Consider the following 121,896-nt stretch of genomic DNA (forward strand, 5'->3'; position numbering starts at 1 on the left):
ATATTTAGAATATATATACAATTATAAATATGTATTTATATATATATTAAAAAACCTGTCCAGCTCTTCCATCTCAGAATCCCACATGGGTTTAGCTGACAAGACCCAGCCTTCAGTAGCAAAATGAATAAGGTTTTATGTTCCTGTTTGGAACCAACTTGAGTACACACAGATGTTCCTTATTTCTAGGAGCTGGGAAAATACGGTCTGCTCTATTACAACGCGCTGTTTATGATCCTGCCCACCCTGACCATTGCCTACTTCACCGGAGATGCGCAGAAGGTGGGATTCCTGCCCCCAAAAGCCAAATCTTTATTGGTACAATGATTGGGCAAAACGGGTTGCTTAGGGAAACAATTTACTGTTTGTTAGGATGCATTTTTCTGTAGTTTGGCCATCTTCTGTAAAATAGGAAATACTCAAAATGTGAAGCTGCAAAGTAGTTCAGTTATCCCCAGTTTGCAAATACAAACCACTCAGCTCTGAGGGAGGAGGTTGGGGCACAGTGTGGGGTGAGGGCAGGTTTTGGGGTACACAGGGAAGCCACGTAAGCAAGAAAGTGACTGTAAGTCTTACGTTGGACTTGACATCCTCGAAGTTGCTCCATTCAAGCGTTTCTGTAATGCTTAAGCAATGGGGAAGCGCGAGAGCAGTAATTGAAACCAAATATTACTTAAAACAAAGAAGCTGAGTATTTTTAAAGTAAACGGGTCTGGAGGTCAGTTTGCTTGCGCTGCCCCATCAGGGCACGATCTGATTTACTGGCAGTTCTGTAGACTTGAAATTTCTATTGTTTTATTATTGTTATTTTATTATTATTACACTCACTTATGTGCAGTTCCATATTTAATTGGGTCTTCTGAGCTCACTCTTCATGCCTGCACGGACGGGCATCCCTCTCCATGGGCAGGGAGGCAAATGCTGGAGGTGATGCCCCCCAGACCCCGGTGGGTGACACCCCTGTCCCCCCCAGCCCTGCCAGGGACAGCCCGCTGGCTTTTTGCTCATTAGGAGCTTAATGCCCTGCTGACAAGCTAAGCTAATGAGCTGTGATTAGCGAGGAGAGGTGGTTGCAGAGGGTGAGGGAAGCTCAGACCCTGCCCTTCATAAAGGGCGGCTCGGTGGGATGTATGAAGGATAAAGTGCTTATTTATAAGCAGGAGCTGGCACACGGGGAGCAAAATGTTGCTCTGTGCTGCACTATGCAGCCTCTGTTCAGCCTGGGGAGAAACTGCCTTTTTTTTTTTCCCTTGAATAAACTTCTTTTTCCCCGTCGGCGCTCCTGGCAGGCGCGGGCGGACAAAGGCGGGCTCTGTGGGGGCTCTGTGGGGGCTCTGCCAGGAACCTCCGCGTGTGCAGCCTGGAGAAAAACCCTCTTGTGCAGGACGTGCAGCCAAACGTGTCCCGCACGGGGACAGGGGTGCACAGGGAAACCTCCCACCGCGCTCATGCACGTGGCGGTGGTAAAGCTTGTAGTTCATTAAGCGTCAAAGGTAACGATGCCTTGTGGATGAGCAGGGACATCTTCACCAGCTCAGGTTGCTCAGAGCCCCGTCCAGCCTGGCCTGGGATGTCTCCAGGGATGGTTCATCCACCACCTCTCTGGACAACCTGGGACAGGCTCTCACCACCCTCAGGGGCAACAATTTCTTCTTAAATCCAGTATAAATCTCCCTCCTCTAGCTTAAAACCATCACCCCTTGTCCTGTTGCAACAGTCCCTGCTAAAATGTCTGTCCCCAGGGGTTGTTCGTCCCCAGGACTTTCCGATTCTCCTTGTTTTGCTGCAGGAGGTTCCTCCTGTCCCCACCCTGACCTGTGTCCCCAGCCTGGCCGGCAACACCAGCCCCTGGTCCACCTCCCTGTGTCCCCCCACAAACCAGCTCCTGCTGCTGGAGCTTTGGCCTCAGGGGTGTCCCCAGAGCAAACCTGAGGCTTGGCTGCATGGAGCGTAACTTCAAATAAATAAAATAATAAGTAATTTTAATAAATAAAACTAAAAAATCAAACCCAAACCAAACAATTAAAAAACAAAAAGGTACCAATCCCCCCCCCCAAAAAAAACCCCCACAATTACAAAAAGCCCTACCGTGAAGTTCAGACTTTCTTTAGCCTGGGATGCTCTGTCTTAGTGTTGCAGTTTGCTTGGCTAATCATGGTGCCTGTCAGGGGCTTTTCTGAGCTTCCACCCAGAATTTGCTAAATATATGTGTGAATTTTCTACCAGGATGCACAAAAGGTGGGTGACAGCAGCTGCTGCATGGGGCTCTCGAGAGGGTGATTTTGGGGCTGGAAATGCCATTTCCTGGTTCCTCCTGCTTGTACAGCTGTTATTTGGTGCTATTTCCAGGCGGGGTGGGCGGTGATGCTGCCGTGGGCAGCCCCGGGATTTCACACTGGGCTGTGTTTGGTTTTATTTTGGCTTTTCCCGATGTGCTGTGAAAGCCACTGTCAGGGGTTTGTTTCTCTCCTTGCTGTGAATGATTGTATTTTCTCCTCTAAGTGTCCATGTTGGGCAAGTTCCTTTTCCTCGTGTTTCCCATAGCAGAGACTCAGGCATGGATACCAGAAATTCCTCTAAAATAAATAGTTTATTCACAAGGTGCGGTGTCGAGCAGCTCAGGCTGCTGCCTCTTGAAGAGGGACCACCAGCAGGGAAAAAATTGGGCAATTCTACCCCCACAATCAAATCCCAACCCCCTGCGCATCACTCCGGGCTGACTGCAAAATTAAAGTCTGGGATTCCCCTATTCTCCATTGGATCTCTTCATTTTTAGCAATTAAAGTTCTGACCTTCAGTTGCTGGTTTGCACCTGCAGCTGGAGAAAAGTAAGTTTTGGGTAGTATCCAAAACGTTATTCTGTTAGAATTTTACCCAGGGAGTTTCTAACCAAGTTCTACAAGAAGCAGGATATTCAGTACTTGAGGCAGCTGAGGTGGTTTATTCCCTGATGTGGGATGTTTCTGCAGGCGATGGAGTACCCGGGCTGGGCGGACACGCTGTTCATCGCACAGTTCATGCTCTCGTGTGTCATGGGGTGAGTGTTTACACCATGTGGGTGCTGCTGGGGGGGTCCTGCAGGAGCGTGGTCTGGTGGTCTGAGCTCTTCTGGCTTAAAAAAAAATACATATAAATCTTTGGCCCTGATAGAGTCACCATTTCTGAGAGCTGTGGCAGGTGCACATTGCACATTATTTCCTACCCTGCTTCAGTGCAGGTTTAGCCAAAAAAAAGCAGTGATACAAATACAGCTCTGGAAAAAGTGTGGGAGAGATGCAGAGATGAGCAACGATGCCCAAAGCGTGTCCTGGAGCCTCATGTTGGCTCTTAGGATCACAGAAGGGTTTGGGTTGATGGGACCTTCCCAGCTCCCCCAGTGCCACCCCTGCCATGAGCAGGGACATCTTCACCAGCTCAGGTTGCTCAGAGCCCCGTCCAGCCTGGCCTGGGATGTCTCCAGGGATGGTTCATCCACCACCTCTCTGGCAACCTGGGACAGGCTCTCACCACCCTCAGGGACAACAATTTCTTATATCCAGTCTAAATCTCCCCTCTTTTAGTTTGGAACCATCACCCCTTGTCCTATCACAACAGGACCTGCTCAAAAGTCTGTCCCCATCTTCCTTACAAGCCGCCTGTTCCTCCCACAGGTTTATTTTGATGTACTCCACGGTTCTTTGCACTCAGTATAATTCTGCTCTTACAACTACAATAGTTGGTTGCATTAAGGTAAGAGATTTGTCAGCTCAGCAGCAGCACGGGGGGCAGGACGGAGGCTCTGGGGCTTCTGCTGTGTTCTTTACAGCTGCAAAGGGGTTATTATTTTTATTAATTGTTTTGTTTGCTGCTGTCTGGAGCAGAGAGATGCTGTGTGTGTGTTTACAGAGCGAGCAGCAGTGCGTAGCGCTGGCTGCGCTCAGTGCATTCGGCTTCCCTGGGGCCAATGACGCAGGAAACACCCAGAACCAGCCGCCATCCCCTGGGTCACCTCGGCTCAGTTATTCTGGGCTTAGTGCCGGTCTCGAGATTAGGGCGAGTATTGCAGCCTCTGCTCAGGAGCATTTCTCAGCAGCTCTGAAATGGCCCATTTTAAATGCACTATTAACAGCACTTTCCTATTTCACGCTGTCTGCATCCAGGGTGCTGTAATACACAGAACATATGCTTGGCTTGGGCTGTATAGAAACTTACGTTCTTTTTCCTTTGCAGAATATTTTAATAACCTATATTGGGATGTTTTTTGGAGGAGACTATATTTTTACATGGATGAACTTCATTGGTCTGAATATCAGGTGAGAACCGTTATTACTCACGATTTGCAAGTGGAAATGGCCACGGAACTGAGATGGTTTGACTGGCTCCTGTCAGCACCGCTCGGTCCCTGCAGGTTGTTTTCGAGCCAGGAGATGAACACTCAGATTTTAGCAGCGAATTTAAGTTGTTCTCAGAGTTGTGTATCTGAGTTGTTTAATTAAGGTAGCAAAATAAATATATTGGGGTTTGCTTCAGCTGATAATTTAGCACAGCTTTGGGAGAAGTCTCTTTTCCGCTCTGGGGTGTTTCTATATGGTGGGAAGTTTCCCAGTTCCCCCCCCACCATTCCGTTCCTTTGGTGATGGAGCAGTGATGGGCTCAGGACTCAGGATAGCAAGTGTTTGGGTAGAAATTAAACAAAATACCTGATCTGAGGAGGAAAACAGATCTTTTCTTGCAAATTGATGCTTGCAGCAGATCCTCGCCCATTGACCTACCCATGTTTTTGACTTTTTTCTTTGGCAACTGGGGTTTGTGGTTGCTCGGGGGCAGTTTATTGGTTATATGAACTGGTGTTTTTTTATATGATGCTGGTGTGAAGGGCGGCGTGTCCCTGGGGTCACCGGTGGCAGGTTGGTGTTGTGCGGGGGTGACATGTGTCCCTCCCGCCCTGTTCCGCAGTATTGCTGGAAGCCTGGTGTATTCCTACATCACCTTCACGGAGGAGCAGATGAGCAAGCAGTCCGAAGCCGGCCTCAAGATGGATATTAAAGGAAAGAGCTCGGTGTGACCAGGGAAGTGGTTTTATTTTTTAGAAACGCCAAATCACGGCTGGAACGCGGGAAGGAATCGGGGCGCCTGCCACGGAGTGACGGCGACGCTCTTAATTTGCACAATCTAGATTGCTGCCTTTACGAATCATCGGGAAGATAGCTGGCTGCGTAGCGAGGAGTGTGTCTAATTAAGTCTGATCGTGAGGAATTAATGGGTTTCTAATCACGCTGTGATCTGGCAGCGGAGAGTGGCACAAGTGACGTGCATGTTGGAGCGGTGCGGGACAGCGTGAGCCCCTGGGCCGGGCCACCAGTGTCCTCGGCTGCGTCTCCTCGGGGTTCACCACCTGGATGGCTGTGGGGACAAATGCTGGGGACGGATCTGCCCCTGAGGGCAGGGACCCGTCCCCAAGGCGCAGGGACCCCCTGTCCCTGTTGCAGCGGGGTCAGCACTGGTGTTGCCACCATGTTGAATGCTCAGAGCTCTCTGAAGCACATCTGTTGCCTTTTTTGGTTTGGTTTTGTTGTATTAACCCACTTTTCATGCTGGGTTTGCCCTCCAAGAGCCCTGCAAACATCCCCCTCTGCCTGAGGTCCCTGTTACTCAGGGACATCCCCACCGGGCAGGTTTCCCCCACCACTTGTGAGCTTGGCAGCCCCCTGGTCTAAATCCCACGGATTTTGGAAAACAGGGACGCTTTGTATCCAGCGTGTCCCGTGCCCAGCCCCGTCCCGCAGCCCGTTGTTTGATGTCCCCACTCATCTTCGGTCTGTGACCCGTTAGAAAAACAAATGGGATTTTTATTATGTCAGCCAGTGTTAACTGATTTTTTTTAATATTGTTTTTTAGCACTTCTTTCTAGGTCTCTCCTTGGATTTTCTTTTGGTTTAAGAAAAATTGTTTGTAACTTTGATTAAAAAAAAAAAAAAATTGGTAAAACTCTATTTATGAGGTTTTTTAATATACTTTCCTTTGGTAACCAGGCAAAGGGCTTCCAGAGGCTGGTTTGTTTCTGGAAAATATTTGCTAAAAAAAATGTAACTAACTGCTGTTTGGCGAAGCAGCATTCATGGGAATGCTTAACATGGATGTTTTTTATAGGCGATGAGGAATCCTGTGAGCGCTGCAAAAATCCCATCCCTGGGATTCGTTCTGGCCAGAGCTGGGATAAAATTCCCCCTTTTTAAATTTTCTTTATTGCTTCCTCAGTTTCAGTAAAACTGGGGGTTTGCAACCAGCTGCTTATTTTTTGTAGGGAAAGATGAGAACTATTAATTAAGCCCCAGAGCTGCTCGCACATGGGTTACTGGTCCTGCACTGGTTCCCAGTAGCCGGGCGGTACTGGGGCCACCAGTCCCAGCATCTGCGCTCACTGGTTTTTACTGGACCAAAGCCCCTCCGGCCCCTGCGTTGTCTCACTTAATATTCGCAAATCACTTTTTTGCCACGTTATTTGCCTGTAACTTGGCTGCACTGAGGCGTTTCTAGTCAGGATGTTGATTCTGTTGCATTTTTATTTTTATTTTAATTTTTGAATCTACTGGTTAGATTTATTGTCCGAAGGGTAAAATATTTGTAAAGCTTATTTTAAGCGGGCACACTTGGGTGCCGGGGTCCGGACGGTATTGTAGACACTGGGAAAGCCACCAGAGTTCCTACAACAGTATTTTCGATGCTATTAATCGACTAAAAAGTTTTCTATATAGAATCTATTTACAAAAAAAAAGACCATTTTAGTGATTTAAAAGGTAACTTTTTTATTTGAATGTATGGCAGGCTTTATATGTCAGTGATGATTGATAGCAAAAAATAAAAAGAAAGATTTTTATGTGCCTATGTATTTTTGTACCGGCTTCAAATAAACCGATGTCCTTCCCTCCTCCTCGCAGCTGTTTTTGTCTCCCCAGAACTGACTCTGTGCGGCCTCAGGGAGAAGGGGAGTGAAAGAAATGGTTCAAATTTTCATCAGAAAAAGGTATTTTGTGTGTTAGAAGGGGGGTGGTTAGTAGGTGGAGAGAGGTTCTCCTGCCCCTCTATTCTGTCCTGGTGAGACCACATCTGGAATATTGTGTCCAGTTGTGGCCCCTCAGTTCCAGCAGGACAGGGAACTGCTGGAGTGAGTCCAGTGCAGGGCAGCGAAGATGCTGAAGGGAGTGGAGCATCTCCCGTGTGAGGAAAGGCTGAGGGAGCTGGGGCTCTTGAGCTTGGAGAAGAGGAGACTGAGGGGTGACCGTGTTAATGTTTTTAAATATGTAAAGGGTGAGTGTCACGAGGATGGAGCCAGGCTCTTCTCGGTGACAACCAATGGTAGGACAAGGGGTAATGGGTACAAACTGGAACACAAAAGGTTCCACTTAAATTTGAGAAGAAACTTCTTCTCAATGAGGGTGACAGACACTGGAACAGGCTGCCCAGGGTGGTTGTGGAGTCTCCTTCTCTGGAGACATTCAAACCCGCCTGGACACCTTCCTGTGTAACCTCATCTGGGTGTTCCTGCTCTGGCGGGGGGATTGGACTGGATGAGCTTTCGAGGTCCCTTCCTACCCCTGACATTCTGTGATTCTGTACCAGTAAGTCACTGTCATGGTGGGTCTGGGCAGTCGTGTCCTCCCTGAGCAGAAATCCTCAGGTTTGATTAAAAAAACAACCTCAGGAATTGGTGATGCAGACAGTATGTTTTTAAAAAAAATACTTTAATAAGCTTTTTCAGAGTTGCAGACAGGGAGCGGGGATAAAGAGAAGGGAATTACTAACAGTGCAAAATTACTATGTGTGGAAAAGGGTATAAAACGCATTTTAAATTTTGTGTGTGGGTGGTGGTTTGGTGTTGTGTTTTTTTTTTTTTTAAATATCCTGTTTAATCCTTTATAAAACCCCCCAAAGGTTTTGATTCTCCAGGACACCGGTCACGATAGCGCTTGAAAAACATGCCAAGTGTCACATGCGAGTCGTGATTGATTTTTTTTCAGCGCGGTTTGGAACCACGTCCCACCGCACCAAACGCTTTGGAAATGAAATCCAAGTTACTCTATTTCTAGAATCTTTAAATAGCTTTAGTAGTGCAATGACTTATCAAGTTCTAGTGGCTGCATGTTGAAGAACACAAAGTAAGTACTGTATAAAACACCAGCATAAAACAAAATGTAAATTATAATTAAATATTCTTAAAAGTCTAGCTGAGCATTACAGAGTTGTTGATTATGGAATGTCAGGTCTCTTCTACATATCACCAAAAAAAAAGAAGGTAAGATTAAAAAAAAAACAAAACAAAGCAACATTCCTGAAAAATATACACAGTGCTGTATTTCACACACAAGCCTGAGACAATTTACTTATAAACTTTCCTATAAGTTTTTGGAAGTATTTCCAACTTGCAAACAAAAAAAAAGCATCAAAATAAAACACAAAATAGGACTGAAGTTGTGAAGACTCTTTGAAGCCCCGTCTGAAACTGTCTCAAGAGCATCTTTGAGTTGAGGCCGTGAGACTTTGGGTTTGTTAATAAATCAGACTGAAAAATTAACAGCAACGTCTTACTAAAGCAATCAGTTAATTGATTAACGCTAACGAACCTCAGCGCTGGGTCTCTGCAGGCGAGGGATGGTGACTCGAGGCCGGTGCCACCTCCTGCGCGGGACGGATAATTCACCACATTCCTGGGACCAGCAGGTTCATTCACTCCAGTAACGTCGGATCCGCAGGGTTTGGCTCATTAATGACAATAATTAAGTCCAAGTTACATGTATTTGGAGAAGACAACAACATGAATTAACCCCTTAGTGGTTGGGGTTTTTGAGGCTGATACACCAGTTTCAAACCATAGGACCGTACATTTAAAACTGGAATCGTAAAGACTCATATACTTTAAGTAAAAAAATAACACATTAAAAATTAACAGCACACCTGCAAGCCACAGGAGGAGGAGATAAGATTATCAATTATACAAATGAACAATTTTTCCTATTTTTAATATAGTAGCTGTGGCTTAAAAAAAAATAAATTAAAAAAAAAAACCCAAATACTCATATTAAAAACAAAAAAACCATCTTTGTTTCATAGATGCAAATGCTACTTCAACAGCTTTCAAATGGTGCCAGCGGGACAGTGAGCATCACCCCCTTCACACATTGATAAAGAATAGTTGTTTCTCTCACTTCAAATAGGGATCTGTACCTCTTCTCACGCTAATGCCTGTGTGGATCTATATATATATATATATCGGATGTATTTAAGTGTCTGTGCTGGACCAAGTGTGCGTGTGATGGTTCCAAAATCCCCACCCGGCGCAGATCCACCTGTTTTCCCAAATTCAGGCTCAGGCAGTGAAATGCAGATGGTGACGGATGGACCAGAAAAATACATCCAAGGATAATCTAACAAACACCTGATCATGGTGAATAAGGTTTAGTAAACTCCAGCGTTTGGCTGAGGTAAAATTTATCTGAGCTCAAAATAAAATGAGAAAAAGGTGTAATAAAAGCAAGAAAATTTGTGCAACGCAAGCATCGTGCTTAACAAATTTTTAGCATCATTATTTGCCATGAAACAAAAGAAAAAACCCATTTTTAAAAATCAAATGACTTCTAACCATTCTTGATGTTGTTTTTTTCTGAGAAAATAACATGTTGGTGACTAAAAAGCATTTTTTTTTTTAAGTCAATTGGTTTGGGGTTTTCTTTTTTTCTTCTTTTTTCTAGAAAAGACTTCAGCAAAATAAAATGAAGCTGACATCGTTAGACTCTGGATATCAATTCTCTCATAAAAGTTTACCAACTGTACAAGTTAAGAAAATTATACAAGCTTTTGTTTTAAGAAAGGACAGTTCAATCAAGACATAAGTACTGTAAAAATCTTTCAAAGGCTACAAAGAAATCTGGAAAAATACAGAATGTATTTCTTTAGCCCAGATAAAGAATATGGAAAGACATCATTGATGTCAACAATTTTACATATACAAACCTGACCTGGTTTATTTATTTACCTTTTAAAACTTCTATATATAAAAATAGTTGTGCTCATAACTTTCAGGATTCATGAGGGTTCCTTAGCGCTGGGTGACACTTTCCTCTCGCCACCATGAGTGGAAGTCTGGATGCGTCTCTTGGCATTTGTATTTCATTTTAACCTCCTGCAACATTTGAACCAGCCCCCTGCTTCAAATAGGATGGGTTTGTTCACTTGTACAATATTTAAATAGTGTATTACACACAGAAGTTTCTTTAAGGTACTAGGCTGGGAGTATTTTTGCAGAAACTCACTGATTTGTTTCTCAGATATTTCTAAGAGCCTTGGAGTTGCCAGCTCTGAGAAAGAGAATATTCTCCTACTGCTTTTCAGCACTGAAAAACAACAAATAATCAGATCTTAAGAGCCAACTAGAAGGTATTCGAAAAAAAAATCTCAGCAGATCATTTTACGGAACTGGATTTTGTAAGGTAACCCATCAACCCTGAAAATTTCAGACACCCACAATTTACTCCAAGGACTAAAATCAGCTCCTGGTATTCAGTCATCCAAAGTTTCTAGTTCTTCGAGCTTCCCATGTGAGTTTGTTTCTTGGAAGAACTCTGAAGAACCCGGACTCTCTTTGCCATTGCTGTTAATTCTTCTTCTTTTTAGAGGTCTTTCGTTTTTTTCTTCAAAATCATTTTCATTTCTTGCTGCTGAATGAGCGAGTTTGGGGTCAACAGAAAGGTTTTCAGTTTCATACCCATTTGTATCCAGATCCGTGTGAGGTGTTTTCTTGCCGCTGGTGGGTCCGTTTACGTGCAATCCTTCCGTTTTCACTTCGTCTTTATTCGGTATCTCACCCGGCCCATTCGCGGACACTCCTGCAGCACAGAGACAGAAAAAGAGTAAGAACGAGAAAAGCAGCACAGGCAGGAACAGGACAATCTGTGACAGCTCAAAAAAGCCGCTGTTCTAAATATCCTGCACGGGACTCCTCACTAAGTCAGCATTACACATGTACACTAGCACAGGAAAGAGCAGATAAATCTCTTAGAATCTTGCTTTTAAATGTAATTAATCTTTATGTGACCACTGGCTAAACGCAAACGTAGCTTTTTAAAAAAAAAAAACACTTCTAACTTAAAACTGCTAATGAAGAGAAGCTGCTAAATAAATGTATATTGTGATTAAGTAAGTTACAAAAGATGTATCCATCATTAACAATTGCTATGATCAATGCTTTCTGACCACCTGCAAAACCAGGAGATACTTCTCAAGTTTTAGATCCTTCTGCACAAGAGGGAGAGAGAAGATTGAGTAATACATGGTTTAGAAGCAGAGTGCTAGTGTGTATTTAACTAATAACCAATAGATATCTTGTAAGAAACTAAATTATAACATCATCAATTATTTCTCAGTATAGATATATTGTATGTCAAAATTTTCAAAAATTGTAATGCATATGTAGTAACTATGTGAATATAAGGAACGCAAGAGCATCCAGTCTTTGAAGCACTGATCGAGGATGATCCCCTGAGCTCCCCAGCGCTGATAAAATAAAGAATGCCGCTTAACAGCGTAATTGACTCTGCTGCTAAGTTTATTTCTTCGTTTCACTAACACCTTGGAAAGTATTTAACGCTAAACCAGGCTTGTTTTTAGAGGCGAGCCAGCCATGTGGTGCGGAGGAGCAGGGCAGGGACTCACCGTTGTGGTCCTCCCGCTCCGAGTGGCTGGTGCTGCTGTTGGAAGCGGTGGGCGGGGGGGACGGGGCTCTGCTGGAGGCTGCGCTCTCACTCTCGTCCAGCAGACGGTCCATGTAATCTCTAGACAACAGAAACGGCACATTCAGGATCAGTGTTACTCATATTTGCGCAAAAAATATTCACCTCATGTACTGCAAGTGTGAGCAATGCACGGTTTGCAGCTTTTGAAGTGCACAGATTTATCTTGCAAAGTTAACAACTTTGAGATCTCCTGTGCTAACTGCCCACATTTGGCCACAGCAACTACATATTTGTTGACCAATTTGTTGGCCAGTTTTATATAAATTCAGCGTGTGCTTCTGCCAAGTCCCATAAGATGATGTACAAGCAGAAGCTGTGATGTTGGGGACTGTGTTTCCAAAGTGACGCTCTCAGGCAGGTTCATACTAAGCTCCCACAATTTCCTGCGGCAGCCGTAACATACCATTAAGTAAAATAACTTCTGCACACATACAACCTCAAAAGGGGTAAAATTAAAAGCAAATTAAAAACTTCAGAGTTTTCAATCCCATATCTGAAATCTATTACAGTCCTACAATTTAGGTCACTAACAGTAAATCTCTTGTTAAAGATTTAAACAACCAAAGCTGGTTGGTAAAGCCCTTGGATGTGCGGTATTAGTCTGGATAAACTCCAGAAACAGCAGATCCTCACACATAATTATTCCAGAACTGATACTGCACCCTAAATTCCCACATCTATCTGCAAAATCATTCAAGAATAGATAAGACAATCTGAATGTCACACTGCAAGTTCCCTTGTGGTCCAACACACGGTTCTAAAACGTATAAAGAAACCATAATATTAAAAAGAAGGCTGAACAGAGAAGCCAGGAACAAAGGAGAAGAAAAAATAATAGTGAAAAGAGTTGGAGAATGTCAGCAGAAGGAATGGGATACTAAAATCACAGCTTTGGAATGAAGGGCAGAAGAATATGTTGGCTCACTCACTCGGATTTGAGAGAGGAAAACAAAGAGTTATGCACAGACATTTCCCTCTTTGCCTTGCAGAGACGCGAACGGGGAAAAGGAGCTAAAACCACCCAAAAAAGCCCTCGTATAGGGTCCCGTGTTAGCCAGAATTCTTGCTAAACAACACATTTCAAAACTATACCATAGCAGGTACCACATATCCCATCTGAAACAAACAACTAATGCCTTTGTATGATATAAACCAGGTATTTAGAGTAAAACAAGCCCTTAAAAAAATATCCACATATTTGCAGAAATGTTGCACTTGTGAAACATTTCAACAGAAAACAAACTAAATTAAATAGCTGTTCAATGCGAATTGTTGGCCCTATTTCAAATAGATGTATTTTGGAAATTAAGTTATATGCACTAGTGAGCTTTGCTTACACCTTGGCTGTTTTGCTGCTGCAAACTGGGACTACGGAATCCCTAGGCTGTCATTGCATTTCAGATTAGAGCAGTATAAAATAAAGCTTTAGATCCAACGTGTAAAATCACAGAAAAATAATGCACATCTTACGTTACACCAGGATGAAGGTTGTATTTCTTCTTTCCAAATCGCGTCTGCTGCGCAAAGAAATCGTAACGCTCCGATTTCTTCCACATGTAATAAAACGCTACACACTCACCAACTGACCGTGTTCGTACCTAGGAAAGGAGTGCCATGCAAATTTTGGTGAATTTAAATACATTTTTGGCAAGACGATAATAATTTATTTACAATTACATTGCTTTAAAAATATGTGAGAACTACATTTAAATTCACTGTTTACCTTATTTGCCTGGATCACATGGAAATCCTTGCCATAGACTTTCAGTCCTTGTTCAAAGTTCCTACATTCTTCTTCTGTCCACACAGATAATTCTTCTATAGCAAGGAAATGCAATAAAGAAAACACTTTAAAAAAAGCATATGGCCAGCGAAAGAAAACTTAAGTGACAGCAAACATATGTGGTATTGCAGTTTCTTGCACTGTCTGTTGCCTAAATGAGAATCACCTCTAGAAATTTCACTTACCGGTACAAAAATGAAAATTCACCCTTCTAGTAAAGTAGGTGGGAAATCTGGCTGTGGAGAAGGAATGAGGAATGAGAACTTTACTGCTGGCAAGAGCCAGTGACAACAGGCTGCTCATTCCAGTCAGGTAGAATAAAAAACTCTCACTAGTGGGTGGGAAATCTTGGCCCCACAGAAACCAGAATAAACCCCTAATAACTTTCAGCCACACTTCTAAGAACTTAATATAATTTGGCCTTATTGATTCTTAAGGTCACAAATAAATAAGGTTTAAAATAGTGGGAGGACAAACTAATCTTCTCAGTTTGATCACTCCTGTCTTGTGATTTGCACAGTAAGCTCTGGAGAAGCCCCAGGTTTGAAAGGAGAAGCAACAGATCGATGTGCAAGGAAAATCACTTGTGCCTTCTCTTCGTTTCTTGTTCCCTCGAGTATAAAGATCAATACCAAAGCAGGAAATGCTGAAGGCCCCAAAAGAATCTTTAAAACCAGGGTTGTCTTAGTTATACTTTGTTAAGGAAAAAGTTTTGATGTTTGTTCTCCTTTATTTAGAACTGTGAATTATTTCATTTTATATTTCATGGTTGTTCCATTAACTTGGATGACTGGAAAGTTCTATTAAGGCCAAAGAACAAAATGCCCAAGGTGCTAAGAAGTAATTTCAATTTTTTTCTTATTAAAGTCACAGATATAAGTATCAAGCTTTACTGACGGGACGTTAATTTACGCGCCATCTTTGAGCGTGAACCTTTTGATCCTACATCTGCTAATTCCATTCTTTCAGAACAAGAACAGATTCATTTAAATGGGCACTGATACCTACAGCTCACACATGGTCAGCTCAGTCTGCTGACAGCAAAACCTGTGGAACAAATCCAATCAGAGTTCGACAATATAAATTGAACTTTCAGGGTGTGCTCACCTCTGGCTGCTTTTACATTAAATCTCAACCTTCGTAATGATTCTTCAGTATCAAAATTGCACTTCACTAGTTCATACAATGCCTGGAAAGATAAGAAGACATTTAACATGCTGGATACCACTCAATTTATGTTGTGCCACAGAAGCATACTTAGTAAAACACTAATATCTATTAAGAAAAGATTAAAAACAAACTCTTTAAATGAATGCAATATAATTAAGACAGTACAAATACATGATTCCTCTGTTTAAACTTCAAAATTTCTAATTACATAGCCAAGTATATATCCAGGTAAAGTATTCTGACATTTTTATCCACTGCGTGTCTTTGTAAAACTTGTAAGAGGTTTTTTCTATGAAGAAAAAAATAACTATACATTCATATAGCCTTAAAAAATCTGTAACTGAAAGAACAGAACTCATTTATACACACACACATTTATATACACACAATTAATTATATATAAAGTAATGCACTGATACATCGAGCAATGCTAAGCCTAATATTTGTTGAAATGAAAAAACCCATCACATTTCTATTTCCACAAGGAATAATAAAGCCGTTTCAAAAGCAATTTTAGTTCTTGGGAGTAAAATAAAATAAAGGGATAATTAATTCTGCAACATTAAACTACAAATCCTAATTCTTCTTATATACCTGCTCATTGTCTTTAATATGTGATCCCTCAGGAATCGCATCCAGGCCTTTCTCATCCCCCGTACGCCTTGATGCTTCATTGAGGAACTCGATCACTCGATCTTCAGGTAAGAAGTCAGGATTCCACAGCAGCTGGTCATCGTTTTCATACACTGAATGAACCACAGCGGGAAAAAACAACACAAAGTTAAGCTAAAACAGCAATACGGAAGTTTATTCTCTCTTCTAAAGCTATGGCCAGCCTGCCTTTTCCCAGCCAGTAGACACAGAAGATTATTTCGGAAGAGAAACTAATTATATCTGTTTTCTTGCAAGACAATTAGGATCAGTCAGATAAATCCCAAATGCACAGTGCCAAAAATGGTGCTAAAAACAAGACCAGGTGTCACCCAGAGGCCAGAAATCCTGAAGCTCCTGAAAGGGAACTTTGTTCAGACCTTCCCACTACTTCCAAGAAAAACATTCTGAAACAAAATCATTCAGGTAAAGACAGCTGAATTTTAATACTACCAAATCTCTAGCATTTTTTCAGAGCTTTTACATGAGGTTTCAGGCCAGGGAAGCCACAGTAAATGGAAATTAATGGGAGGAACATGGCCAAATGATACATCCTCTGAGTTATCTCCCATTTTTACTTGAAAGAACCTACAGGATTAAAATGCCAGTACAGCAAAATAACATAAAATTCAGCAAAAGCAACAATTCTTTTCAGGAGATAACTGCTAATTGGCTCTGAGGTGCCGTTAACGACCCAAGCTAAGTGCACTGCACTGTTTGTGAATGACCACGGTCGGTCAGGCCCAAAGCGGCTTCAGCACCTTTTGGTTTTCAGAGCCATCGTTGATCCTCTGAAAACATATCTTATAATTTTGTAGCTTTTTCATAACCTGAAGTTGTTTCGTAGCAGCTAATTTGGTCTCCAGGCACACTTCTCAGAGAGCTGTAATTAGTTTAGTGCCGATTACGTGGTCGCTCTCCCCTCACAGCAGCAAGTCGGAACACATTCCCAGAATCAGCGTGGTTTTTCTGAAGAGTTCCAGCGTTTTTGTGCCTTTGCTTACGGGACTGGACATGAAAGGACCAGCCTTTTTAGAGTTTGGGAATTTTACAACTAGAATTTCCCCTTCATTAGAGAACAACTAACATGACGGGATATGTACATGAAAGTACTGAATACATAGTGTCTCAGACATTTAATATTACAGTTGGAGTCGTGTCAAAGATTACATCCAAGCACAGCAGAAAGGAAAGAAGTGGCAGAAGATATAAAACCCTACTGGTACATAAAACTGGAATAGTCCTAGCATGATTAGTGAAAATTGAACTTTTCCCCTCAACAGCTTCTGCCCAAGAGGCAGGTTCCCTGTCCTGCAAAGATCAGTGCGCAAGACTATGAAAACATGTTTTATACAGGTGACTGCAATGCACAAAGCACATGTATCTTTTTTATTATTGAAGGCCAAAAGCCACTTAGTGCTGCATAAATACCAGGAACAGCAGGTGACCAGCAAAGCAGAATTTACTCCATCTCAGGCAAATAGACAGTTCAAGCTCTATTTCAATGCTGAAGCAGGAAAGCGTGCAAAGAGCAGCTTCTTCACAGCTAAAAAGCAGATGTTTTCTCATTTGCCGTTTTCTATCTTTCATGGGAGCTCCTCATGTTGTTTTACATCACATTCTCTTCAATCTCTCCAGCACAATGTGTCAGCTTCAGGGTAAGCCTGGCCTAAGTCAACAGCAGGACTGATGCCCTTTTTAGGTCGTTTCTGGCTAGATTAGGCCACAGCATAGCTATCCCAGCCTGGAACTTGGAACAACACAACTGCTACTATTTGAGTACGTACTCCGACTCTAGGAAGGCACTGAGTTTTGTGCTGGTTAGTTTAAAAACTAACTTAACATGTTAATCCAATTCCAGCAACACAGTTTCTTTATTATCTATTTTGTTTTACCTAAACTTAATATACTAAGTGAAGAGGTTAACATAAACTGCATTACCAAAGTAGAACACAAGGGTTCAACAGGCAATAGGCCAGCAACATAATCTTTGTTTTCCCCTTCCAAGACTCAAGCTCTGATGGTGAAATACAGGATGAACTACAGTTTGAGATGATGGTTACTTTTTCACTTGAAGGAGCCCTTTTATTTTGCAAGACAGATGATATCAATCAAATATTTTATTTCTCACCGTTAGAAAATAATCTCAAACACAGCGATAAGGGTAATAGTGCTAAGCCTCACCTTTTTCATTCTCTTTGTATTTGCATATTCCAGCTGGAATTTCAGCTTGAAACATAGAGCCCACCATGATTTCCTGTTTCAAAATAACAGAAACAAGAAGTTAAGCAACCACAGCCGGGATGGTTTTTGTTAGCAAATAAGAGAACGACCACATCTTTTTTTAGCCCTTAAAACTTTCATTGTTCAAAATCTAAAAATATAGTTAACAGGCACTACGTGGTAATGGATTTTTGACTCTTTGAGGAGGTCTTTAACACTTCTTAGCAACAAAACTCTTAGATTTATGGGGAAAAACTGGAGAGGATTTGGGTGATCGATAGAGCTCAGAGTTACTAGGTAACAGATCAACTCATTATCCATGAAATGGAGGCTTTTTTAACAGCCCTTAGTATCTACCTTTTTCCAGTCTTCTGAGGGAATGTAATCTTCATCCTCTTCAGATTCCTCTTCTATTTCACTGTCTACAAGAAATTGTTGGAACATTTACACAAAATGAGCTGTGATGGGGGGATTACATCAAGGGTGACAGGGGGACCATCCCATTGAACCACACAACGGCAGTTTGAGGGCCAATACTAAATATTTCAGTGCTGACGATTTTAAAAATGACCCAGCCACCCAATGCTCACATTTAGAGTGGATTAAGATACGCGACAGGTTCTGAGAAGTTAAGACATAAATTAATAAATCAATTTTAATACTACTTATTTAATATTTACTTTCCCTCACCCAGCTTTAAAACAGTTGGGATGACGCACATCCAAATTTAGTACAAAGTTACTTTCTGAAAGTATTTTCAGGCAGATGTTCAGCATCCACATGTGGGTTCCAGCACCATTTGCAGGAGCTCCCAGCTCAGTTCCCAATGTTCTTTTTCTTTTGCAGCAGCTGTCACTGAATTTAAGGTAAAACTACAGCAAAAGGTGCGAGGAATCTGCAAATGCGCTTTTCTCAGTCTTACTGGGATTTAGTAGGCTTGGATGTACTGCTCAGAGATGCAAAGCAGCATTAAAAATAGATTATTTTGGATAAAGACTGACAAAAATGTTGAGCTCTTTATATACAGGCTGGTTGCCTTTTACAATGTACTGAAAGCAACTGCAATATCTGCTTTATGTACAGCATGTGATAACAGCAGTGCTATAATTATTTGTACATGAAATTACATTCTATACACAGCTGAACATTGTAAAAATCCCCAAACCGAATACAATACGCTTGCATTACACTAATGCTATGTTTAAAAAGCACAGTTAATTGTAAGTAAGATATTTGCAATCCCCTGCACAGCTACGTGCTGAGGTTCCTTGGCATTTTTGGATTAAAATAAACTACAGGTTAGAAAATGGCATTTCTAGAATGCTAATAAGTATCAAGTATAAAGTATTGTAAGAAACCTTTTGTTTGTTAAAACATAGAACAGGAGGAATTCAAACACTGGTGACAGTCACTTCCATGAAAGAAAGTTAAAATATCTGTTGTCCAAATGGCCCTGCGGACAGATCGATACTGAGGTTCAGAACCCATTAAATCAGACTGCCACAGAAATGAGAGCTGTCTAAAGGTGCAGCTACATAACACTAGCTCAACAGTCTCAAATGGATGCAAATCTAATTTTTAAAGAAAACAAAAGAGAAAATAATCAGTCCACAATGCTGGCAACAGTATCACATGTGGAATTCTTGAAGCGAATTTTCTCCATCGTTATCTCCCCCGTTGTTATTTCAGGCTTAATAATCTATTGGCCTTTTTCAGATTTCATTGCTTTTGTTTTCTATATTAATGATCTTGAAGAAATAAGGGGTTCTGTTTCTATTTCAGTGTTTATTTTTTCCTTCGTTTGGACTCTCACCTTCTTTGAACGGGCACACAACCCGGTGTCCCCAGGCCCTGGCCCGGTAATCACGTTCCGTACAGGGATTATCCAGCTGGAACAGTGCGTTTCCTACTTGCCAGTATTTGTACCTATGACCTTAGTGCAATCTGGGAGCTGAAACTCTGACCTTAGGGTAATACCATCCTGAACAGCCATTTACCACACCTGGACTCCACTACAAGAGAATTTCTCTGAAGGGCACATCCACACAAACCAGTTTGCAGCATCACAAACTGGATTGTTACAACACTTGGAGCAGAGTCATGGAAGGGTTTACAGTGCCTGACAGCCTCATTTTCCAAACTGTAGAAATTCAAATTTTTCCTCAAATTTAATCCCTTCTTTTAAGAATCAAGGTTATCTACTGTCTTTATACAGAGCTCCTTAACCGTGGTAAAGATTTAGCCTTCAGCTAAACCCAGGACTTTCTCTTGCCTATTATTTTGAGCAGAATGATGACCAAGAGCCGTGTTTTAAAGAGAACAGACAAATGTTTATAGGTATCAACATGCATATTTCAGAAACAGAGCTGTTCTTAACCAAAGGTCAATCATATTGAGATTACTGTGCTCAGTACTAAACTGTACATACTTGTATCAAAATATTTACATCGACGAGGGCGAATTATCTCCTGTGGATCTTGAGAAGCAACAGATGGTGCTGGGTCGTCATTAGATGACTGTGTCTCGTCTTCTTGGCCTGACGAATCTTTTATGGTCTCCTCCTTAAACGCAAAAAAACAAGCAAGAAATCAGCTCTCTCTTGTATGTGACAAACACTATGTGTCAATATTTTTTCCAAAATTGTCAATAAATCAAACCCAAATATCGTTTATCTGACTTGAAGTGACTGTATCGATTGTGGCCTGTCCAGACTGAGCCACAACAAATGTGTGAACACATTGTTTATTGACCAGGATTTTAAGCAGATCAATTTAACACTCGACCTCTAATACACAAATCAAAAATATGAACCACAATTAAATATCACACCTCGTTTTTTTTTTTAAATCAGTCAAGCAAATCCTTGTGGTTTTCGTTTAATTTCATTTAATTTAAAATTTTATTTCAGTCTTTAAAACCCTTCTGCATGAATTTTCAGTAAAAAGGGAAGGTATTATTTACTGGCTATACTTTTCTCAATCAAATAGAAATTGTACCTTCCATTACAATTACTGTGAATAACGTGCTTCAACCCCACAGCAATAGCATATCAGTAGACTCGAGTATGCACATCAAGTCATTAGAAGATGAAAAATTAGAACAAGTTTTTTTATTAGAAAATAAACCGAAACAATTGTGGGCATTATTAAAATGAAAGAAAATTAAAATGATAAAGGTTAAAAAAATATATGAGTGTTTTCTATTTCAGTGCATGTTACCAATATTTTTTCTGTGTTTCATGACTCGCTGAGTCTAACACAGAAGCATGAGGCACAGCACATGTTAATATGTACCTTCCCCAGCAGAGTATATCACATGTGCAGCTTAAAGCGGATTAAAAATAGCAAATAGCTAAGTGCGGTATAGCTAAATAAGCCGTAGGAAGAGAAGCGCTTGCAGAGAAAGCCTGAATGATTTATAAAATCATTCCACCCCCACAGATGTGTTTTACTGCCTCTGCTAAGAGCGTACAAGCATTTGATAGCTCTCGTACCCCCAGGCAAACAAGCACATGGGGTGAGCTGGGTGTCTCTGCTCCCAGTGCTCCCCACCACCCCAAAATTGGGGTAAAATGGGTGAAAAGATACGTTTAGCTCAAGCACGGTGCCAGGTCTGCGATTAGGCTGAACCACGGGCTGCTGCGATGGGCAGGAACGCGCGTGATTCTGCAGGACGTCACCCAGCGCTGGGGACCCAGGCAGGGACAGAGGCGGCTCCTCCGGCTGCCAACAGCCCCCCACAGACACGGAGATTTATCCACTGAAGAGAAAAGATCAGCAGTATCTTAAATCAGCTACAGAGGAGGTTGAGCAAATATGGAAGATGGAAGCTGGGTCAGGATGTCATTAAGACACAAGAGGATACCACCACGCACAACAAGATAAATCACTTTTGTGTCTCAATTTTGCATACTTCATGTTATGTAAGCTTCTCCCCCTCTCCAGCTTCTCAAACCTTTTGAGGTGTATATAACTACGCATCTTCTTTTTGAACTATTCAACCCATATAAATAGCAATCATCTTTTACAGCATCTGTCACAGGAGTTTGTACATCTTAAGAACTTCATTTTCTGAATCAGATCTATCATTCCTCCTCTCTGCCTTGCATTCCAGAGATTCAAAAATGGGTAAGATATCAAAGAACAAAAATGCATCCTTTTTAAAGCCAGATTAGGTAATGCAATTTCCATTAGCGCATAAGCTTTTTGTTATTGACAATACAAAGGATTTCACATTTTAATGGAATTCATGATGCAGCTCTGAATGCCACCAGAAATGGGGAAGTTTCAGTGGTGCCCAGGGCACGACGGGATTATTACAAATATGTATGACATGTGCAAGAAGAAAAAACCCTTCTAAAATCAGAAAATTTATTTTAAGAGCACACAGAACAAGATTTTAAAGACACTCATTTCAAAACTACACATTTTGGAAAGGTATTTTGAAGCACTGGATTCAGTTAAGAATTTAAGTACAACCAGGGCGGCCAGGCTGAACAAATACAATTTAAAATGCCAAAGCTAGAAAACGTGCAGCAATCTCCAATACTGAGAGACATTTAATTCAATTCCACACTTCACTGTTCAGCTTCAGTAGATGAGTTTTTCATCTTGAAACAAGTATTCAGCCATATCTATAAAGGTGCCTCCCAGCATTTAAAACTCTGGTTTTGAAACCAAGACTATTTCTGAAGAACAATTACAATTCCTTATTACATGATGCTATACATGCACCGTAATTTGCCTCAGCAAGAGTTTGGAATGATACAGATGAAATACAGATGAGTAATTAAGAATAAACATTAGAGTTCAGCACACAAAGCATCTGAAATCAACAATATAATGAATTACTTCTGCCATGGCCTGGCATCTTGAGTGGTTGTCCAGCACAGAACAGCTGCATGAAAATCAGTTTCAAATTAGCGTAGACACTTACTTTGTTTTCACCACTACAGCCACTGTTGTCATCATTATCAACATCATCATCGTCTTCTCCCTCCTCCTCTTCCTCTTCATCATCTTCATCATCATCATCTTCTTGGAGTGGAATGGTACCATCGTAGCCATAACGGCTCAGTAGCTCCTGGATCGGCATATTGCTTTCCTGACAAACATCCAAACAAAGTTTGAGATTTTAACAAAAGTATTTCACATCCCACATCTGCTCTACAGCTTAAATTGTGTGTTTAAACATGACAGGAAAACCAGAGAGATGATGACCACAGATACTTAGAACGGCCACTCCAAAATGAACAGTCAAAACTTGAAGTTTCGGCTCCTAAGAAAAATATGTGGTTTTTTATGCGAGGGAACTTTTTATTTCTTGGTCCTTTATACATTTACAGTGGACCTCACATACCAACACTCTCTCAAAAGGGACATAAGGCTCATTAAAAGGGCAGCACGCCCCATCCCTCCCTCGGTACTTCTCTACTCCTATTTTACAGAAACACAAGCACTGCCATCAGACCCCTCAGAACACAGAGTGAACACAGAGTGAACACGCTCCTTTGGGGAATAATTATTGTTGGTATTCCCTTTACAGCCCCCAAACTACCTGAAAAATAGTATTTTGTACATATTTGTGGAAAAAAGAAGAGATAAAATGTGTGTCAGCAGCAAGTGCTTCCCACAGATATGGACAGTTTGTGCAGGGTGAAACTTGTCCTAGGGCAAGGCAGTGATTTTTGCAGTGTCTCCAAGGATTCAGCAGAATAAGGACCAGAACTTGCATTATCTGGTTTGAACACAGAGTTTAATCTTTGTCTGGGGACCTGCGCTACGGGGACGTTTCCACCCAGTTCTACAACCCTTGTTTTGATCAAAAATTACACCAAAAATGCACCTCTGTGTCTCTCCCCTTTCTGGAAAAAACAAAAACTGAGGGGTTGGATGGGAGTGAGGGATCACCTTATGTTCAGGATCACCTGATATCCAGGTAAAGACAGCAGTAATGTTTACAGATTCACATACATTTTAATTTTTAGCTAATTGTCTACAAAACCATCCATGGTTGGAAGCAAATCCGCTAAAATATATGCACATTTAAAAATTTTTAAATTTAGAATGTTGGTCCACGCTGAAGAGAGATTTAAATGATACAGTTGGTTCTCAAATTTAGTGGCTCCCAAGCTCTTATCAATAATAAAAATTATTAATTGCCAGGTCTGCAAATAACTTACTTGATGACTATTAATAGGTCAGTCTCCAGCCTTCAGGGGCAGGGCATGGCATCCCTAATGAGATTTTTCAGAGCAGAAACTTTCAGAGAGCATTTAAAAAATCTCTCTCAGACAAGAACAAATCCTTTATTTACTATTTGGAGGTGTCTGCCTGCTCTAAATATTTCTTCTTAGTATGCAATTTACATCTTGGTTAATAATCAGATTTTTAAAGTTTTTAAGGAAGTGGTATTGTATTCACAACATTTTTCTCAGGTAGAGCCTCTTAACTTCAAATAGTCCGTTACAATTCAAAAAAAGCCCTAAGGGTCTCCAAGATAAAATACAAATCATGATTTCTCTATTGGTTCAGGATATTGCAAAAATAAGAAAGGTTAAAAAAGTAACAAGTCCTATCAAAGACATAGAAATTTGTTATGGGGAAGATGTTTAATAACAAGGAATGGAGTCTGGAGTAGAGGTGAGGGGGAGTGATATGACAGAAAACCGTATGGTAAGCAGCACAGGGTTGGTAAATACAAATGACTTTACACTCTTGTAATTGAAGAGCTGAGGGACAACCACTGAAATGAACAAGGAATAGAGCTGAAAAACCAAATGAATTTCTCACACTAAATGAACCGCACAACACTGCCATGTGCCTCGTGGATGCCAGGTTTAGAAACGTTAAAAATAAAAACGGACAAATCCACGGGAGGAGGAAAATGAAGACTGGCGGGCATTACAGACAAAGAGACAAGATCTTTTTTATATGTGCCTGAACTGCACCCTGCTAGAGGCTGGAAGAGTATCTGGAAGAAAAACTGTGTGCTTCTGTGTGTGGTTTTCTCCTTTAAAGACAAGAGTATGCTGGTGCGCAACCTGAAGAAAACCTTAGAGCCCTCCCTGAAAAGAGCGTCCCCAAAAGGAGAAACCAAGTGATCCTATGGAACAACAAATGGAAAAAGGCAGTCAAAAGCTTAAAAATCTTTAGGTAATGCAGGGAGGCACCACACACACATCAAATCCTCCACGTCAGGAGAAGCAGCCGGACATCGAGTTTCTGCAGCTTGCTGGGGCCTGGTAATTTATTATTTCCAAGACAAATGTGAATGCAGTGTCCTGCTACCAAAATTATGCTGCCAAGTTTCCCGGGTTTTGGAAAACTGCAGCATCAATAGATGCTCAGGACGCTCAGAGATCATGAAATCAGAATCATGTTGGTTGGAAAAGACCTTCAAGATCATCGAGTCCAACCATTAACCCACCCCTGGCACTACCCCATGTCCCTGAAAACCTCATCTCTGTCTGTTCAACCCCTCCAGGGATGGTGACTCCATCACTGCCCTGGGCAGCCTGTTCCAATGCCCAACAGCCCTTTGGGGAAGGAATTGTTCCCCAGATCCAACCTCAACCTCCCCTGGCGCAACTTGAGGCCGTTTCCTCTGGTCCTGGCGCTTCTTCCTTGGGAGCAGCGCCCGACCGCCCCCCACCCTGCTCCAACCTCCTTCTGGGTGGTTCTCCAGGCACAACCTGCCTGGGCTCTGTCTCTGGCTGCTGAAGAAGGGACACTGCTCAGCCAAGACTTGGGTCCCATTGGGTATAGACGCGCCCACATACAAAAACTGCACCACTACTCGTCTGGGTACAATCAAGGACAGTCTGCTGCTCAACCTCGAGGACTAACGTGCTACAGATTCACTGGTTCCAACCAGTGAGGAGAAAAGATCCTTCCCCTCAGAGGAAGGTGTCATTTTTATGACAGTCTGGAGTGAAACCATTAAGGTTTGAAAATGCTCCTGTAAAACCAGACTATCACCACGTCCCCGAAGGAGCTGAACTAGTAAATCAGGCATATTCACAGCCTGGGGAAAATCTGAAATAACAGGTGCAAATGTTGGGGGAGAGCAAAAGACAGGACAGATTTGAGGTTTAGTTTGCCTATCATCCACAACCACAATGTGAGTCTACGTTACCCCATTGCTCACCATCCCCATCACAAAAGAGCTGACACATGGAGAAATTATAACTTGCAGCCCCGGCAACCAAGGTATGAGGGAAAACACTGATGGCTGAAATACAGTGAGAAATGAATGTTGTAATGTGGTGGTAGAATTATACAACCAGATGTTGACTCTTTAAAATATGGGGGGGGAAACATATTTTCAACTTAAAAACCACATGACATACACGTGGAGCTCCATTTCTCATTTAATCTAGATGAAGTATATTTAGATTCACAAACTATTTATTTATCTTTATGTTTACCATTTAATATCAGACCTGAAATTACCAAAAAGAAATTATCAAAATGTAGCTTAAATGCACTGAATTAAGTTGAAGTCATACCGGCATAATCACTTACATTAAATAGGATTTGTACATCAAACATGCATCTGAGAATCATTAATGATCTGTTCTGGAAGCCTTTTTGGCCAATGAGGCCACAGACAGTATCTAAATCACTTTGCATTTATAATGGACCTAGTTTGTAATGTAGTAATATTATTCCTGCCTGAGAAGTAATTTAAGACAATATATAAGTGAGATCATAGCCTCAAAATGCCAAACAAATCCTACATGCAATTATTTCAGAAGATACACGTTTTAAGATTACCACTATTAAGAATAACTGTGAGTTCTGATCCCAGCTCTGCTGACGACTCTTTGCTTGAGCCAATCATTTCATCTTCATCTCTGTTCCCTCTACCTTAAAAATGAAGATATCCTATATGCTCCACTAAAGGATTATACAAATGTTTGTATAAAAATGCAAAATAAATGTAAAATTATGGATTTTTTTAATCAAACTCTACATGCACTAATCAAGTGCTTTAGAAAATAACAACACTGGAATAGACAAGTTTAGTCAGAGCGTATTTTAACTTATATTAGCTCAAAAATACAAATCCTATACCAGCAAAAAGAAACTAAACAAGTACAGCATCATACATTATTAAGTACTTATGCACCAGTTTCCCTTTCCCAATATTAAGAACTGTAAATTTAGCTCAGGCCCTTTCCCCCATCTACATTATTTGTCTATTAGTGTTTTAGAGGTGTTGTTTGTGTGGGGTTTTTTTTAATTCTGAATATAAGGGAAAAAACCTGCATATGTTTTGTGTGAGACTGTGGGCGGTGGGTGGTTTAAGACTACTTAAGGCTACCTACCCTGTTAAGATCCTCTATTTCAGAACTGAAGTTTGTTTCTCCTTCCATCATTTCCTCCTCTTCTAATGTCCGTTCATCATCAAAGTCATGCACCAGCATATCAGCTGATGGATCAAATTCATGGTCATCAGATGTTGCTGAACCTCCTGATGGAAAACATTTTAAAGAATGTTTTTAGTTAGATCATGGCCTCACAGAGTTTGGTGTTTTGGTGGGTTTTTTTGTTTTTTGTTTGTCTTTTGTTTGTTTTTTGTGACATTTTAATACTCAAGTTATGCAGAGAAATTAAAATAACTTCAAAATCCCTCAAACAGTTATGTTAGGGAAAGCCAATCTCATAATTCAGAAGACAGGGAAAAAGCGATCACAGAAAAAAAGAGCCAGGAGATACTGCTTAACCAGCCAGTTCTCAAAGTACTGTTAATATCTATCTGGACATCGTGCCCCTAGTTAAAAGCTTGTGAAATGCTCAGTTTTTGAAGACTTCATTCCTAAATAATCATAACCTGTCTGAGTCAAGAGTTCTACTGGGAGCTCATAAAATATAAACTCAGGGCAGTTGTTTCCTCGATGCTTTGCAAGCCACAACTACAAAGACAGTCTAATGACTTTTCCAAAATTTAAACTGAAAGGAAGCTTCACAGTTACACAGATTTTATTCATGATGCAGAACCCTTAGTTATTTTTCCCCACACAGTTGTTTCACTGTTCTTTGTAAAGAAGTCTGGTTATATTTTATGACAATGAAAAATAAATGAATGGATGAATGGTTTGGCAGATGCAGCATTTTTATGTAATTCAGTAATACCTGATTTCTAATTCTAACCTTGCTAACATTTCTCCACTTGTCACCACGGACAATTTAATTTTCCAGAGCCTGAAGAGTGGACACACACGAAGGGTGCAAGCGGGAGGGGCTGACTGTAAGGCTTGAATATACTTTGTAATTTGAAGTGTTACAGAAATAAGAGCCCAAAAGACAGTGCAGTCCAGCTACACTAACTGCTGCAAAGCTTTTCCACTAGCAGGGAGCCAGAAACCTTGGAAATAAATAACGCTAAGTACAGTGGTACCAAAGCGAACAAACGCACCCCCCCTCACCCCGATGTAAGTAATTTACACTGCCACCAACGTACTCATCAAATTATATCCTTAGATTACTAAATGGAAGAGACCAGGAAAAAAAATTTTCCGAGGGTGCCCTCTTGCCTCATAAGTTTAGGAAATATTGAAAATATTTACCTGGGCTTGAAGACTCAACAGAAGGCTGAAAAAGAAAACACAGGAGATTATTTTTTTGATGTTGAACATGTACAAATGCAATTCAATAATTCATCTGATAAAAGCATGTTACTGCAAATAATATAATTACAAATAAAGCACCAGAAACATGCTGAAGCAATTTGAGGTAAATAGCATTCATTTTCTCCTTTATATATCAATATTGTTGCACTATTTCAGCAAGAATAATTGGAAGAACTGCCCGTTTTGTGATGCAATAATTGGGTTGATGAAGGTATAAAATAAAGCGAAGCAATTCATTCTGAAAATAGTATTACAATTCTAAACTAGCTTAGTATGGCAGAAATCGGTGCTACTGCCAGATGGGGCAACGCGACTTTCTCTCCATCTCTATCTGCTCATTTCCAACTCTTCCTTTATGCCGATACAAAACTGAAGATTCACAGTAGTGACAGGTTAGTTTTGAACAGATCCAGCTCTGATTTAACTCCACATACTCAATCCCCTTTTCCACAACCAAGGTATAAACCAGATGACACTGGCAGTGGAAGCCAGTTCAAGAGAAATTATTCTATGTGAAACTGTGCACTATACAATACAGACTCCCTGTTTCTGTTCAAATGAAGGTACCCGCTTTGAAAAGGTAAGCATATATTACAACGAGGATTCCTCATACAACAAAAGGGAAAAGCAATTTAATCTTAATCTCTAACCCAGCTGTTGAGAAAATAAAACAAAGAAAGCCAACACAAATTATTTTGCAAGCCAGACTTTCTTCCCAAGTACATTTATAACACAAATTAATATGATCACAGGCTACAAAACTAATATATCTTTTGAATTACAGAAAAAAAAAAAAAAGAGACTTTCACAATCTTTATGTAACAGAGGCATCCTTTGGCCTATCATATTTGGTGACCTTACATCTATAATCAGAACAAATATCTTCTTTCATAAAATTCTGCTCTCCCTTGCTTATAATTTTGCCAGTATTTAATCTCCTGGGATGCAATTTGCATGTCAGACATGCAGACCTCATTTGTTTTGGAAATTCAAGCAGATGTTTCAACTATTTTCAGGAACAGCCCTAATGAAGTGGATTTTCAAAGTAAGGAAGACTTTTTATCACCACTGACTTGCAAGAAACAGCTTTTTAGGCAGCATTAGCTCTAAAAGGCTGTACTGTACAAAATAAAGCAGAACAAGAGAAATATCTGCACAATTAAGGATATTGAAACTCACATCAAACGGGTAAGCACCAAAACCATTTTTGCAAAATGTTGCACAATGCCACAGGAAGTTTTGCTAGCGACTACAGTTTAAAAATTGTTTTTTGCAAATATATCTTAACAAATTCCACTGTATGGTGTTACACTGAGCTCAAGCTGAGTATCAAAATCAGCAATGCCTTATCTCTAGGTGGTGTGTTTTATTTGTCTGATAAACTGAGTAATTTGTAGTAGGTAATACATAGTATTAGTGTGAATGAACGAATTCTCAGCATACTCATCGCAGCAACCACAGGGGCGAAATCCAACTAACGCTGTTTATTTCTGGCAGCCAATGCGAATAAGGCAGAAAATACTGTGTGTTCAGAGCAAGCGAAGAAAAAGTGAAAGACAAGTATTATTAAGTATCTTTGAAAGTTTTAAAATGAAGACTAAGCTTTAGCAATTCTCTCAGAAAAAAAAAATGAAATAAATGAGCATTACAAATGCAGATGATGGCCACCACATATTTTGCAGTATGGGTATATTTTGCAGTAGGGTAGTATCAGTATATTTTGCAGTATGGGTATATTTTGAAGTACCGGTCCATTTTGCACCCAGCTCTCTGCAACATTCCAATAATGATTCATCGTGACAACATACAACTGATCTCACCAAAATCCAGTGACTTGAATACCGAGTTGCTCTGAGATGGGAAAAGGAAAGTACAACCAGGGCTGGTAGAGATAAGAAGGGAAGAAGCATCCCCGTGACTTGTGAGGAAAGATGATTCCCGCAATGAGAGCTTTCCTAGGGACAGAGCTGAGCTTACGTCCTAGAAAGCCCTGAGGATAAATCTATTCCAAGAGACAGAACAGGTTACTTAATAAACCATAAATTCTGCAAAAGCCATCTTAAAACTGTTCTTTCTGCCTAACCATTAAACCACAGCGTTACTTGAAGGCTCTTACACAAGCTAACACTCCTGCTGCCAAAAAAATAACTTTTTCCAAGACTAAACCTGTGCTTACTCATGGTCAGTTTCTCTCTAACCTAGTATTGACATTACTGTTAACGCTAAATAACCACCCCCTGCCTCGACCGTTATTTTTTGCTGTAAGAGGCATTTCAGGATAGGTCTCACTCAGGAACCAGCTGATGCGTTTATGGATCAGTAGTGCTGGTCTCGGCTTTGCAGGGATAACCCCCAGGGAAGGAATTCTGAGTGGCCCACACGTGGGGCATGTCCAGCCTCATCCCCGCCAATCCACCTGCTTCACCTGAGCCCAGGAAGGAAAGGACTGAAGAAAAAAGAGCTTATAAACTGGGGATCACAGAAGCGCCAAGGAGCCCTGTCTCCAAAACTGATTAAATCAAGATGGGCAGTGAGAAGAGGCTCATGGTATAATTGCACTTGTGTCTGGAAAAGTAACTGTGACTCAAAGCAGGAGACCAGTTGTGGGAAAGCAAGAATAGCTGAGACACTGCTTTCTTCACAGCACCATCAGGTAGAGTAGGGCTTCTGAGCCCTGGGTAAAGGGGAACAGCCAACTCCCACCGCAGTTTGGAAAAGCAGGTTTCCTACATTGAAATCCTCAACAAGCAGAACGGGGTCTGCCCCAACCCTTGCCCTGCAGCCATGCAGCATCCTTCGGATTCATATACACCTCACGTGGCTCTACGTACATGTGCGTGTACAGATTTTTATGTGATTTACATATAAATATAGAAATGTTGGAGCCTGTTGGTTCAGTCCCACTTGAAGTTTCTATCATGCTTTACAAGTTTTCAGGATAGAAAAGGTATAATTTGCATCTTAGAGGACAAGGATACAGAGATGGCCTCACCCCCACTCCTGGGCAGGTAGCAGAGCAAACGTGAAGGAGGACAAGGTGATGTGAGCAGTGGGCATGGACTTACAAAAGAGAAATTACACCTGTGCCTAAGAGCCTTCCTCAATAAGAAGACTGATGTGGTGGACGAGGGGAGCACAGGAGATGCTGCTTGTCTTCACTTCAGCAAGGCTTTCCAGGCCATCTTCCATAACACCCCCACCAAGTGATCAAAAGTAAGCCTGGACAAACATGGATCTCCCAAGGAACAAGCGCCAGGATGAGAGGAAATGGCCTCAAGTTGCACCAGGGGAGGTTGAGTTTGGGTCTTGGGAACAATTTCTTTCCCAAAGGGCTGTCGGGCATTGGAACAGGCTGCCCAGGGCAGTGGTGGAGTCACCATCCCTGGAGGGGTTGAACAGACCTGGAGATGAGGTTCTCAGGGACATGGGTCAGTGCCAGGGGTGGGGTAATGGTTGGACTTGATGATCTTGGGGGTCTCTTCCAACCAAAATTATTCTATGTGGATGGAACACTGACTGAACAGCCCAGCTGGAATGGTTGTGACAAGTGGCAAAGAACAACCCCTATGACTTTTACACAACTCCAAAATATACAACCATGCAGTCTATAGAAGGAAAAAAATACAAACCCCAACCAGAAAAATCTGCAGAAACCCAATCACCTCCAGAACATCAGTCCAGTCCATTTCAGGCTACCCCCCAGAGTGCAAACATCCTTCGAGCGGTTCTAGTTCATTCTTTGCCACAGACCTCACAGGCAGCTTTTAGGAGAACAGCCTCTGGGTCTCTATTCCTTTCTTCTAAGCTTCACCCAACACACCTACCTAGTCTGTCCTAGTTCGTAGATTATCATCTCTGCATTTCACATGTTCCTGGTGGAAGTGATGCACTGCCAATCATTTTTTGCCTTCTATTCCTAGCTAGATGCAGTGTCATGTTACATTTCATCTCCAGCTCCTGCCCAAAGGAGCAGCCTGACCTCTCCCCAACGCCCCATGTGCTTTGGCCACTTGGGCCAGGCCCAGCATGTGCTGGTTCAGCAAGGCCACCTGGAAGAAGCTAACACTGGTCTTTTTTTTATCCTATCAGTGAGCAAAGAACTTCATCTCGGGCCTTTGCAAACAGCCCAGAGCACAAGTTCGAAGCTGAACACATGGAGAAGGGTGTGTGGGAGGAGATGAGGAGCAACCCTTGCTGTGACAACCTGTTAGCATCACATATAAGCTGAAAGAGTATCCTATAATTGAAGAGTTGTCTCAAGACAATTACTGCAATTCTTGATTACTGAAACCTATTTCCTTGCCTCCAAGTGATCGTGACTCCAACCAGGGTAGAACAGGTGGCTTTGAGGGCATTTGCTTATGAAAATTTCCTGGCAGTAAAAATCTACATTGGTATCATTGGATCTAAAGTCCTAAACTATGGCGTGTCAATATAACAGCAATTCCTGTGAAAAAGGACAACCCTGTTCTTCAGTGGCTTTTCATTTTCTGCTGCAGCAATTCACAAAGAAGTACAAAGCATTTTTTGGCTCAAGGGCACTATTGGGAACAAAGAGCTGCTACCTATAAAAAGATAATGGTGCCCAAGGCCCAGCAGAGAAAAATCTATGGGATGCTTACAATATATGGGTTGACACACACAAACTGTTCTATGCATAGCACTATCAGAAAAGATAACAGTGAACATTTATTGTGAGTTCAAAAGAATGAAAACTCATTTATGAACTCCTAATTCATGGACAACCAGGGAAAACTGAAGCAACCAAGTGAGCCCTGCTCTATGGAGACACCATTGAGCATTTGTTAATGTTCCAGATGAGCAATTTAAAGGAAATATCACTTCTGAGATATGGAGAATATGAACCTCCTGGTAAAGGGAAAACAAAAAGACATCGAGCAACAAAACATCAGGCTTGGGTGGCACTACAAGAATCTGCCACTGGTTTTATTTAATGAGTATTTTTAGGAGTCTTGGGAAAGACATGCAGAGTAGGTATTTGCAGAAGGTTAGTGACGCAGCAACAACCGAGCCCCAAAAAATCATATCCAATACATTATCTGGTGTATGGATATGGGAATAAATGGAAATTAAGTTGGTCAGTCTGCTTCAGACACCTTTGGACTGCCAAGTGATGAATGCAGCAAACACAGAAAAATACCCAGATCTATCGTGTTATTATGACTACAAAAACTTGCTGGACTTTGGGATGCATTAGTGTAAGTTGTGATGGGAGTTAAATGGTAAAAGTAAAAATAAATTGGCATCATGACAAATGTATTTAATGCAAACAGCCTTCAGGAGACATGGGTTGTGCACAGCTTGGTTTTGAACCCTCCGGGCAGTGCCCACTCTGCAGGCTGGCAGGAGACTCACGTGTCTGATTCCACCGTTTCAGAGCTGCTTGGACTGGAATGTGACACTCCAAAATGTGAAAGCTGGGAAAGTAATGCACTGCAGTTTGCTCTTTTTACATTGCTCCCACAGCCTGCAAAGAAACACCTGAGTAGACCTGGCAGGACACTACGCAGTTTCACTTCTATCTACAAAGCTACAGTTGTAATTGTTAACATCTTTCATGCTATTTAATATCATATAATCAATTAATAACAAAACATCCAAGAACTAGCAGTATCTGCAGTCTCTATGAGACAAACATCCATCCTGTTCAAGTTTACTCAGTTATCTTTAACAGCTCTTCAAGTGTTACATAAAATGGTGAAAAACTAAAACTAAATTGGGTCTACATTGATAGCAATAACCCTGACAAATTCATCGAGCAGATGCTCACATCTTTTTCAACACTGCTACAGGAAAATACCCCAGTTAACTTCAGGGTCGCAGCGGCTTGCTTTAGCAACATTTGTAGCACCGAAAATGTTAATATTAACTGCCAAATAAACGTAGCAGTGTCAAGTATTATGTAATGACACAGAATGACGCATGAGCGGTGTGGAGGGGACGTGTAATTACCTCAGAACTATACATGTATTTGGCTTCAACATCACTAAAGCTACATTTCACTAAGCAAACTATTGAAAAGCAAATTACAGATTTGCACACAATAATACTCATTCTGTTCATAACAACTCGCATTTATTGCCAAGATGCAGATATACAGTTACAGGAATAATAAGGACTGCGTGAACCCTGAAGTTTTGAATACACATGGTTCAGACACTAACCCTGCAGTTCCAATTGAGAACAGGAGCGTGGCAGCTAATAAAAAATGTTGTAAGACCCGCGTCTGAGCAGTTGAAGTTCGGAAGTGACTGTGGCAGCCATTTAATAAACTGCAGTGAGCCAAGCTACACGATGGCCTGGAGAAAGCGGCTGGTTACAATGGTGAAGAACATCATTTACTCAAGGGAACACGTGTCCCTTGTCATAAACGGGTACTCCAGTGGAAAACTTTGAGTTCCAGCCTGTCCCTCTCTCCCCGGGTTATACAGCAAAACAACCCAAATGTCAGAGAACGGTAGCGGGGAGAGGGAGGGGGTTTGGCATGTGGTGGTGGTGGTGTTTTGGTTTGGTGTTTTGTACTGCTTTGTTTGGGTTCTTCGGTTGGTTGGTTTGCTTTTTGTTTTTTACACCTCGGAAAGAAAACAGCAACATATTGAAGAAAAATAATAAAAATACTGCTGCCCCTTATTTAATGGTTTTACACGTAAACACTGCTACAGCCAAAACTACAGTGACCTCCAAGCCCTTTTGTACATGAAATGGAAGCCTTTATACGCACGTTTACTTTTTTTTTTTTCCCAGTTTGGTTGCTAAATGGGAAAATTATTGTATTTTCAGAACACAAAGGTCAAGCACAATGTTTCAACTCACAGATCTCAAACGTGCACATCTAAGCAAACGTCCCTTGACTTGGCCATTCCCATCCTAGTCCCGACTCCACTTTAGAGTTTCTAAAGCTGACATTTTCCCCCATGAAGGACAGCCAAGCATTGGAATAGGTTCCCCAAGCTCTTTCCTTGCAGATTTTCAAGACCAAGCTGGTTAGACCTCAGAGCGGTCAGACCGGACACGTCCCGACATCCTTGCCACCCCAAACTATCTCATCATCCGGAGTTTTGAGATTTTGCAGGTTTGGTTAAAACAACAACAAGCCACAAACAAACACAAAACCTTAAAAAAACAACAACTTCCATTTTCAAGGAGTCTTACAAAGCACAGAACACCGTCTCCGGCTTATCCAAAGCACAAGCTTCCAACTGGACATTTCTAACTGTTTATTGTTCATTTCTGTTAGAAAGGAGAGCACCAGCCTCAACTTCTTGTAGTATTCTGAAATGTCTTCCTAAGAAAAATTGAAAGTAGAAACTGAGTGATCATATCCCACAACAGGACTTCAGATGAAACCAGATGCAGTCACATGCCAAGCATCACAAAGAAAACATTCTTACGCTCAATTTGTGACACAAATGGATTAGTAGTGAAATATTAATACAGACTAGGGATTCTGGTCAGGAAAAGGCTCAAAAAGAAACGGAATTTTTCAACAATTCCACTGTCCACCCAAAATCCATCCACTGTACTAGAAAGAACTCCAAGTCCCAAGCAGTAAGTCCACAAACATCAATTTTCCATCAAAAACAAAAAAATCCATAAAACTCTTCTATTACAACAGAAAAACACACTCATATTTTCCAAGATTACAAATGCAGAATTCTAAATACCAGTGTTTTCAATAGCTTGTCAGAAAAACTGAGGGAACACAATCAGTGACGATAACCAACCACTTTGGAGGTTACACTCTCACCAAAGGAGGGAGAAAACTCAATTCCCAAATCCACATTAAGTTCACAGATACATCTGTGAATTATTCTACAAAACCTGCTCCAAAATGAAACAAACAAACAAACAAGACAGACAATTCGTTAAATCCAAGATCAAATAAGGAAAAAAAAACCACTGCTCAACAGAATGGATTGATGTGAGTCGTCAATTTTAATCATGATTTAGATCAGTCAGCAGGAAACCTTGATTTAATCTATTTTGACCTTATTTTGTATCCAGGCATCGCTCAAATGCTCCGTCCTCCCTGACTGTTCAAACATCTCAATTTGCAACCACATCAGCAATCCTGTTAACTTTACAACTGCTTCCTACAGGGGAGGTTAGTACACATTTATGCATATTGTCTTAAACTAATAGCATAGCTTAATAAAAATACAGAGATTAAGAATGTCAAAAAGGTTATTAGGAATGGTTACTAAAGCATATATTTCTTACATATTATGCCCTGAAGTTTTTCCAAGCTGCATATGAAAACTAGAATTCAGTTACACTCCAAGTTTAAAACTCTTGAACTGAAAGCAGCATGACATTCAGGAAAAAGGAAAATTTTAACAGACATTATTAATTTAAAGACGACTTACTAAAGCACTGCCACACAATATCAATAAACTGATTTTCTGCTCAAAAGCAACTAAGCTTTCAGAAACCCAAACAACATTAAAGTGCACTCAAAGAAATCGGGCTGTTTAACCATCCTCTGAGCCCAGAATTGCTCCTGCTCCTCTCCCAGGCACACGTGCTCCAGCTTCCCATCCTTGCCTGACACATTGGGATACCAATTCTAATTTTTAACTCCCCAGAAACTCACTCTGCAGAAGGCAAAAACTTGAGTTATCATTCCAGTGGGTCAGAAAGTTGAGGGGTGAGAAACGGGACCATGTTTTCCAGCATCAGCGAACACTCAGAGCTGCACACGTCAAGGATAGCACCTGAGAAGTTGTGTCAACCTCGTAGCTTGACAAGTTTGGAAGGAGGAACCTCATAACTCGACAATGTTGGCAGGAGGAATCCACTACCCTCCCGCATCTGGTCCTGCTGCCCCACGCTCACCATTTCCCCACTGGTGCTGCCCGTTTAGTGTCCTTGAAACTGCCTGTAAGAACCTCACTGGTGCCTCCTACTGTGGAACAAAATGGAGCGACAGCGGGAATTCAGCACTTCTGGAAACTACCACAGGTTTCTAGCCGCCCATCTTTTCAACACCAAAGTCTGACCCCGGCTCTTCAGGTTTTTGGAATCAGAAGATCTGACTCCCACATTTTTACCAAATATTGTAATGGCTGAATAAACAAAAAAACCATGCTCTTTCAACTATGAATCCAGCATTTCAGTCAAAAATATTTTCTTCTCAACAGGCATTAAAATACTCGTATTTGGAAAAAATATGTACGTATCAGCATTCACTTCACCACAAAACTAAGTAAGCAGCTTAAAGCACGATATGGTAATATTCACAAAGCTTGAGCTCATCTTAAGTTAGAGACGTTTTCTTTCTGATTTATGAGTAGAACAATCTCCTAATGTGTTGGAATATTATTAGGATTCAAAGCAGCCACGTGACCAGGCTTCAAAGTAAAATGGAATCCTAACACAGGTTATTAATCCCAAATCTAAAATCAGTTTAATATATATTAAAATATATTTTTTGTCTGTTCTGTGTTCAAACTGGTAAGCTCCTACAAAAGTGAAACAGTATTTTTTTGTTAATTTAGTTTCGCTTTCTGGACTCATTTACTTACTAACCAGGCTCAGAGCTCCCGTCTGAAGCACTTTCCTGACAAATTTAAAAAGTTTCATATTTAAATTGTTTATTTTTTGTGAGGTTTATATCTCTATCATTAAAGCCTGGCTGATTCTCTAGAACGCAACATTTTAGGACATGCAAAGGATGAGTTCCTGCACATTCCTTCCTAAGAGTCAGCACAAGATTTTCCACTGGAGGGGATGGGGAAGAGGGCTTAAATCTCTGAAAGAAAATATTATTATTTCTTTAAATTTTGCTTGTCTCCTGATCCAGAACACAGTGCGGCCGTGGAAACAGTTGTCTGCACAATTCAGCGGCTGTGAACGAATGTCGGCCAAGCCACCAGTGCTGAACTCGGCCCACAGGTGGATCAAAGCTTGCACAGCCCTTTACACTGCTCCTGCCCCTTAACCTGAAATACAGAGACCAAAATAGGACAAAGAATTCATCTTAGCCCTTCTTCAAAAAAGCAAAATGCTGAGGCGGGGGGGGGGGGGGGGAACAAAGCACAACTCTTCTTTTCTTAGTAAAATATCAAGACCAACATGTAATAAAAGCCTTACACGTTGGAATAATGTCCATAAAGTGAAAAACAAAACCTGCCTGACCTCCAAACCCCACGGGCGTTTTATTGCTATCAGCAGCATGAACCCCCTACAACTCTCAGCTGCTCTCCCTGCTGTACCGTCAATATAAGTACGTGACAATACAGAATAGGAAGTAATTCAGCACACGGCCCCTGGCTCTTCAGCAACATGGCGAACTTCAGCTCCCCCCAGAACAGAGCTGGCGTGAATATTTCACAATAACGCTGCATTTAATTAAAACTCACAAGCAATTGGTGAAACTTGAGACAAAGACCCTGAATACTGTGATGCCCCAACGTCTCCCAAAATGTACAGATGACAAGAGTTTAATAGCCACAGTTTTTCAGCCAAGAAATTACTCAAGGATCAAACCTGTGATTCTGTGCCCCTCAAGATACAGAAAAAAAAAAACCAACACAACAGACAGGTAGATTCTTTTAACTTCTAAGATTAGATTAGTACATTTCGTACCAATCACAGGAAGAATGCTTCACTACAGATTTCATTTTGGAGGGAAAGATAAAATAAATTTACGTAAAAATTCTCGCACATTCAGGATTTTCAAGGGAAGAGACAAGAAACCTCATCTGTCAAATATTCTAATCCCGATACCTTCAGCCCCCCCCCCCCCCAGTCTATCTGGAAGAAACGCCTTTGAAATATGGATTTCCAATCCATTTGTCAACACTGTTCAAGCAGCAAATTACCTACAGATTGGAATCTTACGATAACTTGAAGAAAACTTAATGAAGTATCTATACATCTGTCCTAACTTGCCTCCTAAGCAGCAGAAGAGCTGCTCTTCCAGCTCCTATTGGGATGGACAAGTCCACACCTCAAAAATCAAGCACGTATCTCGCTCCGTCTCCCCGCAAAAGGTCAATAAGCCTTTTCCCATTTCCTGCGACTCCCCTGAAGAGTCCTTCTCCCTTTTTCAGCAGCTCTCCCTCTAATTCTCCTTTGCCTTAACGTCTACAAAAAGCTATTTACGGAAAACAAATACGTGTTTTATGCCCCAGCAGTGGTGCACCGATCAAAGCCCGGGTGGGACAGAGACAGCCGGCGGGAGCTGGCGAGCGAATCCAGCTCCCTCCCGCGGGGATTACGCTCCCCCAAAGACGAACCCCGTCCCAAGAGGGGCACAGGCCCTGCCCCACCGCCCCCTGAGCAGCCAGGGCTCCTCTCCAGCACCCCCCGAGTGGTCCAGCCCCGGCCCCCGGGCCCGCGTTCGGGGCTCAGACCGCCCTCCGGTGCCGCCCTGGGGCGGGAGGCGCCGCTCGCAGCTCCCAGCCCGCCCGCGCCCCACGGCCGAGCCGGGCCCGGCGCCCCGGGGCGCGGCTCCCCGTCCCGGGGCAGTAGGCCCCGGAGGGGCGCGGGCGGCGGGGCTGCGGGCGCGGGGCGGTGCCCCGGCGCCCCCCCGGCCCCACAACTAACTTGCGGGACTCTCCGCCCGGCCGCGGCCCCGCGCAACAAGTTCCCGGGCCGGCCCCCGCCCCGCCGCGCCGCTCTCACCTCCGCCATGTTCGCTGCGCGGCCGGGCCGGCGGGAGGCGCGGGGGGACGCGGGGAGGGCCGGGGAGGGGGTCACATCGCCTCCGCGGCGGCGGAAGCGGCGCCGGCGGGTCACGGTCTGCGCGGCGGGGGCCGGGGAGCGGCGGGAGGGGGCGGGCGGAGGGAGGGGGCACGCCGCGCACTACGTCACCGCGCACGGCTCCTCCGCCACCGGCCGCGCTCTGCCCCCCCCACCCTGCGCTCCCCGCGGGCGCGGGAAGCCTGCTGGGCGCGTGCCGCCCCGCCCTGGCGCGCAGCGCCCCCCCCGCTTGTCACTCAGGCGCAGGTCCCGCCCCCTCGCCTGTCACTCAGGCGCATGCCCCGCCCCGGCCCTGTCAGCGCTGAGGCCCCGGCCCCTCACGGCCCCGGGAGCGGTCGCGGCCATTGACGCGTCGGTGCCGCTCCCTCCCTCCCTCCCTCCCCACCCGGCAGCCATACTCACGCGGACCGCGGGAGCTGTATCACGGCCGGCGCGGCGCACAGGGAGGTTCTCGGGGAACGGCTCCTGAGCGGGGCTCCAGCTGCGTGTGGCACTCGGGTGGGATAACACCAATAGCGCTACGTTGGTCCTACGTAAAGGAGGAGAAAAATAAAATAAAAACCAGGCATCCGGTCCTAATTCTTGTCTGTTTTCCCCCAAGCCCTGCCCAGGTGTCCCGCCCGCCCCGGCTCGGCTGTGTCCGGGACACGCACCGCCCCGCGGTGGATGGGGAGAGCGCCCGAGCCGGGCGGTGCGATCGCTTCGGAAAGCGGAGGCGCTATCGGCTGTTCAACACTTCGGAAAAGCCTCTCTGGGGGAAAACCTGCGGCTGCTCTCCCCTGCCCGGGGCTGGGCCGGGCCCGGCGCCGGGGCACGTACAACCTGCGGGTCTCTGAGCTGCCCCTCGGCCACCAGTTTTCGCCACGGAATCCTCAGCAACGGTCCCCGTGGGGCGCTGCTGAAAGGAAAGCACCCACGCATGCAACTTTACTGACTCAAGCAAATGAGAGAAAAATAAAAACGAAACAAACCCTCACTTCCCCCTCAGAAGCCCAGAGCTGCCCCGATCCCCGCCACCGAGCAGCACGGCGGGGCGGAGGGAGCTCCCCTTTCCCCGGGCCGCCGAGGACCTTTGTGCTTCAGTGACAAAGGGGGAGCGGGGGCTGCTGCGGCCCTGGCGGCAGGGGAGGAGTCCCGGGCTGGGCAGGGGGCGGGCGGCGAAAGGGCGAGGCGGGCACGGAGAGGGGCCCGGAGCCGGGGGAGCCTCTCCCGGCACTGACCCGCCGGGTCCCTCCTCAGGCGGGCGGACGCGGGGAAGAGCGCGGCCCGGCCTATCGGCGGCGCCGTCCTTGCCAGCCAATCACCGCGCCGCGTCTTGGGGCGCGCTGCCATGGTTACCGAGCGACGCGCTGCCCCGGCCGAGCATCGCCGCCATGCAGGGCCCCGCCGGTGGCCGGCGGCCTCTCCCGTAAGTGGCGGCCGTGCCGGGCTCCCGGCAGCTCTGTGTCCGCCGCAAGGGCTTTCCCTCGGGCGGCTCCGGGCACCGCGGGCCGGGGCAGGCCAGCCGGGAGGGCTCCCCCACGGTGGTCCTGGGCCACAGCCTGGCTGTCACCGGCCCCGCAGGCTGCATCTCTTAGCCCTTTATTGTGACACCAGTTCCCGTGTGTAAGCTTAGCCCCAGAAAACCAAGTATCAGTAAAATATCTTGCGGGGTTTTATTTGACTGCAGGTGTTGCCCCCCACCCCTGCCCACCACGGAAAAAAAGCCTCCTGAACAGAGATTTTTTTAAGGAATGACATTATTTCTGGATTATCATCCTGCAGTGTTTAAATCCCTTAAATCATTAATGGAAGTTAAGGGATAAATCAATTTTGTGCTTGTATGTGGTTTGTTGTATTTTGTCAATTGAAACAGAACTTGTCGGGCATTGGAACAGGCTGCCCAGGGCAGTGGTGGAGTCACCATCCCTGGAGGGGTTGAACAGACGAGAGATGAGGTTCTCAGGGACATGGGGTAGTGCCAGGGGTGGGAGAACAGCTGGACCCGATGATCTTGAGGGTCTCTTCCAAACAAAATGATTCTATGATTCTATTTCAGGCTGAGGAAAGGATCAGAAGCAAGTTCGGTGAACCTGAGACGCACAAGTATCTTCAGTGGCATCTGCATAAACAGAGCGGGGAGCTGCAGGAGCCAGTCCACGACTTCCGATGGCAGAGCTGGGGACAGGGTGTCCCTCGTGGGTCACAGGGGTGCCATACGGGTGAGAAGCCCTTTACTACTGAGGAGTTTTAAATGTGAGTTATTGGGGATGTTAATAGTTGTCAGAAAGGAAATAGGAGAGGGAGGAGGAAAGAAAAGGCATCTCTGAAGTTGAAGGGCTGTGGAGAAAGAAAATTATCCAAAAGCTTAATCCATTCTGAAATGAAGCTGATGAGTGTTCAAAAACAATCTGCAAGAATAATAAAAAAAAAAATAAATTAGAGTAACAGCTCTCCAACTGCATGCTTTCAAACCTGTGTGAGATATGTTGGCTGTAACACTTGTATGTCTAATTTCTCTAACATAATCTGAGAGTCATTTAAAGACCTTCTGAATACCTTCTTACAATGAGGTATTTTGAGCGGTATAATAAAAAAATACGGATAATTGTTTATCTCCTTGCTTTTGCTGTCCTGTTCATTCGGTTGGAATAGTTACAGTCAATAAGCTACTCTAGGAGGTCATTATAGAATAAATAACCTGAAAAACACATGAGGGCTGATGAAGAAGAGGGTTCGATAGTGAGATGAACATTGTTTTAACAGATATTTTGCAGCCATTTCTGCAAAGTGAGTTCCAAAGAAGTCCCAAGCCCAGGGGACAACCTTCTCCAGGCTGAACCCTAAAGGGGTTCAGCCGCTGTCCTGCTGTATCTCAGGGGTGACTAACCCGTTCAGTCAGGTTCCCACCTAGACCAGGGTCCTCTTTATATTCCAGATGAGATTAAATGTTGCAAATGAAATCGTTGTTGCTTGTTTCGGGAACACAGTGAAGCTGTTACTGTCACCAAAATGTTTCTTCAGGTTTTTGATGCCGAAGGAAAGGACGTGACACCCCGTCCGCTCTTCCATTCTGACCCAAGCGCTGCTGCCCGCAGGCAGAGCAAGCTCGTGCCATTCAGCTCATACCTTGGGCCCGCGGGACTGGGTTTTCTCTCTTCTTTTTCCACGCGTCAGGCACCAGGAGTGAATACCAGTTCGGGTTCATTCTCAGGGTGAGTCCATCTGAAATCTCATCTCACAGGGTACCTGTTCTTCAGAGAGGCTGGGATAATTGTGCAGGGCTAATAATTATATTGTATTGCCAAACATACAGACACTTGTCATGCTCATCATTTAAAATTTGAGAAATGGCAACTAATAGAATAAATGGAATTTGCCAGTAGTTGTGACTGAGTCTGTCAGAACTACTGCTGAAATGTAAATACTCCCTTTAGCTACTTCACATGCTCTCTGACTTCCCCACGCATGTGTTTTTTTAAAAAAATGGAGTATATCGATACCTGCTTAGCTGTGGGTACGGAAAAATGCCCTGGTTTCACTGAAGAGTTAACACATTTCTTTTAAAGCATTTTGTCAGTTTTAATGATACTTATTCAGTACAGACAACCCTTTTAAAAAACTTGACTCTTTCAGTTCAAATATTAAAATATTGTTAACATAAGAAGAACCCTCTTTCTTAAATTAATTTAAGCAAGTTACCTTTGTGGGCATATGTGCATACATTTTCAAATATACCCTTCTACAAAAACTTACGAGTTAAAACTGCTAAATTACGTGTTTCACTAGTTACTGCCTTTCATTTACAAACCTTCATACAGAGGCAATAAACAAAGTCAATGGACTTGAGCCGTTTTATCTTCAGGCTGACAAATTCAATTAAGTCATGCAAAATATGATAAATAACTGTTGGTGTTTAAAATGAAAGTAACGAGCCACATCACTTTATCCAGTGGTGTATACACATTCAAATTGTATGGAGAGGATAAGTGATTTATTTAGTCAAAGGGACTAAAACACTAGTAAAGTCAGCACTGGAAAACATACAAGTTAAAAAAAAGCATTATTTATTGTTTTCTTTGGAAAGTTAATGCCATTGTGATTTCTGAGAAGAAGAGATTGCTCTTTTTGTCTTTTTTCCAAGGCTGGCTATTATAAAGGGTAATCTCAGAGGCAGGGATATTAACCAGGAGTAAATATACACAAAAAAAAGAATTAAAAATACAAAATACCTCCTGAAAAAAAAAACGCATCCTTTTTAGAGACAAGAACTCTTCATTTAAAAGACAAAATTCTTTAGTTTTAAATACAAATCTTTAAAATTGCCTTTTTCGAATGCCTTTTGTATATTTACAATTGCTCACACTTTGCCTTTGAGGAAGAGAAAATCCGCTCACAACCCCACCCACATTACCTAAGTTTTGAGTTTTACTTCTAGTTAGCACAGCTACCTCCTCCGTGAACATTACCTATTTTATTTTGAACAAGCTAATCCCTTCAAATGAGTTTCATGTGCATTTCAAAGCCATTTCAGCACATGCAAAGCACCAGAGGATCTAATTCTGGTTGAGAGCAGCGCTGTCTGCGAGTGTTATCGCCCAGCAGGCAGCAAACACTGCATGTTATTATATGCTAAGGACGAATTGAGAGCTCAACAGCTGCTTTGCCATCAGCCATTTAATGCCTCGGGATATGTCATCAGAGGAATTCTTTCTTTTTAAGTCTTTTTCAAACCATTTCATTATTTTCTTTCCTGAGCCTTCTATGACTTATTTTACAGCATCCCTGTCTGTGCTGTTACAGTCCTCGGTGGTTTATCCTGATAACGCCACTGCTGTAATATTTCTGTTGTGCTTTGCTGACTGACATCTGGCCTCTCACACAGGATTTTTGCTGATTTCTTTGTTGCTGCAGGACACACGGGAGCAGCAGTACGATATCAAATGCATCAACGACCGAGAGCATCCTGGATGAAACAGTAGAACCCGGCTTTCGACGAGACACAGCTGTGAACTTACCTGGTAAAGAACATACAGGGTATAATTTTAGATCCAAGCTGTTCTTTGGAGTGATCTGTGGGACACTGCAGGCAGTGGGTGTGAGACGCCCAGCGCTTCAGAGGAACTTGGTGCCTCACTAGTTGTGGCTCCTGATCATTAAAATAGTTTTAGAATTAATTTGCCTGCTTTTAAATTTAGAGCAGAAAAGGTCTCACTTGTTAAGCTCATTTAATTTTTCAGATGTGCAGGTGAGGCCAGAGGAGATGAAAGAAGAACTGACCAAAGAAGACTTAGACAAGAGAGTGGATATTTACCTCACAGAGACAGAAACTCTCTGGATATTTGATATGCCATCTGTGATGGTGTCTGTGGAAGCAGAAGACGCTGGAAGAGTTCAGTATGTATATTGGCAGTGTGCACACAGCTCAGCATGCCTCATTTCTGCTCATCGCACAGTCCTGAACAGGCTGCTCACACGTAGGGTCAGTGATCTGCCTACTATAGTTTGCCATTTCACCTCTGTTCAAAGCCATTTGGGTTTGAGTCTTTTGACAAGGCAGCCTAAAGTCCTTACAACTCCACTTAGTTGATCAAATTCATATCAACTTTCACTGATAAATTGAGGCAGATTAGCAAAAGCAGGGGATGGTGGAGAACACACTGGGGATGGGGGAAAGAGATGATGTAGGAGTGTGGTACACATGAATTACGCGATTTAAGAAATTGCAAACCTCTGCATTGATTCTTGTGTGTAGCTTTGCAGCTCATCATTTCTTAATAACAAAGATCTAAACAAACTAGGCAGGCTTTGGCTTCCTAGAAGCTTCTGGCTAGAAGAAATCTCACCCCATCACAAGTGACCTTGCCCATTAAAATATTGTGTCTCCCCTTAGTTGCATCCACAGTTTCCACTGCAGAGTCTCCTCCCTGGATTACTATGAACAGTGGGAGGGAGTTAACCCAAAATACAGATTTTTTTGGCTTACTCTCAGAAGCCCAATGGGACAGAGTGCAGCAAAGTGCTCTCCGTGAGGGACATCACGCTGACACACTTGTCACACAGCTTTGGTAGACGCCAAGCCCCAAAGCCTGAGCTGCAGCGTACTGTGCTTGATAACTCCAACAATTTATCTAAGCCAGTTTTTCCTGCCAGTATACACACCAAATTCATGGTGAGACCCCAGTCCCCACTGCTTGTGGATCACACAGGTGTGATTTTGGGAATGAAGGAAGAGCATCCTATGAATCAGACTCGGCTAGTATGCACAGCACGTATTGTCAACTGCATAGGAACAGTGACTCTTCCCGAGCACAACCAGCTGTGGTGGCCTGAAACTGGGTGTAATCTGTGTCTGCTGCTAGAATATTGAAACTGAAATAATAGGAAAAGTTTCTCCTTTCCTACTAACCGTTCCTACAGAACCTGAGGGCTGGATGAAATAGAAATGTACTAGTAAGAATTTCATTTTTGTCTCTTGGATGCGCTGTGATGAGAGCTACGTATTTCTGAACTCCTTGGAATTCCACCAAATTCAAAGGTAGCTGGAGTAGGGAATTTTGCCTACCTCTACAGGCCATTTCTGTTTCGGAACAGCATCACAAGGTCAGAAATAGCTACCGAAAGATGATATGTAGCATGAAATAAAATCTGGCAATCAAAAAAACCCCAAGCAGTTATGACATGGAGTCATACCTTATATAAGTTATGAGATGGAGCATCCTCTCCTGTTTAACTTGTGGTTATATATACTGAGATATTGAATGCAAATGTTTTTCAGAAAGTCACTGTACTTTTTTTTTCTTTTTTTTTCAAGGGAGCGGAATAAGATGTATACCGACATTTGCAAAAATAGACCTGGTAACGATCGCTTTGTAGAAAAAACGATGCAAACCATCAATGGAGCCGCAAAGAACAAGGAGGTGCAATGTGACAAAATCATCATGGAAGATAAAGGTGAACTCTCAGAGTATCCCATAGGAAAGTATTTAATGAGAACAGACCCTCATTTACTACACTGTACCCTTGGCTGTTGGGTTTATTAGGAGGCAGAACTTCACTTAATGCTTGAAACACAAGAGGAGACAGTTCCTTTTTTTCCCTTTAACTTTTCAGTGCTGCTGGTTTCTTTTTGCAACAATGCAAAGAAAAGAACCTCTGTTATGAGATTTAAAATCTTGGGGAAAGCAGAATATCTGGGCAGCCGCACAGGATAGATGTGATTACACAAAATGTTCAGCCTCAATGCTCTGAAAAAATTATAGAGGAATATCTAGATTTTAGACACATGTGCTGAGCTTTGCCTTGCTATGCACATTTTTTTGTGTGTGTAGGAGGCCAAAGAAAACTACGAGGAATGCTATTGCATGCATTTTTCCTTTGTGTTCATAAGTCTATGTAAAACAAGTGGAAAAAATATATATCAAAACGAGAAGAAAAATAGATACTAATGTGATTTGAAAACATAATCTTCCCCTTTTTTGCGTGCCTTGAGCACCAGCAGGGCTCATTCCAATCACACAACTGCAGCTACAGCCTCGTCCGACCCTCAGGCCCTTTCAAAGCCCCTCTGCCAAAAATTTGGGAGCATAGTATGAAAAGTAAATCTTTGCTCAGCTGTATGTACCCTTTATAATAATGCACTGAAACGAGTCTGGTATAATACAGCATAATTCATTTCTAGGGGTGGTGGTCACTTCCTGGGACTTGTATGATTCATTTAACATACTGGAAATAAAACCTACATCAAAAGCAGAAGGTAGCAGAGCCACAACGGGGAAAAACAGCAAATCTCATCCAAACAAAGAGCAGCATCAGAATACATCTGTCTCTTCTGACGGAGGTAACATTTTTCCACATTTACGTTTCTGATGCATTTTCAAGCAAATGCTTAGTCTTCTGTCTGGCACTTGACAGTTTGCTAAAGAATCTGCACTGAGACCTTTTCTGTACAATGCCATCATAAATGATCTTAAATAAAGATAAATAGTCAGTGGCAAAGTTTGCTGTTACTAACTAACTTAGGCCAGTAGCAAAACAATTGTGAAAAATTCCAGAAGTATTTCATCATACTGAGTATTTGAGCAACAACACAAAATAAAATTGAAGCATGAAAAAAAACAGTAGGGGAAGTGTTTTTTGGTTGTGATAGATTCTTCTCTGCTTATTGCAGGTCTAGAAAGAGACTTCTTATCCCCTGAACTTCGATGTGCAAAGTATGATCATGCTAAAGCTGTTTTTATCTCATCTGTTGTCAGGCAGTACAACTTCTATGATGATTTCAGAAAGCGCTGCTGTTGCCAGAAGCCACGAAGAGGAGGAATGCCATTCAGAAGCTGTATTAACATCCCAAAACCTTCAGCGGGACTTATTTTTCATGGAGAGGATTCTAATGGAGAATATTTTTCAACCCAAACTTGCAGCTTATCGGCAGTTTCCCATCCTTCTAGGTTTGTTTCCTGTTTGCAGCAAGTTTTCCATGCTATTTAAAGTCACAGAGTTATGTCCTTCATTAAACATCCCTACGGGCCACAAGTCATTTAAAAATAGAGAAAGGAGAGTTTATGAGACGTCAGCATGGACTCTGCAGTTTTCCACTCACTTTGACAGACACCCCACCATCCTAGCTGGAAGAGCTGAATACATGAGTTCTGAGCTGGCACCACAAACTGAGACCTACTCAAAATATCAGGCAAACTTGTTGCCTGACAGTTAAGATACGGATTAACTCTGCTACTCTGCTAACATTTATTTTGCATTGGAATGTCTTTTACATTTTTTAAAAATTTATTTTACAAGGAGATTGATGGTAAATAGAAGTTTTAGCCTAAACCAGAAGTTTTCGATGTTCAGTGTCTAACATAAAGTACACTCATTGCAGACTGTAAGAGGCATCACCTGGACCCAAGTGCTAAGTAACATTTTACCATTTACAGGAGCTCCAAGTTAACACAGGGACCAAAAAACAAAGGCAGATTCCCACTGTTTTTACTGTGTGGTACCTCTTCGTGTCATACAGTTTCAGCTTCTCAGGCAATTAACTTGTTATATTCCATCATTCTTCAAGAACTGGCTACAGCTGGAGCACGATGCTGGACTTTTGTTCTGACAATATGGCAGTTATTTGTTTCTTATTTTATTTACAGTTATCTGAGCTCAGTTTCTGATTTGCACATTATATAAAGGAGTGAGTAAACAAAAAACTACTCAGCAAATGCAGTCTAAAAATATGGTCTATGCATAATTTTCCCCAGTAATGAGCAACTTATTACAGCATAAAGTAACTTTGCTATGGTGTTACAACATCAATGTGTAAGTGTGGCTCTTTGAAATTTGCCATCTAACTTGAAAAAAAATCCCCATTTAAAAAAAAAAAATAAATACAAGAGATCAGAAACATTCTTGGTTGGGGGTGGACATAAATTCAGAACTTGTTGCTGAGTAGCTAAATCCATTCATTAAACACCTGGCGCATAACTGGCACACTACAGCCCAATCCAGCCACCTTCTATAGCCCTGTCAACACTGTAGCCACAGTTCTAGAAGTTAGGATATCTTAATTCCTCAGATCTTCACCTTTTTTTTTTTTTCAGCAAAATATTTGCTGAAAGGGCAAATTTTTCTTCTGATGTGAATGACTGGAGTTGGGTAAGTGAAATGTTACTACTCAGACTCCACCATATTTGTGCGTTTTAGATCCCAACATTACATCGGATGCCAGTGGTGCAGTAGCAGCCATGAAAGAAGCTCAACAGGAAGAGCCTGACAAAGAAAAGGATGAGGAAGAGCAGGAGGAGGCATTAATTGATGCATCAATTCTGTTGGACCTAACAAAAACCCCAGAAGAACGTGTACCTCCCAGCCTGGAGCATCTGTGGTCGTATCTCTGTGACGTGACTCGTGGTCACAGCGTGAGCAGCATGGCCTGGAGCAAAGTCAACCCCGTGAGTTAACAAACTGCTGCTTCTGAGCTGGTTACAAAATTCTATAAGCAATTAGATTAAAAAAGTGCCTGATTTTGCTGTACTTTGCTGGGAGGGATCTCAAAGAGATGGAGTCATCCCTACAGTCAGGTAGGTTGGAAATGGAAATTTAAACCCCTACTGTTAATCACCACGATGGAGTTTATTCCTGACAGTTTAGATACCACATCTTTCTTTCTGACAGTAATCTCCCAAGAAAACAGCACTCATCAAACTTTGGGCATAAGATGCATAATAACAGGCACAGATTTCTGAGCAGCTGGCCCAAGTTTATTTAATTCCATTTCAGTGGAGGCGAGAACAACTCCGACATTTCCACTTTCAGAGCAACGTAAGGCTCAGTTTTTCCAACAGACCCCTCTTATGGCCACAAAAAAAAATAATGACGGTGAGGAAAGTAAAAAGCAAGTCAGGATGCGAAACATAAAACCAGTGAGATTGCCCCAAGAGGAAAAAAAAAATAAAAAAGAGAGAGAGAGAGATAATAAAGACCATTTCCATTTCATAATGTTAGTGCACCAGATCCCAGATATTCTACAGTTGGACACTTTTCTAGACTTCAGTCCAAGAATTATATGGCAAGAAAACACTTTCAAGTGTTAGTATGAATTGTTTTGTATAGGGAAAAAAAATAATGCTGTCGAAGATGAAAATTTTACTGCGGTTCCTTACTTCTGCTTATGGAAAGGAATGAACAGAATTCATTGGACCCCACTGTAGAGACCTAAAAGCTCCAAGTTTGAGGTGGTCACTGAGGCTCCTTTCACAGCCAATGCTGGGAGAGAAAAATAGAAGTATTATTACATATTCCATTAAATACTGCACATTAAAATATGGTATAGAACAATGTATATTCCTCTCTAGAAAGGACATTTTTATGATGGCCAGGGAGAGGGAATAGCACAAACACAACTGATAGTGACTAAAAATGCACTTTGAATTGAACCAGTTTTCAGTATTCTAGAAATTCTGAAATTCTGGTGTGTGATTCCACTTGCATATGACATGAGAACTATTTTTCCAGACTTTGCACTGAGACTCACTGTTAATAGCAAGTTGCCTTTTAGAAATGTGCTGCTGAAATTCAAGTTTAACTGAGATATATCTATTAATCTGTGCTTTTAGGATCTTTTAGCTGTTGGTTACGGAGCGTTTGATTTCAAAAAAAAGAAGAAAGGCTTGGTTTGCTGTTGGTCATTGAAGAACCCCATGGTAACAAGTATAGCCAATTTGTTTTCTTGTTTTTGTTGTTGTTGTTTTTTTCTTCAATGCATTTTTCTGCTACAGTATTTCTGCTTTACGGACTTCCCTCTTTCCATTTCAAAAAGCAAGACCTAGCCAGTAAGGCTGAATTTGCTACCCCAAATCACACATTTCTGGAAAACTGATTCTGACTGCAGAATCAGTGCTTGAATCTTGACCCAAAGGAACAGAATAAGAATTACTTTAGTTGGAAAAGCGTTTTAAGGTGATCAAGTCCAACCATTACCCCACCCCTGGCACTACCCCATGTCCCTGAGAACCTCATCTCTGTCTGTTCAGCCCCTCCAGGGATGGTGACTCCACCACTGCCCTGGGCAGCCCATTCCAATGCCCGACAACCAAAACTCTGAGAAGTGATCCTTTTTAAACCAGCCATTTAAAAAACAAAACTGAACAAACAAAAATCTCAGTTACAAAGTGACATGGCCAAAAAATCACCCAATTGCCATTGAATTACACAACTTTAGTTTTATGTGTTCTACAAACTTCACTTGCCCAAAACTGTGTATTAGACTAATTTAAATCACGCAGAGTCACCTCTTTGATGCAGATTTATCACGTCAACAACAAACACACCTGTGATTCCCTGATGTCACCACAGCCCTCACATTAAGAACTAAGGTCTGGCAGGCACACGGAAATAGAGTTTTTTTTACAAACTACCACTCCACTATTTCCCATTTCAAGAGCTCGGCACAGTGACTTTAAGGATTTAATCTTATAACAGAGCTGGATCACTTCTTTGGTTGCACAGAGAAATGACACAAAACTAGCGGTTTACAGATTCCCCGAAGTACATTAGACTGCATTTTATCTTCAGCTATGTTTCTGTAATTGGCAAGGTACTTACTTTCACAGTACAAGATAGAAAATAACTGGAGAAATTTACGAAAATGCCAAGTTCATTTTGAAAATAACAAAAATAAAACAAACAAACAAACCCCCCACATAGTACTCAGCTGAATCTTAGGGAATTTGAGTTTTAGGTATTTGGTTTGATGTAAGCCCATCTAACTTATTTTGCAGTGTCATATTTCTGCATAGTCTTTATTTTTCCTAGTTTTATCAGTTACAGCAAGAAATAAACTTAACCATTTAGAATATAGTACCTAATTTCTGCCTAGAAGTGGTCACTATGGTTATCAGCACTTGAATTTCCCAGCAGAGCCTGGAAATTTAGTATCCAGTGCTGAGAAGACTGAGGTAAATTAATAAACTAAGTTAAAACGTTCTCGTATTTCTCTACTGGTCAGTGGCCAGAGCGTATTTTCCAGTGTAAACATGGTGTTACCGCTTTGGATTTTTCTCTGAGAAGCCCAAATCTTTTAGCGGTTGGAACGTACAATGGTTCTGTCGCCATCTACAACGTACAGAGTTGTAAGGATGCTGCGATTATGGACAGCAGGTACGGCTGCAATCCCTGTCTCCTCCACCTCGGTCATGTCTTAGCAATAAATTAAAAAATATCCCCAGGTGAGAAGCTGAGGGTACAGTAACATTCTTGATAAGGCTTGTGAATACTCAGGGAAGTCACACAATTTTTTCATTTCCAGCTTTTGTAAGTATCTTCCAGTTTTGACTGGAAAAGCCTACAGAAACACTTGATACTCTCAAATCCTAGAAGTCTCCGGAGCAAAATTGCAGACACAAAAATTTACGATAATGCATAAATGCCTGGAAGGGCCAGCCGTTTTTTTCCCACCCACCTATTTACACAGGTACAGTCAAACCCTCAGACGCTGCCATCAATCTGTACTTTATTTCTGCGGATAAATGCTCACATTACTTTAACACCACCAGTCCTTATTCGGGGTAGGGAACTCTCTGCGCTGCTGCTGTGCATGCAAAGCGAGTTCTCCATGTTGGAAAGGTCACACAGATAAGTACTGTGCCCTGACTTTTTTAAGGAAATGCAGCAAGTTACCACCAAATATCATTTTATACTCCATGTTTTAACTACCTAGGACAATCCTGCCCTGGATAATAAATCCTTACAGGAGACCAGTGGCAGCTTTTAGTGGTTTCTCACTCATTCCACTTGCCAAAAACGGAAAGAACATCAGCATAGGTGAGGGACAAGCAGGAATTAAGAAGAAAAATGAGAGAGAAGGGATGATGAGGGGGATAGCTCCCCAAATCTAAGGCAGGCTCCTCCAAGGTGCAGATTGATTTCACGATTCAGGTATCAGTGAAGGTATGTCAGTACATTAAACAGTGCCCTGAAATAAAATATCAAACATGCTTGATTAAAAAAAAAAATTCCTAGGGAAAACAGTCAATATGTAGATTTCTTCTTTTCCACCCCCGCTTCTTTTTTTAAAGAAAAGCTAAACATTTCTGTCAGAAGAGCTGACATTCATTACAAAGCGGAAGCTTAATTATTTTTCAAATACATTGTCCTGTCTTTTTTCATATATGATTTATCATGGGCGTGTTTTTTTGTCCCAGTCAATCTTTAAATAAACATACAGGTCCTATATGGCAACTGAGGTGGGTGGAACAGGCCAGCGGTGAAACAGAAGATGGCAAAAGAGAGAGGTTAATCTGTATGTCAGCAGATGGCCGAATAACCGAGTGGTTTCTACAGAAAAGACTAGATTGCACTGGTAAGCATTTTCCCTGCAGAGGGATAAGACCTGAAATCGCAATTGCTTCATTTCATTTCAGGTGACACTTTTAATACCAGTTATCACACACCAAACATTTAAGAGCCGTTGAGCATTCCACGGAAGCACAAGTTACTCACAGCACTGTCACATACCTGTCTGACAAAAAAATCTTGCTCTTTGCACAGATCTGATGAAAATACAGCAAACAAAAAGTGAGAAGAAAAAATTACCAAGTGAGAAAGAAAGCAAAAGTAACGATCTGATATCTCAGCAGGCAGCTGGGATGTGCTTTGACTTCCATCCCAAGGTAGGTCAGAAAGTCCATCCCGGCTGAAGTATTATCCAGGGAACCTGTGCAGCGGGGGCAAGATCCTCAGTTGGAGTGACTTTGCTGGCACTCCCTGGGACTGGGCACTGCTATTTAAAGCATATTTAGCTCTGAAACAAACTGCTTCTTAGCTAATAACAGTGGATGATATAGTAAACCAAGCACGTAATCCCTGTGTGTGAACAACTCTGTCATTTCAGCCATGTTACTCACGTTTGCTTTGGGCCAGATCCTAGGGCAGGTTTCCCTCATGTGTGGGTCGATTTGACTGTTCAACACCTCCCGAGTCTCGGACTGAGCTGGCTATGCTTCTCTTTATCCAGCTGAATGTTTTATCCTCAGAGCATTTGAAGAATTCACATGTTTGTCCATGTGGATCATAGAAAGTCTGGGATTTTCAGGGGTCAAAAATCCCAGTGTGTGTCCTGCACAGACAGAGCACAGGAGCAGCAAATCTGATCCATTCTGGCACCGCTGGATCTACTGCACATATAACACACAATATCCTGGCAACCAGGTTCTTCAGAGAACTGTCACTGCCAAACTCAGCCAGTCCTTTATAGATTTCTGGATGAGTGACAAACAGGTTAACCCCACTTAGGTTACTTTTACCTTTTTTTCAGGATACTGATTTTTATCTTACTGGAACAGATGAGGGTCATATCCACAAGTGTTCTTGTTCATCTAATGAGCAGTTTGTAAAGACATACAGAGGCCATAAGGTGAGTGATACATAGAAGTAATGACAGCAGAAACCATTCAACTAACTTCACAAATGTAATGGTTTCTTTGCTTATAATTACTAAACAAAACATTTGCAACAAAAGAAACCTAAACTTCTTATATAGTCTTTGCTTCATCCAAGGAGCTGCCCTTTCAGCATCAGCTTGTCCTAACAACTGGTGAAGGGACAGAATCAGCTGAATGGTTTATTATTCCCAAGATCTCTCCTGTCTTATCATGTCTGCTGCCCCCTCATTTCCTATTGGTACACATAAAAAATGCTGGTTTTGCTATTAAAGTCAGAGAACAGCCAGGGATTTCCATTAAAGACCACTATTAAAAACCACCCTGTGAGCCCGTAGTTTCAGAATAAAACAAAGTTCTTTTTTGTTTCTTCCCCAGGGTCCTGTGTACAAAGTCGCCTGGAATCCCTTCAGCACTGACATATTCCTCAGCTGCTCTGCAGACTGGAGCATTAATTTATGGCACCAGGATTCCCAGACGCCCATTTTAACTCTCAGCTCCGTCACTGCTTTTGTTCATGACATTATGTGGTCTCCGAAGTCAGCCTGCATATTTGCAGCAGCAAATGAAAGCAGAGTAGAAGTTTGGGATCTCAGTGTCAGCACGTAAGTCATTACTTTTCTCAAAGAAGATTCTGAAACTTAATGGCACAAAGGCTACACACTATTGCCTAGTCAGGACTGTTATCACTCATGACAGCTCCATGCCATTTGCTTGCTTAGTTATGGAAAATATTGCATTTTGAAATATTCATTCTGTAAAAGCAGAGGGTAGTTTCCAGACAATTGTGATTGTAAGACAAGGAGATGGATGACTCATGGAACTGATAAGGGTAAAACTGCACTTTTTTTGCTGCAGAAATGATAAGATTCTTCCACTGCCATAGTTAAAAGGAAAAAAATAACAAAACTGAACTACTTTGGTCCTTTTATAAAAATAAGACAGTCAGAAGTTCAGATACCTCGCACAGTTTCCTGCTACTGTAAAGCAGGTGCACATCTCATGCACAACTTAGCTCATCTCTGGCCTTGTGACACTAGTCTGCACTACTTGTATTAAAGACAGCACGAAGCCAGCAGTGGAGTAGGAGGCCTGCCTAATCTTGCAAATTATTCGTATAATAAAAATATTAAGCACCAAATTAGGCAATAGGACAGATTTTAGGCAACCAGGATACCTTAGTTAACAGCCCCTGGGACAGAGACCAGAACAACACTGCCTCACTTCCTAGTTTTGAGTTAATCTAGGCCAAAAAAGTAAACCACACAGCATTTATCAGGCCTGCATTACTGCTACATTTATACTCCAGGCAAATACAGTTTTAACCATGTCATCACTAATCCTGCCTCTGCTGGGTTGCAGCTTGAGCCCCGTGATCTCTCGTTCTGCTGGCCCACAAGTGACGTTCACATCCGTGCTCTTTGCTACCAACACCGACTGCCTCCTGGTGGGAGACAGCGAGGGAGAGGTTGGTGTGTCTGAGCTACAGAACCTGGCTGCTTCTGACAGGAAGGCGGTAAGATCCACCAGGAAATGTGGCGGTTCTCAAAGGCCTGAGTGCTTGTCTGGTACTTCATTTCTCAGAAAGGGGCTTCTGCTAAAGATCTGGCTAATAAATATTGAAATAGGTGGAATCAGATACAATTCCATAACCAGATTAAAATCTGAGGTGGTTCCTGCTCTTCTGCATGCCAAACCACTAGAAACTTCTGGAACAGGTAAGTCAACATCCAGTTTGAGGTGTCACTTGATCACAAATCATAGAATCGTTTACGTCGGAAAAGCCCTTTAAGATCACAGAGTCCAACTGTTAACCCAACACGGCCAAGTCCACCTCTACCCCATGTCCCTGAGAACCTCATCTCTCGTCTGTTCAACCCCTCCAGGGATGGTGACTCCACCACTGCCCTGGGCAGCCTGTTCCAATGCCCGACAGCCCTTTGGGGAAGAAATTGTTCCCCAGATCCAACCTCAACCTCCCCTGGCACAACCTGAGGCCATTTCCCCTGGTCCTGGCACTTGTTCCTTGGGAGCAGAGCCTGACCCCCCCTGGCTCCAACCTCCTTCCAGGCAGTTCAGAGATCAGAAGGTCTCCCCTCAGCTCCTGTTCTCCAGACTGAACCCCCCAGGTTCCTCAGCCGCTCCCATCACATTTGTTCTCCAGAGCCTTCACCTGAGGTTCTCCACAGCTGGATTTAGGAGGGACACTTGAGGCAAGCACAGGAAGGTTCCTCTAAACGCAGCCTGCAGGTGACTCTATTTGCAGAACACCCTGACCTGCTGAGCAGGCAGGAAGGACGTGCCCTCTTCTGGCCATCAACAAGATAGTCTCGCTTTGCTGTTGTCAGCAAACCCGCAAGCCCTTTGGCTCCGTGTTGTCTTCACTCCTTTAGAAGCCACCATTTATGCCAGCGAGGGCTTCTGTCCTAGATGACATGTGAGAAGTTGAGTTGCCTTACAACCAGGTTCCCCTTCAATCGCCCCATTGCACAGACTCCGCATCAGCAGCAGTGCAAGAGCTGACTGAATTCAATTGTGAATCCCCTCTGTCCGCTTTTACACAAACCTCTGCTAATTTATACCAAAGCCCCACTAGTCCCTCCCTGTGCTGCTGCCTTCAGCCTTTCAACTTGGAGCCAGTAGCTTTAGCTTTACTGGACTCAGGTTCCCAGTTTGTAAAGTGGTATCGGTACCTTTTAATATCTCTTCTGAGTTACATGGTACAAAACACTAAACTTGAGTTGGAGAGAACGAAAATGCTGATGTTTATCTAACCTTTAATCATTAATCATTCACAATTATCAGTGTTGCATTTAGAAATTCTGACAATTACCATCCTCATTTACCAAGGGCCATAAACCACAAAGAAAAAAAATATTTCCCTTAAAAACTGCAAATGAGGCCATTGTTGTTAAACTTACAAAATAAAATTTGTGGTCTTTTTTCTTACAAATTACCACAACGCAGCCCAAGCTCTCTGAGCACAATAAGTTCTTCAGTTAACAAGAGCATAGGGATAATTTTTGGGGTGTGTCACCAGAGCAGAACTGACAATATCAGTGCTTAATTTCACAGACTTTGGGCACGTGGCCTAACTGGTCACTGAATCACCCTCATTAGCCAGAGGGAACCCCACTTTCCAGCACCACCCATTTCTTTCACTCCCTTTTCCAATAACAGCAAGGTCTTCCTAGGCTTAGGTACGTCCAAGGCTTAGGAGGGTCCATACTACAACTAGCACTAATTGGAGAGAATTAATTCAGAGACAAACACTTCTAGGTACAGCTATCACATGTGTATCACCTTGAAAATTAAACTCCTGTATAAACAAGGTATGTGTTTGCATGCTGCTACGTATGATGCTACAAATGCAACCCAAACAGGCCTGCCAAGAAGTGCTGTTTTGGAGGAGCACTGTTAAGTGCTCCAGAATTTCAGGGAAGAATCAGCTAACATGATGCAAACTACCTTAGCCTCTGTTCTAGATGCTCAGTGCAAAAGTAATTCTGCTCTCAGTTTGTAAATAGGAATTTGGGATCACTGCATTCCTTAAATTGCAGTTACAGTGCCACACAGCTTTTTTTTCTTTTTATTTTACAGGTTGATGCTTTACATGATATAATTGGTCCTGCTCTATCTATTTAACAGTAGCTAAACAATACCACTTACTTGGTAAACATCAAGAAAGACTTCTTGTAGTATTAATAGAAACCATTTATTGTTTTTCAATCATTAAAATTTCTCTTTGAAACCATACTGGTCAGAAATCTCTTTCAAATGCTCTAAATTTTCCTCTGGAAGTCCCTCTTCATTAGAGGAACAGTCTATCCTGCTACTACACACATGGCCTCCCTGCAATACAGATAAGGTGACAGAAAGGTTTCCATAGTCTTTTCTCCCTGGGTTTTTTCTCCTTGGCTTACTCAAAAAGCAAAAATGCCAAAAATCACCTCCTGTATAAGTCACTCCATAACACAACTCACATCTTTACAAAATGTTGCCTGTATCTGCCCTGTGAGTGGACTTTCCATCAGATCCATCCTGTCTGCTGGCCCATAAACCAGCAAAAGCCAAGCTGTGAGTGGCACCAGGTGCTCCTGCGAGATGCAGATTATCCTACAACAGCCAGAAGCAGAGACCAACTTCTTTGACCCCCAACAAATAACGATAATGTAAAAAATTGCAGTTTAAATTCACCTGGTCCCACACTGACACTTCTCTGGAAGCTTCTCCCGTGAGGTAATAGCGTGGTGGGCCTGGAGCAAGGACTGACTTGTGCAGCTCTGGAAGCCAGACCTCTATTTTTTTGAGATCTCATTACCTCCAAGCAGCCAGAGAACCGAAAGCTGCTGGGGACGCTCGCTTGGACCTGCATTGCTTGTCAGAAGCAAGCAGCGTCTGGCTGGCTGGGCTTTTTTGGGGACCGATCAGAAGAAACAGGAAAAAAAAGCACCCAGAGAGCTGAGCCACCAGCTGAACCGCAGTATCTTAGAGAATTTCCAGAGACTGACTGCTCACAGAAAATAATGAACATCTCTACAGATCAGGAATTAAGACTAAGATTTGGGCTACAGCCCTGCTGTCCAAGGGGTGCAGGAGGGATGCCCAGCACAGCAGCCAGGCGATACGAAAGCTCGGCAGTGAAGTGCTCTGCCTGCCAACTGACAGAGGCAATAGCTGCCCACTCCTGAAAACGAGACGTATATTTTATAGATACAGAACACTCAGACTCTCTCATTAGCCTGACAATAAATGTCCAATATTCAAACATGACTGAAGTTAAAGATCATTTGTGATGCATTAACATTCGCTTCCTTCTGTGTTCGCACATTTTACAGTGAATGTGCAAGCTTAGGCTTGGCACAAAATTAATCTCTGTGCACTTCAAAGAAAGACACCCATTAAGGTGAATCATGTGTTAATCATTATTACAAATCTGAACAAAAGACACCATGTATTTTCCATCGACGGTCATGACTGTTTGCTTACTGGTGCTACTGGTAAAAAAACGAGCTTTCTGTCGAGGCTGTAACACACCATAATTCATCCTGCACATTGTGTAAACTAATTAACTGTAACATTATAGTGCTGGGAAACACTTGTGGTGCTAGGAGGTGCTAAAGACCTCCAAAGTTGCTCATGTATTTTGTACTTATATATGGAATTTCTGACCTCATAATTGACAAATTTTCTCCCTAAGGCATTTTATTGCAAGGATTTTTTTATACAAGTTTACAGCAACTGCAGACAACAACATCCATGGCAGCAAAACAAAACCACTAACCCCTGGTCCAGGAGCAGTCACGCTGTTCCATGCTGCTTCTGTGAACCCGTTGCTGCCTTCCAGGTGTGACCAAAAGGAAAGGACGGCCAGGACGCCAATCTGCAGCTATTCTGTGCTTTGTTTAGAGCCATCTCCCTCTCTTTTCTATGCTTTTTCGGAAAAAGACCGTGTCTGAAGGCCTCAAAGCAGAGACACGTGAGCCACGCAGCTGCAGTGGAGCCGCTCCGCTGCATCCCGGTATCTGCAGGTAAAATACCTATGGACGTTAACTCAAACAACAACATCGCTCTGTACAGTTTGTTACAAGAAGTTCCCTGTGCTCAAACACTCCACGTGCTTAGGATTGCATCCTATCACTTAGCACCCTAGCAATCACAGCAAGGCATTTGCTTGGGTGCCTCCATTTGCCACAAAAACCCCTCAGTATGTGATTTTCTCATGAGTGACTGCCTGGCACATTCCTCCGAAACATCCGCAGTTGCCAGCTTGACAAGAGAACACAGCAGGGCAACAAAGAGGCACGCAACTGCTGTCATCACTGGAAGTTGTTATCTCCCTTTTAGTTTGGGATTGCTACCACAAAAAGACTCGACGTTGCTTAAACTGTGATAAGAGGCAGGACCAGGCAATAGGCTGCAGTAGCGCAGCTGTGTGGGAAACACAGAGACAAAACCCATTATCCACAAATTATGTAGTAAACACCCTTCCATTTTTGCTGAACATACACATTAACAATACTGAGCTAAGCCCATCCCCTATAAACATGTTATACTACATGTGCTTCTATAGTAAAGCAGTTACGTAGTCTTAAGAAGTCTTTAACACCCAACCGAAATCCCAGCGCAAAAGATGGAAACAACCGATTAATTAGTTTTTAGCAAACATTAAGTCATCCTCAGAATGAGCCGTTACTCAGTGGAGCGAACGGGCCACGGGTATAAAGGGGAGGACTTCAGAACTCCCCACCAGAGCCTTGCAGATCCCTCCTGAGCTGCCGAAGCCCAGCCTAAGGCCCGCTGTCAGCAGGATGAGGAGCACAGTGCTGGCGCTGGCCTTGCTGGCTCTGCTGGCCGCAGCTCGTCAGGGCAGCGGGGAAGGAAACACCGTGAGGCTCTGCGGGAGAGACTTCGTCCGAGCCGTTGTCTTCACCTGTGGCGGCTCCCGGTGGAAAAGGGATTTGACTGATTATCACTACCTGTTGGGTAAGTACTAATTAATGCATTAGAGGCTCATCACACCCCAGCAAGGTGTGACTAAATCTGAGGGGAATGGGAAAAAACAAATGTCCTGCAGGCTGGACTTAAGGGCAGAGCTTTGCCCTTTATTTCTGTCCCCTCAATAGCTGCATCTCAAGCATGAACAGAACAGGCTTTGCTTTAAAACAGCAAGCAAAGCGGTGCAACTCCACACTTTGTTTCCTTCTAGCTTGCTTGGGTTAGCTGAGTGTGCTATTTTGCTAAATAAGTAACATTTAGATCAAGATTTTCCAAGTCAACCTGAGGAAGCCCAAGGCTATCACTGAAAATCTCTGTCACGGCATTTTAAATGTCAGAGATGAGCCCTGCTGCAGTCAATGAAAGTTTCACTGTTGTCTTCTCCTTCCTCACTAGAAACCAGAAACTTTATTAACAACTCTAATACTATAATTATAGTATGTCAAATATATACTCTGCAATTTAAATATCTTGACATGCTGTTGTATATATACCAGCACATTTTTAGATAGAAAATTCAGCAACTACATGCACTGCTAGAAATTTGTACTCTGACAGTTAAAAGAACTAGAAAAAAATAAAATAAATTAAGCAGATGACAGGAACAGAGGCTTTCTACACTTTTAATGAAGTTACATCTGCCTTTTTTGAAAATCCTACTGTAGCAGCAGCTTTAATCAGACATAAAAAGCAATGCCACCTGTAACACCCTGCCTGGGAGTTTGTTAAAGGAGAAAACCCACCATTGCTAAACTACGCGAAATAACTGCTCTACCTTCATAAACTCCACCAGGCAGCGCTCAGTTGTACTGTGGTAATATGCACATCAATTGCAAGTGTCATTTAAGTGGGAACATCCAGGAACTTTTAAATTGTGACTTAATACAGTACCTGCATTTCAGAAAAGCCACAAGCAGTTCAGGTTAATATGCTGGTCAAGCACTGCTAACATAGCAAATCACGGGTTTACCCTTCAAGGCAAATATATACTCCTACAATGAACACTTTTCAATATAAATTCACTAATTACTGTTTTTTTAAACACACAGAATGTGTACCTCGCATATCTATTTTAATACTGCCTTGGTGAAAAGCCAGTGATCCGGTAAATCTTGGTTGTTCACATCAAAAACACAGATGATAATACTTTCAGCGCCCTGGCTGCAGGCTGGTCTGTCTTTCTAGTAAAGAGAAATATTATAAATTATTCATGACTTCTAACTTTTAGCTTCTAATTCTTATGTGACAGAGAGCGAAAATCCCCTGCCTTTCTCACAAGACACCAATGGTTACGCCGACTCCTCAATGAACAGAGACCAGAGGCTGGAGACCAACAGCGAAGCAATCCAGGTCAAGCCTGAGACAGAGCGAGACTTGGACCATGCCAGGAAAATGACTGCGCTGAAAAAGCGCGACATAGCCAAGTTGCTCACCACGTCCTGCTGCAACATTGGCTGCAGCGAGAAAGACATCAGTTCCCTGTGCTAGAGCATAGCAGATGCTGACGAGGTTCAACATTACAGTTTTCATGTATTAAATAATGTATTAAAATAATCATGAGATAAACCACTTTCACTGTAGTTTTATTCTTTGGAGCACACTAAGGAGTAAAGGCTGAATATTAAATATTGTAGTACAAACAGCAGCAGTGACAGTTCAGGTTGGTTTGTCTGGATTCCACGAAGTGTTTACAGCATCTAGAATTAAACTCTTAGACAAGAATACAAATATTTTTTCCCATCTAACTACTCTCCTAGTTTCAGCTTTGCACATAAAGTGTAATAAATGAAGCAATTTATTAGATGCTTGTCTTACTTAAGAAAACCCAACGGCAGGTTTCAGCTGTGAAATGTGGGCAGCAAAAAGTCTGTTTTCAGCTCAGAATAAAGCAAAGGTGGTGCAGAAAACTCTGGGCAGTGCGTCCCATGGGGGGCCTGTCACTCAGACCTCGGGACAGCTGGGGAGCCCGAGCAGGCAGCACCAGCCCCACGCTGGGCAGGCAGAAACGTGGCTTTATTCCCTATTCCAGCTGCTTCCAGTAACATCTGCCCAAGGTCCTGCCTAGCACAGAGTTAATTTGCACCCAGGGAGACTGGACGTACACTTGGGAGCTCAGAGGGCTATGTTTCTCCTCTTATCTATGGGCAGGTATCAGCTGAGAAGCCCAACTAAAGGGTTTTTTGCTGGATTCAAGCACCTTCAGTACAGGGGCCCAGACAGATCTATATATTCGTATCACAGAGTGGTTGGGGTTGCAGGGTCATCAGAGCAGGTCGCACAGGATCACATCCAGATGGGTTTGAATGTCTCCACACCCACTCTGGACAGCCTGTTCCAGGCTCTGGCACCTTACCACAAAGTTTCTTCTCATATTCAGGTGCAACTTGCCATGTTTCAGTTTGTGCCCATTGCCCCTTGCCCTGTCATTGGGCACCACTGAACAGAGTCTAGTCCATCCTCTTGACACCCACCCTGGAGATATTTATCAGCATCAATAATATCACCTTTCAGCTTCTCTTCTCCAGGCTGAACAAACCCAGCTCTCTCAGCCTTTTCTGATGCTTCAGTCCCCTCAGAATCTCTGTAACCCCACTGGACTGTCTCCAGTAATTCCTTGTCCTTCTTGAATTGGGGAGCCCAGAACTGGACCCAGTACTCTAGATGGGGCCTCACCAGGGCAGAGTAGAGGTGCACAGTCACTCCCCTCGACATGTTGGCCACACTCTTCCTCATGCACCTGAACACGATATAATTTGAAAACGTTTTTCACTTTATTTCAAACACTATGGGACAGAGCCAGTCTTCTCCAAGCAGAACTACTGTCTCTGGGCCAACTTCTCAGCACTCGGGGCTTTTCTTGGGGCTCAGGGCCAGCCAGACCAACCCCCAGCAAGCAAAGTTCCTGTATCCCGCACTCTCTGCTGCCCTCCCGAATCTCCGGGGCTTGCAGGAAGGTTTGGAGGATCCCCCAGCGCCCCCAGGCAGGGCAGGATAACTCACAGAACCCAGCTACCGCAGCTTGACAGGACGCAGGATCTGCAGCACAGCATGTGCACAGTCAGGACCACAGGGCCTGGGACGTGCTTGACTGACTGCAAACACCATTTAATGGGGACAGTTTTAAATCTATTTTGGTTTGCTTTCCAAAAATGTGATTTCTACTTGTGGATCACACAGTGAGGGCAAATTCAGGGAGAAAAATACTACAGGGATAGCTGGTTCTGAAAGCAGGTAGAATCAGGTGCAAACCAGCATTTCACAGAGAATCACTCCCCAGAGAAAGCTCTGGGAAATACAGTTATCACATTCACCACCAAAAGGCTTAAGGTAGCCACATTTCAAAACAGGTGGAAGCTGCCTTGGTCCTTCACAACCGTTTTCAACAACAGAAACAGGAAAAGTGAGCCTGAATGTTCATTTCTCCTGCTGTTAAACTCCACTACCTCCTTATTCAAAATAGACAGCATAGACTACTGCAAGAGCAAACAGCGAAGTGTTCTTGAACACATAGGATGCAAACGTATCACTCGCAGGATCCCACAGGCACCTGCTTCCGATTTGCATGCTCTGCTCATTCAGCTGCCCAATATGTGTCACCACAACAATCTTGTACCTCGGTATCATAAGGTCTTTTACCCGAACCTTAATAACCTGCAAAAGAAAAACATGTTTAGACACAAGTGGTGAGATCTCGCTTCTGGGATAGACAAGCACACACGTTGCAGTACTGAGCCCTTGCAACAATCCTGATGACAATCTTTGAACTGCAGTGTTTGAAACATCTGCTGCAAACTCCCCCAGTCCCATGAATAGAGGCCACGTACACTACTGTGGTCGTTTCACAAGAGAACCAACACTTCTGTCTGCTAAAAACAGGCACATCTTCCTGCTGCACGACTGAAACGCAGGCACGGGTGTTAAGTAAGGAGTTACTGTATGTGAATACCTTATTCTCCTCCATATGTGCTCATAATTACCTGCTGATTACAGGGAGGGAAAGGAAAAGCGGACAGTACTGCTTTTGTAATGCTGGTGAGTTCTTCTGGGCCAAATCAGCTGCAAGACTAATGGATCAGGACAGTCTCTTCCCTACAGCAAGACTGGATTTAACCAACAAGAAGCTTGCACACACATCACTGTGCAGAATTCAGCCAATACCATAACTGGCCTATTTTGGAAAGGTCTGATACATCCTTAAAACTTATTAATGGCATTTCTGGACAGGGCAACCACAGCATGGAGTTTTTACTGAACAGTGTGTTTGGCCACTGCTGCTCGAGCAAACCTCATCATTAACCTGTATAATCCAGCACCTACCTCAGAGCAACCATTGGTGTACTTTCACGGCTTCCTCCAGCCTTTGTTTTACACTTTGTATTTGGGGATCTCCCTGCCATGACAGCCACCTCCCTGACACGTTGTTGAGGAGTGAGAATAAAATCATAGAATAGAATCACAGAATCATTTTGGTCGGAAGAGACCCTCAAGAGCATGGATTCCAACCATTACGCCACCCCTGGCACCACCCGATGTCCCTGAGAACCTCATCTCCACATCTGTTCAACCCATCCACGGATGGTGACTCCACCGCTGCCCTGGGCAGCCTGTTCCAATGCCCGACAGCCCTCTGGGGAAGAAATTGTTCCCAACATCCAACCTCAACCTCCCCTGGCGCAACTTGAGGCCGTCTCCTCTGGTCCTGGCGCTTGTTCCTTGAAAGCAGAGTCCGACCCCCCCAGGCTCCAAGCTCCTTCCAGGCAGTTCAGAGATCAGAAGGTCTCCCCTCAGCTCCTGTTCTCCAGCTGAACCCCCCAGGTCCCTCAGCCACTCCCATCACACTTGTGCTCCAGCCCCTCACCAGCTCCATTCCCTTCTCTCAACTCGCTCCAGCACCTCAAGGGCTTCCTTGTCCTGAGGGGCCCAAAACTGACCCCAGGATTCGAGGTTTGGCCTCCTCAGTGCCCAGCACAGGGACGGTCACTGCTCTGGTCCTCCTGGCCACACTGTTTCTGACATGGCCGCCCCATCCCCTAGCACAGCGGTACCTCAGCGATGTCCTTCGCCATGTCCCTGCACCGGGCCGGCTCGTACTGCTGCTCCCTCAGGCAGCTGCCCAGCACATCCCTCAGGATCTCATCCACCGCCGCCACTGGGAAGCGCTTGGGGGGACCTGAGGGGCAGGTGGTGACGTTAAACCCGCATTTCTGAGGGGAAAACCCACGGCGCTGAAGGCAGAGAATGGCGCCTCGCAGGTCTCCTCGTCCCGCCCCAAAGTGCCCAGCCCTGGGACCTACCCGAGCGGGGGTCGCCGCCGGCCGTGCTGCCGTGCATCCCCGCAGCGATGCTGATGGGAGCAGGAGGGACGGGACGAGCGGTCCCAGCGGCTGCCACCGCCTTCCGCCCCTGCCGGTCCCGCCCAGGCTGAGGCGGGGCCGCCATTTCCTCCCCCGCATCCGTGACCGCGCAGCCTCCCTGCGCCCCCAGGGAACTCTTGTGTCCTGCAGCGCCCCCCCCCCCCCCAGTTTCCGTGTGTCCTTGGAACTCCCACAGTATGTGCCCATGGACTCCACGTGTGTCAACAGGTCTCCACGTGTGTCAACAGGTCTCCACAGCCTCCATAGGTCCCCATGTGCCCCTACACTCCCCACATGTCCCCGTTGACCCCACAGCTTCCACAGGACCATGTGTGCCCTTACAGCCACCGTGAGCTCTGCAGGTGTCTCCCTACAGCCCCACATGTCCCCATAAGCCCCTGTGGGCCCCCATGGGTGTCACATGTCCCCACAGCTCCCTTATGTCCCCATGGTCTCGGAGGGTCCCTGCAACGTTCACTTGTCCTCCTGGCCCCCTTGAATTTGCACAGCTTCTATGTGGCCCCTATGCGTCTCCAGGGCCCTTTTGGGTCCCCAGAGCCTCCACAGGTCCCCACAAGTCCCCATAGCCCTCACGTGTCCCCATGGGCTCCCACATGTGCCTACAGCCCCATGTGTCCCTACAGCCCACACAGATCCCCATGACTTCTGTGGATCCCACAGGTCCTCACATGTACCTGCAGCCCCCATGTGTCCCTACAGCCCTGACATGTCCCCATGGCTTCCACGGGTCCGCTCAACCCCCTCAAGATCCCACATGTCCCCGCAGCCCTCAGGCATCCTCACAGTCCCTATGGATTCCATGTGTCCCCACATGCCCACCCCAATGTTTTGGGCCAGGGACCTGACAGCCCCGACACCTCTGCCTGGCTCCTCTGGGTGCTCCTGCACACGCAAGCAAAGCTCACTCAGAAAAAGTAGTGGTTTACAGGTTTTGTTTATTTTCAAGGAAAAAAAAAATCACATTTAAATCGCAACTGAATTGGGTATTTAATGTGATTCTTATGTATAGGATTAATAAACTTTGTTCTGACGTGGGGATTTATTTGTTGCAACATTATGCGTGGTAAATAATTGCATATTCAAGATTTTGTGAGATGGGTGACGGGGAAAATGGAGGAAAGACATTTATAAAAAACATTATTTACAAAAATGATATCCACATAGTTGTATTCTAACCTATAAGGCAAGTAACATTTAAAATATGTTGTTTCATGATTATCTTCAACAAGTCAATACAACACATTCATATTACCAGTGGTCAAATACAAAGCTTTGCTGCAATAGTCCGTGTGCAACAAACCTGTATGTCTTTTATAGTTTTTTCTCTGAGAACAGTAGGTAAGCAGCAAAGTTTTCATCACAGACTAAGCAGTACCTAGGCCATCGTAGACTAAAGGTATAATATATCTCATTGCACGTTTAGGCAAAAAAGGCCAGCCATTAATTAACTTAAATCTTAAAAATAGACCTGTGTATCTTAATCCACAAATATTTATAAACATTTTATACATGAAGGAGTTCATAAAATGATACAGGGTGATACCCTGGGAAATCCAATCAACTTCTGGGGGTTCCTCTGGGCTCAGAGGTGTCTCAGAGAGGTTCTTCTGCACCTTCCACCCACCAGCCCGTGGCCGCAGAACCAGAGGACCAAACCTCAGCCTGGCTTGACTCCTCTCTCAGACCACAACTAACATCTCCATACGGTTTATGCCGTCAAAGCAACTGTGTGATTTCACCAATTTTAGAGCGTTTTGGAGGGGAAAACCCCTCCTGCGTGGATTTTGAACCCAACAGCAGGACAGCACATCCGCAGTGATTCCCACTGTGTCTTAGAAGAGAGAGATTTCTAAAGGAGGAATAAAATATTCTGAATGCCTCGCTAACACCTGTTGTGTTTCATCCCGTACTGCTTGGCCTGTAGTGAAGTCCTGCTTGTGTGCAAACCTTTGAAGAGCATCACCACATTAACTTTTCTGACTTTCAGGAAAAATTGTCAGCAGTGTTATCTGCAGTCACTCCTAAAGTGGTAGCGGAGGTCACACAGGGGGCGGACAGGTATTTCTGCAAATCTTTTTCTAGCCTTGCAATGAAACAAAAATTAAAACGCTGACGATCATAAAAACTCCCCAGCACCACGAGAATTACTTTCCTTGGGAAACTGTGAGAAAAAGAAGAAGAAAAGAAGAATTCTGGCTATGAATTGAAATATTTGAGACAGTAATTTCTTACCAGGAAAGTACAATGTGATTGTTATATATTTGGGGCTATCATTTTAAAAAAGAAAAAAGAAAAAAAGCTGAATGAAGCAGGATTCTTCTGTGAGGCAGAACTGCACCGGTGCCGAAGGAGATGGGGAACTGAGGGTGAGGTCCAAACATTTTTAGTAAAAGATGTTTGACTTTCTCTTAGGTCATTTAAAAATATGACACCTTTTCATTGCAGCCCAGCCATCTAAAAATGCTTTTGCTGCAAGAAGTGATGTGGTGAATCTTTATGTGATGCTCATGCTGCAGGAGCTGGGTGGGAATAGAGTTTGGACAGTGGCCTTACAGCAAAAATAAGCAGCAGCTTGATAAGAGGGGAGTGATATTTAGCAATAAATGCAAGCACCAAATGAAAAGCTTATTATTTGGTAATATTTCATACTACTGAGCAATTTAATAGATATTAAGAAACATTGTTAAAGTGGAAAATTGGTCTGAAACATCTCCTGTGAGGAGCACTGTAAGCTGGCTGATAATCGTCAATATTTGCAACAAACAGAAGATGAAAGTTGCAAATGAAAAGGCTTCCTGCTGCCGAAATCTAAAGACACAAATTTGCACATGTTCATGAGGAAAAACACTTCCAGTCCATCAGTGGGCACTGGGCTGCTGGTGGCTACTGGGGGACCCAAGGAAAATCCCTCTGGGGAGATGTGGCTGAGGACATGTCCACCCAAGTCTCCAAGCCAAAGCCTTTCTGTGCATGCATCACACCTATTTATTTATTTTTATTTAGCCTTTTTTTTTGGCTCAGAGAACCAGCTCAGAGTGCTGCTGAGTTAAGGGGTGCGGTGCTGGAGGGCTGAGCCCCACTTTTCAACCTCAGCCTGACTTGAGAAAAGACCCTCAGGACCACATGCCCAGCAAGATACGCTTGGCTCTAGGGATGCAGGTGACTCACAGGCAACCAAATCACTGCTTTTTCAACTCCCCACTGATGTAGCTGCTCTCTGCTAGCGGGCAGGGAGGCCCAAACAGATGCATTCCCTGAAAATGCACATTTTTTCCTGCCTAAAAGCGGAGATGAAGACTGCAGAGCTCGAGCCCCCGGAATGCAACAGGGCAGTGCATCCCCCCTGCCCTCTCCAAAGGGCTTTCACTGCTACTATGGAAGTTTAAATTGGGGATAATCATCCCTATATATGCCCCTTTTCAAGTCTGCTACATCCCAAGCTGCTGCTCATAATATTTTTTTGGCTGACACCTTCTCAAAGCCAGGTGGAAAGAAGACCAGGTTCCTGCATGTCAGGCTTAGAAAATCACCTGGTCTATTCCCCCTCCACACACGGGGTAATGCTGGGGTGCCACGCTCGTACCGCACACAGGAAGACAAAAATCTAACAAAATAAGCATCCCTGGGGCACTTGGCTGCTCTGCCCTCTGCTCAAACACCGGCAGGGCAGGAAAACTCAAGCATGGACACAGAACAGTGTCTCCTTGCAAGGGCCATGCAGGGAGGAAAATCAGAGACGTGCAGTTTGACACTGCTGAGCAAACACCCCGTGAACTGAAACACTATGCAAAAAAATTGCCAAAAGCAGTATGCAAAACACCTGTGCCAAAACCGCTGGGAAAAACCAAGTGTTTGGGCTGGGAATAGCTGTTTTGTGTCACCTGGTGGTGGCTGGAAGGGGATGGTGTCCCCGTGGGGCTGCCAGCACACCAAAGTGGGGTGCAATTCACACCAGAAAAGGTGCAGGACTCATCTCTCTACCCAGGCCACAGGGGCTGCATTACAGCACCCCCACGCACCCAGAAAATGTGACGTGGGTTTTGTGACAGCACAAACAGGACAAGCTTGCGAGCCTTGGGTTATGGAAGTTTTTGTTTAAAAAGCATTTAAAAAAACAGTGCTAATGTAAACACCTTGTTTTTCAAATGAGATATAAACTAAAATATCTATGTTCTGGTAATATTTACATTATAAAATCCTTAATTTCAGGACTATGGCATAGATCACTTTCCAAAGCATGAGTTTATAACAATTGTATACAGCATGAACCAATTATGCAAAAACTGATTCTTAAATTTTGCTTTATATTCCTATGTCAGAAAGGGGTAAGTTACACAGTTTATACATAATTCCATTTCAGGCGAAAAATTATTAATAGAGTTGAACACTCCCTCCAGGAGTTCTGGCAAGTGTCTTTTCAAAAACTGTGAAGATGTATGAAGTTGCGTAACTTAATTGTGCTTTCACCTCTGTGTTGACACCTCCTATAAGCACAGACACAACTCAGGCAGCCTATCACACATACCTCAGTCTGGGAGTCACCTCAGAACTGAAATATCTCCAGATTTCTTTGTTTTCTTTTAAGGTGGGCACAGATTACTGTTTTCTTACGTCAGTCCAAACTGCTCTGTGAGCAAGCACATCCCAACACGCACAAAGTTTTCCAGCACAAATGCACACGCCCTATCCTGGCAGCATTTGTGACTGTAAAATTAGCACTATTTGTCATCTCACACATTTCTAAAGTCGCCAGCACCCCATTTAGTGGATGCTCCTATGCTGCTCTTTGCATCTGAACACCAGCTGCAAATAATTTTGAAAGAATCCCCATTTTTTTCCCCACGTCAACAAATTGTCCCTTTGAAACCAGCTCTCCACCCTGGCAGCTGCCACACCATGAACATGTAGGGGCTTTCAAAAATAGGAAAAAAAAAACTCAGACCAATCAACCAAAATAAAAAATAACAGAAAAAGCAAGCAAAGGAACATAGAAATACAACCCAAAATCTAGATACTGCTCAGGAAAACGTATCCTTAAAAATAGCAATAACTTTTCTGGACAGTGTGTAAGGTCAGAGTAACTACCCAACCTCTTTGCCTGCTTATCTCCTTGTCTACATGTCTGCAAAATGTAAAGACATGGGGCAAAGAGAAGCACTGATCACCTACATACGCACTGCTGGGACTCCTGACGGGTCATCTGTGGCCCTAAGAGAACACGGGCATGTTCACGGAGGTTTCTGGTAATGGAAATTTGATGTAAATACTCTTTGTAGAAGTGACATTTTTTTCCACATTTTGCTGGGAGACTGTACGAGGAACCTCCACATTTACAGCAATATTTTTCTGGAGTTAAACCAGCTAAACCTGAAGATAGAGATTTTTATTCGTCACTGTGAGACATACTAAGGACTGAAGAAAAAGTAAATCAGCCTGTCATTTTTACTCTCTTTTTATGAGGCACCCCCTTCATAACAGCTATCGTATTGTATTTAAATCGTATATATTGACAAAATGTAATCTACCTCTGTAAGCATTGTGCCATTCAACAGTACTACTATTAAATTTATATACCACAGTTTAAATTACATCCATTTCATGAATGGTAAAATGCTAAAACTCAAGTGTCTAACGGCCAAAATACAGCCTTACTGGAATGAGTACAATTTACAAATACAATAATTACATTTTAAAACCATTAACAATGTTACATCTAGAAGTAGATACTGTAGGACTGGTCAAGACGGTGTTTTCCAAGGAAAAAAATGCTGAAAGTTGTCATCACTTCCAACAGAAATGTCCCGAGTGCAGGATTTAGTTCATTTTCCTTAAACTGTAATTAAAACCCGTTCCACGCACAGCAGTCCTTGGGTGTTTTCCGTATTATTTTCCATAGACTTGCATAAGCTCCCGTCAGTTATCGGCCAAGTATTTACCTAAAAATGGGATCAGAAATCAGCTGCGGGGAGGGAGCAGCCCCGGTTCCTGGGGATGGGCACCCACCACCACCAGCCCCATACACATGGCCACGCTGGCGCCATGGAAAAATCATCACCGAATCATGAAATCATTGAATCCCAGGTTGGAAGGGACCTCAAGGATCACCTGGTCCAACCTTTCTTGGCACAAGCCCAGTCTAGACAAGCTGGCCCAGTGCCCTGTCCAGCTGAATCTGAAAACTGTCCAATGTTGGGGAATCTTCCCTGGGGAGTTTGTTCCAGTGGCTGATTGTTCTCATAATAAAAAAATTCACCTGTGTCCAATTGGAATCTCCCCAGGAGTAACTTGTACCCATTACCCCTCGTCTTTTCTTGGGACTCCTTGCAGAAAAGGAGTCTCTACCTTCTTTGTAGCCACTCTAAATGCTGGGACATGGTAACAAGGTCTCCCCTGAGCTGCCTTTTCTCTAAGCTTTGGAGATCCCCAGACCTTGCCTTTCACACAGGACCCGTCAGCAGAAAAGAGCCCATTAAATTCAAGGCTCTGGTAAGGATTTATTTCATGCGAGGGAGCTTTTGCCCCTCTGCTGCCAGCCAACCCTGTCACACCATGCTATGGTGGCTTGTACAGCCAACAAATACACAGCAAGGGCAGTCCAGATGTGCTGCACAGCTGGAGGGGGCCGCTGAGGACACTGCCATCCCAAGAGCAGCCACCAGCAAGGTACCTACCTGCCGCAAACCTCTTCTTGATGAGGGAGAAGCGGTACCCAGCGCCAACAAGCTCGATGTCACAGCTGGAGAGTGTGGTCCCCTCACTGGTGAACTGCACAGCCAGGGGGGCTGGGGTGCTGGGCCCCTCTGACAGCTGGAACCGGGCCAGCAGAGACCCCACACCTGCGATTTAAAAATCCCACATGAGACCCTTTTACAAGCCCAGAGAGGCACATCTCACATCCCAGGACCAGATTTGCCGGCAAAGCCGAGGAGATGCCCAACGTGCTGCAAGTGAAGCCCACGGCCATGGCTGTACCTGAGCCAGCAGCACACCCAGGGGCAACAGAGCCAAACCCCCTCACCCTCCCAGCAGATGTTTACTTTTCAGACACCCCAGCGATACGGGGCAGCTGAGGTGCGTGGGTGCCATGTGGGAGGCTGCGGTTCCCCAACAGGGATGTGACATGGAGCCTCAGCCTTCAAAAATGGAGAGGGTCAGTGGAGCAAAGGACTCGGCAAACAACCATGCCCAAACTCGATGTGTTAATACCCTTCCGTGACACCAAAGCAGTTGGCAAAAGCCTGCCAGTCCCTGCTTTTCAAAGCTTTGGTCCCAGCTTTAAATAGCATCTTCCCTTAGCAAGTGCCGGCAGAAACCTGCACGTCTGGACTTGTGTGCAGGCACGATAAATGGGTCAGTGTCAGATTTAAGTATTCAGAGTTAATAGCATGCACATTTACAGGATTACCTCCATTTTCCGACTTCTGAGAGATATCAGGGATCTTCCACAATATCCTTTGCTGTTCAGCATTCCTAAAAACACATGAAGAAGAGCATTTCTGTAGGAAACAAGAAATTACGAAGGAGTGGTTTGAATTTCGCTAAAGGCTGTGTGGGCTGGGGGAGCGGCTCTGGTGCCACTCTCCAGAACTACAGTTCTAAGAGTTTGGCTTTGGGTTTGACCCAGGGCAGGAAAATACTGCTCTTGCATTGCACCATAACAATTAAGCAATGGGTGACAGGCAGCAGGATAAAAGTAGCCAAAACAAGAAATAAGGGTTGTTATTCTGCCCCTTGTGCACATAGGTTCAGCTCTGACCACATGAGTGTGGGAATGGTGAGGAAAAAAAGTAAAATCAGAGTAGGGTTGCAGGTTTCTTCCTACCAGACAGCAGGAGGAAGCACAGCTTGAAGTTTGGTTACTCCTCCGTCGACGGGGACAAGGAACTGGACGTTGTTTAGAGCGACCGGTGTGGTCATTGCCTCTGTATTGTATTTGTAGTCGATGCGGAGGTCAGTGCTTGCAGGGTCACACCGCCAGCTCACTGCAAGGTTTAATGGAGTAGACTGAATACCCTGGGCAGATACCTTCCAAAATGACAGAAAAAACATTTAGTTTCCATAGGGGTGAAGGGAGAAATCCCATTTTACAGACGCGGTCATTGCATTTGGTTGCAGAGGAGACAATACCTTGGATTCTCATAGAAAGTTTGCCTGATTTTGAGCCCAGTACAATCTAGTGACACAGAGGTGGGACAAGCAGGACAGCATGCCCTCAACTCATGTTATCTCCACTCTGCACTAGGGAAATACCGTTTTTTACATCTATAAGCTAAGCACACATTTTTTGGCACAGTTTGTCTTACAGAAAAACCCCTACCTGGTATTTGAGCATATCCACATTGTAATAGGTGGCTTGTGGCTTCTGTTCCGATACCTTCTTTAGGTGAGTCATCAGATTTGGCATGTTGACCCAGAACTCCTTGGTGGTGGCATCACTCTGTGTGTTGTCACTGCACAGAGGAGAATTAACCCTTGGCATAAGCCATCTCATCAGAAAAAAAGCTTTCCCACAAAGCATGTAGGGCAGCAGTGCCAGTCACTGGCTGGGACCACATTTAATCCCACATTTAAAGAAATATCACCTCCCTCCTGCCCATCTCTGGCTTGTCCTCAGCTGCCTCTGCGGAGGCACAGCAGGTACAACCTGTAGGTCACCTCGTTTTGCAAACAGGAGGTATAACGAGCAGAGCGGGGCAGAAAATGAGCAAACCCCATCAAACCCCATCTCTGCAGATGCTCTGTGTTCGGTTTTGAGCCCCCTCAGGACAAGGAAGCCCTTGAGGTGCTGGAACAAGTTGAGAGAAGGGAACGGAGCTGGTGAGGGGCTGGAGCACAAGTGTGATGGGAGCGGCTGAGGGACCTGGGGGGCTCAGCTGGAGAACAGGAGCTGAGGGGAGACCTTCTGATCTCTGAACTGCCTGAAAGGAGGTTGGAGCCAGGGGGGGGTCGGGCTCTGCTCCCAAGGAACAAGCGCCAGGACAAGAGGAGACGGCCTCAAGTTGTGCCAGAGGAGGTTGAGGTTGGATCTGGGGAACAATTTCTTCCCCAAAGGGCTGTTGGGCATTGGAACAGGCTGCCCAGGGCAGTGGTGGAGTCACCATCCCTGGAGGGGTTGAGCACATGTGAAGATGAGGCTCTCAGGGACATGGGTCAGTCCCAGGGGTGGGTGAACAGTTGGACTCAATAATCTTGAGAGTCTTTTCCAACCAAAGAGATTCTATGATGCTCTTCTGCCTGGCAAAGGGACTGTTCTCAGAGGGGGTACTCTGGCAAATATTTAAGGGCTTGAGAATTTCCTTCCCAATATCAGGGCAGGCTACCAAGGAAGATATTTCGGGCCATGTGTTTTTACAAAGCACGTTATTTTTCTGGAAACCCACCCTCCTTTGGGGTGCTGCGCGGCAGGGTCTTACCAGCAGAGCAGCTGGGGGTTTGGCAGGACATGCTCCAGCCGGTTGTAGTTTAGCACGCGGAAGGTGAGTACCGCCGGAGCGGGGTTGTTGGCAAAGTGTCGGGTGATGCCGGCTGGAAATGACAGCACCATCTCCCCGGTGATCTTCACGATGCACCTGCAGGACCAAACACAGAGATCGAGGAGGGAGGAAGAAAATGGGGGGGCTCAAAATGCAGCAGGAGGGGATTGTTCATGCCAGGGTTGGTGTGGTGACAGCCCCCGCTCCCCACCCACTACACCAGGGAGTAAACCTGTTGTGGTTCTAAACCAGAGCGAGCTGAAACAGCAGCACAGGCTGGCAGCCTGCTAGGGGTGAGGCCGATGCTCCTGGGGATGCCCCAGGAGCATCCTGCACATGGACAGTACATCCCCATCCCTCGAGATGCTCACTGAAGCATCAACAGCACCCCAAGCCTGTCCCAGCCCCAGGACCTCCCCATATCGACACCCAGACCCTATCAGATAGCACCTACTTGTTCGGGTCGGCCCCTTTGAAATACGCATTGACGGTTTCTGTGAAGGCGGCGGCGACAGGCAGGGTGTCCTGTGCCCCCATGGTGAGGGGGCTGGGTCCCCGCGACGAGCCTGTAACAGACCAAAAACCTCCTGTTCTTACGTGCAGAGAAAAATAGCACCAGTCCCTCCCATAGCCAGGGCAATGGGGTGCTCACCAGGATCCCCAGCCTAGCTCTATGGGCAAATATTAAGAAAAAATTCTCTAGGCTTTGGATGAGGCTTTTAAAACATTTTAAAATTATCTTCCCCCACCCCGAAAAAAAGAAAAGCAAGCAGAGAAAATAATGGAGAAGCCCCAGGCAGGAGCAGCATGCGGGGCCGCAGCAGCCCCAGCGCTTTGCATGACAGTTTTTGCAGCAGGTTTCTGGACCCTGGCAAGATGGGCTGGGGAGGGTCCTTGTTCCTTGGCTGGAGGGCTCAGGTTGCCCATGGAAGAGTGGGGTGTCAGCAGTGTCCCCCCCAACACTGCCTGAACCCCAACCTGCAGGACCCCTGCAATCCCCCCCTCCTGCCCGGCTCTCGCTCCACAAAGCCCACGACATGCTGCGGCAGATCTGCACATCGTCAGAAATCTGGAGCTATGGAGGAGAATGTGGAACTCCAGGTGCAAGAGCTAAAGCTATTAATCCGTGGTTTATTTAGCTGGTAAAAACAAAAAAGGTGGAAAAGTTTGCTTTGGTCATGCTGTGCATCTGTGGATGCTGGCCAGGCTCTAAAATAGTTCAGCCCTGCATAGTCACACACAGGTTTCCCTTTGCTGGCCAGAAATACCTGTCTCCGAAAAATATTTGAGGATGAAAACATTACTGCAAAGCATATTCCAGAAGCCCTGGGTGTGCTGGAAACCCTGCGTGGGGGACAATGTCCTGTTCCCGTGCCCGTCACAAAGAAGATGGCAAGTGGTGACTGTCACCTACTTGACGTACAAGTTGCTGAACCCCCAGATACCCGAAAAACTCCTCAAGGAGTCAACAGCCCTGCCCTGGTACCGCCAGTTCAGCCTGATCTATTTTTCTCCAACACACCACTTTTTTTAATATATATATATATATATATATCACAGTCATATATATATATCTCATCAGGTTAAACACAAGGATTATTTTGCCCCAAACCAGCTAAAAAGGAATGGAAAAGGTCTCTGGAGGGGCAGCTTCCCTGGGGACCCCAACACCTCTTTGCTCTGTTGCCTTCATTTACAGGGTCTGAATCAGGCAGGTGAATCAGGCTGTAAATTCAGCCCAGGGTTTTATTTAGAGCACACAAGTGTGTGGCAGTTTCAGCTGAAGCCACATGAGATTAAACACCGGCCTGGGGATGGGCAGCATCTCTGCAGGTGGAGATGAAGGAAAAGCAAAGTGAGCATGCAAAATGCGGTGTGTTTCTGGTGAGCTCCTGCTTCTCTGCTTGGACTATCTTAAAAAATAATCCCCTCCCTTCTTTATCTGCTGCTGCCTGCCTCAGCCCCATTTTCTGCTGCTTTTTGCCTCAGATCTAAGCAATCTGTGGTGGCTTCTTTGTGACATTCAGTAAGGTCCTGGCTTGCTGCTGCAAATTTTCTGCAAGTATTATAAATAATAGAGCCTGGCTCCAGGAAATCAGGCTTCATAATATCTCCTCACAAAAGCACTTCTGTCACTTGCATTACACTTCGAGTTTTGATATATTAATTGTGAAAAAATGCATCATTGGCAGGTGAAGATTTCTCACGCCTTACAAATACAACAGTGCAGGCAGCATGTTAATGTATAAAACCCAAGTTGCTGTCTCCCAGAGGCACAGAGGAGCCTCTCTGGTGCTGGGGTTTCCCCTTCAAATGTATAATGTAACCTAAAAGGGTGTAAAAAATTAATGTAGCCACAGGTCTTCATCTTGGTCATATATCTTAAGAAACTCAGGGGAATAAGTGGTTCCAGCCGCAGCCTGGGATAACGATGCTCAGTAAGTGCAGCGGGTCCATCTGTCACAGCACACGGATGGACAAACTGAGCATCTCACCCACACGTGACAGCCCCATCACCACACACACGTTAATTACCCTAATGAGCCCAGGGAGACAGCATGGGCTCCCCAAGCCTTCTGTTCCTGAGGACGCAGCCCTGGGCTGTGCATCGGGGACTGGGCAAACTGGAGCAGACACCTTGTGTCAGTGCCAGCCGCACGTGGAGGCACGGGCAGCCCCCCAAACTCACCGGCCACCTGATTATTGCAGCTGAAATACCTGCAGACTGGGAGGTAACGTGTTTTTTATGAATTCTTCACATAGGCATCACTGCTGGGTTATCAGAGAGTGCATCCTCGCTCCCTGAGCAATGACCCCCATCAAATCCAGCCGAACGCAGGCCAGGGGGATGTTCTCATCACATCCACCCAGTAATACAGGTGAGATTCAAAAACATAAACGCAGACCAGCGGTAGAGGGGCAACAACTGGAGGTGTCTCCCGGCAGAGGAACATCAGGCTCATCTCAGCAGGAAAGGCAAGAGGAAGGTCTTTAGCCATCCAGCAGCAGCAACACTAGGGATTCTTGGCAATGTTATCATTATTCTTTGGGAGAGAAAAAAAAAACAAAACCCACACCTTCCAGACATACAGACCCTGCCCCAGAGCACTGATCGATAGGGTGGGCATCTCTCACACCAACGCACCTTTTCCCTCATTTTCCATCTCTCATTTCTTACACCATTTCTCTGTACATATACGAGACTCCTTCATTCTCCAGAATGAAAAATCATACATGCAAGAATAAATCAGCTCGAATCATGTATCTGTATTACCAGGCTCAGCTGGCCTTGGGAAGTCTGAGTTCATCTGAACAGCAACAAAACATCCTCTGTGTTTCTAATCTGACTCTGGACACAGATCATGTGGATGTAACCAGCATTCAGAGTTCTCTGTTCTGTCTACTCTTCCCTGTGAACCTATATATTATTCTCTTAATAGCTTCAGAGACTAAACAACTTTTTAAATAAAATTTTTAATGTAAATATAAAAGTATGCTCTCTTTATTTTAAGCCCTAAAATTCTTTTCCAAAAACCTGAGAGACAAGTCTAGTTAAAGCACGTAATGTGGCACGCCTCCACCAAAAATATGGCTTTTCAGTGATTGCCTCAGAAGTAATTTTTAGAAACTTTTCATTTTGGCAAAATAATGCAATAATACGGGGCGGGGGGGGGTGGGGGGTGGGGGCGGAATAATCCACTTCATGGAGCTTTGGATCCAGCCATAAGGAGCACACCAGGTTCATTTGCCTTAATTTTCCCTACACAGAGGTGGAAAATACAGCTGTGGAGTAAGGATGGCTGAGTACCAGTGATCCTGGTACCCAGCTCTGCCCATGCATCCAGGAGAGCATCAGCAAAGCTGCACCATGTCTTTTCACACACATACTACCCATGTTCTACCAAAACATGGATTTTAGCACAGAAAAAACTAAGCTCAGAAATAAAAGGTAACCTGGTATTTCATGCCCTGAGTTACAGATGCCAAACTCAGCAGATGTCATGAGATGAGCCTGGAGGCAATTCTGCACTGTTGCAGCCCTAGACAAACGTACCAACCACTCCAGACCATTCACGCTGCCAGAACCAAGCACAAGAATTTAAATACACCATTCAAAACCACAAGAAAACCCCCAAGGGTCGGGCATGCTCGCAGTGTTGATGCTAGATTGAGCAAGGGGGACGAGAAACCACAGAGCAGGGGATCAGCAGGGATGTGCACTGTTGGGTACATGTACTGAGGGATCACTCTTCGACCTAGTGATCCTTTTTTATTTTTTCTGGAAGCAGCAAAACTGCCATGAGCATCAGGAAACAGCAGTTCCTCCCTGGCCTCCTCCCAGGTCTAAGCCAGGAGCTGCTGTTGGAGCAGGGACCTTGGGGCCCAGCAGTTGCGGCCGATGGAAAAGCAAAAAGAAAGGAAAGAAGAATCAAACCCCTGGTCACCAGCACATCCATCCATCCATCCATCCCTGCTTCTGCTACAGCATAGAATCACAGAATCATTTTGGTTGGAAGAGACCCTCAAAATCATCAAGTCCAACCATTACCCCACCCCTGGCACTACTCCATGTCCCTGAGAACCTCATCTCCACATCTGTTCAACCCCTCCAGGGATGGTGACTCCACCACTGCCCTGGGCAGCCTGTTCCAATGCCCGACAGCCCTTTGGGGAAGAAATTGTTCCCCAGATCCAACCTCAACCTCCTCTGGTGCAACTTGAGGCCGTTTCCTCTTGTCCTGGCACTTGTTCCTTGGGAACAGAGCCCCCCCTGGCTCCAACCTCCTTTCAGGCAGTTCAGAGATCAGAAGGTCTCCCCTCAGCTCCTGTTCTCCAGCTGAGCCCCCCAGGTCCCTCAGCCACTCCTATCACACTTGTGCTCCAGCCCCTCACCAGCTCCATTCCCTTCTCTCAACTCGCTCCAGCACCTCAAGGGCTTCCTTGTCCTGAGGGGCCCAAAACTGATCCCAGGATTCAAGGTGCAGCTTCACCACCACCCAAAATGAGGTTTGCTCCATAAACACCAACACCATGTGCTCAACCACCAGGGAACACTATCCCAGGCCACTGGGCTGTTTGCTGGAGGGGACACTGATGGCGCAGTCACAGTAAGTGACACCCATGGGACCCGTGCTCTGGCCTGTCCCCTGCTTCATCTTGTCCTGTGCCAGCAGGGTCCCCCTGCCAGCCACAGCACAGCTCCTGCAAACACCCCAGCAGCTTCAAAGCTCTTCCTTCGGGTTTTAAAGCACCTGTTCCTGCTGCTAGCCCTCCTTTTAAAGAAAAACATGGGCATGATGTCTGTGGGATGAGGCTTCCCCTGAAGCCTTGAAGCTCTCGGCATGTCTCTGCCCTCTCCGTGATGTGATGCTGCTCAGAGAAGCTGCCAACCACCTCAAAACAAACTGTGTCCTCCCCACATCCCTCCATAACGTGCCTTTTCATCAACGAGGGACCCCAAACACCTCAACGCCTCCAACCAGCTGCCCCAGCAGCACAACCCAGTGACATTTCACTCTCTCCAACCCCTCACCCTGGAAAAATCTGATGGGAGGTGGGGAGGGGTCCCCAGCTTGGTGAAAAACCCGTCACCCTTTGGTTTTTAATTAACCGTGCCACAGCCTGAGCAGCTTGCGAGGGAGAGTAGAGAGAAGCCCTGGTTGACAGAGTCAAGTTCCTCAGCAGTGCAAGAGGTTTCGCTCTCTGGTTTTCACCGCAGTCTTGGTATGAGAATATTCTTTTGGGTTTTGATTTGTTTGGGGTTTGTTTTGGGTTTTGTTTTCATAAATAAAGAGGAAAACAGATCATGGGGATAAATGGCACAAACCAAATCACAGCCGTTCTGGTCGAAGTTGCGATGTCATCTAAGTAGCCAGAGCATTTGGCTTGGAAAGCCGGACTGGAGCCTTGGGAGGAAACCCCGGGAGTCAGAGAGCAAGAGCGAGGGGAGCGAGCGGTTACCGGGTATGCTATGCACTACTTACCTTCGAAAGTCAAATAAAACTTTCCTCTGTCAAACCAAACGAGGGAAGGCTGTTCATTCTCTGTATGGCCGGGAGTTGAAGCGGGATGGGAAAGGTTAAGGAGAGGGAGAGAGAAGGACACAGTGTGAGTCACAGAGCAGGTCATCGATCTCGCTACGGGGAGGGGTCAAGGCGCTGCAAGCCGCTCACGTGCAAGGAAAGGGGGGCTCTTAAATTCTGGTTTTGGCTTAGGAAACAGAAAGCAGAAAGCAAAGCTATGGAAGCCCAGATGGAAGAGTGTTCTTGCCCACTTGTTAAGGATTTCTGGGGGTTCTCTCTCTTTTTTTTTTGTCTAGAGCAGAAAGGCTCCTAGGCTCATGCACTCCATCAACATGTTCTAACCGCGCTGATTTTGGCAAACACACCATATCCTCATCACCTCCAGCAATGTCTCTGCCGAGCTACCCCAGCAGCAGCGAGCGTGTCCCCGGTGGGACGCTGCAGCGTATGCCACGCCAGCAAGAAAGCAAGTGACAGTGACACGTAGGTACTTTCATTGTGTTTCAGAACATAAATCTTGCAGATAAACAGACACACACACACAGAGCAGGAGGTGCCTAACTGGAATTTTCCCTTTCCCATCACAACCACCTTCTCCTTTGCACTCACACCGCCTTGAAAGCCTCATTAGATACCAGGTACTGTTGAAATAAGTAGGGGTATAGGTTAAAAAAATGGTTTTTAGAGCTGCTAAATTAACACTTTTGAATTCAGGAGATTACAGCCTGTCACCTTGCAGTCCTTTTGTCACTAAGAAACTGTCACGCAAGGTGCTGCAAGCAGTAGATGCCGGGGCTTGGGTGCTCGGGACGCCCACAGTTGCCCTCTCTGGAGCCAGATGGCTCGAAAATGCTCTGCTAGAACAGCACCTGCAGGCGTTTCACAGCACCGTGCAAACACGGGCAGCTTGGCAATAAAAGCATCATCTGATAACATACACAGAAGAAATGCAAAGAAAAAAGAAAGAATAAAACAGTAAATCCCAAATGAAATCAAGCAGTGCACTGTATCAACAACAACAACAAAAAAAAAAACCACAGAGAAGGATTTTAACAAGAAAATAACAGAAGGGTCACTGACACAGAAATAACAGCTTCTTTCTTTGCAATAAAATATTCAGGCTGCATACACAACCACAACGAAAGCAAACCAGAACAGCAAGGGGGACAAATAAATGAAATAACTCTTCCACACGCTCTTAGACAAACTCCATCAGACTTTGCCGCAGGAAACAAGAGATGGGGAAGGTGGTGGAGACTGACCTGGCCACAAGCTGAGGGCTGTGGGTGGCCCCAGCCAGCTCAGAGTGTCCCAACCCCATTGCCAGTCCCACGGGACCCCTGGTGGTCCCCAAGCCACTGCTGTGCCTGTCCCTGCCCACACCTTTCACCTTGTCTTTTCCTCTTACTGTGTGACAAACCCAGAAATTAGAGGTGCTCCCTGTGCTTTGCAGCCAGTGGATGCTGCAGGGATGCTCGCCCTGCTGTCCACCCTCACCCCGGCCACCTCAGTGAGGACCACAGGGAGATGCTTGGGTTTTCCTGAAGCCCGTGTGTCCCTGCCTGTCCCCTACCTGCTCTGTGCTGCCATGCCTTTTCCCAGGCCAAAGTCTAGAAACGCAGCACCCACCGCTTGGTTTTTACATGGAGCTGGAAGCGCAAAGCCTGGAATCTGGGGGTGCCACCCCATTCAGTGTCCCCTTGCCACAGGGTCACCCGAGAGCCTCGATTTTGTCTCTTTTCCAAGGAAAGACCCCATGGAGGGGGTGGTGGGTGCAGCTTCCCACCCCCCCTCCCAGCTGCATCACTCCCCAGCATCAGGGCAGGCGGTGCACTATGTCATTAAAAAGCATCAAATGTCAATTTTTTTCATAAAAATGTACGTGTTAATGGGGAAAACAAAACAAAATAAAACCAGCTGAAACTAAGGGAGTCACCACCTGCTCAGTCTACAGGAGATCCTGGAGTCCTCTGGCAGGGCATAGACCATCAGCCCCAACTGCAGCCCCCATTTCACAGCCACTTCTCCCCGAAGCCCCCACGACCACCCCTGTCCTCAGCCTGGCTGCTCCTCTCCACCAAAATCATGTTTACCACCATGGTCACGGGCACAAGCCGAGGCAACTGCCCAGGGCTGGCTGCCGAAGCTGTGGGACAGCGGGCACAGACAGGACCAACACACGGGGGATGCTTGGGGCTTCTTGGCCCCTCGTTCAGGATGTGTTTTGTTTTTTTCCAGCACGTGATGTGACGGTGACCGACAGCCAGCAAACAGGCACAAGCATCTGCGACACCTCGAGAGTGAAGCAAACAACAGGATGGACACGCAGGTCAGAAACTCCAGCAAACCTATGGGGAGGGCTCGGGTGGGCACGTGCGGCCACCGGCACCTTGGAGATGCCACTTGCCTCGTGGCTCAGGCCACGCCATTGCCTCCAGCCATTAGAGGTGGCCTCATGAGGTGACAGACAGTGGGGACCGCTGCAGCCAGGACCACGGCTGAGCACACCAATACCCAGGGTTCATTTTTCAGAGGTCTGGGGATCAGCTCCTGCCGCAGAACCAGCTGTAACCTGCAAAGCTCCTGCCCCGCTACACACACCAGGTGTGCTTGGCACAAAAAACATGGAAAGAAAAGACAAAAGGATGGAGGAAGGATGCTCCTGGTGGAAGATGGAGCTGCAGGAAGCGAGGGGACCAGCAACTGGGAGGATGGCGGGGCTGGCAGGGGAAGGTGCACCGAGGGGACAGAGGAAGGGGGCACAGGGGGACCCAGCACATGGAGCCTGGGAGCTGCCAGCCAGACTTTATTTGCATTTCTTGTCTCAGGCCCTGGGGGACACTTGGGGAGCTTTGCAAAACCCGTGTTTTTCAGGACATTCCTCCAAAAGAAAACACCAGTATTTTGTTCTGGTCTAGGACATGTCAAGATAAACAGGTTGGAAGAGCCTTTTTCGAGACCTCATTTCCCACTACCACTTTAAGAGGAAATGTGATTTTAAAACGTTCAAAGAGATTTAATATTGTCCCCTGGATCCCAAGGTCTGGCTCCCAGCCCCCCTCCCCTCCAGGGTACAAGCATCCCCTGCAAAAAAAGCTTATTTTAACTCAATTTAGATACCATAAACACATTTTATATTATAATTCACTTGTTGATAACTTCTGCCTTCACGAAACACTCATTTTTTCACAACGTTTGGAGCTGCCACAAAAAGAAATCCTTCCTAGCAGCATCATGTGCATGACCCATCACACCCCCCTCAAATCACTTTTGGCATTTAAAAACCTGATGAAAATTAACGAACATGAACCCAAAGAATGGTCTAGCGAATGAAAAGGTCTCAGGAATCTTTGAAGGATGTTCAGAGGTAGGAAAGTTGAAAGAAGAGCAGTACTGTAGGTTTTTACCGACGGTGGGAGTGGTGGCTGCGCTCAGGGAGTTGGTGGAAGAGATGGAAGAAGTACTTTCAGCCCGGGCTAAAGGTGCTATCGGAGGAGGGCTGGATGAGTGAATAGGTGGGCTAAAAGGCCTGGACTGTAGAAAAACATAAAATAACAAAGGGTTAAAGAAAACACACACAAAGACATTTGCATCAAACAAACAGAAGCTTTCGCCTGAAGCCATAGCCCTCTGGACCTCCAGGTCCCCAGGCAGACTCGCTGGGCTAGAGACAAACTGTGACTTAAGTTCTTTTAGCCCAAATAGCATTTTAGTCTTGACCTAGAAAAACAGCAAATAATTCCCACCATCTTGTGGGTCTGGGTGTTTGAAGTCCCCCTCGTCATCAAGAACAGGAGCTCCAGGGGCCATGGAATGGATTTAATGCACCCCGTACTGAGAAGTAAGCAGTGTTGCCATGTGCCAGCTCACTCAAGGGCAGCTCACTGGGTCCCTGTGGATCCTTTGGGGACAATTTTATACCACAGATTCATAGATTACTAGGTTGGAATGGACCACAAGGATCACCTGGTCCAACCTTTCTTTGCAAAAACATCGTAAGATCAATCCAAAAATTCTCTATAACCTACCTGAAGCAGCCTAGGGTGAGGGGGCAAAGCCCAGCAGGTGTTGTACAGTGACGGGGATCCCCACCAAGGATTGTGGGGCCAGATGCCCTTCCTGGGATGGCCAAACCCATGTGCTTCCCCCCTAAGACACAGCTGGAGGTTCCCCATGGGTACGGTCCCTTTTTGCACCCATTTTCTGTGATCACTGTAACTGCAAACCACCATGTGCCTGTGGCTGGCATCTCCAGGCTGCCCCAGCCATTTTCCCATGTGTAATTTGTATCAAAAAAACAAATTATAGAAAATTCTAAATAGCCCAGGCAGCACCTGCCTGTTACTTGCTCTTAATGACATGGTCTGCTTCATTAACCTGTCTCACCAGACTGCAAATGCAGACCCACCCCCCCAGTGCATCCCCCGAACACGCTGGCGGGGTGAACATACCACATCGGTGACGCTGGGCTTGCCGGGGGGCAGCTTTGGCCGGGACGGGGGCCGGGGCGGTGGTGGCGGGGGGGTGCCGCAGGCGGCCAGCGGCGTGCCGGGACGAGCCGGGGACGAGGAACCTGCAATAAACAGGAGCCGTGAGTGCACTGCAGGGTGGTCCCCATGGCTGCCTGCCCCCCCAGACATCCCTGCCCCATCTCAAAGCAAAGGCAGCTCCCCGGGGGTGCCCACACACACCTGGCGCAGTCTCACCTTAACCATCACTCCACAACAGCAGCTTTGTATGGAAAAAAGAGCTTTTTAGGATTGCTGATGCATTTGTCGCAGGGGAGATGCTGCCTGTCCATGCTGGGTACCCAGCTCCCTTGGCCAGGAACACTGGGCAGAACTGTTATCAGGCCAGGCATGAGAAAGAAATTGTTGCCCCTGAGGGTGCTGAGAGCCTGGCCCAGGTTCCCAGAGAGGTGGTGGATGAACCATCCCTGGAGACATCCCAGGCCAGGCTGGATGGGGCTCTGAGCAACCTGAGCTGGTGAAGATGTCCCTGCTCGTGGGAAGGGTGGCACTGGGGGAGCTGGGAAGGTCCCTTCAACACAAACCATTCTATGATTCTATGAGTCTTATGGTTTTACCAGAAAACCAACAATACAAACAAGAGAAAAATGATGAGCTGAGAATGGGGCAGCACCAGGGGGGAGCGCGGTTGGTCCCCACCCTGGTAATGAGGGATGCTGGTGAGAGGGACAAAGCTTTGTCTGAGTAAAGAAGAGAACAGGTGGAAGAAAAAGTTCAGCAGATCTGCTGGAAGCACAAAGCGTTTCCCAGCCATTTGGAGGAGTTTCAGAGAACAGGAGGGTGCTGTTGTCAAGATTCATGTGGTCCCCAGCAGCTGCTGCCTTGCTGCAAAGGAGGACATTTTGCAATCAAAGAAAAATTGTAACAGAATCTTAGGAGGACACCAGGCAGGCTGTTTTGCTCCATGTACAGAAATTCCTTTTGGGGTAAGTTTAGAAATAACTGTATACTGAGTAGCTGGGAAATTACACCAAGACAAGATGGGCAACAGGAACACAGGGGGGACACAGACCCTGTTTTGCAGGACAGCTGAGCTGGCATTTGCTACCAACTCCTGTGGAGCACAGGACCACGTTATGATCTGCAGAGCAGCGTGTTTTGCTCAGACTGACAATAAGATTATGGTTTTAGCTTCATTTTTCCCCACTTACAAGAGAATCAGTTCACTAAGTTTTTTTAGGTGATAGCTCAGCCTAAGGAAATATCAAAGCTACATCTACAGAACTGAGACTGAGAGGGAAACCACAAGAGATGGGCTTGTTTAGGGACTAAATCCTGGCTATTCTCTTGTGCAACTCTGAAACCAAAGCCATTTTTATTTAGGAGCCAAAGTTTGAATTTTTCCTTCCTGATCCTAATAGAAGCCTGACAAAATAGTAATTATTCAGGGAAAGTAACCTAGCAGCACTGAACAAATATCATGAGATGAAGACATCGAGGGTGCATCTTGCCCCAGCCCAGGAGCAACCCCCAGCAAGACAAAGCCCTGCAGACACCAGGGTCCATCCAGGGAGGTTTATTCCTCAGGTATTTAAGGTCCCTAAGGAGACTGATGTACCTCTAGATGTTTTCTACAAGAAGAAACCATGGCAGCATATTGTAAATCAGCATGAAATCAGGGTCCTGCTGGGACAGTGGTCCCCAGCCCTGCCCTGGGGACACCCACAATGGCTCCCATGGGATGTGATAGCAGGAGGGTGTCCTGGGGTGGCCAAAATCTGGACACCCCTGGGGCTGAATGCAGCCTTGGAAAGGTAGAGATGGGAGGAGTGGGAAGGGTGCTGGATCAGCACTGTGCACCCAGACCCGCTGCCATGGGATGCAGCTTTCTGAAGATGTACGTGATTTTTGTGTGCATATTTTAACATGCTCTGCTTTCACAGTTCACTGTCCCATACTGGGCTGAGAGATGAAGTGATTTCCGGGGAAGAGACATGGATCTTCCCAAAAAGGTGTTGCTGGTGTGCTGAGTGGGGTTTCTCCATCCATCCCCATCCTGCAGGTCCTGCTCAGTTGGCACCAGGGTGAGGATCCACCCTTCTGGTTTGCCCCTGCACAGAGCCCAAGCCCCCCACTGGCACAGAAAAGCCACCACCACTGAAGCAAAGCCACACTCGCAGCAACAGCCACGCTCAGGGGACACCCTCAGCACCCCCCAGATGGCACGTGAGGCTGGAGACAGCGGTCAGGAACAGGGCTGGGGATCCATCATCTCCCACCACCACCTGCACAGCTTTATGGGGGCAATGCTCTGAACAATAATTTCTTGTGGATGCAGGACAGCAGCACAGGGGCTGGTGGGGACAAGGATTTACACATGGTGGCTGTGCCGGTGCAGTAAGAGCCCTAGGATCAACCTCAAATAACATGATTAGGTTGCACCTTCTCAAGCTGACAGGCTCGTTTGCCCTCATGGACATACAGACATTTATAATTAAGCAGGTGAAGCCAGGCAGCCAGCACATGCCAGACACACCGATGGGTTTCTGCCCTTGGGACAGCTTCACCCTGGCAGCCAAATCTCCAGCCCCAGCTGGGGATCCAGCTCTCAGAGCCGAGGGGCAGCAAGCACCGTCCAGGCTTGTGCCGCCTCTGACCTGCAAGTGACTTTGTGACAGTATGCAGTGACCTGCCTGGCTGCAACAGATTTAAACCTCCCTTGGCATGAGGCTCATTTAGATTATTTGCCTGAAAAATTTCTGCCTACATTCACTCTGAAGCCTATTGAGGACAAAACCACAGCAAAGGCAATCCTATGCCAAATCTTGCAGTGGGGAGGTATGTGTGTGGCAGAGGTGGGAAGAATCACTCATGGGAGAGGCTGCCAGACCCATCCGACCACCAGACACGCAGCGGGGAGCAGGGGAGAGGACACAGGAGGCTGAGGGCAGACGCTGGACGTGGATGCACGAGACAGCTGGCCAGGAGCACGGGCGCCAGGCACAGGCACAACCAGGCGGGAGGGGACGGCGGATGCGGTCATGGCCACACCGAAGCACACCCACCGCCGCGGGACGTACCGCTGGTGCTTCCCGTGCCGCTGCTGCCGCCCGGTCCGGGGGACGAGACCACCGTGCGGTAGGTGGGCGGTGGAGGGGGCGGCGGGGTCGCTCTTTGTCCCAGCCCAAAATCTTTGGGGGAGGCGGCTGGCTCCAAGTTATCATCCTTAAGGTAGGGATGCTCAGAAAACTTCTTGTGAACCTCTTCCAGGTGGAGCGGCGAGGGGAGCGGGCGAGAGGGCTCGGCCCGGGGAGCGTCAGCCGGGCTGCCCACTGCCGGGGACCCCGCTTTTTCTCGGGGCGTCAACTCCGGAGTCACGTTTTCCGGGGATTGATCAGAAAAATTGACCCACTTGACTTCTGCGTTAACAGCAGCAGGCTTGGGGGACACCACGGGGCCAAAAATGCTGTCCAAGTCATTGATGGACGGAAGTTTTTTGTCACTTTTGAGCTCTGCTGCTGTCTGGTCCCCTCCTGCAGTCAAAGTAGTTTATTTTACACTTGGCATTAACCGAGAGCACTGCACTCACACTATTCTCTATGGGGTTCTATGTCAGCCACATACTAGTGGAAACGCTTCAAAAGCAGATTTTTCTTATAAGCTGCCTGGGAATATAATTCATGTGCAAGAAAGGTGCGATATGTGATGTATAATGAACCACGCTGGATTGAAATACAGACGCTGTACAGGAGCGAGCATGCACTGTGAGCCAAGCCCTCCTCCTCCATCACTTCATATACAACAGTCCCATATCCTTCCAAAATTTACAGCTGGCTCCCAGCCTTTGTTATCTGTCATCTAAATAACATCATTATGTCATTATCATCACTCTGAATTAGCAGCAGATATTCAACTTATGCACTCAGCTCTCTTGCACACTCCACTAGATATATATTTATAAACGCCCACATATAAATATATATATATTTAAACATGCTGGCTTGACACTCTCAAGACGTGGTGCTGGGCATGCAGCAGGGGAAAGCAGCCACGGTGGATGTATTTCGGGTGCAAGCAGAGGCACATAAGGGTATTTTAGGGCTTTACTTGCTAACTGAGCTACCACACAGCAACATTCACATCTGACTTCACAGCCACCATGGAGACAGGATTTACCAGCAAAATGTTACAGATCTAGAGGAGGGAGACCCCCCATCCTTCCCTTTCGTGCTCACTTTTCTTGCATTTCTCTTTCCTCTAACACCAACCCGACTGCCCAGGGCTTTAGTTTGCACAGACTTGGAGGGATGCTCTGAGGCCACTTGCACACGGCTAAAAATAACATACCGTCAGCATCCCACCCCTGCTCCTGCGTTTGGAGGAGCCACCTGCCCTTCTGCATTTAGGGAATAAAATATAGTCCTGCTAAAACAGAAATAAATAGCCCTCTGCCACTGGCTTTACATGATGCAGAGGCTGCAGCACGCAGCAAGGCAGAGCTCAGCCAAGACACCATCGCGCGTCTGCTCGCGTTGATGGATCGGAGGTGGACACTCTGCCAGTCTGGCTGCTCACGGAAATAGAAAAACCAAGATATGGGAGCATGAATGAAATATTGATGAATAGAGCAGCAAGCCGAGAGCAGGGGATTTCTCCGCGGCGGCGTTGATAACTCCCCGAGGTGCAGCAAGACTGACTGTCCCCACAATGTCCAAGCACCACGGACTGCCTTTCCCCAAACCCGCTCCTCCCGCAGACAGCGCCTGCCAGCAACATGAATTATCGCTTATAAGCACTTTACATCCTCTGGCTGCATTCAACAGCATCTTTCAACCCCTCCCTCGGGCTGCCCTTTCCTCCAGATACCATTTCGTTCTCCCTCCCTTGCCCCTCCACACCTCCAGATGTGGGACCAGGAGGCTTTTCCCACCTTCCCCAACAGCAGGAGGGGTTTGGGGGGACAGGACCATCCCCTCCTGACACAGGCAGGTGCCACATCACCCGTTATTTCGCCTCATTTTCAGATGTGATTTCAATCTATGATTTCATAAGCACAGGCTGTGCAGTCCCACCCCAGACAGTAACAGCGCTCTGGTTATTCCCAATTCAGAGCAAGATTTAAATCCAGCATCACGTTTCATTTCTAAAAGCGACCGATATCAAAGGCAGAGGGAGGACAGAGCGTTAATTTCACCAGGAGGGAACATTAATTTCACCAGGGCGACACTGACTCTGGAGTCAAAGGCATCTAAAGCATCACCCTGACTGCAGCATCCACTGAAGCACCACAAATGGAAGTGGATGCATGAGGGCTAAACCTGTGTCCAAACTGCAGCCCTGGGGACCTGGCCCTCCAGGACAGGCCCCCCCTCCAGATTTACCTGTTCCCACCGTCAGCGGGGAGCCGGTGCGTGGCGGCGTGGCCGGGATGTTCTTGGGTGGGAGCGGTGGAGGAGCTGCAAAACAGAGCAGGGAGGGGGGAAAAAATCAGTGGCAGTGAATTTGGGAACGTGCACATGGATTTGCTGGGAATGGGGGAACCGGCAACAGCACCAGCCCTGGGCTGATTGCTGGGTAAGCAGGAGCATCCCTGCAGCCCAGGAGGTTTTTTGGGTTGTAAGGCTTTTTTAGTTTTGTTTTTTTATATCACAATTTTATTTTTTATATATTTATTTGACATATTTGTATTATGTTTTCTTTTTAATTTTTATTATTGTTTTGTTTTTATTAATTTTATATATTTTACAATTTAATTTTTATTGTATTTTGTATTTTTTTATTTTTGTATTTTTATTGTTTTATTTTATTATTTTATTTTAAAATCTCAGATTATACCCCTGTTTCAAAAACCTGAATTACCATTGCAATTAAAGCCTGCAGCCTCTGAGACACATATCTGCCTCCCCATTTTTCCCGTGCCCATCCCACACAGATCCGGGATGCTCGTTCAGGAGGGGGATCACTGTGGGTAATTAACCCAGGGGCATCATTGCAAAGCTGATGTCAAGAGCATCCGAGCGCAAACCTCCCTGAGGAGCAGCCCAGGAGGCACCGTGGCTGCTCCGCATTGCAGAATTGCACAGTACCGGAGTCAGGATGAGGAAAAAGTTAAGTATCTGGTTTGATTTCTGCATATATTAATTTATTTACCCATACGATCACTTACTTCCAGTCGGAAAAGGTCTCGGTAGCTTTGGGGACTCTACGCTTGCATTGATGGGCTGGACCGAGCCCCATATCTCAGGCTGATCTAGGGTAGCTGAAAAAAAGTAAAAAATAAATAAATACACATGCAAGGGCATTGATAGAACTGTTTTCTTACAGACACCAAAACACGCAGATAAGATGCATTCATCTGAGAAGAAACTAAGTAGTGGCAGGAACCTCTCATTAATTAAAGATGGGGGCTTCTGTAATGTTAGATAATTACAAGCTTGCCTGATTTTTAAACAGGTCATGTAATTAGTTTGACATTCATGCTGCTTGACAAACAAAACAATGCCATTTATGTATTTGGAGGCTTATTACATTAGTTGGAACACTGAATTAATTGCAAAAATCGTCTGGAATTTTAGGATACTCAGAAAAAATTGGGTATTAAAATGAAAAGATCCAGTTACATTCATGCAGATTGTAGGGGAAAAAAAAAAAATCCTCTTCTATATCTCATTTAAACTTTTTGCATTATTTTTCTTAGCTTATGTGTTGAGGGCTGCATGCAAACATAGTTTTGATTAAAAGAACTAACCAGAGTAATTAATTACAGGGCATAACTAGGCTACAAGTGGCAGTGGCAATTCAGTGACAGCCAAGCAGCCCCAGGAACAAACCACTAGGGCGGGTGAAAAGGGTGTTTATCTGGGGAGAACAAGCCTTGCAAGATCCCTGTGCTTCAGGAAAGCTGTTAAAAATATATCTAAACGTGCTTGCGGGGGGAGAAAAGTGTCCCTATATTCCTGCCCAGGGAAACAGTCTTCCTGGGAAAAAAAAAAGGTATTATTGAGGTGACAAGGGGAGCTGTAAAGAGTTGCCAGACAGCTCCATTCATATCATCCCTCAATTAAATCCACATGATACTGAAATGCCGCATAATTAACTAATGGACTTAAACCCTTTTCCCGTTTCCATATAGCCCATATAAACCCCAACCCCACACTACCTGTAATTCAACTTTGCATTCTGCTTTGTGGTTTTTCCCCCCTCCTTTAAGAGAAGGGCTGGGGTTTGCTAACCAAGCTCTGCTCATACCAGAGCCAGGAACCCCCAGTCATCCCCAGGGGACACGGCCCAGCCGGGGGTCACTGCCAGGAGATGCCACCCATGTCCCCAAACCCACCATCCAGCTTCTGCTCCTCGAACGCCGACTCCAGGGGGGGCCCGAAGAGAGGGGCCAGTGCTGCCGGGTCCTCCCCGGGTTTCTTGCTGTGGGATGAGACAAGGAACAGCATGAGGTTCAGACTTGTGCTCAAGCCTGGTGTTTGAGCTCAAATATAGAATCATAGAACCATTTTGGTTGGAAGAAGACCTTTAAGATAGAGCCCAAGCATTAACCCACGCCTGGCACTGACCCATGTCCCTGAGAATCTCATCTCCGTCTGTCGAACCCCTCCAGGGATGGTGACTCCACCACCGCCCTGGGCAGCCTGTTCCAATGCCCGACAGCCCTTTGGGGAAGAAATTGTTCCCAACATCCAACCCCAACCTCCCCTGGCACAACTTGAGGCCATTTCCTCTGGTCCTGGCGCTTGTTCCTTGGGAGCAGAGCCTGAACCCTCCGGCTCCAACCTCCTTTCAAGCACTTCAGAGAGCCCAAAGTTCCCCGTGGCTCTTGCACCCTGTGGCTCGAAGCATTTACTCAGCTTATTTAAACACCAAACACAAATATTTGGCTGTCTCGTGAGCCTAAAAAGTCATAAAACTGATGTTTCTGCAGTGGTGTCTTTGATGAACCCAACTGTGGCAGCTCAGCCAAGGGATGGGGAGGTGATATTTGTGTGGCAATAAATACCTGGTGCATTTGACCTATCCAGGTATACGGGGTCAAAACCTGGAGGTGAAAATAAAATAGATGCTTCCCCTTGAGCAATGGTGCAAATGTGCCACATCCCACTGAAATGTGTAAAACCGCCATTTATGATGTGCCTGAATGAGGCTGTTTTGGATAATTATACCAGTGGACTGTGTACCTACCTGGTGAGGTCTGGTGTCGGTGTGGAACGCCGGGGCCGTGCGATCTCCTCACCTATGGACAGCGCAGGGTTAGAATCATTTCAGTTGGAAGAGACCCTCAGGATCATCAAGTCCAACCATAACCTAACCCAACTCTGGCAATACCCATGTCCCCAAGAACCTCATCTAAACACTTTTTAAACACCTCCAGGTTAGAGCTGCTCCCCATCCCGAGCCCCCCAGCATCACCCCAACCCCATGTTTGCAGGAGGCACTTCCCACCATATCACCCCCAAGGCATGTCCCACACCAGCCATGACCCATCTCACATCCGCTATGGGGATACTGCCTAAAAAGTATGGTCTGTTAATTCAGATTTTATTTCTGTAGGGAGCTAGACCAGGGAGCTGCACTGTTCCTATAGGGTACCCCAAGGAACTTTAAGGGAGATATTTGGATGCCATCATTTCTGCCAAGGCCACTTTAAAGCAAATCTGACCTCCTCCCTTTTTCTTTTTTCCTCCCCAAAATACCACTGCCCCTTGCCATGAGTACTGTTCTTGAAGGCTGCAGAACATACTTACTGGACAAATTCCTTTTAATCGTCCCCTGGAATTAGAAACAAACAAGGTAAGTGGGATGGGCAGGGACACAGCAGTTGTCACCCAAGGAGGGACACAGCGGGAGTGAAGCAGCCCAGCAGATGTGGCAGGAATTGCGCATTTAAGGTGATATTTAACATACGTGGCTGAAACATGCCCCGCTGTACGTGTGCATTGGGAAATCCCCTTTGCCCCCAGCACACAGGGAGCAGAACACCCCCCCCACCCCAAGGGGTTTCTGAACCACGTGAAGCTATCACCTGGCAATGCCTTATCAAAGTCACTGGAACCCTCACCCCTTAACAAGGGACATAAATCCAAATTCCTCACATTTGATGGCTGCAAATCAATCTAAGCCAAATAATGTATTTTTAGCAATTTAAATCCTCGCTCTTGCCACACAATACACGTGTCCATGCACAGCAAAAGCCAAGCCTCCCAAGACCACAGCAGAGATGGGGGTGTGATGGTTGCTCCTGGACACCAAACGGGGTTGCAGGGATGCAGGTCGAGCCATGGAGGATGCTTCATCATTGAGGACCCTTTGCATCAAGGTCCCACCACTACTCAGGGTCCCACAGCTGATGGCACTGACACCCCAATCCCCTTCCCCTGTGGTCCCCACATAAAGCCAGCACCACCTCATATTCCCCCAGCGCCCCCATTCCCAGAGCAGCAGAGGCAGTGGCAGCGAGGGGCGGTTCTTACCGGGCTGCGCCGCTGTGGTCAGCGAGAAGGAAGAGAGAAGAGACACCTGGTCAGAGAGCGACAGGTCAGCGCCCCAAGTCCCCCAGCGCACCCCCCATCACGGTGTCACCAGCCATGCTGGAGCAGCACTGGGGGGCTCCCTCCTCCATGACCCCCCAGCACCCACGGGCTGGTGGGTCACCGTGGTCATGGGGACAGCAGCAGCCAGAGAGACCCCCGAGGGAACCCAAACCCCATGGAATGAGTGAATTTCCCCATTTTGGGGTTCAAAACAGCCATAAGCCCAGTTCTCTCAAGGAAGCCATCACCTTTGCATACAGTAGCACCTGAGGTCATCAACCACTGATGCGTTTTTCTGCTCTCATATCTTGAAGTGCAATAACATACATAACACATGCCCAGATAAAACCATGTCCTTATACATCTTGTCCAAAACCACCAGCTCTTTCACCTAAACTACACCCACAGATCACGTACATTCAAAGCAAAGGCAGCCTATCTCTATTTTTATATGCTTCAAGTTAAATCAAGGGAGAAGGAAAATAAGAAACAACATGCCTTCCAAAGTGGTAGGCTTTGTTATTTGCATTTTACATTTCAGATCCAGAGACATGCAAAACAGAGACCATGCAAACAAGAGAATACAAGACTGTGTTAAAAAAAATAATAAGAAATAAACTGTATTTCTTACCGGACTTTTCCTCTAAAAGAACGCAGAAAAAGAAAAAAAAAGTATAAAAGAGAATATAAGATATTTTCTATAAAGGAATAACAGAGAATTAAGAGATTTGTATTATGACCAAAAGTATCAGGTGTAAAACTGTTAAACACGCAAAGCAGAATCGTGCACGTGTCCAGCCAGGGTTGCTGTTCATTCAGAGAGAAGATTAGAGAGAGAGAGAGTGAATATGGAAATACAAAACCTGCATCTGAGCCACCTTATGAAAAGGATTCACATGCTTCATCACCAGCAAAACAGGCAAAGCCATTTCTCAGCCTCTTGCATTTCTTAGAAGGATCCATATGAGAGGAAAGTCAAAAGCAAGGTTTCTACTCCAACGTGCTGACACCGATTTACAGCAGCATCTCCAGTTCTCTTCTTGTCTTCAGGTTTAGGCACCATAATTTACATCGCAAAGGTCCCAACTCAATGCCTGGAGGGCAGGATCCATGTGGACACAGTGCTCACCAGGGGCCAATTCCTTCCCAACCAACAGCAAACCCCCCCAATCTCAGCAGGAAAAACACCACGCAAAAGAGGAGACACAGAATCACATCTAGCAAAAAAATGCACATTCTGTGGGGTTTTGTTTCCCTGGAAAAGGCAGAAGAACTGCTGATCACATCAGCCTAATCCCCCTACGTTGGTGCAAAATTATTCAACTGTTTCATCAGTAAGAACAAAAATAATCAAGAAACCTGGGACTGCTAGGAGCTGAGTGCAACCATTCATTCACACTTCTGATACAGCTGATGATAAAGCATAGAAAGCTTCAGATAAAAAGACACTATAGCACACGCTAAAGCCCACTGAAAACCAAAAATCAAATCTTTTCACAGTGGAACAGATTGGGATGAGACAACAGAAATCTTGACAAGCCTTAGGAAAACCAGAGGTTGATGGTATTTGTGCCAGGAGGGACTACGGAGAGACAAACTTTCCTTCCAGAAACACCAGAACCCACCCCGGGGTAAGAAACATCCCTCTGACATCCCATAGCAGCCACGTGGAAAACCCCTCAGATGCTTCCCCTGTCCTGGGCGTCAGGGCAAAACCCATCCCATTTACATCCTGAATGATGACCACATTGAAAAATAAGGAAAAATGAGACAATAGTATATTCTGATCCCAGTTGCCCTGTTTTACGAGCAGGAAAGGGAATTTTTAAGACATTTTGAGCGGGAAACATCACCACAACACATCTGAGATCTTCCTGCAGTCACATTATTGCCTCTATATAGGTGAGACTCTATAAATAAGGACAGAAATGCAAATTTCACCATTGGCACCCATGGCAGAGCCACTGCTTGCTTGGGTCAGCCCTGTGGGGCATTGATGCTTTTGCAACCAGAGGAAAAGATGGCAACACCGAGGACTCACCACAGGGGATGGAGAAAGTGCAATGTTGCCTATCGATGCCTTCAGCTCATCCACCGTCGCCGCGCTCTTCAGGATGTCCTTAGCCTGCAAAGGCTTGATCTTGATGTTGAACTTCTTGTGTGCCTCCTCTTCCTCTTCGGATTCGCTCGAGGAGTAGAAGTGTTTTCCTTTGGTAGGTAGCGCACAGTTAAAGAAGGTTTCCTTCTGCTGCAAGGGCAGAGCCTTGCCATCCAAAGGCTCAAACCTTCCTGAAAAATGGGAATTAGGGGTTCCTGAAATGCTCATCCCAAATGCCCACGGACAGGATTCAACAGAATTGTGTCTTGCACCTGGCTCTGGAGGCCCCAACGTGGGAAAGACTGTGGAGCTGTCGGAGAGGAGCCAGAGGAGCCACAGAAATGATCTGAGGCTGGAACAGCTCTTCTGTGGGACAGGCTGAGAGAGTTGGGGTGTTCAGCTGGAAGACAGAAGCCCCGAGGAGACCTTATTGTGGCCTTTTTGTCCTTAAAAGGGGCTGATAAGAAAGATGGGGACATGGCCTGTTGTGACAGGAGAAGGGGTGATGGTTTTAAACTAAAGGAGGGAGATTCAGACTAGATATATGACAGAATTTTCTTTTGTTTTTAAACAGTATAATGGGACATAGGGGTCTCCATGGGGCACCCCACTGCAGTGCTCCCCATGCTGCTCACACCTCCTCCTTGTTCCATAGTGTTGCACCAAAAGCAATTAAAATCACCTCCTGCTCTACTGCCTCAGGTAATTCCCTCTGCAAGCCAATTTTAGCTGTGGAGTGAAAACTCAAAAGGAAAATAAAAGGGAGAAAATAAATAATAATAGTAAATTAATAAAAAGAGTCAGTGACTTTCTTGTAAACCCCAGGTCATCTTACGGTTTGTAAGCTGAGAGGCAAAGTCAACAATAAAGGATATAGCCTGGTTCCTCAGGTCGGATGCTGTATCCCTCCTCATCAAGCTCAGGTGAATTCTGAAGAGAGCACAAAAAAAAAAAAAAAAACAAAAAAAAAAACAAAAAGAATTAGGAATGCTAATCCTGTTCCTGGAAAGCTCGATTTTTGCAGGGAAACTTTTGCAACACTGGGTTGTAACCCAGTGTCCCCCAGGCCTGGGCAGCAATCTCCAGAGCCACCCTGTTTCTGGGCAGTTTTATACAATCTAGTTGATGTACAGATAACAAAGTACATCTCTGGACACCTGGACATCACCCAGAACAGCCACAGCCACCCAGAAAGCCAAAAGGCATGTGAGCACAGCCAAGGTCCCCTGTCAGGTGCAGGGTAGAGAGGATGCTCCATGGGGACACTTACGTATCTGTCCCAGTCGATCTCCGCATAAAATCCATTGGGGGCACCATTTGTTTTCTTCTGCAACACATTGGAAAATGAAAACTTTTAAATTTAGGCAACAAGAACACAGTATATCTTATACGTGTGCATCGATGGGGCTGGGATGCTGCTGGGTACTGCTGCAGCTGCTCTGCACATACACATCAGCCATACACAGCAACATTTCCCATTTCTGAAGGGTCTTCCACACCAGGGAGCTAAAAGGCTTTTTTTGAACATTAATTAGCTGAACATACAACATTTCTTAAGGAAAAGGAACAAAATGGTCATTTCTCCACATGCCGGGAGCCCATGGAGAGACCTGTTGGCAGCTGGGGCTCCCAACGCCCATTGATCACAGGTAACACTGCTAATTATCACAGGATAACACCATCCCCAGAACACACTGAAAGATGGATTTGGTTTCTGCTATTCAGCAGTCAAACAAGCCGGTGTCATTGCTTCTTTGCGTGTTGAAGTCAGGTTGCAGCAGCGAGAGGTGTCCGGGATGCAGCATTAGTGCACGTCATGGCAGACAGACAACACACACATGTTATTGCTGCTTCATGTCAAAGTGAGATGGGTTTGGGAGGAGGTTTTGGGCACCCATTGCCTGTGGGACCCTTCACTGTTTTGGCTCTGGGCATCGAGGAAATGCCCAAAGCTCCCACTGGCCACTGCAACCAGCGAGCAGCTCTGCAAGGCCAGCTAAGGGACTAAAGTTAGGCTGGGTTCTCAGTTTTGGGCACCTAAATTAGATAATCCAGTTCCCCTTCAGCTGCTGGGGTAGCACCCACCACCCCTGCCAAGGGCCTCATGCAGCATCCAGGGGTGGCAGCAGCACCAGGGCTGGGTCAGGCCAGGAGCATCCTCATCCTCCTTGTTTCATACAATGGTCCTCACAGTGCTCAAAACAGAGCAGCAACCCACAATACAAAAAAAAAAAAACAAAAAAACCACAACCCAAAACCCCATAACACATGCACAAAACCAAACAACCAAATACAAACAAACAAAACCCACAACAACAACAACAAAACCCCCACGACTACAACAAACCAAAAACCCCATGACACACACCACCACAGACCCTGGATGCTGCTATGTAGGATTTCTGCTTGCCTCCCATTTTCCCCCAGTCCATTTGTATTTAACTCCGTTCCTATTCAACTCATATACCCTCCACCTGACTGAACCTAGAGCGGTGTTTTCCTATATTCTGGATTCCAAACCAAAAAATTACTCACTGTTTTTAACAACCCTTTTGTAGCTGTAACCCGAGCTCTGTTTTCCTTACCGAATTTTTATTTCCTCCTTCATGCACACTCTCGGGTTTGCTATTGCAAGGTGGCTCATTGGGATGAGGGCTGGGCGGCTGGAATGGATGGGGGGTTTGGCAGAAAAAGGGTTAAAGTATCGGGTGGATTTTAATTTTTGTAATTTTTTTTTCTTTTAAACACACAAAAATAAGTTACAAGGAATTAGCAAACACACTGCACGGTTTTGTAAGATAAGGAGGGCTAAGCTGTGGCTCCATTACGAGCACCCATGTTTTTTACTGGGGGCAGGTTTGGTTCTATTCAGCAGTCAGAGGATTTGCCGTCTCACCTCCTGCTGCAAATGTCACAGTGAGAACGTGTTGCAGGAGGGAGAGTTATTCAAAATATCTCCATCCTCCAATTCCCCTCCAATATATTCAGCAGCTTCATTTTACACCCCAAAAAAATTGTATTTCTGCATCCTTTGGCTTGTTGGAGCACTGGAGACCCTGCCCTTAAACAGCAAACCACCTGGAAAATCAAGAATAAGAGCCTGGTTGAGAGGGCACGGAGCTCATCCAAGGTCCCTGCACCCATGCCCGGCAACGAAAGGCTGCCCAGAGCATTTTATTTATTTATTACCGCTGAATAGAGCCTTGGCTAAAGCACTACCTGAGCTGCAGACTCTTTTATTTAGTCCTTATTTCTTAACAAGTGACTTACAAACACAGGGCAAGCCCAAAGCCAAGAATCTTGGGTCAGATGCATAAAAAAATAATAATGATAATAATGATTATTATTATTAATAATAATTATTATTATTATCTCTAAAGGAGCAATTTGGCATTGCAATTTTTTCATGGCTTTGTAAAAGACACCCCAGCACCGCTCTCCCTGCTGAGCCTCCCCAGGGTCTCTCATGTTGATTTTAATAGGGAGCTTCTAACCTCTGAATTTGCTCAAGAAATAACAACCAGCACGGTCCCAGTCTGAACCCAACATACTTTTGCAAAATTCAAATCAAGTGGTTAAAGGAGACATGGTCTGTCTACTACTCAGATCTAGCAGGGGCTTTTCTACCTGATGCTGTAAATAAAAGCAGCAATAATTCAAAAACAAGTATCTCCTTATTTGCAGTTTAATATAGAAAACTAAAAATAGATATCGGAAACAGCTGTTCTGGCAATTTTCCCTTAACTCGTCACACAGCAAATCTGACCCAAAGCCAATTAGCGGGAGTGGAAACGAGGATGTGGAGCTGGGGATTTTAGTGAGACACCTGGTCCCTCTGCCCATCAGGTGCTTCTGTATTGTTATTTTCTTTGTTAATTTTGTAGAAGACCTGGAATATGCTGTTATTTTTGACAGACAGCTTTATTTTCTATATTAAACAGAAAGGAAGAGACGGTCCACAAAAAGCTGATGGTGCTGATGGAGGAACTGGCATTTAAGGGACAGGGGAGCGGAACAGGGGTCCATACGATACTTACGATGCCATCCCTGTCCGGTGACCCTCTGCAAATAAACAGAAAGAAGTGCACCCGTGTTAGCTCCAAACTGATAAACTCGTGGAAATATTATTTTAAAAAATTCACAGCAGCAATGGGTTTAATTATGAAATTGTCAGCAAATCTTAATTATCTACCACACGCTCCTCATGAAACCCACACAATGGTCTCAGTACCGTTGTTCTAGTGTTATCAGGTGACAAATTTTGTATTTATTAGTAAATAAAGTGCTTGGGCCAATGATCGCACCCTCCCGGCCGAGGAGCTGGGCTGGCTCTTCCTCACACCCATCCCATGGCCACAGCCCTACCTGGGGTGAGCATTCTCTTGCAGAGGCCAATAAAAATTACATATAGAGTAACTTAGAGATTTTTTTTTTTTTCTTCTGCCAGAAGCACAGTCACTTCTCTTTTAAATGGATTTGAAAATTGGTGAAACTCCTTAGGGATCCTAATCCCCAGCTGCTTATGGGATTTGGACCTTGGTCACAGCACAGGGCCTGGCAAGCTCAGCAGCCGCTTTTAAATGCTGTCTGAGGATGCTGAGTTATTTAGTGAAAAGACAAATGTACTTATGAAAACCAGATGGGCTTCTCCACCTCCCACACATTCCTGAGTTTTATGTATTGCCAGAGATTTGCCACTGATTAATGTCTGACTTGGGGCATCACCAAAACCCCGTGGTGAGCTGCTGCCCATCAGTTCTGGTTTAACAGAGAATAACACCTTTCATTGAACTTCTCCAATTCATACATGTCCACCCCCTATTTCTCTTATTTAATCTCTTCGCACAAAGATCTCTGAAATTCTTTGGAAGCAGCAGAGATCCCCTCTGTTTCTGTATTTCATGGAATCACAGAACAGTTTGTGTTGAAGGGCCCTTCCCAGCTCCCCCAGTGCCACCCCTGCCATGAGCAGGGACATCTGCACCAGCTCAGGTTGCTCAGAGCCCCGTCCAGCCTGGCCTGGGATGTCTCCAGGGATGGGGCAACCACCACCTCTCTGGGTAACCTGGGACAGGCTCTCACCACCCTCAGGGACAACAATTCCTTCCTCATGTCCAGCCCCATTTCCCCCACGCTACATGAGCCACAATGCAGGAGATGTCACCTCTGAGCCCACCAGCCCCCACCACTCCTCTCGGTCCCCAGGGATCTGGAGAGTACCCAAAGCCATTCAGGGCCATGACCGCAATGCGACCCCACAACGTGCTAATTACTGGTGCTTGCTAATTGCAGCGTCTCCCCCACAGCGGCCTTTCTGTGAGCTCGTTACCATCTCAAACGCCCCAGATTCATTATCTCTGTGTGCCACCAGCTTCTCCAGCCTCTAGGAAGAGCACACTGGAAATCACAGCACTGGCTAAAGACAGGACACAGACCTGGCCCCATCAGTTTTCCATGAGCAGAAGAGGAAGATGCAAACAGCCTGCGTTCTGCCCATTTTTCTGATAATTTATAAATTATGCTGTACACATGTAGAGATACTGGCTGTCCCACAGCCTGCCTGGTGGATAGACAGCCACCATTCTCAGTGACAAACTCCCTCTGCCCGCAGGACAACAGCCCTCTTTTGGGATGTGCTCCATGTCCCCCCATAATTTTTGCATTCCCTTCAGCAGTGGGCAAAGACCCGCAGGTACCAGTGCAGCCAGACTCACTGCAGTCCAGGGGCACAACCACACCTGCAGCAGCTGTCCCTTTGCATGGGAAACCTCCCCAACCTCTGCTGAGATATAAAATAGCTCAGAAAAAAACCCACATTTTAAAAAAGAAAAAGGAAAAACCCAAATGTTTTCTGCTGTTCCTGACATGAACGGCCTCCTGAAAGGCCTGAGTGATGCTGCAGACACAGGAGTAGGGCTCTGTCCCCAACGCATGGGCTCCTTTGCCACCCAGCTGGGCGACATCTCCCCCAAAACCACATCAGGGGCAGCCAAGAGCCCTCCCCAGGCTGGGCTCAGCACTGCACCAGCAGTTCTGTACCGGTACACAGCATCCCCTACCAAATATGGGGGAAAACCCTTGCCAGCTGTGGGGGGAAACCCCTGCCAGATGTGTTGGGGAAAGCGCTATCCTGACCCTGCCCCAGCCACCCAGCCCTTCGCTCCACCAACAGTCTTGCTGCCTGCACGGGCATCCGTTTAAATTGAATTTGCATCTAAAAAGATCTCAGCAGATGGGCAAATCAGTAGTTTGGGCAGAGATTAATCTGCTGAAACTCTCAGAGGAGTAATTTTCTCCTGATCACCGCTAACTGTCACCGTAAATTGCAAGCGCGTGGAGAACTGGCGTTATTATTTCTGCAGCGCCACTGAGAAAATATCTTATTTGTTGGTCACTGGATATACGAGGGGAAATGGCTTGAATGTACTTTTTACTATGGGATTTGATCCAAGGATGACAAATGCCTGTGATGCATCGACTTCCTTCCTGTCCTGGCACCCTGGCATCACTTCTCCCCAGCAGCATTATATATTAATGTGGTTTATTTCTCATTGACTTACGTGGAATCAGTATCCTTTTCTTTCTTGCGTATACCAAAGGCCTTCCTTGTACGTTTTTTCAATCCTGGGGAGAGAAGGAATATAAATAAGAATGCAATATTAGTTGTGCTTCAAATAAATCCTCCAAAAGTTCCCTTATTCCCTTGTCAGCTGTAATTCATAAATTACGTTTAAAAAGACACAAACCCAAGAAACCACCAACAGGACTGTGCAGGTAGTGTGTACATTTGCTTACACCTTTTATTTGTTCACTTAACACTTATTAACTTGATCTCAGCATGTGTGACTACATGTTTCACAGTTAATATTTCTAGGCTTACTGTCTTAATTGTACACCCCTTTGCTGTGCTGCGTGGGGTTACTAATGCACGGTGGGGAAATCCCTCTTTGGTGTAAAAAACAGCAACAACCACCAAGCAAAATAAACCCCACACACCAAGAAAACAAACAAACAAACAATATTTAAACCATTATTTTAGTTATCTTCTGCACTGATCCTTTATCTACACTGTACTTAAAATGAAGCCTCATACCAACAAGGCTGGAGCTGGCCAGAAAACCCCAGAGCCCATCAGGACAGTGGCCGCAGCTCCACCGCTTTTAAAAATAGATGTAGCAAAGTGGATTTCTGTAAGCTTCTCCCCCTTTTCCAGCCCAATATCTATCCAGGAGAGGGATTTTTAATACCCGCTTGCAGCAAATGCACCAAGGCTGGGATTTGGAGCATTTTAAGCTAGCAGGTTATTTTCTGCTGGTGGTGGCCATCCAGGCAACGCCAAGATCCAGCTGTGTCTGGAAGCTGCTTGACATGCTTGTCATGCAGTTGTTGCCAGCATCACGATAGCAATTAATTTAGAAATCCTGGTGGACAAAGCAGCCAATATAAACCATGGCCCTTGAGTCTAGAACAACTATTTCTGGTCTCCTCCTTTTGGAGCTCCAGGGTGTGTTGCCTTGGTCTAGAAGTCACCCAAATGTGAAGCACTGCAGGTCGGACATAGCTGCAAGGTTGTAGCATAGAATCATGGAATAGTTTGGGTTGGAAGGGACTGTAAAGCCCACCCAGTCCAATCCCTGCCATGAGCAGGGACATCTTCAGCCAGATGAGGTTGCTCAAATCCTCGTCCAGCCTGGTCGTGGGCTCATCCTGCAACCTTGGGTGGACAGCTTTGGTTTTACTACATTGTGCCTTTCAGCTTTCCTGCAATTTCTTCAAGACTCAAGTGAGTTATTAATAACTGAGGAAGGTTTCCATTGATCTCACAGCCTCTAAAATAACTTCATCCTCCAAACTCAAAGTAGAACAGGGAGGGCTGAAAACCCCAGAAATTACTTGTTGAGTAGTCTTGTCTGAAGAAGCACCCAATTTGGCTAAGTTTTGTAGCAAAGCCTTCTGCTCTCTTATATAATAGGCCCACCATCTGCTTCAAATGGTAATGATTGAGGGGAAAAAGGAATATTTAGGAAAGGCAGAATAAAAATGAAAGCCTCCTTTGAAGATGGTTGTCAAGACCAGTGGAGCAGGTCCCCTACCAAAGGCCACTGGCTGCCTGTCCCCTGATGGTGACACCAGAGAGGTCCATGGTTCGGTGAGGGACAAGGCAGTGATTTTCCAGGACAGCTCTAGTGGGTGGGTGGAGCTCAGAGGAGCTTATGTGTCTCTCAACATGGTCAACCCCAGCCCCAAGAACTGTTGGAAACACCCCATCTCATGCTGCAGGGACAGATTGAGGGTTGTGCACAGAAGAATGTTGCAGACTCAGGTCCTCAAGCCTCATTTCAGTTGGTTTTAGGAGCTGAAGCACCATAAAAAGTCAGTCCTGGCAAGAGTCATCCTTATAGAAAGTAATAATAAGACCTTGTCACAGCATCACAGAATCCTTTTGGTCAGATGTGACCCTTAAGATCAGCGAGTCCAACCATGACATAAATCTAGCACTAAACCATGTCCCTAAGAACCTCATCTATACATCTTTTGAATGTCCATAGAAGGAACAGTATATGGGAACACTACAGATTCAGGAGAACCTCACAGGACAAGAAAGAATTACTGCTGAAAGAGAAATCATGGCAAGTGGAAGAGAAAGCAAAGAAGAGGCAGAAAGAAGAGCATGAAAAAAGGCAAGACCACATCTCCATGTGAGGCATCAAGGGATGGTTCAGAGCAGGGTGGAGCTGAAATCACTGCTCATGTGGTGCTCTCTAAGAAATCAAATCCCACCTCTCCCCATCAAGCAGCACTGTGTACCAGATTCAAACTACTCTCCAGCAGGAAGACCCAGAGAGCTGAATCTCCCTGTGACGGTCCCATCAGAGGCATCCCAGGCCACCCTGAGTACCAGAGTGATAAAGACAGGTGTGATGTGGTACCTGGCTTTTGTCAGCACCAGGCAAGAAGGACTTAAATCCCTGAAGCTGTGGCCTTCTTAGTCCTCTACCCATCCATTCACACTGTGGATTTCCTTCCTGATGAGAACCCTAATACTATAATTCTCACAGGAGAAGCATCCATGCACTCAAGTACACAACAATAAGAGTTACAGAAGTCCCTACCTGTATTTCAGAAGCCACTGTGGGGCAGGCAGCATATCTCTGTTTTAATCTCAGCTTAAAACTGTGCCTTGTATTGGGCAAAGGTCAGGATGAAGCTTGAGTTTTAATGCCAGTTTTATAGCACCACAGAGGAAGAAGAGGTATAGAATCATTTTGATTGGAAGAGACCCTCAAGTCCAACCATTAATCTAACACTGATACTAAACCACATCCTTAAGAACCTCAGGGATGAACTCTGCCTTCCCACTGGCAACTACTGGACTCCTCATCACTGTTTTAAGGCTTAATAGCTGATTTCATTCTGCATAGTTATTCCGAAGCTGAGGCAGAGCTGGGCTGTCCCCGGTCTCCAAGCGGAAAATGTCATATACTACTTTCAGCAGTGGTTTAGTTTATGGTCTTTGAAGGGGCACGGTGACACCAGTAAGAGCCACCACCACACCAAGCCATTACATGCATGAGTTGGAGAAAACACCAGCAAAGGCAGCATCAAACACCACATGTCCTGCTCAAGAATCAGTGTAACATCCTTCTTCTGGAGGGGACATTAGACTAAAATGTTTGCAAATGGACATATTTGACGTCTCTGCTGCCACCAGCAAGTTTTCCCCAACAAGCCTCATGCACAACAGCCCAGAGTCATCTGTGTGCTGTTACCTCAGGAACACCAAGAATGCCCAAAAACACGTCAACAGCCACAAAACCAGCCTTGCCACAGAGGACAAACACGGATGAAGCCACCGGCCCCTCCGAGGTACAACAGCTTCAGGTGCTGCAATAAGGCCTCAAGCCAAATGGCTTTAAATGATCTTACTCAAAGAGCAGCCACAAGCCCAGGCTGAAATAACAATCATGTGCCAAGGATCTCATTTCAAACCCTAATGGCTCTCTGAATCGGAGGGGCATTATTCACCTTTTATTTACTATTATCCTTTTTTTTTTTCCTAGTATACTTAAGAATTGGTATTTGAGAAACATGAATTAGTATTTAACACTATGGAGCTTTCTGTGCTTTACTCTTAAAAAAAAAAAACCAAACTATCAACATCTTATTTTCTACATTGAAGACTTAACACCTCTATAAGAAAAATAACCCTGTTCTAACAAACCTGGGCCTTGAGCAGCTGCTGCTTCTGGACCCCCAGATATCAAGGGGTGTCCCTGGAAGAAGAGCTGCTTGCTCATGAGGATGGGTCTCATAAAAACAGCACACCTCTCAAACAGGAGACAGCAGTGAGAACATCTTTGTCTTAAATGCTCTTTTGTGATGGAAAAAAAAAAATAATTGCAATTAGTTCTAGTTAGCCTGTGCCTGAAGATAAATGTTATCTATTGCCATGCCAGAGACTCAAGACCAAAGTACCCAGGAAGGAGGGGATGAAAGGAAGAAGCAGGAGAAATAAGGGGGAATACGAATTAATCACCATTAGGTTGGGGTTTTTTCTTTGTTTTAGTTGTGTGGAATATTTCTGCACGTGGCTTGGAGCTGGATTTGAGTAACCTGTTTTCCCCACCGCACACAAACCTGTGTGCTCTTCCTGAATTACTTCTCTGCATCCAAAGCCTGATGACATGTCATAGCCAAAGGACTCTGTATTTGCTGTTGGCTTGCTTTAATAAAGAAATAATGATCCTCCCTTCACTCAGCAAAACAAAACTGAAGGCACACCAAAACTACTGAATTCCCCAAGTCATATCCAGAGGAAGAAGTCAAATGATACAACCTCTCTACTTAAAATTTCATGTAACCACATCGAGCCCCAACTAAATCTGAACAGCAGCACCTCAAACACTCTGCAGATCAGCCCAGAAGAAATTTCCCCTGGTTTAACACAGCAACAGCCTGCTCTGATGATATATTATACATGAAATGGGACATGTTTAGTACATTACAAAAACCAGGGATTCTCAACTGCCACAGCTTCAGTAGCAGAAAAGTCAGCTCTCCGTATCTGCATTGCTTCAGTCCGTGTTATTTTTGGTTTTGCCCACCTTATAAGTAATTAAATTAGGATACATCTTCATAACACTTCCAATGCCTTACCTAAACCAATCTTTGCATTAAAGCTCGTTATCAGCCTTTCATCAGGCTTAACATGGCGAGGAACTGAGCCCTTGCATCCTGCCTCAGTACAGTCATTAATATTTTAACCGCCTTCATTTACAAGTCTAATTGCAGACCTGACTCTGGAGAAGAGAGGACGGACCATCAGCAAACAGCAGGTGGGTTACCTGGTGTCTTTCCTAATTCAAAATGGTGCATTCCAGCTATAGCAGTAGACCCAGTTTTAGTAAAGATTCACTTTTTAACCAGCAGTGTTTGTATTTCCCAGTCTCACACCAGTCCCCAGCCCAGGCAAAGGGCTTTGCCAGGCTCCTGGCACAGAAAATAGCTTTGCATTTGCTCTGCTGTGGTCTCCCTCTATCTGCCCCCTTGCCGAGGGTATTTATTTCTGGAATTAACTCCCATCCTCTGTGCAAAGTGACATAAATGCATGTCAGGTCTTTCAAACAAAAATGTCTGTCTTCTCAGTCAATAACAACCTTCTTATTCCCTTGAGGAAATAATTCTAAACCCCCCTCTTTATTTCAAGTTGACTTGCTGTTCATTGTTTTGCCTTCAAATCTCAAGGTTTCCTTTGTCTAGCAGGAAAAAAAGTTTTTATGCTTTCTGACAACACACTCTCCAGCTCCCTGTCCCCAGCAAGTGCTGTTGGTCACTGCTATGGGTCTGCTCCAGCACTTTGCTCCACCAGCCAAGATGCCACATCCTTCACAGTACAAGGACATCCCCCAGGACCACAACTCCCAGAATGCACACAATGAAGACACTGTTACCCATTTAACAAAAAATAGCATTTATTACAGCTCGTCTCATCTTATACACCCCTCCCCCCACTCCCCCAAACAAACAAACAAACCAGAACTTCTTTCCAAAGAGACTCATACAATCATTTAGGTTGGAAAACACCTTTAAGATCATGGAGTCCAACCACAAACCTGACACTGTTAAGTGCACCACCAAACCACGTCCCTTAGTGCTGCATTTACACATCCTGAGGCCAGATCAGAGTATTTTGCTTCAAATCAACAACAACCACCACACATTGACACTCAGATGAAGAAGGAAGGTGCCATGGCAGCAGCTCAGGGAGCAAGAGCATCTCCTGTGCTTTAACAGCAGCATATACAGCGGGTTTTGTCCCAAGTCCCACTGATTGAAACCACCACTCTTGACTCAGGGAGGGGACCACCACTGGCCCCTTGGAGATGGGGCCAAGGGACAGTTGGGCTTCCCAGCAGGAACACAAATCCCCAGTGCAATGGACATCTGACCTGTGAACAAACCTTGGGTTCAAATGGGAAGGGTTACCTAGAATTGAAGATTCTTTTGATGATGATAATTTTGATTGGTATTTGGCTGGTGGGGGGTTTAGAAACCAGCAGCTCACCAGGGCAAGGACCAAACTTAGTGATCTCCCCATACAAGAAAAGTCTGTGTTTGAACCAGTCAGGAAATGTACTTTTCTGAAAATTTGCTGGAAAACCCCTTCAAAAAGGCTGGGGGAGTCACCCATGGGAGCTTACTTGCTTTGCTACCTCAAAAAAGTCATTTTTAAAACAAACAATTGTAGCCCCTTCAGAAGACATGCAGTACTGCCTGCACACCCAGCTCTGCATTATCTCGCTATACTTACATATACTTCTCTCACTATATATATATATATATTTCATCCCAGTAAACCAATAGGGGCAGTTTGCACTGGAAACTAAGCCACTATATTTAGCTTTGCCATGGTCGTGGGGGAAACAAAGGCATATTTGATAACAAGCTACCCAGGCATTGAAGGTCTTGACCCTATTGGCCTTCCAAGGTACTGAAACAAAATTATCTAGTTAGCAAAGTCCCACAGACACGTATTACAATCTTACAGCACTTTCCCCCTCTTAGAAAAATGAAAAAATTAGGAAAAAGGGATGGTGGCCTCACTGCCACTTCTGTCACTCTCTGCCAGAGCAGAACATTGCTGGTGGCTTGCCTGTGGCTTTCAGGAAAGGAGAGACTTGAGACCCTAAAAACAAGATCACAAATAAGTCTGAATAAAACAAAACATTGCAAGTGACTGCTCTGGTATAATTTTCTCCTACAGTAGGAGTGGTTGCTCCTGGCTCAAGGTCCCAGGCTATTGAGCACTGAGAATAATTCAATTTTGGGATGTGGTCCACACCACCTTTCACTGGGGAGGTCCAGTGACAATGCTCTTGGTCACCACCACCAAGAACAAGAGTTTTCAGAAATACGGTCACGTTTTCAACCATGAGAGTAATTAAACCTCTGAAGAGGTCACACTGAACTCTGGCTAAGGACTTTTTAAATTAATATTCAACACCTTTCCAAAAATACACATCTTATTCCAGCTACTAGGTGTGAAGAAGAAATCAGAGAAAGTCCCTTGGCCAAGTGGCCACCTCTGGGTTTGTGGCTGCTGACAGATGTGTCCTGCCTGTCCTGGAGCACCAAGTGCTCATCCCCATGTACCCAGAGAGGTTTGGGCTCCCAGGACCCTCGTGTCTTTCCTCCTCTCTTTGCTCTGCACCTTCTTCCCTTTGCAAACCACCCAAATATTCATCACAGGGGTCCGAGTCAGGACTTCAAAGGGCTGGGAAATGGCACAACCCTCAAGCCAAAATCCCTGCTAAGTATGACGAAGGAGCACTCACCAGCTTATTTAAATACACCCAGTGACAAAACCTATGTTTGGGCATCAGACTGATCCTTCACTTTGCAGGCACAGTTCAGTTCAAATAAGTTATGCATCTACAGCACAAGGACAAGAGCTGAGCATTTAACTGCAGCCCCAGTGTGCAGCAATACATCCCGAGATGTGAAAATATATTTACGTTCCATATATTTTATATATTCCATATATTTTCTATATTCCATATAAAATATGGAATATGTATTTTAAAGTTTATACTCCATATAAATATAGGTCTGATGTTTCCCTATGGCAAGGCCCCATGCAAAAAAATCAGCATCACTGCAAAGCAAAGCTCGAGGACCAGGCCAGCAGCTCCAGGCATCCCAAAAGCAAAGGGCAGCATCAGCAGGATGCATCTCAACACACAGGACATCAATTCATTTTTCTTCTGCAATGAAGCTGAGCATTTCAGGACTATTTAGCATCAGAAGGATGCAAATTGTTGCTCATGGGTTATTCACCAACCCCAGTAAAGCAGCTGCAGGAATTGCTCACTGTCTGTTCTCCTCAAATATTAGATTTTTTAATATCAGTTTTTAGAGACTTCAGGCATGCAGCAACTGAAGGACACGGGACACAAACGTCCCCACCAATATTGTCAGTAAATTAAATCTGGATACAGTTGTGGCTTTCATCCACAGCTGGCACACGCACAAAAACCCCAGATGCATTTCTAAAGGTTGCTGTGCTATTTAAGAAGCTATCCAGGACAGGCTCTTCCTCCCAAACAACACGAGGATTTCTATTTTTAGGGGATTTTAGGGTTTTGGTGTAACAGGAAAGGCAGACAACGATGGTCCAAGCCCTGTTTGAGAGGCATCTCCTTAAAACCCCATTGACTCCACACACACTGCAGACTCCCAGCAATTATTTTGACATTTTTCTATGAAAAACACACCAACTTTGCTTTCTGCATAAACAGTAGGACTGCAAAGACTTATTAAAACCCACCAAAATCCTTGCCTAGGCCTGACACTAAGAAACATCCTTCCACGTCTGGGCCACCAAGGCCACCTTACTGCAGCCAACACCTCCATGGCCCCAAAGGACCCATTCCCAGTGTCCCAGGTGGAGAAGAGGACACCTAGGCTGGCAGGGTGGGTTTGTTACCTGCATGGCACTGGAGCCACTTTCTTGGGGACAGGGCACAACTCCACCAAAAAGCATCACTTGCTCTCAATTTGGTAATCCAAAAAAATTTGCAATATTCACATTTGCATATGAAGAAGATTTATGCCCAAAATGAAGCATGACAAGACACTTTTTCCAGTTCCTCTACCCATCCTGTTCCTCCCACAGTCTGCTGTCAAATTAATGCCTCAATTTTAAAGACACAGTTAATCATGGCAATAGCACAACTATAATAAAAATAAGAGCTCGAGACCCAGCCCATGGAAAGGTTTCATTTTCAGGGATCATTTAACAAAACCAATGGAGCTTCTTCCACCCATCAGTCTCCCTGCAGATGAACCACACCGTGTGACAGAGCTGGAGGTCCCCAGGTGAAAGGAGCCAGGTAATGTGAACCATAAATGACCTTATTATTAATAACTTAGACAGGCTTCTTTAGCATCTTCCACACTAACACCAAAACCATGCCAAACCCTTGCAAAACTCAAAAAAAATTTAAAATTAAGTCCTTTGTTGTTTTGAAGGGACCTAAAAGTGCCCCAGATGTGCTCACTATCAACGCCACCAGCTCCAAGCAAACCCCACCAGCGACAAGGTCCCTGTAAGACTGTTTCCAGCAACACTGCAGTTTTTAAATTTATTTGTTGACAACAAAATACACAGGGAAAGTTATTTTTCATCATGCTGCTCCCAGTAATAAGAAATCAATAAAACAGCCCCCCAGAAGCTGGGTCTGCACCCACCCACTGACCACCCCAAGCCTGGGCCCAGGGAGTGGGTGCAGATCTTTAGGAATGATTTTGATATAGTTTATATACGTATATATTTTAAGGGAAGCACAAATCAAATGCCCACTGATATACACACATGCATATAAAAGCCTGACACCCACTTATTACCAATTGACTCTAAAAACAAGGTCCATCTTTAATTATTTCTATAGATCAAACTTTAGAAAAGCAATTTATTTATGGGGTTGTGTGAGATCCTCCAGCTGGGTGATGAGGACATCCCCACTCCTCCCATCCTCCTCAGATCAACCATCCCAAACCTCCCTGCGAGATTATTTCCACACATCCTACACATTATGACATTTATCTCAAGTTGATGTTTTAAATTCCTTGTACTAAGTAGGTGGAGAATTCAAAAGATCATTTTTTTTCCCCTCGATAATTCTCCTTAAAAAAATATATATATGTATATATATAAATTTAAATGTAAAGAAGGATCCATCAAAGTCAGGAATGCTTTTCTGAGGCTGGGATGGGTCAGGAATGGCTCCCAGATAATACAGGCTGCAAAGTAGGATTTTCTGGTCCTAGTACCTTACTGCCTCCAAACAATATTATCATAGACAACACTAATCCAGTGTAAATAGGGACATGGTGGGGATTTCCTCTTCCCACTGCTGTGCAGGGGTGGAGGACAGGGTAGGAACTCCATGGCTGATCCCAAAGAAAAGCCCCAAAATCACTGGCGGCTGCCTGGTGAGCATCTGTAAAATTATAAACCCACCTGAAACTAAAGCGAAAATCAAAATAAATCATTCTGTGAGGCTGTAAGTGGAAAAACTAAACAAAATCAAACCGAACTAACAGTAGCTGTAAGCACTGCAAGTCTTACTCCTCTTCCATTCACACAGATAAAGCAAAAAACCTCCAAAGGCCCCCAGAAGCATCAGCCTGCAACTGTATTCCTATTAAAAACAAACAGCCGCGGCCATTCAATAGCTGGTGAGGCAAACAGGGCTGCGCTTTGTCCTGCTGCATCGCACGTGAGCGACCTGCTCGCTGACAAACAAACTGCACACTCAGGTGTTTGCCTTTTCCTACTGAACCTGCAGAAACTCAAATATACAGTCCTGAAGTTAAAAAAAATAAAAATAGGTGGCTATGTTGGGCCACCACAGAAACTGTGAATCCTGCCATGTGCAAGCTTTGCCAGCATCGCATCCCCATCAACATCCCAAAGGCAGAAGGATCTTTAGTGAAAGTCTAACACATCAAATTTTGGGCATGAAAATAGCTTAAGGCTGCTGTTTTGGGGAGCAGCTCTGCCTTTCCTTCCTTCCCAATTTCCCCTCTCAGCAGCGGGTCAGGATCCCCAGCACAAATGATGGATAAATCACATTTTATACCACCTGCAGCTTCGCCGCATCAATACTCACATCGAGGGAACCATGTTTTCCACTTAAGACACTGTGATGGAGGTTCAAGAGGAACAGACACCTGATATAACCTGTAATTTTTTTTCCTAAAGCGTCTTTAAATTTGGATAAGACAAATGAATCACGCAGAAAGTTTCTGCTGTGGCAGAGAAACCCAAGCTGTGGAGTTTGGGCACTGGTTTGAGATGCCCAAGGGCACAATTTAAACTGGGGCCCGCTCCAAGGAGGCATTTTGTTGCTTTGCAGCACATGCAATTGTTGAATTTTGCCATATTTTGTATCCTTTCTACCAAAAATAAACCACTGGATTTTGCTTCAGCTGCTGGAGATGCTCCTGCGAGTCCTGAGCCTCTCCATGGTCACTGCTCAAACAACATAGTAGAAAATAGGGGTCCTAATTTGATGCTATGGTCCTCATGTATTTTCTGGGACGGTTTTGCTATCCATGCCTGAATTTATGTTAATTGCCCCAACCCCATTATTGGCTTTCTCAAAGAAAAGAACAAATGTTTCACCAGCTCATTTCCTTGCCAAGTCACACAGCCAAAAAAGCACATTTAAATACACCATTTACTGAAACAAGACTATCTAAAAAATAAAGCCAATTTTCTTGCCTAATCAAGAAAAATGTTTTTTTTTTTACTGTGCCATTAGATGCCTCTGGTCCCAGTACCCGTTCAGCATGACGAAAACATCGAGCCTGGAGACATCCATTGCTCAAAGATGACGCAAGAAAGTTTTTGCCATTTTGGATGTGACCAATCATCCATGGAAGTTCCCAGAGTGACCAAACTCCCCCAAAACATATGCAAAAAGAGCCTGGAGAAGAGAGGTTCACAGAAATGTCCACTCCTAGAAAAGCTCTCCCCAGCATCTATCTGGTTTGGGCTCTGGAGAAACACAGGTCGTGTCTCCCGCAGAAGAAGAAGAAATTACCTTCTCCAGCGTGACCACAGCTGCTCCCATCAACAACGTGGTTGTCTAATCTTTCCAAACATCACAGAGCTTGTAGCTCGAGTGACACGTTGCAGGAGCAATTTCAAAACTTAATTAAGCAGCATAAAATACCATCAGTACATTGGAGATGCAACAGATGGATTAAGAAAAAAAAGGAGATAAACTGGTTCTTGCACACAGATGTTTACTTGAACAACATGCCCAGTGCTCTTCTGAGTTCTGGTAAGTTATTGAACAACCAAAGGGCAGATCTAAATACCTCTCACATCTACAGTGACACATGCAGAGACCTTTCCAGCACGTGGTGGGACCTTCCCAGCAGTGTTTTGGGTCCCAGATCTTGTGCTGACACACAATACAGATTTGCTGCAGGTTATTTTTGTCAATTCAAAGCTGGGGAGAGGGTTAGCAACACCCAACACCTACTTTCCATCTGAGTGAGGCCAAGTACAGCAAAACCACCCCCAACACACTGAGCCAACAGCAATGCTACACCTCACCATGCTACAGAGTTGGGGGACAGTCTACTTCTGGTGGTCAACCATCTGCTTCTGGTGGTTGAAACACAGAAACATGGAATTGTTTTGGTTGGAAAAGACCTTTAATATTACCAAGTGCAACCATTAACCCAACACTACCAAGTCCACCTCTACCCCATGTCCCTGAGAACCTCATCTACCATCTGTTCAACCCCTCCAGGGATGGTGACTCCACCACTGCCCTGGGCAGCGTGTTCCAATGCCCGACAGCCCTTTCCACATGGCACATGTCTAGGCCTCCTCCCAGCAAGTACTGGTTTCTTGAGACAGTGTCCACACTTGGTTTTTTTAGATATCATTGTGATTTTTAAACATATAGCAAAAAACATGTACTTTTTCTCCCCATCTACTAGGACAGTGAGAAAATATTCTCGATATGCAGAACGAATTAGTACAAATTGCACATCCTGCATCATTCCCAAGGACGTAAATCCTCTTCTTTCCGAAGAAGAGGATCCAAAAAACCATCAGATGAGTTGGGTCCATCCCATCAGCTGTGGGTGATGGCCAGTGGCCCCACGTTCCACACACCGGGAGTGCTGGGTGAACACAGCCCAGATCCTCCCCAGCTTCCAGCAGGGCCTAACACTTTGGTGAGACATACTGCAAGCCATTTAAATAATCATAATAAAAATCACTTTGATATGTTTACAGCAGGGAACTACAGGTATTTTGTGCAGGTTTAAAAGTTTCAGAGCAAATTAAGCTAAGCATATTTGAAAGCATCCCTAAATTGAAATAAAACATCCCTGCAAGGTGTCAATGTTTTAGCAGGATATTGGTGAAAAAAGTTTCACTCTTCCACAAATAGAACCAGTTTCCAACTGTTTAAAAATTCATCAAAAGCAGTAATTATTTCTTCTAATGCTATTTTCTCCCTCCCAGGTTCCTGTATGCATTAGATAGTTGGGGAGCAACATGTTAAGCGGTTTAATAAGTCACAGAAAATGGGGAATATTTTTATGGCTGGTATTTTTTTCTCCCCCTAATGCAAGACCAGTTCACAAAAGACAATTCCACCCCTGCCAGAGCCCGACAACCAGTCACAAAACTAGTTAAATTACCCAAAGCAAGAATTACAGCAGGCCAACTTCAATTCATCTGCATTAATTCCTCCACAAATGCAGGCACTTTTGAGAGAAACCGTGTTGTTAATGACATCTTGCCGAAAATTACCTGTTCTTGTGTGCCTGGTTCCCCATGTGTCATGTATGTGAACACGGGGGGATGACTTTGATGTCATGGTCTAAAATTAAAATCTCAGTATTAAAGACATTGAAGGCATTTCCTCATATCAAAGGACAATAATAATAATTCCCTTAACTAGCAGCAATTCCTGCGTGTTCACACATGGCCATTACAGCACTCGAATTGCCAAGGTTAGGTAAGTATTCTAAAGCATTACAAGATGTCTTGGTTAAACACAGCCTGACGCCTTTCTGGGTTAATTTGGACGGGGTAACCAACCGTGATTTCCAGGGACACACCAATTTCTGCCTGTCATCTCGGGGAGGCCGGGCAGCTGCCTGGTTAACGTGTCGGCAGCGCTGGATGCGGCTCCTTCCGCCTCAGCTAATGGGCCATTAAAAAAAAAAAACAAACATAAAAAAACATAACAAAAAACCCAAAACAAAAAAATCACACCAGAATATTTTGATTTTGTTGGCCCTGAAGCCTCTATTCTGCCTAAAAAAAAAAAAATAAAAAAAAATAATAAAAATTTAAAAGTCTTCCTTTCCCTGCATCTGACTCCAGAAAGCATTATATATATAAAAAAATAAATAGCTTTACATATGGCTGAGACAAATGACAGAGGTTACAATGTCTTTAAGAAATGCCCAGGGGCTTTTCCCACACCCGAGCAGATGCACAGTCGCACAACACTGCCCCAAGTAGCTTGTGCCTGGAGCCCATATTTCCTTCTCATTTCCCTTTTTAATTCTGGGAAGCCTCAATCCGACATCCCCCTCCTCATCCTCAGAACCTGCATCTCCCAACCAGTGATACGACATGGCAAAAATTACCTTAAATTCAAATATCCCCGTTTCCCACTGAAAAGATGCTCATCCGTACAGAATCCCATCTGTCATCAGGCTGTGCCTACAGATAACGCTTAAATGCATCCTCTGGGCATCACGTCAGGCTGAGAAAGTGGGTTTCCCAGCAGAGGAGAAAATAATGCTTAAAAGATTTTAATGCTGAGCAGCCCATCCCAGCCTGGGGTCCCTCTCCCTGCCCGCTTCACCGGGCATTTGCACCCCCCAAACTGCCCACACAGGGCTGGAATTGCAAATAATCTGAGGGGTTGGATATTATATCACCATCCGCCAGCTCGCCGGCAGCGGGCAGGGTGCTTCAGTTTGACGGGGATTAGGGGGAGGGGAGCATTTTATTTTTTTTATTATTATTATTTTTTTAAAAGGATTCACACACAGCAGGTTCAGTGCATCCTCCTTCCTCCACCATCGCTTCTTAAAAACTCCAGCAATCCCGAAAGACACGCTCAGCCTGTCACTTACCTTCCATCATGGTGGCAGAATTGCATTCCTTAATTTCCAAGGAGCCTGAAAAAATCCAGGAGAATACGATCCCAGTAACCAGCCGCTTCACACAAGCCCTTCAAACACCTCTGATCCCCGGGTTGCTCAGCTGCCAGGATAAAAAGGAGATAAAAAATAAGCGCTGTGGCTATGGGCAGGCCATGGATGCTGCTGTGCCTGTATCACCTCCCGATCACCGGAGGATGCTGAGAGAAAGGGAGGACGAGCAGCTCGGCGCAGCCGCTCCCTCCCACCCTGCGCCTCGTCACACGCGTGCTCGCTCCCGACACAACCCCCCCACCCGGGGAACACACCAACCTATTTCCCATCTTCTTTTTTTTATTTATTTTCATCCCCCCGACACTTTCACCACAAGCATAACCCCACTCTGTACCCCGTGACGCACTTCCCCTCCCTCTAATCCTATCGCAGCGGCAGATTAATTACTGGGCGCTGTCAGATTAAGAGCGCGCAGGGAGAACGGCTAGGGAAGGGGTTAAAAAAACCAAATAATAATACAAAATCCAGCCTGGAAAAGGCAGCAGAGCTCGCTGTGGTGTGAGCTTTGGTGAGCTGGGGTGCACGTCGCGGGGTGCAGGGCGCCCCCTCGCCTCTCCCGCAGCCATTCGCGGGTGAAACCCATCGGGCTGACGTCACATCACCAGCAATTAGCCCCGAAAGGATGATGCGGGGAGGAAAATAAATAAATAAATAATCTTTCTCCCTGACTGCCTTTGCAAGAGCGCCGGGGAATTTAATTCCATGTGAAGAGCAGCTGAAGCATCACCGGAGAGTGGAACAAAAGAGGCTGGGGAGGGAGAGGGGGTTGCAGGAGCTGAGCCCCAGCCCCTGCCTGGAACACCCCCTGCCCGGGGGACACCCCCACCCTGGGGTACCCCCTGTCATCCCCCCATCTCCTGTCACCACAGCCAGCAGCAGTGATGGGCACTGGTGTCACCGCTGCCACCCAAGGATGCTGCCAGCCCGTCACAGAAACTGCCACGTCCCCCCCAAGGGTGCACAACCCTTGCCAGCTGCAAAACCATTTCTCAGAGCTGCTGTAAGGACAGGGGGAGCTCGGCTGGAGGTGACAAGCCATGTCAGCGTAAGAGTGACACAGGACACCACCAGGATCACCCCAGTAAATATACAAGATATTAAACCGGCTCTGGAAAATTGGCTTTAACCAGCTCCAAATGTTTGGTTATATTATGTTATATATATATATATATATATATATACACACACACACCTATATATATATACACATGTGTATATATAAAGATGCTTTAAAACCCCTTACACTTGCACTGAAGTAACCCCTGGTGTGCTCAGCCAAACCAGCCCCCACCACTGCAAGGGACGTGGCGACAGCCCCATCCTGGGGACACACGTGGGTCTGTCCCCAAGGCCACTGCCAGAGCTCCGCAAAGACAGAGATTACAGCCATCAGCACCAACCTGCATCACGGAGGAGCTGTCTCCCCCAGCTCTGCTCCCCACTGGGCACCACAGCAGCATTTTGAGCAGAACCAGCCCACTTTGGCACTCACAAATCTGGCTTTTCAGCCTGACCTTGTATCTGTGACAGAAACTCAACTGCTACTGCTCACCCTGTGTCACCGTCTTTAGGACCCATCCCAGGCAGCCACACGCATCTCTGCTGACAAGCAGGGAGAGCAATACCTGCATCATTTTTCCCCATAAAAAAAATATATATATATATATATACACACACACACACTTAAAGTTCCATTTTTCCCATTTTAAAAAAATCCCAATTTTCCCATTAAACAACAACTACAAAAAAAATTATCTCATTTTTCCCATTAAAAAAAAAATCCCAAAGTCAGGCATCTCCAATAGTTTGGTTACACCAGTGGGGACATAAGCTTTCCCACCACACCATCAGCTGCAGCACCAAGTGTCCCCAAAGCATCCCCAGCCAGAGCCCTCACCCATCCCAGCCGATGAGAAATGCCCCAGCACACCCAGGCACAGGAATGGGATTATTTAACAGATGGTTTGTTTAATCCCCTCAAGGATCTCCTGTGACCTGCACTTTCAGCAGCGGGTGGTGGGGAATGTGCCTGGCACCTTCGGGAAATCTGTGTGTAACCCCAGGGTGAGCACAAGGTGCTGAGCATCACTCCGCTGCACCCTAAAATGACCCCAGGAACCAGGCTGACACCCCTGGCAGGCCACCCAGGTGATGGGCGTGCACCTGCTGCATCCAAATCCCTCCCGGCCACACCAAAATAACACTTTTATTCTGGAATTCGTAGATTCAATCGCACAGCAGGGCAGGATGCTGGAGCCATCCCACATGCCAGTGGCTCCGCAACCAGACT

The 121,896-nt window shown here is 45.0% G+C and overlaps 6 protein-coding genes across 8 annotated transcripts in view; 3 read left to right on the plus strand and 3 right to left on the minus strand.

Moving 5' to 3' along the window:
* The window catches only part of SLC35D1 (solute carrier family 35 member D1), a 10,035-nt gene extending 3,119 nt beyond the window's left edge, over positions 1-6,916 (plus strand). Inside the window, exons 8-12 of the mRNA XM_082053733.1 lie at positions 190-282; positions 2,970-3,037; positions 3,651-3,729; positions 4,210-4,292; positions 4,936-6,916. Coding sequence (XP_081909859.1) covers positions 190-282; positions 2,970-3,037; positions 3,651-3,729; positions 4,210-4,292; positions 4,936-5,044 — 432 coding nt within the window. The 3' untranslated portion in view covers positions 5,045-6,916. The remainder of the gene's footprint in view (positions 1-189; positions 283-2,969; positions 3,038-3,650; positions 3,730-4,209; positions 4,293-4,935) is intronic.
* Positions 6,917-7,702: 786 nt separating this feature from the next.
* Positions 7,703-41,147, minus strand: MIER1 (MIER1 transcriptional regulator). Of its 3 annotated transcripts, XM_082053731.1 has the most exons (14): positions 40,927-41,147; positions 40,358-40,484; positions 28,166-28,190; positions 26,924-27,069; positions 22,528-22,695; positions 20,021-20,153; positions 17,950-18,014; positions 17,554-17,626; positions 15,313-15,464; positions 14,656-14,737; positions 13,489-13,583; positions 13,236-13,363; positions 11,686-11,804; positions 7,703-10,859 (listed from the first exon to the last, which is right to left on the minus strand). In XM_082053731.1, exons 4-14 carry the CDS (start codon positions 27,020-27,022, stop codon positions 10,534-10,536), a joined length of 1,440 nt encoding a protein of 479 aa, XP_081909857.1. In that variant the 5' UTR covers positions 27,023-27,069; positions 28,166-28,190; positions 40,358-40,484; positions 40,927-41,147; the 3' UTR covers positions 7,703-10,533. The 3 variants fall into 3 exon arrangements, with proteins under 3 accessions (XP_081909857.1, XP_081909858.1, XP_081909856.1); XM_082053732.1 differs by lacking the exon at positions 40,927-41,147 and having other exon boundaries at positions 40,358-40,588; XM_082053730.1 differs by lacking the exons at positions 40,358-40,484; positions 40,927-41,147 and adding an exon at positions 39,878-40,027.
* Positions 41,148-42,277: 1,130 nt separating this feature from the next.
* DNAI4 (dynein axonemal intermediate chain 4) lies at positions 42,278-58,573 on the plus strand. Its single transcript, XM_082053018.1, has 15 exons — positions 42,278-43,149; positions 44,849-44,955; positions 45,175-45,331; positions 46,749-46,888; positions 47,616-47,774; positions 48,190-48,381; positions 49,628-49,875; positions 51,040-51,126; positions 52,431-52,582; positions 53,626-53,783; positions 53,972-54,093; positions 54,738-54,836; positions 55,240-55,466; positions 56,224-56,377; positions 58,462-58,573. The coding sequence occupies exons 1-15, from the start codon at positions 42,947-42,949 to the stop codon at positions 58,504-58,506; spliced, it is 2,250 nt and encodes a 749-aa protein (XP_081909144.1). The 5' UTR covers positions 42,278-42,946; the 3' UTR covers positions 58,507-58,573.
* A 2,487-nt stretch (positions 58,574-61,060) lies between these two features.
* On the plus strand, positions 61,061-62,847 carry INSL5 (insulin like 5; the record flags this gene model as incomplete). Its single annotated transcript, XM_082053019.1, has 2 exons — positions 61,061-61,347; positions 62,609-62,847. Exons 1-2 carry the CDS (start codon positions 61,173-61,175, stop codon positions 62,845-62,847), a joined length of 414 nt encoding a protein of 137 aa, XP_081909145.1. The 5' UTR covers positions 61,061-61,172.
* Positions 62,848-62,940: 93 nt separating this feature from the next.
* Positions 62,941-66,756, minus strand: DYNLT5 (dynein light chain Tctex-type family member 5). Its single transcript, XM_082053020.1, has 3 exons — positions 66,654-66,756; positions 66,405-66,529; positions 62,941-65,010 (listed from the first exon to the last, which is right to left on the minus strand). Exons 1-3 carry the CDS (start codon positions 66,688-66,690, stop codon positions 64,807-64,809), a joined length of 366 nt encoding a protein of 121 aa, XP_081909146.1. The 5' UTR covers positions 66,691-66,756; the 3' UTR covers positions 62,941-64,806.
* Positions 66,757-73,286: 6,530 nt separating this feature from the next.
* SGIP1 (SH3GL interacting endocytic adaptor 1) lies at positions 73,287-119,655 on the minus strand (the record flags this gene model as incomplete). Its single annotated transcript, XM_082053141.1, has 24 exons — positions 119,526-119,655; positions 104,897-104,960; positions 102,374-102,398; positions 100,922-100,999; positions 99,607-99,663; positions 99,212-99,266; positions 98,280-98,455; positions 96,179-96,190; positions 95,453-95,477; positions 94,890-94,941; positions 94,036-94,121; positions 92,866-92,958; positions 92,081-92,155; positions 89,780-90,232; positions 86,682-86,803; positions 85,638-85,764; positions 83,100-83,156; positions 82,192-82,251; positions 76,662-76,773; positions 76,148-76,303; positions 75,052-75,184; positions 74,557-74,759; positions 74,140-74,204; positions 73,287-73,570 (listed from the first exon to the last, which is right to left on the minus strand). Exons 1-24 carry the CDS (start codon positions 119,533-119,535, stop codon positions 73,287-73,289), a joined length of 2,580 nt encoding a protein of 859 aa, XP_081909267.1. The 5' UTR covers positions 119,536-119,655.
* Between the last annotated feature and the right edge of the window lie 2,241 nt (positions 119,656-121,896).

The sequence above is a fragment of the Streptopelia decaocto genome (assembly GCF_964273445.1).
Source record: "Streptopelia decaocto genome assembly, chromosome: 5".
Classification (NCBI taxonomy): Eukaryota; Metazoa; Chordata; class Aves; order Columbiformes; family Columbidae; genus Streptopelia; species Streptopelia decaocto.

Coding starts and splice junctions, on each gene's coding strand:
- DNAI4 (XM_082053018.1), top strand. CDS start 42,947: ATGTTTCTTCAGGTTTTTGATGCCGAAGGAAAGGACGTGACACCCCGT. Junction 43,150..44,848: donor AGTTCGGGTTCATTCTCAGG/GTGAGTCCATCT, acceptor TTGTTGCTGCAG/GACACACGGGAGCAGCAGTA. Junction 55,467..56,223: donor TGGGATCTCAGTGTCAGCAC/GTAAGTCATTAC, acceptor GCTGGGTTGCAG/CTTGAGCCCCGTGATCTCTC.
- DYNLT5 (XM_082053020.1), bottom strand. CDS start 66,690: ATGCACGGCAGCACGGCCGGCGGCGACCCCCGCTCGG. Junction 66,530..66,653: donor CGGCGGCGACCCCCGCTCGG/GTAGGTCCCAGG, acceptor CCTGCCCCTCAG/GTCCCCCCAAGCGCTTCCCA. Junction 65,011..66,404: donor TGGCGAAGGACATCGCTGAG/GTACCGCTGTGC, acceptor TTTCTTTTGCAG/GTTATTAAGGTTCGGGTAAA.
- MIER1 (XM_082053730.1), bottom strand. Junction 15,465..17,553: donor ATACAAAGAGAATGAAAAAG/GTGAGGCTTAGC, acceptor TGGTTCATTCAG/TGTATGAAAACGATGACCAG. Junction 13,364..13,488: donor ATGTGATCCAGGCAAATAAG/GTAAACAGTGAA, acceptor CTCCTTTCCTAG/GTACGAACACGGTCAGTTGG.